This window comes from Telopea speciosissima, chromosome 1 (assembly GCF_018873765.1).
Source record: "Telopea speciosissima isolate NSW1024214 ecotype Mountain lineage chromosome 1, Tspe_v1, whole genome shotgun sequence".
NCBI classification, from domain to species: Eukaryota; Viridiplantae; Streptophyta; class Magnoliopsida; order Proteales; family Proteaceae; genus Telopea; species Telopea speciosissima.
Window position 1 is genome coordinate 13,092,360 of NC_057916.1, and position 103,852 is coordinate 13,196,211.

Genomic DNA, 103,852 nt, shown 5'->3' on the forward strand with positions numbered 1-103,852 from the left:
TAAAACTACGAGTATCCCATTGGTTGGGCGTGTGGCTCGTGGGGATTCAATTACACGGAACCACCGGCGGCGTGCAGATGCCCTCTCTTATGGAGAATACCGTTGTTGCTTAGGATGACCGTTTTGAAATGTAACGGTATAACCCCTGCTTTGCTATTGTACGTCGTACATCGGTTGGTCGTTGTCCTTCCGAGTTGCGACCTATAGCCCTCCGAGAAGGTAAAATTCGTATACCGTTGACCTCAGCATCAAGTCCACCTCGTGCCCAGTTCCCAAATTACCCTCAATATACCTGTTAATGCCCTTCTTATATTAAACTGCATAAGTCAAATGGCAGTTGGAATTTCATCAGTTCGTAGTCAACCATGGCGATAAACTACCCTTGCCTTTTGAGTCTTTTGCACAGTTCCACTTGAAGAAACACAGATATTATTTAAAAAAAAAAACGCAAAGCAGGTGGGAGAGGGGGAAGGAAAGATCTGGACAGAGGAAATGGAGTGGCACGCAAAAGCGCACTATAATTATTATCTGCAAGTGACGGGTGAATTAGAATGGTCTCTCGGTACAGAATTAAAAAAGGAGAAAGAAAAGAAGGAAACGCTTCATCTTTGCTTTTAACGGCAAATGAGATAGTGAGTACTCTCGCCGGGAAAGAATCGTTGCTGATAGAAAAGCAAATATCGGAAAAGTAAAAGGAAAGATGAGTTCAGCGAGGGGGGGAGTAACGAAGCTGCGTGTGTTATAGTGCTCCGCCTTGTTTGACTGCTTCTCGGGTCTCCACTGTGGACTCGAGACTTTTTTTCTATTGCTTCGGATTTGATAATGGAGAGAGAGAGATAGAGAAGCAAATCATTGGGGAGGAAGAGTAGAAAAAGATCCTCTACTCTACTGTGGTTCCCCTTCTCTGAATCTTTGCTGCAAATGTTTTTTTCTTAGATCGGATAAATTTGTTGTGTGTGTTTCTTTCTTCGTTCCCCAACGCCCAAGTTCCTGTCTTGGTGCTGTTTTAGGGTTTCGATGAGTTAGGGTTTACGAGATTATCTCAGAAGATGATGATATCAAGAGGGCTTTTCGGGTTGTCCCCGCCGCATATACAACCGCTAACGCCAGTTTCGGAGGTATCAGAGCCCCCGGAGTCTCCGTCTCCTTACACGGAGCCAGGGCCTGTGGAGGATGAACTTGAGATTGAGGAGGCGGAGGAGATCGAACCTCCGCCTGCTGCTGTTCCTTTCTCGAGGCTCTTTGCTTGTGCCGATGGTTTCGATTGGGTTTTGATGGTTGTTGGGTCATTAGCTGCTGCAGCTCATGGGACGGCTCTCGTTGTCTACTTGCATTACTTTGGGAAGGTTATTCAGTTCCTGAACTGGCATGAACCATCTGTAAACTCAGAAGAGCTATTCCAGAGGTTCACGGAGGTGGGCTTTTGAAGCTTTCTATTATTTATTTATTTTTGTTTCACTGCCCAAATACCATTTCTGCTATCTTTGCATACTCTCTTAGTGCTCATCGTTTTATCTGGTTTGAATGTCCTTGACGAAGAGGTGCGCCTTGGCATTTAACATTTTGTTGAGTTAATTAGGAAATTGATTTAGGCTCTCTTCACTAAGAAAACCATCATTAGAAATTAGATAGCGATTCCAAATAGGGAAAATGATGTACACATTACTGGTTGTACACGCCCTTTCACACTCTCTTTCCTTAATGGGACTCTGACACTCTCTCCTCCCTAACCATGTGGACCCTCCTTATATACAAATTGTGAGGCTCTTCTTCCCGCTCACCCATTAGCATAGCGTTGTAGATGCCAATACACACAGGGTGGCTTGTAGATCCCTCCCAGCATCCATTAGCTTTGCGTGGTAGTTGCCAATACACACGGGCGGGTTGTAGATCCCTCCCCCTTCCAAATAATAAAAACAAAAGTCAAAAAGAGGTTAAATGGTAAAAGGCCAAAGCTTAAGGAGGAGTTCTTAAGGAATTAAGAACCCCTTCATTTTTCATTATGACCCTTTTGAGTTCTCTTCAAATTCGGAAATAAATGAATGTGATAATCAGTTCAAGGGGCTAAGTAGTAAGCTTGATAAAAGCTCATTTACTTAAATGAAGGAGTTGTTCGTGTTTTGAAGGATAGTACATCAGTTTCCAATCCTGGAATTAAGAACCCCAAATAATAAAAACAAAAGTCAAAAAGAGGTTAAATGGTAAAAGCCCAAAGTTTAAGTAGGAGTTCTTAAGGAATTAAGAACCCCTTCATTTTTCATTATGACCCTTTTTGAGTTCTCTTCAAATTTGGAAATAAATGAATGTGATAATCAGTTCAAGGGGCTAAGTAGTAAGCTTGATAAAAGCTCATTTACTTAAATGAAGGAGTTGTTCGGGTTTTGAAGGATAGCACATCAGTTTCCAATCCTGGAATTTGTGAGATGGAGAAAGAATTTGGGACAGCCGAAAATGGGAAGAACTATTAGGAGTAATAAATAAGAAAAGCTATACCTATAATGATTAAGGTTGTTAGAATTTCATTATGACCTGCACTAAGGATGATGAAGTTTAAGTACTTCTATAACTAAGGGAATGATAACTAAATAAAGTAGTAGCGCTAGTAAAATTCTCTCTGCTAATTCTCCCCCTCCCCCACCCCCCCCCCCAAAAAAAAAAAAGAAAAGAAAAAGCAAAGAAAAGTCTCTCCCCTATACATATTTTTGGATTACCATTATTCCCAATACCTTGATGAAGATGCCAATTGGTTCAAACTTTGAAACTGAATATGGTGTAGATGTTTCTTTTCCAAAGAACTATTTCATAGAATATGTCACTCTTGTAGAAATTTTCACTCAATACTGTGCTATTAGAAAAGCAAATAAAATGGCTGTTGGTTCTCATAGCAAATGTTCGTTGAACAATGTAAAATATCACAACTTATTGCAGTGGTTAAGGACTGATATGTCTCCAATCTTGGTTATCAAACGTTAGCATCTACATGAAGTTTGTAATGTAAATAATACTTGTAACTTAAGAGAGTCATAGTCTGGTCCAATACTGTGAAAATCTGATACGACTGGTCTGACCATCAAAACTGGATGTTCCATTGACATATGGCTTTTAAACAAAACCAGGAGTGACTTGTATTCTTGCATTCCTTGCGAGGCCTTTCATTTAATGAAAATTCGTTTTTAGAAATTGATAGCCAGAATTCGTCTCTAATTCTTTTCCTGTTTATTGCGCAGCATGCTTTATTCATTATCTATGTAGCCTTGGGTGTTTTTGCTGCTGGGTGGATTGGTAAGATCAAACATGCACCAATTATTAGTACTGCTTTATTTTGTTATGTTCTGCTATTATGAAATCCTTTTGTAGCGTAATACTGATCATATCTATGTAATAGAGGTCTCATGTTGGATTCTGACTGGAGAGAGGCAGACTGCAGTCATCAGGTCAAAGTATGTCCAAGTGTTACTCAACCAGGACATGAGCTTTTTTGACACGTATGGGAATAATGGTGACATTGTGAGCCAAGTATTGAGTGATGTGCTGCTCATTCAGTCTGCTCTTAGTGAGAAAGTAGGTATCAGACTTAAAATTTTCTTTCATCATCAAATGGAAAAGTTATGGTTTCATTTAGAAATTATATGCTTAGTGATTTGGTATTCGTGCATTTTTTTCTTCCTCTTCTGGATTTACATCTGATGCTGGGGCTTTGGTTTAATAGGTTGGGAACTATATCCATAACATGGCAACGTTTTTTAGTGGTCTGGTGATTGGATTGGTCAACTGTTGGCAGATTGCACTCATTACATTGGCAACTGGGCCATTTATTGTTGCTGCAGGAGGAATATCTAATATATTTCTCCATAGGCTTGCTGAAAATATTCAAGATGCATATGCTGAAGCAGCGAGCATTGCTGAGCAGGTTATTTCTTTCTACCGCTTATATTTCATTTTGCTAGAGCTTCTGGTCCTGCGATTGTCGAGGCTTCTCCCTCATCTGTTATTGCTTATTTCTTTCTACAACTTTTACCCTTGCAATATACATGTTAGTAGAGGAGCAATTCTACTAAATGTAATAGGGATAATCACTTATGCATATGTTATGTTAGTAGAGGAGCAATTCTGTAATTTCCTGTAATTTCCTTTTCCTAATGTTAATGAATAGAGATAAAGGAGAGGAATTGTGACTCTCATCTCATCTCACTTTTTTGCTTGTATTATGCTGCGATATATTGAACTCAGTATCAGAGCTTTAGGTTTGAGAGTTGACTAAGGACCTTAAAACCTAGGCTCTCTAGCTTTGGAACCCAACAATAATAGACAGTTCCAGAGCAGGGAATATCTTGTACAAATCATAGTGATGACTCAATACTTTCCATAGGAGGTGCTACTGGTGAAGAATAGAGCTATTAACACACCACCTATGGAAAACTCAACCTGGACAATTGTACTGCCAGTTCTGGAATAATATTTCTCTGATGTAAATCGGCTGTCTAAAACCAGCCACAGGTGTAGGGATTCTTCCCTACGCCAGCACTAAATCATGGGATTAGGTTTAGAGTTTATTTAGTTTTTATTTGAGTTATATTTGGAGTTGTAATCCTAATTGGGATTTAGCTTTGAATCCTAGTTGGGAATCCTAGTTTCTAATTTTTGTTGGGAGTCATAGTTTAAGTCTGTTTTTCTATTCAGCCATGATGCTATAAATATGTTAGAGCTCTTGAGAGCTCTAAATCGTGGGATTAGGTTTAGAGCTTATTTAGTTTTTATTTGAGTTCTATTTTGAGTTGTAATCCTAATTGGGATTTAGCTTTGAATCCTAGTTGGGAATCCGAGTTTCTAATTTTTGTTGGGAGTCCTAGTTTCAGTCTGTTTTTCTATTCAGCCATGGTGCTATAAATATGTTAGAGCTCTTGAGAGCCCTGACGAATTAATGAATAAAGAATTTTGTTTAATGCAATTGTGAATGGAAGTGTGAGACTCCCATCATCATACTTGATGCCCTCCCTCTCCTATTCCTCTATCTCTGCTGCTGGTTCTTCAAGGTGATCCTCTTCTATTTCAAGAGGTTTCTTATATCAGATTTGGTGATTGTTTTCAACGACTCAAGAGGGCTACTCGATCCATGCTGGTGAAGAATCAAGCCACAGTTCTGGTTGGAATCTGATTTCTCCCATTGATAACTCGAGTTATTTGATCTCCAAGCTTCTTCTACTGCAACTTCTGAATTCTATTTCAAGTTATTAAATCTGGGTTTGGAGGACAGCCTGCAAGCATTATCTTCTCTCCTGATTCCAGATCTGATATTCAATTGGTGACTGGTTTGTCTGAAACCCTAAGTTTCTATTTTCATTCTTTTATTTCAGACCATAACTTTACGTCAGACCATCAAAACCACACCAAACCAGAACCAAATTTCCATCTCTGCCCCTATAGCATTCAATCCAAACCCTAGCTCCATCCTCCCACTCTAAACCCTAGATTCCCCTCTTTTCCAAAACCCGAATTCCTAAACCTAAGTTGCTGCCCATTCAAGTTTACACACTTCCATCCATCAAAACATCTCAGGACCTTCACTGATAGACTCCCCTACCTCAACTTGACATAACCCATACATCAAACCCTAATCCTAATTTCACCAAAAACCCTATTTTTGACCTAGCCGATTCACCTGTTCATAACAGATCCTGGTTGACTGGCTCGTAGTTTGACTTTTCAAACCTAGGACTAGATTATCTTGTTTCTCCTTCGTCTGAGGTCTGTTGGAATCGAAACCAGGTTCCGTGGAGTCACCCTGGAGTCTACTGTCAAGCCTACATAGGCGATAGGCTCACCTGGTGATATCTAGCCATCTCTCTCTGTAACTCAAAACTACACTGCACAAACAAGGAAGCAGAGCAGGGTACCACCAGCTGTGCATTTCAGTCCCTATATCTCTCTCTCATTTGGGATCCATTGGAGGTGGGTCCAAGCTCTCTTGAATTTCCCTGGGGTCCTCTTTTAGGTTGTATTGACCTCTTGTTCAACTGTGTTGTGTGTGAGCAACTCCAAATCGTGATGCCCTACTATGCTGCCAGTTGCCGGAATAATGACTATTTGTTTGATACACACACTGTATTGGACCTGTTTGAGGGGTATTCTATGTTGAGTTATATTGTTCAAGATTATGGGTTGTTTTGGAATGGATTTACACCTTGATACATGTTGTATTCAAGATTATGTTGTTTCTTGCAAGTGCTGTGATTCTTTTTTGGTGATTGAAACTTCTGTTTGTCTGTTGAGAAGAGATTTATTGGATAGAATATCTGGTGTGGGTATCCAGTCATGACAGAAAACTCAATGGTTATGACTTGGTGGTTTCCAAGGTGGTGCTGGGACCTACATTGGCATCCCCCTAGACAGACACCTGGCAGTTTCTAAGGTGGTAGACGAGGGGGAGCCAAGGTTCACACTGTGATGGCTGCCACTGAGTGCATGAGGCCCACTTCTGGACCGCAGATGGACAGCCACTCCCTCACACAAGGTGACATTGCAGCCTTCAGACGAGTTATGACACAGTTGGGCAGTTCCTCTCTCACAGCTACACCTTCCCTTACTCAGTCAGGTACTTCAGCCTCTGCCCTCCATGCCTCTACTTTCGCACCTTCCCCCTCTTGGGTAATTGATGCTGGTGCTACCTATCACATGACCGGTGTGTCTCAGTTTTATGATTCCTATTTTATTTGTTCTGGTAGAGAGAAAGTTAAAGGTGTCTGATGGTTCCCTTTCTTCTGTCTCTGGTAAGGGTAGTGTTCGTGTTATTTCCTCCATATCCCTTGATATCGTTCTTCACGTCCCAAATCTTGCTACTAATCTTCTCTCAGTTAGTCATTTAACCAAGTCTTTAAACTGTTGTATTTCCTTCTTTCCTTCTCACTGTCTGTTTCAGGATTTGGTGACGAAAAGGATTATTGGGCCATTGGCAGTGGACGTGAGGAGGACATGCTCTACCTTCTTGATCCCAGACCATCTATTTGGAAAGAAGCATAATCATTTGTTTGTGGCCGTAGTGACAGTAGTTTTGTTAATAATGTGATGCTTTGGCATCGGCGCTTGGGACATTCCTCCTTTTCTGTTATGAAAAAACAATTGCCCCACCTGTTTTCTTTTGTTTCTCGTTCTCATACATTTTACTGTGAACCATATTTATTGCCAAACATTGTCAATCTCATTATCCTTTTCTTAGTCATCGGTCTACTACTCTTTTCCATATTGTCCACATTGATGTTTGGGGACTTTTCCGACCACCTCCTTGTTTGGCTACCGCTATTTTGTCTCTTTTGTTGATGATTACTCTCGTACTACTTGGGTATTCCTGTTGAAACAAAAAAGTGGTGTCTATGAAGCTTTTAAAAATTTATACAATATGGTGTGCACCAAGTAACAAGCTTTGAGAGAGTTGTTTGAGGTGGTATGGTCATGTTCAACTGAGGCCTAGGGACGTCCCTATAAGGAGGAGTGGTATGATCTCGATTGAAGGAGTTAAAAGAGCTAGGGGCAGGCCTAAAATGACCATAGGAGCATAGTCTAGGTCTAGTACCAAGTATGACCTTGGACGGAGTCTATTGGAGTGCAAGGATCCATGTGGCAGACCCCATTTAGCTGATATTTTCCTGACTTCATGGGCTGTGCCTCGTTCCTCTTAGTTGCATCTTACTTTTTCCTTTTATTTCCTATCTTTCATTTGTTAATTTCCATTTTTGCATTTCTCATCTCATCCCCCATCCCTCTTTTCCCATCTCTTCATCCCCCTTTAGTTTATATCTCAGTTTTCCCTACTTGTTTTGTTTGGATCCACGTAGCTGACCCCATTAAGTTGGGATAAGGCTGAGTTTGTTGTTGTTGTATGGTGTGCACCCAATTTGACACAAGGTCGAGACTGTTCGATCTAATGGGGAGGTGAGGTGATGAGCATAGTACTAAAACTCGAAACTCGGTGGGAACTCGGTCTTTGGAAAAACCGAGTCGAGTCGAGATCTCGTCGAGTTGATGTATTTTTTTTTTTCTCGACTCGAAGCCTTAACTCAGTGGATTTTAGACCTAGTTTGGGTCTGAAACTTGCTATTCAGCCAATTTTAGGCCATTTAAACACAATGGCACTATCAGATTTTGAAAAAACAAAGTGCAAATATGAGTTTCACTTCGGACCATAGGTTGGTAGGCGACGACGTACTAAACTACCATACTCTACACATAATTTAGTAATAGAAAGCAATCAAAACATTCAATTAATGTAAAACAACTTAAATAAGCATTAAAAATGTTAAAATGTACAATACATCAATCTTTAAACAAATGTTACATAAAATGTGATATGTTAATGTACTCAGTCTCAATACGATCCACATAGAATTCTCATGTCATAGTGTTGTTGTAGTTTCTGTCGAGTTAGGTAAGTAAATAAACTAGTAGATGGGTCATTTTCTAGGTCAACCAAAGATCTCGACCCGAGATCTGTCGAGTTAGGTAAGTAAATAAACTAGTAGATAGGTCATTTTTTAGGTCAACCCGAGATTCGAGATCTCGGCGAGATCTTGTACTATTTTGTATCGTATGTCAACTCGTCTGGGTTTCTCAAAAAACCGAGAAACTCGCCGAGATCTCGCGAGTTCTCGAACTATGGTGATGAGTTCATGTTTGGGGGAGTCCAAACCTTTTTCACTGATAATAGTATTATTAATCAGCTTGCATGTTTTGATACCCCCTAATAGAATGGATTTACTGAGCGAAAAATATCACCGTTTGTTAGAAACAACAAGAAGCTTATTGTTTGGCATGCATGTCCCCAAAGACTTTTTAGTTTGATGCTCTTCTTGCTGCCTCGTTCTTGATTAATCGTATGCCTTCCTCTATTCTTGACTTTAAATCCCCTTTGGAAATTTTGCCTCCACCTGCCTTTGTTTTTTCTCTCCCTCCCAAAAATGTTTGTGTGTGTGTATGATATTCATATTAACAAATCTGCTCGTACTAAGCTTTATCCAAAGGCTCTTAAATATGTCTTTCTTGGCTATCCTCCTACCACAAAAGGCTACAAATGCTATCATCCCTCTTCTCGGAAGAGGCTTGTCTCTAGTGATGTTACCTTCTATGAGTCCAAACTACCTCGTCAGGGGGAGAATGAGTGTAACAATGAAGAGGTAGTTGATTATCATCCGCGGTCTATTCCTTCATTTTGTTTTCCATTGTCCATCCCCTTCTTTGTGATGTTAGGAAACCCAAGGAGGTGGATGTTGATGTGTCCCCATCAATACTAGGGGGAGCTGGTATAGAAGGGGGACCTAGTTCTTTGGGAGGTGACAAGCAGAAGTAGGTACTATTCAAAGAAGAGAAAAGAAGACCTGCCAATAGTCCTCTCTAGATCCAGATCCACTTCCTTTACCTCCCGTTTTTGAGTCAGGTAGCACTTCTCTTCTTTCTTTTGAGTTAGATCTCCCCATTGCTGTTCGGGAAGGAATAAGAGCTTGTACTAACCCTATAGCCAAATTTGTTTCTTATGATGCAATTTCTCCTATAGGTCTTGCTTATTCGGCTGTCCTTTCCTCAATTCCTATTCCCAAGAATGTCAGTGAGGTCATGACGAGTCCCAAATGGAAGGAAGCTATATGTGAAGAGATGAGGGCCCTTGAGAAGAATCTTACTTGGGATCTTGTTGATCTTCTAGAAGAGTGCCAGTAGGTTGTAGATGGGTTCACTCAATCCAGTACCGATAAAATGCCACCATTGAAAGATATAAGGCTAGGTTGGTAGCCAAGGGATATACTCAAGTGTATGAAATTGACTATTAGGAAACATTTGCTCCAGTGGCTAAGCACAACTCGATAAGTGTTCTTTTATCAACGGCTGCCAATCAGGATTGGCCATTGTATCAGTTGGATGCGAAGAATGCATTTCTCCATGGGGACTTGGTGGAGGAAGTCTATATGCAAGTCCCCCCAGGCCTCAAGTGTCCTACAATTGAAGGTAAAATGTGCCGCCTTAAGAAAGCCCTCTACGGTCTGAAACAGTTTGCAAAGGCTTGGTTTGAGTGGTTTTAACAGGCTATTCTGAAGAATGGATACACACAGAGTCGGGCTGATCATACATTGTTCATCTGTCAAGGTGGTGGTAATATTACAGCCTTAATTGTTTATGTGGATGATATTGTAGTAACTAGGAATAGCTGAGAGGAAATAAAGAGGCTCAAATCCTACTTAGCTCAGCAGTTTGAAATAAAAACCTTGGTCCCTTGAAATACTTTTTGGGAATTGAAGTGTTAAGGTAAAAATAGGGCATTAACATCTGTCAGAGGAAGTTTGTGTTGGACCTTCTACAGGAGACTGGAATGTTGGGTCAAAATAAACAATTGAATTACCCCTGCTGTAGTCATTGTGGTGGATTTGTGCCGTCCATTCCCACTAACTCTGTCTCCTGTTTGTGACAAGTTGCGGTAATTCAATTGTTTATTTTGAATCATGAACTCATGATCTTGTTATCGTTTTTGTTTTTTTTTTTGTTTTGACATTGATGTTGATTTGCATTGAATGTCAGGGACTACTGTATTAGTTGAACAAATAAACCTGAATTTTGGTGCTTAAATATTAGTACTTAGCTTAGGTACTGAATGAGCAGGGTGAAAACCCTTGTATAGTTGTATGGGCTCTTCCATTTCTTCATGAAAAGAAATATGTCAGGACAACTGTTACAACACTCTCCTAAGTTGATGTCAGTGTGAAAAAGGACTAGTACATTTACTGCCAGATGATTTAATACCCAAAATAGAAGAACATTTCTATCTCCCCTTATTTATTTTTATTTTTTTTTCAATAGCTAGCAACAGATTTGATTGATATAAGAGAAAAGTGCAGAAGCCTGATTACATAAACTTTCATAACACCGTATAGAAGCTCTGATCAAATCTCAGCAAAATACAGGGACCCTAAACAAGAAATATATCAACAGAAAATCAAACCCTTAGTTCTCTACTTGTGAATTTTAAGTTTTTGGGTCTCTTGCTTGTATTTGAATTCAAGTATTTTCCCATACTTGGTCCTGCTTCACTTGGACCAATGAGAACAAGAAGAGTTAGACGTAGATCCATACATATACACAATATGTAAATGAATTAGTTAGACAAAGTAAATTTACTCCTTTTTCTCATACTTCATTCTATTTGTAAACACAGTGGAATTGTAAGGTCATGGAGCTCACCTTTATGATCTATTGGTTGTAAATACCTATTTTCATGTACATTTATAGGAAACTGAGTTAGCTCTTAAGACTGATCCTGTTGTATTCTCATTCTGGTTGAAGCACCCAAAGCCTGTTGTTTGGTAACAGAACTTAATTTTGTTTACTGTGCAGGCAGTCTCTTACATTAGGACCTTGTATGCTTTCACAAATGAAACATTGGCCAAGTATTCTTATGCCACTTCACTCCAGGCAACACTTAGATATGGTATACTGATAAGTCTGGTTCAAGGTCTTGGACTTGGATTTACATATGGACTTGCAATTTGTTCGTGTGCTTTGCAACTTTGGGTTGGAAGGTTCCTAATTTCACAAGGAAAAGCTCATGGTGGTCAAATTGTAGTAGCTCTCTTTGCTGTGATTCTGAGTGGCCTGTAAGAAAATATTTCTGTATTTGTTTAATGCTTTATTTTTCTGGTCTCTTTTCTTTTTACAAATTTTCTCATCTTTAGTCTGTTTTCTTTTGTAGTGGGCTTAATCAAGCAGCAACAAACTTCTATGCATTTGAGCAGGGACGAATTGCTGCTTACAGACTCTATGAGATGATAAGCCGTTCAACTTCTTCTGTTAATCAGGATGGAAATATTTTACCATCTGTGCAAGGCAACATTGAATTCCGAAATGTTTATTTCAGCTACCTCTCTCGTCCTGAAATCCCTATCTTGAGTGGTTTTTACCTAACTGTACCAGCTAGAAAAGCTGTGGCACTTGTTGGCAGGAATGGTTCAGGAAAAAGCAGTATAATTCCTCTCATGGAGCGTTTTTATGATCCTACATTAGGTCATGACACACTATTTTTCTTTCTATTCGCTGTCATTTGTTTTTCTTTTCTCGATGGTTCTGCTAGAAGCCTCAATGATGTTATCTGAAATTTCCAAGGGATTTTTTTTTTTCGGGCAGGAGAAGTACTTCTGGATGGAGAGAACATTAAAAGCCTGAAACTGGAATGGTTGAGAAGCCAAATAGGACTTGTCACCCAGGAACCTGCCTTGTTAAGTTTGAGCATTAGGGATAATATCGCTTATGGTCGGTCCAGTGTTACTTTTGATCAGATTGAAGAAGCTGCTAAAATAGCACATGCTCATACATTTATCAGCTTGCTTGATAAAGGATACGAGACACAGGTAGAACCATAAAACGACATTTGGTTATCTAATTAAGACCATGTTGCGTCATGGATACTATGTTAATTATTTATTCTCTTGTTTTTTTTCTTCTAATTTTATGCATTTCAGGTTGGTAGGGCTGGTCTAGCATTGACAGAAGAACAGAAAATAAAACTTTCTGTTGCTAGAGCAGTGCTTTCAAATCCATCTATTCTTTTACTTGATGAAGTCACTGGTGGCCTTGATTTTGAAGCTGAAAGGGCTGTTCAGGAGGCTTTAGATATGCTCATGTTGGGACGTTCGACTATAATAATAGCTCGACGGCTTAGCCTTATAAGGGACGCTGATTATATAGCTGTGATGGAGGAGGGTTTACTTGTTGAAATGGGTACACATGATGAATTGCTAGCTCTAGATGGCCTATATGCGGAACTTCTCAGATGCGAAGAAGCAGCAAAGCTTCCTAAGAGGTACATTATTCAAATAAACTGGTGCTTTTGTTGTATGTGGTGAATTATACTTTGTGTGCTGAGGGTGCCAGCTGGTTTCATTGGTAAGTCCTTTTGCTTGTCATCTCATCCCCAAGGCCTGGGACCAAATTCCACCTTCACTAACACCCCCACAAAAATATATATAGTTGTGCGAAAAATGATTATCTTGATCCACCGTTTGATGTTCTTCTGGATAGTGATTATTAATGCAGTCTGTTCTCACCAGGACGCCAATAAGGAATTACAAGGAGATCTCGACTTTCCAAATTGAAAGAGATTCTTCAGCAAGTCACAGTGTTCAAGAACCTTCATCACCCAAGATGTCAAAATCGCCCTCTCTTCAGAGAATGCATGGAATCCATGCATTCCGGCCCCTGGATGGAGCTTTCAGCTCACATGAATCGCCAAAAGCTCAAAGCCCTCCTTCAGAGAAAATGTTGGAAAATGGGGTGGCATTGGATGCAGCAGAAAAGGCACCATCTATAAAAAGGCAGGACAGTTTTGAAATGATGTTACCGGAGCTACCAAAGCTCGATGTTCATCCTGAACATCAGCAGGCATCAAATGCTTCAGATCCTGAATCCCCTATTTCACCACTTTTGATATCTGATCCTAAAAATGAACGCTCTCACTCAAAGACGTTTAGTCGGCCTCTCAGTCAATTTGATGATATGCCTGTGAAACAGAAGGAGCCAAAGGATACACAACATCAGAAACCTCCGTCATTTTGGAGGCTGGCTGAGCTTAGTTTTGCAGAGTGGCTTTATGCTGTTTTAGGGTGCACTGGTGCTGCAATTTTTGGTTCTTTTAACCCCCTTCTTGCCTATATCATTGCATTGATAGTGACGGCATATTATGAACCAAATGAAAGTCCTCACTTACGTGATGAAGTGGACAAATGGTCCTTGATCATTGCTTGCATGGGTATTGTCACAGTGGTTGCCAATTTTTTGCAGCACTTCTATTTTGGCATTATGGGAGAGAAAATGACTGAACGAGTTAGGAGAATGTTGTTTTCAGGTAAATGATTTCTAGCTTGCTTCTTTATGCATCTTCCTCAGGCTCAAAGTACCATTCTTTCTACCAGCTTCTACCTTACTGTATACATGTGGAATCTACATTTTAGTTAACCCATGTTCACTGCCTTCAGCAATGTTGCGCAATGAAGTTGGATGGTTTGATGAAGAGGAGAACAGTGCTGACAACTTATCCATGCGTTTGGCAAATGATGCTACATTTGTACGTGCTGCTTTCAGCAACAGGCTTTCTATATTTATCCAAGACACTGCAGCTGTTGCTGTGGCTGTCCTCATAGGGATGCTCCTGCAATGGCGGCTGGCACTCGTGGCTTTGGCAACCCTACCCATTCTTATTGTTTCTGCTATTGCACAGGTTTGCATTCATGCTTCTCTGCATTTGCTTTGAGAACCTTTTATGTGTAATATTTTTTGTGTGACCTTGGTATTTGTTTCTCGACCCTGATGGTTTCCAAAATTGTTTGCTGATTTCCTGTTTTTTTATACCCTTTAGTGGCTGCATAAACATTCAAAAACTACACGTTCTGGAAATATTCGTGATCTCACCTTAGAAATATATATTAAATTAAAAAAAATTCGAAATTGTTCATCATCTTCATGTATTAGTTGGTTATGATTGTGAAGTTAGGGGAAAATCAGAATGGCTAATCTATCACTCTGCTATCACGCTTAATCTATACTTTCATTGAATTTCCTCCTACTCGAAGGATCCATTTTTCCTTCCAGGGACACTGCCTGATGAAATTTGGTATATTTTTGGAGGATCATTCTAGAGCTATTAATGCAGGAACATCCCAAGTCCTAATGGAAAGGGCAGGATTAGCTCCACCAGCTATGGGGCCAATGTATGTAATTTAGGGACATATCTGAAAGTTTAACTAGTCCTGTGTGGGCTAGATTAGTTGTCAATAGGTAGGAAAATGAAGTCTTTTATTTATTTAGTTGTGGGGCCCAGCAGCACAGGTCGTGTAAGGGGGTTTATTATAGAGTTACCTATTTTGTCTAGATCTTTTTTTTTTTTGTTTTTTTTTGGATGATGAAAATTTTGAATACGAAGAAAAAAGAAGGAATATACAAGCCCAAGGGCAAACAAAGCCGAAGCTAGGAACTAGCTAGGGCGCAAAAAGGATAGAGGGAGACCCCAGGATACAACAATGAGCCTGTTCCTTGGGGAATCCTTCACATCCGAAGGGGGGAGGGATCTGATCTTTGACGAAACATAAAAAAAGATGGCCTTCCAAATCGTGTCAAAAGAGTGGGAGTTGGACGTCCATCTTCTAAGGTTGCGTTCCATCCAAATGTGGGAGATAGTGGCACAAAAGGCAATCTTGCCAACCAAATCACAAATCGACTTTCCACCGAACGTCATGTCAATCCAAATCCATTCCCTGCTGAGGGGAAGGGGGGAGCGCCGACCTGGCCAACAATGGCGAAGAACACGGGACCAGACGGAAGAAGCAAAGGGGCAGGTGAAAAACAGGTGATCTAGGTTACTTAGTGATGTTTTGAGTAGTTAGGTTAAATAGGTTTCATTTGATACATATGGAAGGATGAGCATCGGTTATGTATTGTTAAATCTTCTTGAGGGTCTTTTGGCCGACTATCCAATGGAATCCTAAGAGTCATATTACCCTAGATAAGCTTTGAACCCCCCCCCCTCTTTTAGTTGATACTGTTTTAAATTTTGCTTTTGGTGCATTGGTCTGCCAACAACCTGACCAGCAGTGGCTGGAGTTTTATCTTTTCTCTCTCATCTATTGCTACTGCTGTATTCCTACCTTGCTTCCCATCACATCTCTCTTCTCAACAACTGTTGCTGTATTTTATTATCTTAAATTCTGTTACAACAACTGTTGCTACTGCTGTATCTCCTTTCATTTCTTGTCTGTTACAACTTACAAGATCTATTTATAGGTTCTGTCGGATCAAGTGTCCGACAGAACCTATAAATAAGTGTACTCTCTCTTTTTCTCTCGTATTTTATTACAAGTCCGTCTTCTCTCTTTGGAGTCTCTCTTTGTTAAGCTCTTTTGTTGTGTTCTGTGATTTAAATCTGATCTTCAACTTCTGTTGTGTTCTGTTATTAAAATCAGATCTTCAACTTGGGATTCATTTAAGATCTGAGTTCTATTTCTCTACTTATAACTTAGAATCTTTTTTTTATATATATATAAATAATCAATTTATTAGGGAGAAGAGGAAAAAGATTACAACATGGAGTACAAAAACAACAACACAACGTGGCTGAAATGACAAAATCCCAACAAACTATGGCATAGGTTAAGAATCCCTATAGAAAGATTGTCTACCCACAACTTCACTAGCTTACTGTTGGAATATGTAATCCAGAATACCGTGGGGGTATTCTGGTCTTTTGGGTATTTTATTTATTCTTTATTTATGTATTTATGAGCAAGGGTAGAAATGTAATTAAGGATGTGACACTGTTCATGTGAACAGTATCGTGAATAGTGTTTTTCCCTTGTTATCTCTTTTACTACTATAAATAGAGAGCTTGACTGATCTTATAGATCATTCAAGCCATTCTCCCATTCTCGGTTCAAGTCAACATGGCATCAGAGCTAGTTTGATCTAGGTTAGAAAAAGAGGAAAAAACCCTACTCCTCTCTAATCGACTTCTTCCTTCTTCTCTCTTTCTCGGCTTCTCCTCCTTCTGGTTTTCTTCTCATCTTTGTAAGGGGGCAGCACTAATGAGGTAAAAACTTAACCAATGATTTAGTTGCTGCACTCCTCCATTCAATCTCTTTTTTCCATTAAAATTCTGCTGGAACCATCTTTGCGAATTGGAGCTTTCCAGAATTTTTTGGAGATCAACTTCCTACCACTATTGAAGGCTGACCTTCCACCATTGGAGTTCCCTTTGCTCTCTTTTCCAGCACCTTCCTACCCTATTCCATTGACCTCCTTTCCTTTTTTCTATTTCTCCATCTTTCATTAACCTTTCCAGCCCCTACCCTAATCTTTCATCAACTTGTCAGGGTTTTTCAAAACCCTGACTCCAATCGATTTTAGGGTTTCCCTTTTTAGATGCAGCTAATTTTTTGGGGGTGATTCCCTACTACTACAAGCCATACTCGACCTAAGTTTGGACCCTTTCTGATGGCTGGATTTGTTTCTACAGCAAAACTTTCTTAACCTGCTAAAACCCTAACTCCAATCGAAATTAGGATTACAGGTTTCAGCTTTTGCTGATTTTTGGAGGGCTGATTACTTCATCTACAAGGACTACTCGACCTCAATATTGGCCTCTTTCCAAGTGTTTGAAGACCCCTAACCCCAATCGATCCTTATTTTCAGGGTTTTACAAAATCATGACACAAATCGATTTTTTGGGTTAGGGTTATTTGCTGCTACTGGAGTTTTTTGGAAATGTTTCTACCATCAAGAGACGCAACCTACTTCAACTATTCGTGGCTTGAAGAAGTTCTATTTCGTGTGATAGCTGCTGCCCTATTTTTCTGCATTTTTTTGGTGTTTCTCCCTCTTGAAGATCAAGTCTCAATCACAAAAAGATGTTGGTTATTTGTATTGGAGATCCATTCAAGCAGCTCTGGACAACATCTATTACACACCATCGACAATCTTTGACAAGTCATCATCTCTTTTATGAAGCCCCCTTTCCCTACAATCGATCTCAACTTTCAGGTTTTTTACAAAAACCCTGACTATAATCGATCTAAGGGTTAAGGCAGTCCTCTCTTGCTGATTTTTTTAGGAGAGTTTTGTAACCATCAGAGGAGTACTCAACCCAAGTTTCAGCATCATTCATGGATTTATTTTGAAAAAAAATTCAGGTTCACACTTAAGGTTCAATTTCATCATTTATCAACCTATTCTTTTACTTGTTCCTATGTGGCTGGCTGCTTCAACTACCTATGGATCTGTTGGGTTAATTAATTTATACTTGCTAGTTCTATCAAGCTTTACTACATACCTTGCTCTATTGTTTGGCTTCTGTAAGCATGACTGGTTGACATGTTACTGCTGCCTTTATGAGGACTACTGTTGTCCTATTATTGAGTCTGAATATCCTACTATTGGAGTTCGAATTTCTTTCATTGTTGAAGACTCGAATTTACTACCTTGGAGATCAGCTTGTTTGGGATTACAACAGCATTGTTCCATGGTTATTGGTTGCAACTACGAACCTATTCAGTTGTGTGTAGCTCTTCTACTGCTTCATATCCGGCTTACTTTGGAGCTTGTTCCTAGTAGTGTTTACTAATTCAGATCTGATTCAAGTTTTTTGTTGAAGTTTATTACATCAATTCTGTCCAGATATCTTCGTCAGTTCTATTTAGCATGAGGGAGTTTATAAATTGGAGTTTTGCACACTTGTTCTTCCTTGTTTAAAGATTGGTCAAGCCTTGAAGATTGGAGCTTTTCCTTACTTCAAATCAGATCTAATTCATTATCCCACAACTTTTCTTTTCACTTCACCATCTCCCCTAACATACCTTTGGCATATACCCATAACGACTTTGGACGATAATGGTATTCTTTAAATTGCCATTTCTTCCTTTTCCATTCCCTTAGCACCTTTTGGAAAATTCTGGAATATTATATTTTTGCCTTATCTCTTACATTATCTCTGTTATGCCCACGTGTACTACTACACGTGAGGGAGAGATTATGTACAGTACACCTACAGACATTGTAGAAGCAGAACTTGCAGGAATACTTGGTGCAAAACATAGAAGATCAGTGTTTCCATCATTGGTATTGGAAATCCTTCTGTATTGGGTTGAATTTGCCGTAAGGGGGAGATGAAGAGTATTGAAGATGTTTGGTTATTGCCTGCCTATATGAGGTTCTACAGTTGAGTTGATCTTTTCCGCTACCTGATTCATTTGTTTCCGCTGCTTGCTGCCCTAGTTGCTTGTCTTCAAGATTATCAGTCAGAGATTCATCACTGGATAGCTATAGAAGATTGGTGAAAGCTGCCTTTTTTTGCTGATCAAGTCTGCCCAGTTTTTTGAAGATCTATAGTTAAAGTTCTTGAAGGTTTATTTGGGAGCTGCATTCATCTCTGTCAAGCTGGATTCTGCTGCAACTTAGTTTCTTTCCATTTTGTTCAAGTTGAGCATTAGTACCTTGTATGCACCAACTTGAGGGGGAGTGTTAGCATTATTATGGAGTTATTTTTTTCTTTTTAGTTCAAGCTGGTTTTTCTTTTTTCTCTTATTTGTATAATCCAGCTTGAGGGGGAGTATTGGAATATGTAATCCAGAACCGTGGGGGTATTCTGGTCTTTTGGGTGTTTTATTTATTCTTTATTTATGGATTTATGAGCAATGGTAGAAATGTAATTAGGGATGTGACACTGTTCATGTGAACAGTGTCGTGAATAGTGTTTTCCCTTGTTATCTCTTTTACTACTATAAATAGAGAGCTTGACTGATCTTATAGATCATTCAAGCCATTCTCCCATTCTCGGTTCAAGTCAACACTTACCATCTGCAATAAAATTGGCAGATCTCAACCTCCAAGATAAGTAGAAATTCCCTCACTTAGCAAGTGCTCTTGCTTTCATGATCAGGTGTAAATATCTCCAATGACCCTCCCTTTGCTGAGATTGAAGCCAGTGAATGACTGACTTGGAGTCCCCCTCTGTGGAGATGCCCTCCCAACCCTCCTCTAAGGCAATTTCCATACCTTGAATAATAGCCTTGAGTTCTGCTGTGACCGAATCCAAACTCCGACAGGAGAGCCAATAGCACAACACCACTGTGATTTCTAAACACTACTCCTATACCCGCTGGGCCCAGATTACCCTTTCGCATCTGTATTGAGCTTTAGGGTGTCAATAGGAGGTGCAAGCCAATAATGATGAATCCAGGCATGAGCGGCTGTAGAAGAAACAACAAAGTCCCAATGCCTCAGGAATGATCCAATGGGATCTCACTTAAGGCCTCAACTGTTGAGGCCCGTCTGTCAGTCGTCAAAGTAGTAGTCTCAAGTCTGAACCACCTGATGTATAGATCTCTCCCACTCTCTAAACATTTTTACAATCATATTCTTAAGCCTAACTTTGAAATCAGATCCCTTCCTGTGCATTGGTTTTCTCCTTATACCTAGCTATCAAATTCTTTTGAGATTCTGTTTTATTGTTCGAAGAGATGCATGTCCTTGGAGGCTAAACTCCTTATCTATCCCCTCCCGCCCCACAAAAAAAAAAGGACAACTCCCAGAAAAATAAAAAACTGGCCCAGATTTCTTTATTAAACTGTGTTTACTGAGAAGTTGAGAAATAATTTACACTAGCTGTCTTAATGTGATACATTTGTATGGAAGTAATGCCTCTGTGGCTCAAGTGATCAACATTCAGTGAAACATGAGTAGGGTCATTGCATATGAATAATTTTACTTTTAGAAGAGCACTAGAAGTATGGAATGCCTCGATATTAGAAATTAGGTCATCAAGCACATGTACATGATGAACCAGTAATTGATGCTGAATGCATAAATAACTAGGGTTAATTACACCTAAGGTTCCTAATATGTGCGGTTATCAATGCCTTAGGTTCCTAACATTTGAAAAATGATGTTTGGAGTGCCTCATTCAAGAATGGCATTAGAGAAGAGTTATGGTTGATTAAAATACCCTTCAAAATACCTTCCAACCAGTAATTGTTGAATCTGGTCTAAGCAAACTTCTGATGCAGATTCATCATCAAATAGGGTTTGTTTGCTTAGGAATAAGTCTAGTGTTGGGTTATATACATGTTGGGCCTTTGATCCCATGGGTTTTCTATGTAATAGGCCACTTTATGGGCCTAAAATATGGGTAATTAGGTTGCATACGGGATTCTTTAGTTTTATTTTTATATAATTAGTGGTCTTGTGATCAGTTAAGTGATCAAGTGACTTGGTTAAGTGGTCATGTGACTATTTAAGTTGGGTTGTATTAGTACTCTATAAGTCCAGCCATGTTTTGAGTCTATTTCCTTTGTTATTTCACTTTCCTAGTCAGTTTAGGTTACCTAATAGGTTAAGGATTGTATTAGGCCTTTGCTTTTTAGTGTAGGAGTCTTTTTGAGTCTTTTATATAAGGTTGTAAGGGGGGCAAGTATTGAACACGAATTTTGATATTAATGAAAAGCTTTTTGCTGCTCTTCTTCTCCATTGAAGATTTTTGTCTTGTGTTTGATCAAGGCTGGTAGGATCGGTCATCGGTGTTTGATCCAATTGACACCTTGCGGTGGGAAGCTCGGGTGGTTCGTTGGTGGGATTGGTGTTTGATCCAATCGATACCTTGCGGTATGAAGCCCGGATGGTTCCTTTGAAGTTCTTTTCAAGTTTTCTGTTCAAGATTCGATTTTATTCAAGTTTTTCAAGCAAACAAGTTGCTGCCAGGACAATTCTGCAACTACAAGTAAGTTGGAAGCATCCCCATCCCCATCCCCATCCCCATCCTTCCTTCTCCTAATCCTCTACAACCCCAACCCTAGCTTTCCCCCTTGTTACTGTTCCCATAACCTTAAACCTGCACAAACCAATCCACCCATCAAAACCACACCAAACCAGAACCAAATTACCTTCTCTGCCTCTATAGCACTTGATCCAAACCCTAGCCCCATCCTCCCACTCTAAACCCTCCTTCAAATTTTCATTATTCAAAAACCCAAAACCTTAAACCTAACTTGCTGCCCATTCAAGTTTGCACACTTCCATCCATTAAAACATCTCAGGACCTTCACTGATAGACTCCCCTACATCATCTTGACATAACCCATACATCAAGCCCTAACCAAACCCTAACCCTAATTTGACCTAGCCGAACTACCATTCAAGTTAGATCTTGGTTGTCTGGCTTCTAGTTGGTCTCCTACCAACCTAGAACGACATTACCATCTCAAAGCCAGATTAGCTCTTCACAATCTCATCGAATGACCCCAACACCAAAGCATAGTTGTCAGGGCATTGCCGTGCCTTGGATGCCTTGGTCACCTTGTTGGTGTCGCCTTGTGTCTAGGCCCCCTCCAACACCTTGGGTCACCCAGACGCCATGACAACTATGCACCAAAGAGCCTCTGAGTCTCTGACCACACCCTAGTTGTTCTCCAATATCTCTCCTCAACCACGAGCCTTGGCGCAACAGTTAAAGTATTTGAGTCAAGGAATGACTCTTCAATACAGCTCGCGATGGGAAGGAACTCTAGTCTATTTATGTTTATTTATTTCCTTGTTGAATCATGATTGGCTTTAGCCTTTCATTAGTAGAGTTTGTTTCAGTTTGCAGTAGTGTTATAAACACATGTAATGGCCTAACAGCCTCCATCATTTATTAAATGAAAAGCTCTTTAGATTCAGAGCCTAAGGTCTACATGCACTGGAAAAGAAAACAGCAGACCCAAACTAAGGTCCTAATCAGGGTCAGGGTGGCCTGTGTATGGTTTGATTTGACCTGCGTATGGTTTGTGTGAGATATTCTAGAAGATTGTTGGGGGTCCTATGAGAATATCTGGTAGAATATCTTGAAGATTTGCTGGAATACTTTCCTACTAGTTACCATCTTCTATTATTGTAATAGTTCCTTAGTTTCCATATTAATAGCTAACTAAGAGTACTAAGAGGTACTATTTTTATTTTTTTCGAGTAGTTCTGTCCACGTAGTGGGGAAGGTTCTAGTTAGTTTCTATTTTCAGTCTTAAGAGTCTTTTATTTAAACAAGTTAACTAGTACGGCATGTTATGCAATTAAGGTCCGACATTAACATCTTAACATAGTAGAAGATAGGTCCAAAACAGTACTTTATATACTATGGAAACTCCTAGTAGCATGCCATTTCAAATCCTTTACATTATCATACAATTTCCATCAATTGGGTTAATGTTTCAGCCATAGTTGTCAAGGCGTCGCCTAGGCGCCTTTGTCACACCTTGATTTCTGGTGTTGCCTTGGTCGCCTAGGCGACAAGGTGTCGCCTTGTTGGTGTCGCGTTGGTTGTTAACCCCCTCACTCGCCTTGGTTTGCCTAGGCACCTTGACAACTATGGTTTCAGCATGCTAATAATTTCTAAAACGGTATGGATTCTTTAGTCCTTGATGTAGTAACATGATGCATGTATATATACTTCTAAAACGAAATTATCACATGCATTAAATTAGACCCTCCACTTAGACTATTTAAACATTCAGATTTGGGCCCACATAGGATTCTTGGTTCACTACTTAAGACCCTCATGTATTAAACCAGGGCCCATGGAATCCAAGCCCATAGGATTTATAGACCATATTCACTGTCTATCTTCTTCCTCCATTCTTTTCCCTTTTTAATACAACATGGCAGTGGCTGAGCCCACGATGGCAGCCCCAGCCACCACACACACCTTAAGGGAGAAGGGGGGTTTCACCAAGCCCAGCCGGCCAGCACTTGCATGTGGCCTGAGCTGCCAGCTGCTGGCGCTGGCAGCAACTCTCTTCCCCCTCTTTCATCTTCTTCTTCTCCTCTTTTTTCACTTCTTCTACTCCTCCTTTCCACCCCTATTTCCCTCTTCATTTGCTCCTCTTTCTCTTCTCCATTTTCCCTTTCCCCAAGTCTAAAACAATTTCCAGATTTGAAAGAAAACCCCCAAAACAGAGTTCTAAAATTGATATTGAAAAAAAAAAAAAAACAACCTACCTCTTGGAGAAATCCACTCTTCTCTAAGCTTGAATCTTCAAGTCCCAAGCTCCAAGCCTTAAATTTTGAACCCAGCCTTGATTTCTTTCAAACTCTTCTCTTTTCTTTCTTTTTCTTTGTTAGAACAAACACCAACCAAAACTCAAAGTAAAAACAAAACAGAGCAAGACGACACAGAGATTTAACGTGGTTCACACACCAGTATGGTGTGCTACGTCCACAGGCGAAGGCGAAGCTGTTTCACTATGTAAATCGGAGAAGGTTACAATGGAGATCTCTCAAGAACACCCAAAATGGCGCTGCTTCTCTCTCCCAGAAACTCTAAAACGAAAACCCCCAAATTCTCACTCTTTACAACAAAGCAGGTAAAGAATATAAATACTCCTCCATCGGGTCGGGTCACCACCAAAAATGTCGGAGCGGGTCATTCTTCGAAACAGGTCCAAGAATTCGAGACATACATAACATTCTTTACTCTCTTTTCTTCCCTAAGCTCTTCCTTCATCAAGGATGGAAAAACTCCTCCTAAAAACTCTCAAGAATCACCCTTAGCTCACCGTTTTTCTCTCTTCTTCCTTCCCCTCTCCTCTCCATTGTTTTGCTTTTCAAAAAACTTCAAACGAAGCAAATGGCACTTCATACGTATGAATTGAAAAGTTCAACTTGTTTCCTTGGTTTCTCCTCCATGAATGACCTTTAATGCCCCTAAATGCCTTACCTTGCCTCACTTTCTAACCAATACTAACCCATTCTTAAGGTTTGACCATGGTACCCTTTTTGTTTGCATTTACGGTCCTAGCCTTGCCTTGACCCTTTTATTCCCATGCAACCCAGTTGTGGTCCAACCCATTGGACACATCAGCCCAATTTGAGCCACATGAACCCAATAAAACCCAAGTAAGCCTAATTGAACCAAGTTGGTTCAATAATTTAAATTGAAGTTCAATTGAACCCAAGATACATTAATTAATCCCAAATCACATATGTACTTAATTCGATGTGTAGGCTTCTAATTGTCCTAATTAATTTAATTTACCCATTCTTCGAATATACCTGTACCCTACTTGTATTAATTTAGGTGGGTGAATACTTGGATCACACATTACATACTCAATCTTATGATTTTAAGAAAAATAAAATCATGGTCTTCTATGGTAAACCGAACCATGAATATTTAAAATTTTCTTACCTTACCATCGCACATCGTTTTTCCCATCCCCAGTGCCCGTCGGGACTGACACGTCCTGCTTGGCGACATCACAAAATACTAAAAATATATTAATAATTACGTAGCGGGTATCACATCTAGGCGAGTGGCGCCTTAGTGGTATCACACCAAGTTTGGCTCTTATTTATTTATGCCAAATATCATTTAAGCAAATGTTTTAGTTACTTATATTATTCATAAATAAGCAAATATCCTCTATTTGAATCTAATAAAAATAGTTAAAAAGTCAACTTCCAAAAGGATAAATAGTCAACAGTTCAAGAACAAAAACTGGATTTTCGATGGTAGGTGAAATTTTCAACTTTCTAATGCTGTTGGGGTTTTTCTCAAATCTAAAAATTCCATAAATCTTAATATGGTAAAACATTGCTAAAAACCAAAAGAGCAGTAAAATATTCATTTGTTTTGTTATCTAAAAAATTATTTTCATTCAGAGCGAATTTGACTGCATTCACGCACACCAAATAAGGTTTGACCGAAACATAACTCCTTCAATATAAATCATATTTTAGCAATCTTGGATTTGTAGGAAAGCTGGTTTTGTGCTCTATTTAATATAAAAAGTCTCATGTAAAATAAAAATCATTTGACTAGTCAAACTTCTTAGAGAACAAGAACATTTCTCTATATCGAGAGCAGTTTATAAGATCATATCTTCTAAGAATAGTATAAACCAAATGTGAGACTAGGTATAGCAGGACAATGACCAATTCCAAGAATAGTATAAACCAAATGTATGTTTTGATTGTTTCGAACTTCCAGTAGCTTGCTTCCTCAGTTCTGCTGTCTTCTAGATCTATGTTAATTTTTGATGACTCGATGTGGGTTAATATTGATTTTTGATGACTTGATGTGACTTAATGTTGATTTTTGATGATTTGATGTGGCTTAAAGTTGATTTTAGATGATATAATGTATACATTGTAGCATACGAAATAATGTTAGAAAAGAGAGGAAATAAAAAATCACTTGGGCGCCTTGTCGCCTAAGCACTTAGGCACCCCTCCACCGCCTTGCCGCCTAGACTGCTATGATTCCCGCAGTTCTTTGGTGGTTAATCCAAGGTCATACTCCTTTTATTTCTTCTTTCATATGTTAAAAAAAAAAAGATTTTGAGATTTCTGTTCTTAATATTGATTTGTCCCTATATGCGACCCTGTTGCGAATGATCTTTCACTGGTTTTACTGGTTTGAGATGGTTTTTGCATTATTTTTGGTATCAAACCTAAGGAGAGACGGCAGACGAAATCAACAGTTGCTGAAATTCTACTCATGCAGATTTGATTTTCCATCGCTACTCTCTTCAAAACTCAAGGACAAGTTTCTTCAAGTCAGGGAGAGCTGATGCAGAGCCTGAGGTCTATATGCACAAGAAAGAAGACAGCAGATCCAAACTCAGGTCCTTGGCCAGAACCTTGGTCCAAACACTTCCCACAGTTCTGGTTCTGGTCCTGGTCCTGGTCCTGGTTCAAGCCAGGGTCAGGCTGGCCAGCGTATAGTTTGATTTGGCCCATGTATGGCTTGTGTAGATCTTCCAGAAGATTGTGTGGGGTTCTATGAGAAGATCCACTAGAATATCTTGAAGATTTGCTGGAACATCTTCTGGAATATTTTCCTAGTAGTTACTATCTTCTATTATTGTAATAGTTCCTTAGTTTCTAAATTAATAGCTAACTAAGAGTACTAAGAGTCACTATTTTTATTGTTTCCTATTTTTGAGTAGTGCTGTCCATGTAGGGAAGGTTCTACATAGTTGCTATTTTCGGTCTTTGTGTCTTTTATTTACACAATGTACCGATGTAATAGAAGAGACAGTTGAGAAATAAAGTTTGCTTTTCTTTGGTTCAGTGATGAATCTGGATAGGTTGCAGTGGTGAAGCTGTAACATCTCTTGGTGGTGATTCCAAGAGTCTGATTGGTGGTGGTTCCGATCAGACCCTATTGTGGTGATTTAGTAGGTTGGGTTTGGTGTTGACTCCATTCCCGCAGGCCTTTGGTGCTGAATCCAAGGTCATACCCCTTCTATTTCTTCTTTCACATGTAAAAGAGAAAAAACTATCTTCCCATCCCGCAAGGGAGCCGTGAAATCTTACATTTTTCAATTTCAACTCGTACAAGAAAAAGTGATGAGGTTAGTGTGAAGCATGCTCCAAGAGTTTGAAAAATTGTTATATCTCCCTTCAGCGTTGGAGATTTATGTTCTTAATACTTATTTGTCCCTTATGCGATACTGTTGCAATTGATCTCTCGCTGGTTTTACTGGTTTGAGATCATTTCTGCATTATCTTTGCTGCCAATTGGTTATGTGGATTTCAGACCTGCTCCTGTGGGATTCAAGAGTGTTCTTGCTCAGTGTATTCTGGGTGGGCTACTGTGGATTCAGCATAGGATCAGGGGGGATTCCTGGTTCATATCCTTCTTTTCTGGTTTCTCCATCGATCAGGTTAGTATTGCTGCAATTTTTCTGTACGCTGTGCAATTTAATTCTCTCTCTCTCTTTCTTATCTTGATCTTTTCTGCTAATCAGTTTCAGCCTTGGTTTGTCTTTATTTTCAAGTCCCAGATCTGTTTTAACTTATGAACCTTAAAATCCCATCGATTTCTTAGAGCCCTTCAGTATGCTTTCTGAAAATTCTCTGTTTCGATTATTTTTTTTTGGTTTCTGAATTTTGTTAGTTGTTTAGGTCTCAGCTACTGTTTTGCTTGCCCAATTAATCCATTGATTAGATCTGTTCTCAATACCTAAATTTATGATATCGAATTGCTGTTCTGAAATTGTCTCAACTCTCAAGAATCCTGCTCAGTAGAAAATTTCACTGTGGAAAATCTGAACATCAAATTTCTATCAAATTTGTGGAACTGCTCTACCCTAAGTCCTAAGAGCATCCCACTCGACCATACTTCTGGCCAGATCAGACCTGCCTTTAGCTTGTTATCCAATTTCTCTTGAATCTAGGTTTATTCCATTTTCTGCGATTCTTCTGTATCTGTTTTTTTAAATCCTATTCCTTATTCCTTAGGTGGTTAGAAGTTAGAACCCAATGACTTTCCCATGTATGCAGCTACTTCAGTTTGATAGCTGGGGAAGAAGAAAGCACCAATTGTGGGGAGATCAGCTTATGCTGGAAGACACTTATTATTTCTCAGATCCCTTCTTTCTTACCATTCGAAAACGATTCTTAATACTTCTGCATCCTTCGAAAAATCGATCTAATCTATGATCCTTCAAAAAGATTAGCCACTCAAGGCATCAAGTTTATTTTGCAAACCTAGTGATTGGTGAATTTTAAGGCCTGGACTGTGACTGACACGTGGACCAGTTGAACCAAGAATTGCATTCCTCTGCCAATCACTTTTGACAATTCACCCAGGGACATGGACATTTGGAAACAAGACAATTTTATTGTCTATACCAAAGCTGATTAACAATTTTGACTTATTTATGCTCATCTTTCTAATTATTGTTATTCTTTTCAGATTGAATTACAAATTTCAACTTATAATTGAATCAACCTGCTCTGCGGCCTGGGTTAACCTCCAGTGAGGGTTTCAAGGCATTGATAAACAATGTTGTATGATGACTAAATAAGCCATATTTTTTTTCCGTTGGTCAAGTCCTGTAATGATGCAACAGATTTTAAATCTTGCTCTCAAAAGTTACGATTTTCATAATGACTCACCATGTGCCAGTTGCACACCCCTGCTATAAAAAAGAAAAAGGAGATTATGAATCACCATAAATACATAGCATGTTTATTTTTCTCTCTCTTGCTTCAAATCCTGACTGGCTTGTATTCACATTTTGCAGAAGTTGTGGCTTGCTGGGTTCTCAAGAGGTATACAAGAAATGCACAGAAAGGCATCTTTGGTCCTTGAGGATGCAGTTAGAAACATCTACACTGTGGTGGCATTCTGTGCTGGTAACAAGGTGATGGAGCTCTACAGATTTCAGCTGGGCAAAATATTCAAGCAGAGCTTGCTCCATGGGATGGCCATTGGTTTTGGATTCGGATTTTCGCAGTTTCTGCTTTTTGCCTGTAATGCGGTCCTCCTCTGGTACACTGCCATCTCTGTTAAAAAGGGTTATATGGACCTTCCCACAGCTATCAAAGAGTACATGGTCTTCTCTTTTGCGACCTTTGCTCTTGTGGAGCCATTTGGGCTGGCTCCATACATACTTAAGCGGCGTAAATCTCTTATTTCAGTATTTGAGATCATAGACCGCGTCCCTGAGATTGATCCGGATGATAATTTTGGACTAAAACCCCCTAATGTGTATGGAAGCATTGAGTTGAAAAATGTTGATTTTTGTTATCCCACTCGTCCAGAGGTGATGATATTGAGAAATTTCAGTCTCAAAGTCAATGGAGGACAAACTGTAGCAGTAGTGGGAGTTTCAGGGTCTGGAAAGAGCACTATAATCTCTTTGATAGAGAGATTCTATGACCCAGTTGGTGGTCAAGTTTTACTGGATGGCAGAGATCTGAATCTGTATAACCTTAGATGGTTGAGGAGCCACATGGGTCTTGTTCAGCAGGAGCCAATTATCTTCTCAACAACTATAAGGGAGAACATCATTTATGCAAGGCATAATGCTACAGAGGCTGAAATGAAAGAGGCAGCAAGGATAGCTAATGCTCACCATTTCATTAGTAGCTTGCCTCACGGTTATGACACACATGTAGGCATGAGAGGTGTTGATCTAACACCAGGACAGAAGCAAAGAATTGCCATTGCCAGGGTTGTGCTAAAAAATGCTCCAATCTTATTATTGGATGAGGCCAGCTCCTCAGTTGAGTCGGACTCAAGCCGGGTGGTACAGGAGGCTCTTGATACCCTGATAATGGGGAACAAGACAACTATTCTTATTGCCCATAGAGCAACAATGATGAGGCATGTAGACAACATTGTTGTTCTCAATTTTGGACGAATCGTGGAGCAAGGAACCCATGATTCCCTAGTTGCGATGAACGGTTTGTATGTCCGTTTGATGCAACCTCACTTTGGGAAGGGCTTGCGCCAGCATCGAAGTGTTTAGGTGAGAGCTATGATCAGTGTAATTTATAGTCTTTCCAGGTCATGTTCTCATTCCACCAACTCCTGACTGCCGGAGACAGAAAGAAAACTGCCAGATCTTTCAGGGTGAAATCAATTGTTGGTGTGCAGTATGGCTGGAGGTAATTAATGGGTTGCATAACAATGGTTATTTGGAAAGATGTCGGGGTTGGTGTTGGTTATAAGTGTTAATAGTTAGGTTTGAAAAATGGAATTTGTGGGGTTTCAACTGGTTGAGGGAAGCCAAGGAGTGTTATAGGACATGCCAATGGGGCAGTGATGAATATTTTTTTGGAGGCTCACATTCTCAGAGAGGGATTGTGCTCTCCGTTGTGTATTATTTTGTTAATTAATCAAAGAATAGGCTTAGCAATCTTTCTTCCATGTCAAATGAGGAAATATGTGATTATTTTTGACGAACTTGTTCTATTTCTTCTTGTACAATTTGTTTGTTCAAAGACTCAAGTTTTGATGAATCAGTTTTTGCACAATATGCGCCAAAGTGAGTTTTTTTTTTCTCCCCCTTTTTGGGTGCTAAGCTACAGTGAACTTGACCGTTATGCAAATCGAGGTCAGGCCTGAGGCCTGGTTGGAAAATGGCGCATTGGATTATGAAGGACCAAAATGATAGAAACCTTTGGACCTAGGAGAATGATCATTGGAGCCCCATATGCCACATGACCTTTAGAGCCTGATATCCTGCTAACCTATGTGACAATTCTTTTGATGAAACCTATGTGATGGTTAAGGGTGTGAAATTGGAACTAGAACCGAAAATAAAAACTAGATCAAATCAGCCGAACCGAATTGAATAAATTCAGTTCAAATTATGTTTTCGTTCGGTTAGGTTTCAGTTCCATCTTAGGAACCATCGGTTCCAACCAAATAGGATCAAATACCATAACAGAATGGTAAAACTTGTTGGATGTGTCTCCATCAAACCCGGTTTGTTTCGATTAATTCCGGTTTATTATTTTCAAACCGTTTATATATTTTGGTTTCATATTATAACATGCAATATAAACTTTTTTAGCAATGTATGTCTGTAAGTTTACACTTAAAATTGTAGTCACGACTAGGGTTTGTGCTGGACACCTTTATCATATGGTCGTCGCATTCGATATGCCTAGACGTGTTGATGTTAGGGTACGAATGTGAGTACACATATTGGTGTGTATTGGCGAAGAATCTGCTAATGTCGATTCCCTCATGTGTTACTGTCAGATGTAGGTTTGGGATAGATATGTGTCACCGAGACCCAGTACCTGAGAGGGCCTTGTCACTGCAAAATGTGAACGCATTCTTGAATTCATCAATGACTAAGATTCAAGAGAACTGAAACCGATTTTTGGGGAATGCGCAAATATTTTGTGAGTAAAAGGGTCACTCAACATGGTCTCTACTGTCTGATTGGTGAATATTAAGGAGAGGTTGTCTATGAATGGTCGGATGAGAATCAAGATCCTGTACTGTTTTGGAAATGATTTTGCAAAAATTATATTCCCATAAAATGATGTATTTGATGTATGTTTTGATTAAAGTATTTAATCGTGTTTTGCGGGTTTTGATCATGTACATAAACACTCAAATATGGACATGTATTATGGAAAGGGTTTGGCAGTATTGATGTTGTTGATTAGTGGAGGGTTGGATTATGCAAGGGTAATTTTTTGATTTGCTAACTAATAATTGATTTATTTAATTTTAATTGATGTGATGCAATTATTTAATTACAACAACAACAACCATAACCTTATCTAGGGTTTAAAATATCGGTGTGTATCGTACCATATCGGCCGATACGTCTCGGTATCGATCGGTGTCGATACGATACATACCGATAAGTATCTATTTAAGAAAAAAATAATATATTGACTGATACATGTTTATACGATACGATACGATCGATACATATCTATACAGTCGATACATATTATTTTTAATTTTTTATTATTTTTTTAAATGTATCGGTACGTATCGATACACATGCCTTTTTTCATATTTTACACCAAACATGAACTAGAACTCCCAAAATTTTAACCCTCCGCGTCACAAACTAAATCTCAACTATTTCTTCCTTTGGGTTGCACCACAAAATATGTCGGATCAGGTCGGATCCACATCGCACTTGAATCCTTGAAATACAAGACATACTCAACACTTGAAAGAGAAAAGATAGGTTTTTTTCAAAAAACTTGATCTTTTGCTTCAAATCTTGCATTTTAGTTCTTCTTTTTTTTTTTTTTTTTCCTATGATTCAAGGAAAATAGGTTCAACCAACTATTATATGCATGCTTTGTATACATTTGCAAAGATTTGAACTCAAATCCACCATTTTTCACCCAAAACCAAAAATGACTTCCTTAAGGGTCAGTATTGTGCTTATGTTCAGTCAATACACAACATTATCCTAGTTGCTCTTATTCTTGAAGACCTTTACAGACATGAGTTTTATCCACCCCGACATTTTTCATGGCAATAGAGTGACTCTGCATGTAAGAAATCTCATCTTTTATAATAATTTAGAAGTGCCGCACTTGTCTGGTTATACATTATTCACAATTCTTAGTGTATATGCATAATATATGACATATATTTGTTCTTTATATTATTTTTGTGTCAAAAAAATGTATTTCCATGTGTATTTTGATCATTTCCATGTGTTTCTGCACCGATCAATATGTATCTCCAATACGATACGATACATCTCTTAAAATCGCCCGACCGATATGATACCCGATACGATACCTATACTTTAAACCTTGACCTTATCCCAACTAAATGGGGTCGGCTACATGGATCCAATAGAGGCTATGGCAATAGTAGAAAAAAGAGAAATTAAAAGAAATTAAAAAAGAAAAATAATCAAAGCAGCACCCAGAAACATCCCCCTACAAGGGGTCGGCTACACAGGTCCTTATCCTCCAAACAATTATTTAATTATTCATTAATAATTAAATTAATTAATTACTTACTTTCCTTTGTGGATTCTACTTTTTCACCAATTAGAAGCACATCAAAAAAACTTTATAATTTCCAATCAAACTTAAAGAGAGAGAAAGAGAGAGAGAGTTAGACTCTCACAAGGAATACATGAAGCTATTTAAGCATAAGAGAGGAGTTTAGACACTTCATTTTGTTTTTTCCCTCGGAGATTTCCCCTGATGGTGATGAGTAGCCTCCAAAGCATAGAGCCGATGTATCTGTGGGTACAGCGTTAGTGTGCACTGGTCGAATCCATTTATTGATCGTCAATCCCCTTGTCGAAGCCCATAAACGAAGTCTCCAAGCCCTCCAAGATCCCCTGGAAAGGCTAGCCCTGACCCCGACCCCTTGGAACTAGCCTGACTCAATACAGAACTTGACCCAAATAGCCCATCCTTCTATCGACACCGAGCCATCTCCACTCACTGTCGAGCAAAACATTCCTACTGTCTTACTTTGACATTCAGAAAATTCACACCGGCACCCGAAGCCCTTCTTTCAATGTCGAGAGTTGTTCATCGACAGACGCTCAATGTCGACCTAACCCCTCCTCGATGTTGATTCGACTCAAGCATCCCACAGAAGTAGCAAAAGTTGGGTAAACGCTCATACTTCATCTTCACAGTAGGCTCCAGACCAGACTTCCTCTTGACTTTGATAGTATGATGGAGGGGCTTAGTGATATTAACCGTTACCCTACAACTAATGTACTTCACCCGCATTCCAAATTGAACTCCTTCGAAGAGCATTACTTGGCTTGCAGACCCACCTTTGTTGCTAACTTTGATGCTACCTCAATGCAAAACAGTTCCTGAGGTACATCATGTAGTTGTATCCAAAACTCCACATGCTAGAAAGACTAGTCCTCCAATGACTCCCATTCCTCCAGAACAACCAAGTTCCCTCCAACCGACCAGGGACCTTCAGCCATAATGATAACGACATCAAGGGGATGGCAAAACTTGAACAGAAATCTGTCGCCATGAAGTGCAAGAACTTCTACTGGGAACCTCAGATTCCAAGCACTTGGTAGAGCCTCTCTGATCACTTGTTTTCGGTAGGGGCGGATCTGACTCCTCTCCTTGGAGGGCATCACCTAATGAGTGCCCAATAAGGCATCCGATGGCTGGGCTGTGTGGCACATATCTCGACGGCTGACTCAGCACACATCTAGATGTGTGCAGCACAACCCAACCATCGGATGCCTCATTGGACTCTCCACGAGCCCAATCCCAACCTGGCCAACCAGAGTATTGTCATACTGTTGAGAGAGGCGATCCTCCAATTCATCCCCCAGCTCGAAGGCCTAATCATCTTCCTCGTCAGAGAGGCTTGGGCATTGCAGGTGTGGTTGCTGATGGGGGATCGAGGAAGAGAAAGGAGTCCTTACCGCTTGTGGGTCCAAGTTCTGTGGAGGATGAAGGGTGTGATGGGAAGTAGTGGCAGGAAGTAGCTTCATATTCTCCACACACGAGCACAAATTAGCGGGAATAAGAGAAGAGTGGATGGTAGCAGCGCTATGAGAATTTTTGTTAAACGCAACAGTTTAATCTGAGTCATTTATTTTTTGACCTTTTATTCGTAGGCGTTAAATAAAAAAAACCATCAACCTGCTCACCGTGACAGCAGGTTTCTTCTTTTTCCTATTCTTCTTTGTTGCAGGAGAGTGCTTCAGGTTTCTCCGCCTTCTTCTTCTTCTCTATTCACAAGTTTCTTCTTAAATCTCTGGGATCTGGAACAACTGCTTTCTGGGTTCTCCTCTCTACAGCCATTTGTCTCGACCTGAAGACCCTTGAATATCTAGGATCGGGAACAACTGCTTTCTGGGTTCTTCCAATTTGGAACCGAACAGAAATGCAAAAAACTCCATCTTCCCTTTCATAAAAAAAAACTCCATCTTCCCACCACAATACACAGGGAGGGCGGAGGTGGGAAGAGACAATACACAGTGGCTTGTTCTTCTTCAGCTTTCTTAAAAAATAGAAAACAAAAAACAAATCAAGGGAGGGAGAGAATCGAGGAAAAAAGAGGGTTTTGATAGAAAAAAATCAAAACAGAGAGAGAATCAATTTACAGGGGAGTGCTTCAAGGAGATGGTCTTAATTTTTTTTTGTAAACCGATGATTCTTGGAAATCTTCCAAGAATTTCGTCATGGGACAGGTGACGATCCTAAAGCGTGGAGAGCCTCTCGATTCCAACAGGAAAAATGAATCTTCTTTGAAGAACCACCACAACGTAGCTTCTTCTTCTTTTTTTTTAAACTGCAAGTGTAGATCTGATCGTCTGTGGTACGGAGCGGTTGGGATCAGATCCAGAAATGGTCCCTAAGCAGATCCGGATCGCGGATCTCAAAGCTATTCTTTCTCCAGTGGCCGTCCAGTCTGATCTCCGGTTCCCTTTTTTTTTTTTTTTGGGTAAATCGATTCTCTCTGAGAGTTTGCAGAGAATAGATTTACAGGAGAAGAGAGAGATTTATAGGGGAGTGTTTCAAGGAGATGGGTTTTGGGTTGCAGGGGATGCTTCCTTTGCCCTTTTCTTTTTTTTTTTTTTTTTTTTTTTGTAAATTGATTCTCTCTCGGTTTGAAGAAGAAAGAAGACATGGGAGAGGCGGTTGTAGGTTGAAAAGTCAACGATTAAAATCGATTGATTAAATTTCAACGATTGAGATTTAACCGTTGCGTTTAGTATTGCGTTTGCCAACCTTTATCGGCCGCACTGTGACTTTTTTCCATAAGGAGTGAGAAACAGCAGGCCTTTACCAAAAACAAAAAAAATAAAAGAGAAACAGGAGGGAGAAAAAACGACAAATGAAACTTGGAAATTGATTGAGGGGAAGTGAAAGGGACAGAAAGCTGGGAAATTGATTGAGGGGAACGGCAGGTGGTGAAGAAATGTAGGAAGAGGATGACAGATGGAATAGTTAACTAATTGATGTGGCTTCAGAGTGGAAGCCTAGCAAAACAGTGAAGAGGGAGCGATTGAAGTAACTACTTTTTTTTTCATCCCATAAAAAACAAGTAATTACTTTTTTTCATTTTTTGATGGGCAAACAAACTAAATAAAAACTAGAAAAATACAACGTTTTTCGTTAAGTTTGAAGTTAATATAATACATAACTTGTTCCCATCTTTTTCAAAGGTTATATCCTAGGTACGATCAGGTATATATAAATAGTCTATAAACAAAGTCCATGGCTATAAGCATTTTGTAGGAGATGGAAACGATTTGGCAATCCAGCTGTTGTTACTCCAAATCTCATTAATCTTCAACCCAATATTGGCAGCATGGTTGATAGTTTTACGGATCGCAGAAAGAATTGCAGTTAATTCGTCAGCAGCTTGCAGTGAATCTGTATCAAAAAACCTAAGTCTGCCATCTACCAAAAAAAAATAGGATCACCTTGCTACAGTTACCCCCGTGGTGTGGTATCCTACACATATCAGAACATTGAAATTGAACATTGGTAACTTAAAATCATAGGAATTAATATAAGGATGGTCAGAATTATGTGTTACACTAATGGAATTCATAGGGGGGGATGCAAATTCTGATCAACGATCCATTTCTGTGTACATTGGAGTACCCAAGCGGGATTGGGTGTTTGTGCCCTATAGATGACATGATTTCTTACCATCCAAATAAAATAACAGGTAGTCAAAATAGCAGCAAATACCCAGGAAGCTAATTGTTTATTTGGCCTCAGGATAGAGAAAAAGAACAAAAGAAATTCATAAGGCAATCAAACCCCAAAGCTTCCGTTCTTAATCCCAACGGTCCTGCAGTCCAGATGCGTTTGACCGAGTCACAGGAAATAAACAGGTGCCATGGAGATTCAGCACCAGTTCCACAGAGCACATGAGGGGTCAAGCTGGACCCATTTTGAGAGAGTAGCCTTAGTAGGAATTCATGCATTTAGCAAACGTCAAAAGAAGATCTTAAATTTCAGATGAATAGGAAGTTTTCAAAAGAATTTCCACCAATTAAGTTCAATAGAAGAGCATCTAACTTTAATAGATGTAAGAAATTTTGCAGCAATTTTAGTGGTAAGAATACCATTTTTTGCTTTTAGGCACCACCACTTATCCTCTAAATTTGAGGTAGTAAGATATTGAATATGGGAAACAATGGCGGGAGGAATATATGAGTTAAGGCGACTAAGGTTCCATTCATCACCAGTAAGGAAGGAGTTAACCATGAGTTGTCTATCCAATCTGGTCGGTGTCGATGAGAGAGAAAAAGAGAGATTACCTGACAAGGGGGGAATCCATCTATCATACAAAAAGAAGGTTGAATTACCATTACCAATCTTCTTGATTACCATTTGTTCCAGAGTTGGAAGGATCGTAGTTATACTATTCCAGGTCCAAGATCCCTTCCTGTTCCTGGTAGCAGGGTCGAATAGGGACACCTTGGGAAAGTATTTGGCTTTAAGCACCTGACTCCACAAAGACTCAGGTTCCGTAATTAGACGCCAGCCAAGTTTCAACAGCAAGGCCTTATTATGGACCTCAGCCTTACGAAACCCAAGTCCTCCCTTAGATTTGGGGACACACATACGCTCCCAAGAAATAAGTGAGAGTTTTCACTTCTGCGCACCAGACTTACGACCCAACCAGAAATTAGCACAAAGAGAGTCAATCTTGTGACAAATCCTTAAAGGAAATTTAAAAAAATTAATCAAATAGGATGGAGATGATGCCAACACAGCTTTTATAAGCACCCCTCGCCCAGCGAAAGATAAATTGGATATCTTCCAAGAAGCAAGTTTACCCTGTATTCGATCAATGACACCATCTAATTCCTTAACCTTGGACCTGCCATGAAACAGATTAGTGCCCAGATAATTGGAATCCATTTTCATTTCCTTGATTCCTATCAAAGAGCAAAGGACCCTTTCGGAATCATGAGAAACATTTTTATTAAAATGGATACTGCTCTTTGAGAGATTAATTTGTTGGCTAGACAAGTCAGAAAAGAGATCCAGAACGGCTTTGATAGTCATCAGGTCTTCAGAGGAAGCACGACAAAAAATAAAGAGATCATCAGCAAATAAAAGGTGGGAAATTTCCAGAGTTATCTAGAAATCTTTATCCCTTTAAACAAATTTAAATCTCGGTAAGTGGACAAAAGTCGGGATAGCACCTCCATGACCACCAGGAAAAGGTAGGGACTAAGAGGACAACCTTGTCTAATACCCCTAGACGCGGAGAAATATTCAAAAGGGCTGCCGTCAAGCTTGATGGAGAAGGAAGTGGTAGAAGATTGAAGTAACTACACGCACAAAGGCGGAGATAGGCACGCACATCGGCGGCGTGTTTTGGTGTTATGAGGGAAAATCAATGAAGAGAAAATAACCCATTAAACTGAAATACACGATGAAGATATATTTCGTCCAAATACAAAAACTAAAAGGAAAAATCATAAAATAGCATGCAATAAAAACTTTCCAATTCCAGATTCAAATAAATTCCAAGTTGTAAATACAAGCGTATGTCATTTTGTGAACTTGGTTCCGTTCTTTTTTTATATTATTATTATTTGAAAGTAAGTTGGATCATATTTTAATGCCGATGATACTACGTACAGTAGGACTTTTTAGAAAACAAAAGAAAATATTACAGGAAAAAAATTAAAGGGATAAGTTTTTCTGAGCAAGCGGCATAGAAGTGCTAGCATAATTTGCCCCAATTGACACAGAAAGAAGTATGGACGGCTGGTTAGATCTCGTTCTAGCACCCAAATCCTCAAATCTTCAAAGTAGAGGAAAAAAAACCTTAATTCCAAGGAGGAAGAAGAGCAAACAAACTGATTTGGTTCATAAATTCTAAGATATCTTTATTTCATTTAAAATTATCTTAATATAAGAAAGTTGGATTACAAAGGCAAAGGGAATCGAAAAAACACATTAAACGAAATAATGTAGGAACATAATTATTTTCCTAAACACACGCAAAATGCAATTTTTTAAAAAATATTATGACTCCCATAATTCCATTCTAACAACAAAAATTTTGACCCTAAAAAATTGAGCCGACAAATTAATATTTTTTTCTGATTGAGTCGACTTCCGGATCCATCCGATCCAAAAATTTGTCAGAAATCTTGGCTACATCACTAAGCATCTTCTTTACATCACCCAACGGTTCAGAGAACCTTTTCCCACAAGGTAAAATCAACGGTTTGCTTTCCTTGGGACTGATTAATAGCTTCGTGTGAAGCCCACCAGGGGAAACTAGTTAAAGTTTTCCTAATTCAAGGAAAATATTATAGTAGTCTCCTGCAATTGGGTGGTGGTCGTTTGGTGGCGTTTTCCAAGTTTTGCAAGCTGATAAGATGTAGTCAAAATTTTAAATTAAGTGTTGACTTTGACTTTGAAGAGTTAAAAAACCATCGACAGCTATTGTATTTTATATTAAATTGAAAAAATAATGATACATTACAGTTGACGATTTCAATGTTTGAGAAGAGTAAATTTGAAAGGGAGTGCATCCAGCATTCCATTCAGATCTGTAATATGGGAGTAACGATCCTTGCTTGGGACAGTGAGACTCCTAGTACTATTGGTAACTTGCTGCGCTGAAGAGTAGGTACGCAGTCGGTGGTGCAGAATTTCTTGCCAGAGACACTACAACAGATATATATATATAGAAACAAATGAATATTAATCAATTAAGTACTTCTAATTTCCACTGAGGTCATTATTCGTGAGGTTCGCTTCCACTGAGGTCAGGTTCCTTCAGAGAGAGAGAGAGAGAGAGAGATGAGTAATGTATATTAGACATTCTGAGATACGTATGAGGAATATTGTGTTTTATAATTAGAGAAGGTATGGGTGGAAGAAATAATAAACTTAACAAATCTTGAAGGTTGGGGAGATTGCCTAGGAAAGCAGGAATATCTCCCGTTCAGCTGTTATTGTGTAAATCTCTGTAGACGATGAGTTGGAACCATAATGAACAGGGATTAAAATATCAAATTAATAACCTCAAGAACATACAATTGTTTTTTTAACTCATCAAAATGTATTTCTGAAGTGTTCCAATAGTAAATAATTCCACTCACATGGTTTGAAGAGCAACCATGGAGCTAAAATCCGGAAGTGTTCCAGAGAGCCCATAGCCACTGAGATACCTGCATGCAGGTCATTTCAAACATTTAAGCTATTTTTATGCATGTCAATGTATAAATCCATATAAATAAGGGAATATGAAGAAGAATAGAGGATTTACAGTGCTGTAATGCGAGGCGTGGCATCAGAGGTGTAAGCAATCCAGTCCCAGGTATATGGTGATGGGAGGCAAGGATCACCACTCCATCCAGCCAGCACAGAGAATTGGGTTTGTAATAAACTCAATTGTTCCACTGCATCAAGTACAAAGAGAGCAAGAAATGCTTTATAATACATTAGGTTTCTAGATTTAGATTTTGTAAAATATTTGAAACAAAAAATACACAATGAGTTAGTTCCTATACCATCAGCATTGTTGGTTCCATTTGTGAGTGGACCTGCAATTCTAAAGACCTCTATTGTATTCATCAATATGGGAAGTGTAGAATAAGATGTGGGCATCAAAGAAAATATATTACTAGAGGAAGCATTGATGTTGTAGATGGACACCTCTGTAACTGCTGCTTATTGTGGTTTTATGGGTCTAGTGGTGATTCGTGTATAATCTTCGTAGAGATTGAACGATCTTAGCTGGGTTGAATCTTTCTGAGCCACATTTGAGAAATACAAGTTCATGTACACAGGGACATCCTTTTTTTGGAAGATTAGTGCCTATGATTATGTAACCAGATGTATTAATTGTAATTATTCCATTTTGAAGCACAATAGATGGAGGGTTGTCTGGGGTGTTAGCTGTGCTGATCGCCAAGGCAGTACTTGAAACAGTCATTAATCTATTGTCTCTTCTTGCTGGAAACCAAATTCGATCATATAGGTCATCTGGGTACCTGTCAAAAACCATTAATGGATCAATGTTCTACCTTAGAATAAGATTCAAGGACTATAAGGGTATAATTTGATTCTCTCTCTCTCTATATATAAAGGGATACCTTATACTCATACTTCAATTTGTACCATGAGCAGCTCTTCTTCTTAAGAAGAGAGCATAATTTGAGTCTAGAAAGGGATACAGTGTAGATTCCAAAGTCCTGACTTCAAGTGATGATATGAAGGGAAGCTGATTGGGGTGTGTTTGAGCTAAGCAAACGCTTATGGAATCACTCCTTTCAACAAATACGGCTTCAACATAATGCAAATCAATACCGATGGAAGTTTTCACGGTTGCCCAACGGTTTCCATCCAATAGTATAGCAAAGGTAGGGGGAGATGACTTCTTGTCATAGTTGCCATAGTAAAAGCTTGCACGAACAAGAGCTTTTGTTCCCTTGGTGAAGGGGATTGAGTAACAATTCTTCTTCCGAGTTGAGAATACCCTAAGAGTGTTCATCACTTCAGAGACAGAATTAGGCGTTTGCACCACTTTGTTCTCACCTGTGTTGATGTAGGAATCGTCACCTGTCCAGGTGATACCAATCGCGTCGGTGTAAACACTGCTGCTACTGCTACCACAATCTAAGCTTAGGAACACTACAAGTTGCAGAAACAGAGGAAGAGTAAATCAATAAACTAAAAGAAAGAATGGGAGTTGGGAGGAAATGGTGATAGTCACCCAGAAATTCTCACATGATTGTGCAGAAGCAGCTATTGCATGTAGAGATAGTAGGAGGAAGAAAATATGGTCATTGGCCATGATTATCCTGGCTGGTAAGGCTGACTTGATTAACTTTGTCGTCCTTCTGAAGACATTATATATACTAAATACTAACTCTGTTAATTTAAAAAAAAATGACAATTTTGCCCTTGTCCTCTTCTTCTTCTTCTACGCTTATTTCTACTCACCACCACCGTAACCACCCCCTCCCCTTCGACCACCACTACCGTTTTTCCAACCGTTTAATGGCTAATTGTAAACTCATCAGTACTACAGAATACAAATCCCTCTTCTCTTCAGTCAGTTCAGTTCAGTGTCCTTTTCTTTTTTGGTAAAAACTTTTCAATGTCTTCTGTCTTACCAGATGACCATCTTTTTTTTTCCAGGTATAAGTCTTCAACAGATAACCAGTTTTAGTAACGGTTTGACCTGTGGCACTGTGCATAGACCATCATTGTCTTGCAAGATTTCTCCACACCAATGCAGAGGAGAAATTCATGGATTGGCTGTAATTGCAAGATTTCTCCACACCAATGCAGAGGAGAAATTCATGGATTGGCTGTAAATTTTAGAAGCTCCACCTCTCTCTCTCTCTCTCTCTCTCTCTCTCTCTCTCTCTCTCTCTCTGCACTTGGAAAACTCAAGAAGAAAAGAAAAAACTCAATCAGCCTAGCCTTCTTAAGCTCATATACTAATACTTGATTCTGAAATTGTAATTGCTGAATAGCGATGGCTTCTTCAACAGTTTTTTACAGGTCTCTTCACCCCTCAAACACATTCTCAAGAACCCACTTCCCAATTCCTTTTTCCAAAGATTTCTCTGTAGAGTTCTTGCCTTCTATACACTACAATGGCTTCAGAAGTAAAGCTCTTGAACAAAGAAAGAGAAGGACTATGGTGAGGGCTATCCTGGAAGCCCCTGAAACGACCACATCTACTCAGACTGGAGAAGGCAGTGGGGACAGGCCTCTTCAGAAGAAGAAGAAGCTTCGTATCCTTGTGGCAGGGGGTGGAATTGGTGGGCTTGTTTTTGCTCTGGCTGCTGAGAGGAAAGGTTTTGATATCATGGTGTATGAGAAGGATGTAAGTGCTATTAAAGGTGAAGGGAAGTACAGGGGCCCAATCCAGATACAGAGCAATGCATTGGCTGCCTTGGAAGCCATTGATTTGGAGGTTGCTGAGAATATTAGGAACACTGGATGCATCACTGGTAATCGAATTAATGAACTGGTGGATGGAATCTCTGGTTCCTGGTTAGTTGTTCCTGCTTGTGCTCTTTTTGGTTGGGACCGTTTTGGGCCCAGATGTTGAACTCGTTTATAGCTCATGAACCCATTTTTTTCCAACTATAATTGATAATGGAAGATGTATAGTATACAGAAATCCAGCATAAGAATGATCCATCCCGTAAGATGTTGCGAGGGAGTGGGTTGGGATAAAGGACAGAGGTGGTGGGGCGGGGTTGCAAGACGGTAGATTTGGGAGAGAGATGTTGCAGCGGAGAGGACGGGTTGCACGGAGAGAGAGGAGGGTAGAGTGGTGTTGGTGAGTTAACATTTAAGGATCTTTATCACCTCTAGTTTGCTGACCGGCCCAGTTCCCCAGTTCTTCTAACAAAGGGGGGGCTGAAATGACCTCTCTACCCATGCCCAAACACCCTGCCCGGGTGGGGTCCACCATCCCCTTATTAGAGGAACTGGGGAACTGGGCCGGTCAGCAAACTGGAGGTGATAATTTTCCACATTTAAACAGGAGGAGGAAGAAGAGGTTTAGTGAGGTTAAAATTGTCATAAAATAGGATAAATATGGAAAAATACATTCACTAAGGGTATTACGGGCATTTAGTTAATATTTGAGTGATGACATCATCACTTAACTGTTCTTATCTACCGGTAAGGGTACATTTGTAAGAATTTTTTAAAATACAGGGAAAATTTATAAAATAGATGAAATTTCAAGGGTGATAGACGTAATTGTTTGAAACCCTAAGAATGATAGACATAAATATCCCTATTTTTAATATTCAATTCTAGTAAGTTGGCAACCCATTTGGTACCTTACCCTAATAAAGAAAACGGTTTACCATCCTCGTTAAATAATAGTGTCCTGTGCTTGTCACTGTTTAATTTCAGCTATTATTTTTGGCCAATGGTGGGATGGGCAGTTCTTTATGGAACAATATATGCTTGCCCCATCTCTCTCTCTCCCTCCCTGATCAGTAGTCATACACTAAGGTGTCAGACAAAATTGAAGAACTCTAAATCTGGGATTCAAAATAATATGGGACAAAGCAACGGTCAAGTATTCAGCAATGGCTTACTCAGACAGTGGGTTCAGTTTCAGTCTTATAATTCAGGAACAAATAAGACATTTAAGAATTAAGAACCCAAACAAACAATATATATAAACAAATAAAACCAAAATGAGAGTGCAACTTTATATTAAGAGCCTTATCCCTCAGAAATTTGATTTTTGGATTTTGGTTACTCTTTTTCATACCTGATCAGGGATGGCTTAAAATCCAATTTTTTTCATTGCCATTTGCCAGTCCTGGCTCAATAAGTTAGAAATTGGGCTGGGCAATTGGGATGATAATCTAGTGACCAAACATTTTCCTACCAATGTAAATATGTGTTGAAGTACTGTTCATGTGACACTGTTCACGTGAACAGTGATTTGGTTGATATGTGTATCTTTTATTTTCCTAGTCCTAGTTGGAGTCCTAGTTACTAATTATGTCAAGTCCTAATTCTATTGTGAGTTGTTAGTCTTAGTTTCAGTTTGAGTTGTTAATTCTAATTCTTTTCCTACTGTAACTTGGAATCCTATCATGATTAGGAACTCCTAATCCCTCTCTATTGTAATTTAAGATTATAAATACAAGCATTATGAGGGAGACTGATAAGTTGAATTGTTCTCTCCTCTTCCTCATCTTCTTCTCTTTCTCTCTTCTTCCTCCATTCTCGGTTCTGGTTTTCTTCATCTATATTCTCTTACATGGTATCAAAGCTATGAAGAAGAAGAAGAAAAAATTTGTAAGTTTAAGGAGAAGGAAGATCTCTGCAAGTCTTTTTTTATTTATTTATTTATTTATTTTTATTTTTAAAAGGTTTTCTTATCATATTACTAGTGTGCTTCGGTTGTTGAAGACTGCAACTGAAACCCCTCTCGTGGGTTCTATTCTTCCGACAGCGCAAGATTTATTTTCTGCTGCTATTTGGTTTGTGCTCTGTGATGCAATTATCGAAGGAGACTGGGATCCCTTCTTTGCTCTCGAGTATTGCTGATATTGTTATCGATTGATCAATACCTGAATCGATTCCGCTGCTAATTTATTTGCTGATTTATTGCTCATGGGTTGAAGACTTGAAATCGGTTTGCTGGTTTTCTGGTTGCTATTGATGTGCTGATTTTCTGTTCAAATTCTGTCTGAAATTTGTTGGGAATTGATCAATGAAAATTGTTTGATCGAAGCTCAGCTAACCAGTGTCACTGCTGCTCTTGGTTTCAAACCAGATGCTGGAGATTTGTTTGAATTGATTTATTTCTCTTAGAATCCACAAATAGTAAGCTGATTCTTGGAGTGGTGGTGATTCTTCTGCGTTGCTTTAGTAAGATGTTGATATCTGCTGCTCCTTCGAATCTGATTTTAAATATGGATTTCAAATCTGGTGTGATTATCTATGTTTGTTGATCGAAGAGAGAAAACAACATCATGCCCCTTTTCTCCCCCACGGTGCTGCTTCTCTGTTCACTTTACCCTCTCAGGCTCTGAAGGTTGAAGACAACCACAGACGTGGTGTCTTTATTATTATGTTTTTTGAATCCCATTATTGCCCCCACTTTTGCCCTTAGTTTTGCCTTCAATTACTTCATAGTATTTACTTATTTTCCCTTCCAAGTCTGTCCCCCATTTATAAATCTAATTCCCTACATGACCCATTACTTTCTTATTTATCAAAGGACCCTTGCAAAATTCTGATTATTTACAGAACTGCCATTACCTTTTTAATACATTCTCCTATTTGACTACCCATTTGACCCTTGAAAATTTTGGTTTATTATTAGTTTGCCCTTTGGCTTGGATTGTATTTAAAAGTGGATTTCCACCAACTTACAGCCATGCCATCCTTTTTTTTTTCACACCATTCCCTTTCAATAATTCTAATTCCCTTCATATCCCATACATTTGGCACATACCCATAACCCCTTTGGAAGTTAATGGTATTCTTTAATTTGTCATTTCTTCTCTTTCCATTATCCTTAGCACCTTTTGAAAAATTCTAGAATATTATACTTTTGCACTGTTTCTTACATCATCTCCATTTTCTGTCTACGTGTACTACTACATGTGAGGGGGGGATTATGTACAGTATACCTGCAGCCATTGCAGAAAGTAGAACTTGCAGGAACACTTGGTGCAAAACATAGAAGATCAGTGTTTCCACCATTGCTATTGGGTATCCTTCATTATTGGGTTGAGTTTGCTGTAAGGGGGAGATTGGTATTAAAGTATTAAAGATGTTTGGTTATTGCCTGCCTATATGAGGTTCTACAGAGATTCATCACTAGACAGCAAAAGAAGATTGGTGAAAGCTGCCTTTTTTGGAAGACATCCCAATCCCGGTTTGCTGATCAAGTCTGCCCAAGTTTTGAAGATCTATTTTTCAAGTTCTTGAAGGTCTATTTGGGAGCTACATTCATCTGTCAAGCTGGATTCTGCTGCAACTTAATTTCTTCTCATTTTGTTCAAGTTGGGCATTAATACCTTGTATGCGCCAATTTGAGGGGGAGTGTTTGCATTATTATGGAGTTCTTTTTTTTTTTTCCTTTTAGTTCAAGCTGGATCTTCTTTCTTTACTTATTTGTATAATCCAGCTTGAGGGAGAGTGTTGAAATACCGTTCATGTGACACTGTTCACGTGAACAGTGATTTGGTTGATATGTGTATCTTCTATTTTCCTAGTCCTAGTTGGAGTCCTAGTTTCTAATTATGTCAAGTCCTAATTCTACTGTGAGTTGTTAGTCTTAGTTTCAGTTTGAGTTGTGAGTTCTAATTCATTTCCTATTGTAACTTGGAATCCTATCATGATTAGGAAGTCCTAATCTGATTAGGAGTTCCCCTTTCTATTGTAATTTGAGATTATAAATACAAGCATTATGAGGGAGACTGATAAGTTGAACTGTTCTCTCCTCTTCCTCATCTTCTTCTCTTTCTCTCTTCTTCCTCCATCTCGATTCTGGTTTTCTTCATCTATATTTTCTTACAATATGTAATGTTAGTTTTAAGTTTTATGAAAACACCACTTAAATTGAAAGACACTAATGTTAGTTTTAGTATCTATGAAAATCGGGGTTTAAAAACCCAGATTTGGGATCCGAATGGGTCCCAAGTAATTCTGATCCTATCCTAGATTGGAATTGATTAGGATTGAACTTAGGAATTGGTCAAAATTGACCCAAAGTTGCCCTAACCCAAGATTTTGGAATGGGATATGCCTCGGGTGGTTTTGATCCGAATTGGTTGACCCAGTCAATCCGATATTCACTTTTCAAACCTTGATAAAAACAATGCCAATGGTTGCTAATCTCTCTCTCTCTCTTTCCCCCCATCAAGATTTTGTGGACTTCTTAAAATTTTCATGATACAGAATAGCAGGATAAGGTTTCTCGTTGTAGGTTGATGACCTGTTGGCACTAATAGAAGGCGAACACATTGGACCATCCAGTTTGGGTAACCTGGGTGAATTCACCTTATTAAAACTTGCTAAGGTAGGTGGGTTTTTTGTTTATATAATGGTAAATATTGCTTAACTACAAGTTTCATTTGCAATCAATAAAGTCAACTGTCAATACAGGCTGTCAAGAAAACAATCGCCCATAGTGATGATCCACATGAAAAGAAATCAGATATATCCAAAGATAAGGAGCTGCTGAACCCATTGAGACGAGATCTTCGTCAAATGGTTACTGATTTTCAAGATCATATCATTAAGGAAGCTGATGAAGATACTTTGATGCAGCTGACAGAAGCAACCTCCCAGCAGACTCTTTTCTTGGAGAAGCTTAAGGAAACAATGGATACCATCATGAAAAGAGTAGAGAAAGAACTGAGTAGATTTGAACAAGAACGTACAAGAGGTAGGTATGGTCTCCGTTTGTACTTGTGAACATAGTCTTCTGCATGATTTGGATGCTACATTAGAAACATTTGTTCCTAAAGACGCGGTTTGCCAACTGTGACAAACCCCTATCCGGAAATCAGATTTCCCAGTGTCAATTTTAATTGGACCATATGATCAGAGAGAGAGAGAGAGAGAGAGAGAGAGAGAGAGAATGAGGTGGAATAAACTTCTTAGATAAACTCAGTTTTTTTTCTCAAGAGCATAGTGATCTTGTTTTTAGATGGGACTCTCTCTCTCTCTCTCTCTCTCTCTCTCTCTCATATGGTCCAATTAAAATTGGCACTGGGAAATCTGATTTGCAGATAGGGGTTTGTCACAGTTGGCAAACCTCGTCTTCGGGAACAGATGTTTCTAATGTAGGTATACATCCAAATTATGCAGAGGACTATGTTCACAAGTACAAAAAGGTACAAATAGTTTACAAGAGGACGGAGACCATACCTACCTCTTATACGTTCTTGTTCAAATCTACTCAATTCTTTCTCTACTCTTTTCATGATGGTATCCACTGTTTCGTTAACCTTCTCCAAGAAAAGAGTCTGCTCGGAGGTTGCTTCTGTCAGCTGCATCAAAGTATCTTCATCAGCTTCCTAAATGATATGATCTTGGAAATCAACAACCATTTGACAAAGATCTCGTCTCAATGGGTTCAACAGCTCCTTTTTTTTGGGTAAATAATTTTATTACCGAGCCCCAAGGGGAGGCAGGAAAGAAAGGACTGAAGAACCAATGTACAAGAGGGGAAAACAGGGGGGAGAAAGAAAGAAAGAAGGAAGAATGGGGGGGGGGGCGATCCTCCAGCCTACGCAGAGGAGGAGGACCGCAAAAGGCCAATATCAAGGCCTTAACTAGTCAAAATGTGCCTGTTTCTAGGTGTGTCTCAATGGGTTCAGCAGCTCCTTATCTTTGGATATATTTGATTTCTCTTCATGTGGATCATCACTATGGGCGATTGTCTCCTTGACAACCTGCATGGACAGTTAACTTTATTGATTGCAAATGAAACTTGTAGTTAAGCAATATTTACCATTATATAAACAAAAAAACCACCTACCTCAGCAAGCTTTAATAAAGTGAATTCACCCAGGTTACCCAAACTGGATGGTCCAATGTGTTCGCCTTCTATTAGTGCCAACAGGTCATCAACCTACAACGAGAAACCTTAGCCTGCTTTTCTATATCATGAAAATTTTAAAAAGTCCACAAAATCCTGATGGGGGGAAAGAGAGAGAGAGAGATCAGCAACCATTTGACGAAGATTTCGTCTCAGTTGGTTCAGCAGCTCCTTATCTTTGGATATATCTGATTTCCCTTCATGTGGATCATCACTATGGGCGATTGTCTCCTTGACAACTTGTATTGACAGTTAACTTTATTGATTGCAAATGAAACTTGTAGTTAAACAATATTTACCATTATATAAACAAAAAAACCACCAACCTCAGCAAGCTTTCATAAGGTGAATTCACCCAGGTTACCCAAACTGGATGGTCCAATGTGTCCGCCTTCTATTAATGCCAACAGGTCATCAACCTACAACGAGAAACCTTAGCATGCTATTTTGTATCATGAAAATTTTAAAAAGTCCACAAAATCCTGATGGGGGGAAAGAGAGAGAGAGAGAGAGAGAATTGCAATAGTCTATCATATTGCTGCAACATTTTGACATTGAATAGAAACATGTGATGAGATCCAGAAAGAAACAACCACCCATAAAAAATAGCAGTTGTGAACATTCAATTTCTAATTGGACGGAAAAGCACAAAATATTTAGTCACTAATATGAACCTTTTAAGTTACATGCACATGCTCTACATGTCCAAATTTTAAAAAAAAATGATATCTGTAAGGTTTTGATCTCTTAAGTAGTCAGAAATGCATACTATTTACCAAAAAGGGCAACTGGTTGATGCACTGCCCCGTCCATAAAAGGAAGAAAAAAAAAAATAGAAGTTGTCATGGCAAAGAGGAGCAAAAGAATGAAGCTGCCATCTATTCCCCTACTTAAGCATTATTAAAAATAAGTATTTTTTCAACTGAGAGAAAATTATACCATGTTTCCCACCTCTCTATTTAGGATCATCATAAAAGATTTACAAGTATCCTTAATGAGATAATTGGTAATATCAAAGTCGCAAAAGAAAGATAACATGCATAACTGATATTAACAAAGAACGATCCCATCAATCCCAATGGGAAAAAATAGCATGCATAAAATAAACATTTAATAAGATAAATTTGAGGATTACCAGTTCAGAAATATATTGGGAACTTCGTTTGTTACTCCCTTCTCCATAAAATCTCAATGGTAGTTTACAAAGGAACTGCAAGGTATGACAGTTGGAAAAACTTCTCGACAATAGAATGTGTAACTATCCTAATTTCAGAATTCATCATATTATCCATGCCTGACAAAAGAACTGTCAAAGAAAGAACAAACCTGGGTAAAAAAATTGTTGACCACACGTCCATCGTCAATACACATACGTGGTCCATATGTATTTAGAAAATTGGTAATGTGACCAGCAATAGAAAAACCTCTGATTACCCTTTTTATATTCTCAATCAATTTTGCAGAATAGTTGTGTGTGGAGCATTTTCCAAATGTCAAAACATCCGTTTAGGAAGTGAAAAGGCTAGCAGATAAAGGACTTCTAAGACAAGTAAACAATGGAGGATCTTCCTTACATAATCAGATCATAGCAAACCATAAAGGTCGCAAATTTTACTCATCCATCGCTTTATTCAACCACATACTACGCTATATGACATGGTGGTAGGTTCCATTATAAAATTTTCTTAGCGCCACCCCCTGATGTCTACCTATATTTTAAGGCATACCCACTAACTACCATAATATCAACCGTTACCCCTTTTTGAACGGTGTTAACATATGAAATTCCTTTGACCAATATACCCTTTATACTAAAAACATAAAAAACCTATTCCTAAATCTTTTCTTATCGTTGGAGACTTCAAAACCAGCATACACTCGCCCCATCCCTTCCCCTGCAACCTGAGGAGCTTCTCTCCCCCACCCATTTCCAACCACTGTAAGTCATTCTATACTCTCCATTCTATCTCTCTTCTCACACACACCTGAACTCCCCTTCCCCTGCACTTTGGGCACACATCACACATTCAACCCACCCCTTCCCCTGCTACCTCAGCACACGCACACACACAACACTACACACTTCCCTTCCACTTGCTGTGGCTGTGAGCACACACTCACCCCAACCCTTTCCCTTCTACCTGAGCACACACACACACTCTACGACTCTGCACACACAACACTACACACTCCCCTTCCCCTTGCTGTAACCGTGAGCACACACTCACCCCCACCCCTTTGCTACCACACTGACCCCACCCATTGCTGCCCCCACCCCTTGTTAGGAGGAGTGTGTGTTTGCCTAACTGGTTGCGTGATTCATGCTTTTTTTTTTTTTGGTTATGGCTGCATTTATGTTGGTAATTTGTAGTTTAATTTTAGAACCACATTAGGGTTTGCAGTAAAGACACATAGGAGGAAAACAAAATAAAAAATTATAGAATAGCTAAAAGAATACTATACCAGTATATGCAGCTTACCTCGTTAACACCGAAATAAGCATTTCTTCGGTTCCCATCATCGCTTGTGCCAACGATCATTGTGGATTGGACTATGAAATAGCTCGAGGCTATGGCAATTCCGACAAGAATAAATAATAGATTTACTAGCTGTTTTAGGGTTTTAAGGAAATAAGAAGAGCTTGTTTGTGTTTTGAGCTCTTTCACTTTCCCGGTGGTTTTTGCTTCTTAGAAGATTTGATGGGTAGTATATTCGTGATTGAAAACGAAGTAGGACTCAATTCTGCTCTTCAGTCATGGAAGTAACAAAGGGAAGACTAGGGAAGACTATCATCGGAAGACGAAGTTATAAGAACCTGAAGTCTGCAAGGTAATTTTAAGTTGGAAGCTTATGAGTAGCGCGCGACTGATATCGTTTGTCCGGATTTTTGTCCCTTCCATTACCCTGCCCAGCCCAATTCCCAGTGGGCGCAATGATCACCCTACCCCTGCCCGAACAGTCTGCCCGGGTGGGGCCTTATCAAGCACTGGGGGAACTGGGCCGGGCAAGGTACTGGAGGAGATAATTTTCCTTGTTTGTCCCCATGTCTTTTATAAATAAGCTGACGAACCGAAAGATCTGAAACATGAAAAAGCTTCATGGGACTTTTGACGTCAAATTTTTTACCGTGTCGGTGCCGCAAAGAGTCATCGTGTCTTTTTGGGGGACAAAGCATCGAAAATTATCTCCTCCAATTCCTTGCCTGGCCCAATTCCCCCAGTGACTGTACTAAGGGGGTGGACTCCACCCGGGCAGAGTGTTTGGGCAGGGGTAGGATGGTCATTACACCCCCTATTACAAGCACAGGGGGAATTGGGTCGCACAAAGCACCTGCAAGTCTGCAACCCAATCTCTTTTTTTGGTAAAATATAGATTTATCAATTACCTCATGAAAGAACAGGCAACCAAACCTACCTTACATATTTACATGGCTAAAAAAAACACATAGGACAACGTTTTCCTCCACTATCGGGTGAACATTCAGCCACCATCTTAGGGTTCACAAGTTCCTATTAGGCTTTAGGGAGAAAAAATGCTAACCGGTCGTGCACCTAGCATGGCTCCCACACCTAAACACAGAAACCGTCCTGTCGCCTAGAAATGATTGCCTTGTCCCAATGGGATTTCTGCCTTTTCATGCGGGCAAGGCAATCATTTCTAGACGACAAGACGATTTATGTATCTAAAGCGTGAGAACCACACTAGGCGCGCGACCGGTTGGCGTTCTCTTGCCCTATATTTTAATATGTTTTACAAAGTACCCTTCGATATACCTGCGCACATCTGAACCCACCTTGATGAATGGGAAAGAAAACTCGGTCTTACTATTTATGTACATACTGAAGAAAAGGGACATTAACAACTTCAATGTTTAGGTTAAAAACTAATTTTTTTTTAAAACTTTTAAGCATAGTTGGAAAACTGGGTTTGACTAGGCGAGTCGTCCGAATCAGAGAAAATTTTAGAAAACCTGGTTAAGAATCATGTAGACTAGTAGGCCAAGGTAAAAAAATAACAAGACTCGTTATTTTCACCCAATCATTACAAACTTGTCAAGTTTAGTCATTTTTTCAAAAACATAAAGCTGGTTCACTTAGAAACTGAGTTGAGTAAAATAGTAAATCCGTACTCTAAAACACTAAAGTGATGGTGTGGCTACCTTCCTCACCGTATAGGCTGGATCGAAGTGATTGACCAGACGAATGAAGTTAAATCTAATAAACTAACTAGTGTTGTAATCACTTAAAGAATCGAGGCCACGGGGCATCAGCAAAAGAGCAGTCGACCACTTTACCATATTAAAAAAAAGGGAAGCAGTTTTCTATCCGGAAGTGCGGTCTACGCCAGCACTCCCATGTGTCTCTCTCTCCTCCTTAAAACAAGGGGGTAGAGGTGTCTTTTTACATGGGAGGAGAGAGATAGACTTATGGGAGTGCAGGCGTAGACCATACTCCCGGACAGAGATCTTTTTCCCTAAAAAAAAAAGCAAGGAAAACGATTCTCTGAGACACTAAAGTGAGGATACTACAACACTCTCTCTCTTTCTCTATATCTTTTTTCTCCTTACATGAAATGACTTCGCTGCCCTTCTATGTATGAAATCATACCGTTGCACCTTATTGGTGCACTCCTCTATGCCTATTGCTCAGAGAACCCTTTTCCTAAAAAAAAAATTTTGGCAGCCGTATAAAAGATGTGTTTAGGTATTAAATTGGGATGGTGGAATTTTTGGCAACCCTCGTCTGGATGGAGTTCACCAAGTGGGCCCTGTTTTTGCCATGTGACATGTTAGATGGGTTGTAACTTTATGGACAAGTAGGCGTTAGGGTTCCAGCTAACCTGTCAAATTTTAGCTGGACCTAAGGGAACCACGTGGTAAAACAAATGGTTGAAAAATTCGGGATTGCGGAGGTGTGCAAGAAAACGTGGACAGCTGACAAATATAGGGGATACATGGATGTATATGGGGGAATCTGATTGAACTTGAATTTGAAACTTGACACATGTCAAGTCTAATCTAGACCAATCCTAATGTATCCAACGGCCAGAATTGCTAAATCATCTTCTTCCATGTGACAGAAGTAGGTGGGCCATCTGGATAACTTCTCCAGACGAGTCCGTCTAGAAAAACATTTTATTGGTTAAAACAATTATTATGGGTAAGATATTACAACCACCTGCACCAATGTCATTTTTTATTTCATGGGGGCAGGGCAGTACTTTCACTTGCTCATGTGTTTGGGCATAGAAGCCACACAAGCAGAAGTTCCTGCTTCTCCTAGAGAGAGAGAGATTAAAATTTTATATTTTTTCAAAAGCCACTAAATTCAAAGGCATTGTATAAGTTATTGCTTACAAGAACAAAACGAAAGATAGAAATAATGGCATTATAAATGCAAAAATAGAAAAAGAAATTGGAAGAACAATGCTGATTTCTAGGGTAATTGTTTGACTGGATAAACAATCAGGCTATTATATACACAATATACCAGGCAAGGTTTGTTGCCCTAGGAATTTGAATCTCAGTCAATGGCCTGAAAAAGAAAATACTCTACCTAGCCATTTCCCTATTCAATAGGACCTGGAAAAAGAAAATCACAAATGAAATCATGAAAATTTGCTTGTCCATGCTATCATTTCAGTTTTCAGATGTCAAGCATCTTGAATGAATTAGCAACAACTTTAAGTTGGTTCCGAACTCTCTTCCACCGTCTTTCATTTGCCCCAACTACCAGTGTGTAGTATCTTCCTGGTTCAAGTACAACATAAAAATAAACCGGGAAAAAAAACCCATTAGCAAGAAATTAGTGACTACTAGATAAAATTCAGGATCTGAAGTTTTTTTTTTGTTTCTCCCTAGTGGATAACTATATATTCCCTAGCTCGTCTGCAGCAAAATTTAGAGTTTGCTGGTCTCTTCTGCCAAGACAAAGAAAAGTTAAACTAGATCTGAGGGACTTAGCTTTCCTTTTAAGATAGAAATATCTCCAGGGTGCACAAATAGATAGCTTCCAACCAATTACAAGAGCTGAGTCTCCTTCAGTCATAGCATTTAGCCATGAATCCATGGAAAATTTAAACCTCCAAGCCTGTAACAACTGCCTTCAAATCTCCCATTGTAGAGAGTCACTAACACCAATGGGCCCTGAGAACTACTCATGTAACAACCTCCATAATTCCTAAAGCTCTCCCCCCCCCCCCCCCCTCTCTCTTTCCCCAAAGGCAATAAGACCACGATTGACTTCGAATTCTAGAAATATTACTAGGAGGACCCAAAAATGCTGAATTTTCATAGGAATCAATGAAAGAGGCCACTAGGTCCCATTGTCTTAATACTTCATCTTCTGAGAATCACTAAAACCCTCCAAGGTGGTAGTGCACCTAGTTGTCTTCAGCATTATGGCGGTATCACCTCTTGGATGGATCTAACATGCTGAACCAACTACTGAATTCTTTCATACTGTAAACCTAAGGTCCATTCAAGTATGTGGAAGGGCCATGTGTTCCTCACGGGACATCAAAACAACTATAAAATATTAGAAGTATACTATTTCAAGGATTCAAGTCATATAATCCAGCAATGCAAATGTCTACAGCAAGTTGGAGATATTAACTAAACGTGAATTAAAGTATTAAACTAACAGCCAATGGACTAGCTACCCTATAAGCTAGTCATCTTCAACATCAATGCAAGTACATGGTAGGAACTAGGAGTTGGATCTAACAGTCATTAAGAGCTACGTACTTATAGAACATGTTCAACACCTTCTTCATTCAGTTAGACAGGTAAAAGAGTCTTAACCTTATGCTCCATTGATGTTTACCTGCCTTACCTGCTTGTACCCCTCCAAACTAGAGACGGGTAAGGCAGGTAAACTGGTATCCATTGCCATCACTAATATTTTATTGAGTAAATTACATGCACCCCCTGGTGTTTGAAACAATAACAAAACACCCCCCTAGTTTCACCTTTTACGTGCACTTCCCTTGGATGATTGGGAGGCTTACAAATAAGCCCTTTCCGGTAAAGATTAAACCGTTAGGTGTAGTTAAGCATTTGAAAATGGCTATATTACCCTTCTATTTTTTCCATGGACAATTTTACCCTTATAGAACATAACCACAGCCCAAACCCATCTCCCCCAAAACCAACGTTCCAAACCCATCTCCTCCTATCCCTTTCTTCTCCGGCGAACTGCGAAGTATGAGAGGTTGATGGGTATGGATCAATGAAGGGTTTGATCCGGCTTCGATCGCCTGGTCATGAAGCCCGTGAGGATATCCATGATGATGAGGAAGAAGACGAAGGAGGGTCAAGCGAGAGTGATGTTACAGAGCATGTTGAGGTGGAGAGGAGATTGGATCACGACTTGAGCCGTTTTGAGATGATTAACCACTTTTTTTTTTTTCTTCTTCCTAATCCTTATTTTTTTAGTCTTCTAGAAGCAAAACAAGAACAGTCTTCTCTGTCTTGGCCCCCAGGCTTCCCCTCTCTCTCTCTGTGGGTGATTTTTGCTTCTTCGCATTTCCTAATTTATTGGTCTTTGTTATTATCTGTTATTGCCTCCCATAATCCCCATTACGATTTAAGACCTTTAACGATTCTCATTCCTTGAATTTCCATCTCTCTCTCTCTCTCTCTCTCTGTGTGAGTTGTTGACTTGTCTTTACTCTCTGCAACTGTAATAAGAAAGAAAACCCAGAAAGAAATCCCTTTTCTCTGTTCTGCTTTCCATTGAGTTCTGGGTTGTTGCTTTTGTTACAACTCATTCTTGTTGCTAATTGGTAGAGGGAATTGAGTATCAGTTGGAGGTAGAACTTGGGTGCTTTATGAATTTAGAGTTTGTAGTTCCTTTGCTGCAATGGATCAGCCAAACCCAGCTGATGATCAAACCAATCCTGGCGCCGTAACAAAGTCGTCTTCTTGGCGAAGTTTATCTATACTATCCAAGGACTCCAGTAGGAATTCTGTCAGGGAGAGAAATTCTATCCCTATCATAATTGAGAAAAACTGTGCATCTTCTAAATCAAACAGGACAGCAAACACATGGAAGGATATTTGATTAACAATTTGTTCGAAAGAATCTCCAGTATGTGAATACCTACCCCTTTAGTGTTCCAGCCATCGTGTGAGTTGCTGCAATAGCAGGGGTGGATGGTTCCAGCCATGGCAGTGGCAGTGGCAGTGGCAGTGGTTCTAGTGTTTGAACTTCACAAAAGATTATAGAGAAAGAGGGGCAGTGGCGGGGCTAACCTTTGCCAGAGGGTGGCTGGGCCAGGGGATGTCCGCCGGAGATGGTTTGTCTTCTACAAGCATCGCCGGAGATGGTGTGTAGGCAAAACCCTAAATCTATTTAGGGATTTTTCGTTTTGGAGGAGAAGAAGGTAAATAAGGGTAAAACTGACCTTAAATCAAGTTACTGAAGTATAAAGGGTAAAGCTGTCTTTTTACTTTTATAACTAACAGTTTACTAACACTGTGAGTCATCAGGGGTTATTTGTAAAAGGTGAAACTAGAGGGGGTGTTTTGTTGTTGTTTCAAACATCAGGGGGGTGCATGTAATTTGGCTCTATTTTATTTCATTGGGGTTTCACATGCTAATTTTGGTACTTGTTCCTTTATATGGGAATGCCAATTAGTCTCCGACAAATGTGCATATTGAAGTTAGGCACCGGTACAAAAATCAGATTTGGCAGTCTTTATATATTAAGCTATTATGATTCAGCAACCCATGCCCTCCCCCCTCCCCCCAAGGAAGAAAGAATAAACAGATAAGAAAGGTAATACAATTGAGAAATTTGAAATTGGAGTCGTACCGTTTCCAATGGATATGGTTGCGAAGGCAGTGCGAGAAAAGATTGGAGAAGTAAGTTCATACTCAAAGGTATAGTAATTTTTTCCATTGACAGTCCGCTGCATTCAGTTGATACCATAAAATAAATTGTCAAAAACCATTAAAAAAAAATCAATGGATAAAATTTAGAAGATAAATTAGATACATTTTACATATCCTGATTGGACAAGAATCACAATTAGATTCAACTCACAGGTTACATATCCAGATTGGATAAGATAAGTTTTTAGAATTTAAAATTTTACAGAATAGCTTCCATTTAGTTACCTCATTTAGTTGGGATAAGGATTAGTTGAGTTGAGTATCCATTTATCTGTCAACATTTCTGTTTACATGCAGTAATGGACATCACAGTAAGCCATTACAATTTTAAATTTGAATTGTAGATAAAGATTCCCACAACTGCATACGTGAAAGATAATTTTCTTATGGCTGCAACCTAACTTATTCATAAAGATTTGGCCTATGGAATTAAAGTCACATCATGTTTCTGTTGGTCATTGACATGAGAGGCTGTTCTATTTAGAATCAATGTGGACTTGATAACAATGAATTCCACTATAAGGAGTTTGGACAGTCAATATAACTACTAAATATCACGTTGGAGATGAAGGCTCTCTGTTATACTTCCATGGAAATGCTCAGCTAATTGCCTGGAAGTCAGTAGGGAGTTACAGTAAGAGTTGTCAGTTTCAGTGTATGTCCAGTAATTGAATACTAATAAACAATTGAGCTATTAATGAAAACTCGAGTTGAGACACTCAAAGTGAAAGGGAAGTCGAGGAATAAATTGAGAATATTCTCTTTAGGTTGGAAGCATTGAGTGATCAGACATGAACCTAATCAATGTTTCACTTCAAGCATATCAAATACATATGCAATGTGCAACACTGTAATAGAAACCAATCCTCGAGTGGTCACTGACATACTGCATGTGCATCTTCCTTATCCATTATCTTGGTAACCATCTAATTGTCTGATGTAGAATCTGGCCAGAGAAAGAGGCACAAGAAGGCCCATCGGACCAGGCCCCTTTCTGGGCCAGAGAAGGACCAGGCCAGGCCCCTTCTTGGGCTAGAAGATCCAAGTTGAAGACTAAAACACTGTTCATGTCACTGTTCACTTGAACAGTGTCAAAGCCAAATATGCCCTAGGATTTTGAGAAGATTCTCCTTTGACCAGTCAACTAGGATTGGTGCAATTACTATATTTATTGGTTTCTAATTTTGTTATTTGCATGTGGCTGACTTATAAAGCCAAGTAGTTAAGTTTAGTTACTTTCTATTTTGGTTAGGATTTAGTAGTTTCTATTTTGCACAGTTTCTATTTTAGATTAGTTCTTATTTTTAGAAAGTTTCTATTTCATTGTAAGCTTGCCTAAGCTATTAATAGGCATGATATCTTAATGAAAAGGTAGAGTTTTAGTAAAAGATTATCCTGGCCACATTAGCCATCGATTATGGGAGCCTGCTCCTATGTACAACAGCTGAGATAGCTGTGAGTGAGAGACCCAGGGTGAGAAGCCCATTCCCCTATCCCCCGTCTCTTCTTCTATCCTCTCTTTCCCTTTTCTCCATACCCTGATCGATCCCTAATTACTGCTGTGTTATTGTGACTATTCCAACCATTGAGAAGACCATCCGAGTGCAACTGTTGTTTTCCAGACCCGCTGCTGCTGCTGTTCTTCATTTGAGTGAGGTTACTGTGCTCCTGCAACCCAGTTATGCTGCTGCAATTCCAAGTGAACATATCTCTGCAACAAAGGCTCATCTTCAATTGAGTTTTGGAGGACAAGATTATACCACCTAAGGCTTGACTCGAATCCAACCCCAGCCCCTGCTGTTGGCTAGATTGCTCTGCAGGCAACTTTACCTTCTAAATCTGCACCAAGCCTTCTATTTTGGAACCCCTCTGCAACTCACAATTCTGCCATCAGAATTGCTTGGAATTTTCAGCAAAGGTTCATCCCTATTGGACCCCTAATCGATCCAAGTTCTGGTCCAAGCCAGTGGCTGGTTTGACTTCTACAGCTAAGCTTTCCTTACCTTCTAATTTGGTGACCTGCTGATAACTTGTGTTCTAGCCACCCGATTTATTTCCTGTTGGAGGGTTTTTACTGTGGGTTATTTGGGACTAATTCTACCCTAAATTAGTTCGACATTATCGTTAGAGAGAATGTGATAGCAAACATACCTCCTGCATGTCGAATATGGTAGCTCTTTGAGATGGTGCAGCATACTGATGTCTCACCAAGTTGGGAATAACCTGCTTGGTAAACAGAAATTGATCAGGCAGCAGAATGGAAAACAGAAAACAGATGGTATAATGGAGTGTCAGTTGTTCACCTCATCCATGGGACCCAAATCATGGATGTCACTTTTATCCGTTGGAATGAAACTCACTCTAACATTTTGTAGTTGCAGATAACGATCCTTAAATGCTGAATCATGCCCTCTAAAATCAAATTCCTAAGCAAGAGATGTCAAAAATTCTTTCAAATAGTAAAGAAAGTAAAAATTATTCATGATAAAAAGTTGGATGAATAACATAATTAAACCTACTCTCCAATCTGAGGGGTAATAATAAGAATATCCATCTGAAAGATCAACAAAAGCTTCATAGTTTTTCGGTACTTCTGCAGACACAGACACATGAAAGGGAAGTGATTTTTCCATAGCTCAAGACAACAAATGAGACAAAATCCACATGAAACATCTACGCTGAAAACTAAATAGAAGCATAAGTCAAGAATCTTAAGAATGGTTGAGATGTGTACAAGCATGCACCTACACACACACACACAAGTACCCACTAGAAAAGAAAGGGAAAAAAGGAAAGAGTAGGGAATATGAAGTGCAAAGGATTGCAGGACAACAAATGAGACAAAATCCACATGAAGATAAAAAATGAAACATAACTGTAGAAGCATATAAGTCTTGAATAAGATGAAACATAGCTGTAGAAGCATAAGTCATGAATCTTAAGAGTGGTTGAGATGTCCTAAGTACAGGCATGCATGCATGCACACTGTCGCACACACGCACACACACAAATATCCACTAGAAAAGAAAAGGAAAAAATAAAAGAGTATGGCATATGGAGTGTAAGGGATTGCAGACCATTCCCAAACATGATGCATATTGTTTTTAGAGATCATTGTATCTTGAGTATCCAGATAGTGTTTCCACTCATTCATTACAATTAAAAAATAAAATGAAAATGGGGAAGATCAATTTAGTTATACAAGTAAAACTACTTGTCAGTTATTTCCTTCTTATTATCCTTGTTCTTGGTTATACATGATGAGGGAGCTTTGGGCATGCAACATTAGTGAAAAAGATCCAATTGTATTGACAGGGTTAGGGCTCTTCCTGGGTAGTAATGGTATTAGTGACCAAGATATCTAACAACGTGTCTGGAAGCAGCCAAGATATTTGGTGGTAATCTGTTTTTCACATATCTATATTGATTTCATCCAAATAAGTTCCACAACCTTCTGTTTCTATAAGATTTCTTCTATGTATTCTGCAATATTCCGATGAAGAGCCTAACAGAAATGGCCTAGCTACTCACATACAGAGTATCCCACAATATGTACAGAATACCTTCAGCATAACCAAAACTAGCAGGAATTAAAGTTGTCGCTAGTGCTCCTATTCCAAGCAAAATTGGCCTTCTAGTGAAATAACCTGAAATTGATCATATACTAAGTCAGTATCACATAATTTCCCCGTCTCCCATGTACAAATATTATGCATAGCTGCAAAACTTAAGATTAGAGTTTTAGATCCCATTTTATGCCTCCACTTTAGAATTCAGAGCAGGGAGTGAAGAGGGAGAAAAGTAATATTCCCACAGACGATGGTCAGAATCTTCTTCTGCTGCAAATGCTTCTGAAACTAAACTAATGTCAAAAGGATAAAGAGCTCTTCCTAACTTCCACCAAATTCTCAGTTTCAATGGAAGTTACAAACTCGGGAAAAATTTCCCATTCACATAACAATGGTTTTGCATAAAACAATGGGTAACAGACACAAGGAGGTTTATGAATAAAATGCACAATAGGAAATAACTCTCAATACAGAAATACACAGAGGGATCCACAGAGATCACCAATTACGTGACTAATTTGGTAATAAAATCACCTCTCGGCTTAAAAAAGACTAAAAAGGTTAAAAAATAACGCAGACCACCATCCAATTGACCAAAAGTACCAACCTAGACTCCGCCATAGTAGCCACAGTGAACACCAAACTGACCAAAGCATCTCTAAAACTGGAAAAAAAGATGCATTCCGAAGTGAAAGTCACATAGGAAACTAAGACGGTAAGTCACCTTCTTCCTTAAAGATTGCGTCAGTGGTGGACGCGTATGCATTTACAGTAGATGGACGAGATACAGTAGAGCTATGTATAACCGTTGAATTCGGCGCCGCTAACTGGAAAGGCGAGAAGACAGTCGAACCAGTGAGAAATGACAAGACATGGACGAAGGAATAGAACGCGATAAGAGCTTCAATTCAAACCACTAACCTGCTTAGGGAAGGTGGAAGCACAGCACAGTGAAAGTAATGATGAAATAGATGCTGCCATTCTTTACCTGCAAGAAGCTGCGGATTTCGTTCTGTATGTCTTTCTCTCTCGCGCACAGCAGCTCCTGAGGAATGAGGACTTGTGGGACCGTTTTCTTTTTGTTTCACATTTTGCTCTGTTGATGATGAAATGGATAACGGATTAACGGTATAACTCCCCTGGGAGTCTGCGATTCCTTCAACCGAAGAAATTTCGAACGGTTACTTACTAGTTACTACAACTTACTACAACCTTTCGGTCCAGTTTTTGGGAGGTTTCATTTTTCTCTCTGCCGTGAAAAGAAGGAAATTCTTAAGAGAGGTCTCACTTTCTCTCCACCCATTGTGAGGAGAGAATAACTTCATCCACTTCATTTTTTAGTATATATGGGGTGGTTTTTTTGCAATTTTCTTTTTTTGGGTAAATAATGGGTGGGAGTTCTCTCTAATTAAATTTGATAAGAGTACCATACCCAAAAAAAAAAAAAAAAAAAAAAGGATCAAGGTATTGTGGACTGTTAACAATTGGGGTGACTCAGAGTCCATGGGCGTCATGTCCTCGTTTAGTTGAGGGGGTGGGTAAAAAATGTAAATTTTCCATAAAACAACAAAAACCATGTTTGTTTGGTTAATAAGGAATACGATAGAAAGATTGAAATGGGTAGGATGTGGGGCTGGAGTGGTTGGAGGAGGTTTGGTATGAGGAAGAATTGGGTGGAGCGGGAGAATTGCAGGGAGTACTTTTAATAAAATTTTAAGATGTGCGGTGTGAGTATTGCGTGACACCATGATGTCTTTAACCACTGAAGCAAGGGGGCTATTGACATGAACTTCTAATGTAGGGCAATGTCAATGATATCCTATCTGGGATTTGGATCTTCTTCAATGGGCATCCCGCCTAATGAGTGCCCAATGGGATTTGGCTATGCCTCATTAGGTTTTCCACTCAGTGGAAAGGATCCCAATCCTCCTACAAGAAGGATCAAAGTACACTAAAGGAAGGAATATGTGGGAGTATCATAGTGACAAAGCTTGATCAGGATCTGATGAACAGGCCTGGATATCCAAGGGGTTGAAGACTGTTACCATACGATACCATACAGAAGAGACATAGGGTGCGTCTCTAAGCCTTCATGCAAGATTTTGACAGAGTAGTATCATGATAGATAGTCTTTTAAGGCTAAACAACAACTTCCGGCCAACACGAACAATAGAGCTTCGATTGTGTCTCAAATTCTAGATAAATCACAAAACAGTTAAAATAAAGAATAAGTGGGATAGATGGTTTGAGCCTCTCACTCGCATCTAGGCATCTCACCTCACATTGGGTTATCTACTACACTGTTTTACACAATCATTGGTAAAAACTTATATTCAAGCTTTCATTAAAATGTATGGAGGACCCAATAAGTTTATTACATACGTAGTATAAGTTGCTAAAACAAAAAAGGAAGGAAAGTAAAATAGAAAGTCTCTTACAAAGCAATATTGAGACTTGTACTAAAAAACTAACTAAGATTTTAGCATTTAACCAAAATAGAAGTGCTGAAGACAAATAAAATCTACGCTAACAAAAATACATAAACTACTAAACGTAGAAATACAAAGTAATCAATGGTTTTGACAAAAAGGTCATAGGGGAAAAGTAGAGAAGACAAATCAATAGCTCTCTTTGGAATGATTTTTTTATTTTATTTCTAGTTTCTCTTTTTTTTTTTTTTTTTTTTTTTTGAGAAATAACTTATAATAATAATTTATGGTTTGGAAATAAGTTTTCCAATATTCGTCTCATAGAATTCGACCCCATAAACTGGCTTACACGGTCTAACTCATATTAAATCTCTTTTTAACCGATGTGGGATCAAGCCCCCATATGATTGATATAGGATCGTAACAATCCACCATGTGCCATTTCTAAGCTGCTTTACTTTGCTCCTAGGTTTTTGTTGGAGGCAGGTAGCCTTTTTCTAGTGCCTTCATTTTGGTACTAGGTTGGCCCTTGGGACGGAGGATTAGTTGCTTTGATACCACTGATACAAACGTAGAAGACTCAACTCTATAAACCAACTTACAAGATGAGGGAACTCAAGACTATATCAATCCACACCAAATCAACCCCCAATATGATAGATATAGGATCATAAAAAATTGTATCAATTTCCTCTTATTTCTTTATTTATATAAAAATTTTAAATACATAGGAACCCAAAGGTCTTATGCTCACATGTCAAGTTTTTATTTTTTTCTTCGATAGAGACATGTCAAGTTTAAGTTCAATTGGAGTTGGGCCTACATGACAAAATAAAGCTTTCCAAAATAGGAAAATCTTGTAAATAAGGTTGGTTAAAAATATGTTATTATTTTACTTTTTTGCCCCTTCAATATAACCCAATTTTTTTTCCAATGAAAGTAAATCCTATCATTTCACGTTTGTACATATTTTCAGGAAAATATGATAAATACTAACACACTTTTTGGAAACAACAAAATAATAAACTACAAACCCTTTTTTATCCCTCTTTTTTTTTTTGAGAGAAAGAAAATTAATCGATCACTGGGCACGACGTGTACTTGCACCAGACACAGCCTAGCGCAAAAAGATCGGCACACCCCTTGGAAAAGAAGAAAAGATTAGGGATGAGCCGGTCTTTTTGCGCTAGACTGTGACAGAGCATAGATACACACAACGCTCAACAACTAGTTAACTTTCCTTTTGTTTTTTTTTTTAACAATTTTTCAAATAACTTTTGAAAATAAGACAAGGAGCAATCAAAAGAATGTTACAATTGTTCTTTTTACTACTTTTGTGATAACAAAAAACAAAAATTTAGGACTATACGAAAATGCTTAAACTACCACAAAGATGCATGACAATAAAATGGGAGGTATATGATTGAATTTGGGCATAGAATTTGGCAAGTGACCAATTCAAAACATTCTCTATATATATCGTATGATTAAAATTGCCACATCATCAATCCACATAGCACAACTACATACATCATTCATAGACAATCTCTAGATGAGACCATCCATAAAACCTTTTTCCCATGCACTTACATTATCCTTCCGAATGCATACACAATTACACATGCAGTTTAGGTCCTTTAGGACTGGGCAGGCTTTAACCCGAAAGCCCAGCCCACAATGACCTCAGGTAGGGATTTCCAGGCACCCTAGCCCAAGCCCGAAAAATTTCAAACAAGTTTCGGGATCGGCTCAATTTATTTGCCCGGGAAAGGCAGTCGCTGCTTCGGCCACCTCGGCATTGCCATTTCTACGTTGGTTGTTTTCAGGAGGTTGCTTGTCCCCAGATTTTACTTCACTGGCACTCAAGAAAATGCCGGATGTGAAATTCAAGTTTTCCCCTGTCCAAATCCCCCCTGAGAAGCTGCTCTGCGACACAGACGATCCGACATTTGCATGAGTTACACCTTGCCTACCGCTACTAGTCAGTTATGATCTACCAGTCAAATCTCTGAACATCGTGACGACTAATAATATCAGCTTCGCTAGTCAAGCTGTGAGAGAGAGAGACGACTGGTAGACGACGTACCACTACCACCTGTCTGCTTGTCTGTACCCCTATCTCTTTCTCTGTCACATATATTTGCTGAACCCTAACCCTGCACTTTTTTGTCTTAAGGGGATCGGACGATGCTGTGAAAAATAATTTGGCTTACGCCTTACCTTAATCGGAATCCGTCACAATGGCGTTCGATTCCGATAATTCTACCTCCTTCGATGATACCACCGAACAAAACCCTAACTTTAACTCTAACACTCTCGAAACAACCGAAGAACGATTGCAGATTCTGACATTGGATGAATCCAACGGCATTGCCGACGTCGAGAAGACGTCTAATCAACAAGGTTTGGGTGCGGCAGAGAATGGATTGGTCGTCCCAGAGCATGATGGAAGACCGGAGCCTCAAATCGACGAACCGCTCGCGAGCGGTTCCCCGATGATTTCGACAGCGTCCGAAACTGGTGAAGAGGTTCGAGAGCTTTCTTCTACTGGCGTTGCGTTCAGAGACAACTCTAAAACTCTCGAAACAACCGAAGAACAACTGCAGATGCTGACATTGGTCGAATTGAACGGCTTTGCCAACGTCGAGGAGACGTCCAATCAACAAGGTTTGGGCGAGGCAGAGAATGGATTGGCGGTCCTCCCAGAGCATGATGGAAGACCGGAACCGCTCGCGAGCAGTGCTCCGATGATTTCAACAGCGTCCAAAACTGGTGAAGAGGTTCGAGAGCTTTCTTCTGCTGGCGTTGCGTTCAGAGACAACTCAGAGCTTGAAGCTGATCAGCCATTGAGCCCTAGTAGCAGCGGATACGCTGGAGAAAGGGGTAGCAGCAGTACTACCAGTGCATCTGGAATCGAGGAGTTTGATGGCGACGAAATCAGTGAAATTGCTGAAGCAGTGGCTCCACAGGATGGTTCTGGTGACGCTTCTGCGGATTCTGTCCCGTGGATTCCTGGAAAACGGCATGTCGATGAGGTGAGTGCTGCGCTCTCTTTTCCCTTAACTATAGAATATGACTTAATATGCACCCAATGCTTTCCAGCTATGGCTTATGGCCGACTTCCCAGTTAGTGTAACAATTCCGTAGGCATGGTAATGGTAATAAATCCAGAGGAACTCCCAGATTGTTGTACAAGGAGGATCCAAAGTTTCTAAAAGGTTTCAGGGGCCGAAAAATCATTAATTACAGCCAAGGATGACTTTTTCCCTTGCTGGTTGTTGTTCACCAATAAGCTGATGGAACATGTTAAATCAAACCCTTTAACCTATCCCATACTAGGTTGGCCCAATCTAGCGCCCATACACGAACTCCATTAGACTCATAACAAACCACCACGCTTTTGTAGCTGTAGTCCTCGACGGCTATCACTCTAGGCAACTCTTACTCTGGTGGTAGGTAGCCCTTTCCAAGGGGCTCCACGTTGCTTTAGGATTTTTTCCTGGCGGTAGGTAGCTCTATCTTGACGGTTTTCACTCTACTCTAGGTAGCTCTCTCCTAGATGGCCCTTTTCGTGACTCGAACCCGTGACGTGGTGCCTGACTCTGATACCATTTGTTATGTGCAAGGAATAACCGAAAGAGAGAGCTTTACGGACGAAGCAAGAGCGTCTGACTTGGGTGAGGAAGCCTACCTCATCTCTAAAAGATAAATTAGGGGATTCAATAGTCTATCTTCTATTCATCATACATAGGCTATTTAAATATTACAATGCCAAGATAACTCCTACTAATTAACAACTTCTAATAACTAAACCCACTTCCCTTAATAGAGTTGTACCTAAACAAATTACTCCCTTATTGCATACAAATAATAACTAATTCATAACCCCTACCACGTTCCTTCAGCCATGGAGATCGTAACATTGCACCCGAAAAAAGTGGGGGTAGCCAATGCAACTGAGTTGCTCTAATGCAAAGTTGACCCGAACCAAGGAAATTAGCGGGGGATCGATTGCAGCCAGGATCAACACGATAAGGAACAAATTAAATAACTAAAACTCTTTTTTTTTTTTTTCTATTGCATATGAATGGAGAACATAAAGGAGAAGAAGATAAAGAAGAGAAAAGGGGGGGGGGGGTAGGGGAATGGCTGTCTCAGTCTGGGTTTCTCACCCACAACTATCCCAGCTGTTGAAACATGGAATTTCTCCCATAACCGATGGCAACAAGGCCTAAGCATTATTTTCTCCAAATCTGATCCTTCCTTACAATAGGGGGCCTATTAATAGCTTAGGCAAGCTTACAAAATAGAAGGTAGGAAAATAGCAACTAATGAAAAATAGAAACTACTAAGGATTTATAGATCCAGCCTTCTAATCAAGCAAGGAAACAAAAATAGAAACTAAAGTATGACAGCATTGAGAGAGAATCTTTCTCCACTTGATGGGCCCACAAAATCTAAAAAAGCATCCTCACACAAGGCAAATATGGGCTGTGACACTGTTCACGTGAATAGTGCCGTGAACAATGTTTTGGTCATTTAACTTCTTCATGCTCCACTCTAGGCTGAGGCTGCCTTAGTTGATGTTCCATCGAACCAACAAAAACTTGCCACATCATCAGACTAGGCTGCATCTCACTGCAGTCGAATCCACAACCTTGCTGGGCTGGTTTTGGGCTTGTTCCTGTAGGTACAAATGGACTTGTGATCTACATCATGCTCCCAACCGAAGCAACAACAATAGTACACCTGAAGCAGACAAAGACGGCGACGAAGAAGCAATGCAAATTAGGCGCTTCAACAAAAAAAGGTGATATCATGCCGTACGATATGAGATCCCGGTGAACCCTTATTTTTCTTAATTTTATTGTCCTTGAGGACAAGGACAATTCCAAGGGGGATGGAATGTTACGATCTACGTGGCTGAAGGAACGTGGTAGAGGTTATGAATTATCTATTATTTGTATGGGATAAGGGAATAGTGGGTTTAGTTAGAACTCTATTTTAGTTATTAGAAGTTGCTAATTAGTAGGAGTTACCTCAGCATTATAATATTTAAATAGCCTACGTATGATGAATAGGAGATAGACCTATTGAATCCCCTAATTATCTCTTAGAGATGAGGTAGGCTTCCTCACCCAAGCCAGACGCCCTTGCTTCGTCCGTAAAGCAATCCCTATTCTCTCTCTCCCTATTATTTCTCTTTCGGTTACCCTTGCACGTAACAGCTTTCCAGTTTAAGAAATTTTTTTTATATGCTTAGGGAGATGATTTTTCCCTTGTGCTTTATATTTTTCTGGTTGTGGAGAGGTATATATGCTATTAGCATTGAAAAATAGTTTATGCGTGAGTTGGTTGGATCACGTAAGAAGTTTGAGAGAACTCTATAGATGGTTTCTATACTTGCATAGTTGGTTCATGCAAAATTTTAGACGTCCATCTTGATTAACCTGGATTATGCATTAGACGTCCATCTTGATTAACCTGGACTATGAATTAGATGTTCATCTTGATTACCCTGGACTATGATGAAAGTAAATTTCTCTCTCTCCTTTGAGGTCCTTTGACAATCTAACTATCAAAAGATGTTGAATTACCTAGACTTGGGAGTCACTTGGAGTTGTATTCTGGTTCCTCCATCTAAGTGTATCAGACGTCATGACGCTTCATTAATGTAGAAAATGAAAAGCCTTGGTGTTGGATTATTTTATGAGCATGTTTTTATCTATCGCACACAAAAAAATATGGGCATATAGTAGTTTCCATGATGTTTATTCTCCCAAGAAGTCCATATTTAATTAAAAGAAGGCATGAATTTGTGGGATGATGTTTTTTTTCCCCCTCCCTTCGGAGCTTTATTACAATGGTTCTATCTATCACTGTTCTGGAGGCTATTTTTGAAGGTTTAAAACTTGACCACTTAATGTGAGTTTGTCCACTTGAAAACTTATTCAGTCATCTTTCTAAGGGGACTAAGATCTTGCAATTCAGAACTATATTCTGACATTCATGATTAATTTATCTATAAGGCCTCAGTTTGTGATGGGGTTTCTATTTTAGGAAGTATAATTTGATTAGGAATTTATTTTAGTATTTTTCCCTTTTAAGTTTGGGAAAATCTTGTTATAGCCAAAATGGGTGGAAAAGAAGTTGGAACCTTACTTTTTTGCCCTTTTTGTATTGCGCACTTTTTTTTCCCCCCTCCAAATGAGGTTAATCCTATCATTTCACATGGACAATGACAGTTTTTGAAAATGACATATAATTATAAGTCACTTTCAAATTATTTTGAAAATCATTTTTTATCCCTGACTTAAATAACTTTTGGGAATAAGACAAGGGGCATAAAACTTCTAACTTCACCACTTTGGTGACAATAAAGTGCACCCTTTAAGTTTCTACTTTTATTGGTTTTGTGTAAAGAGGTCTAACCACTAATGACGGTGCTAAAATTGTAGTTGGGGTCGTAGAGTGGTTTTTCCATGCCTAGAAGTAAGAATTTGACAGAGTCATTCATAGTTGGAGTACGAAATGAAGAGCCAGTATAAACACTCTATTTCTTATTTGTTTGGTTATGGAATAAAGAATCTGTAGTAAGCTATGCATATCCCTCTCTTTGATGGCTTTTATTTCTGGATCCGTGGAGAAGATTAATTGTGGTTTTCGCAGCCAGAAATTGTGTAGTTCTTGTGATATCCCATTTTCGGTCCCAAAACATGTTTCTTAACCTCGATTTTTAGAATTTCATGGGTCTCTGTAATTCACAGGCAGGAGCATCTTTTTACTTTGATATTGTCAATTTACTATATTTAATAGTTTTAACTTTTTAGTTTATTATGAATTTTACTATTATTAGTACTATGCGATTTACTATTTACACTAACTCCAGTTTTATTGTTATTAGAATGAGTTTTTTTTTTTAAAACAATTTTTAGTTTCTTTCTGTATATATAAATTTTTATTATTTTTGGTTCTATTTCTTCAAGTAGGGCTGGGATATCTAATGATAAGTGTTTATAAAGTCTATGTCTGAGAACTTGTTCTTTTAGGGATTTTTTGAGTTTGACTAGAATTTAAAGAAGGCAACCTAGGGCAATAAATAGGCATGTAATTTAGAACTTACAGAAAAAAGAAAAGAAAAAGGGAAACATCATGTTTCTTGAAATTCTATTCACCTTCATGGGATTTTATTTATGGTTGAGTTTTGATTTGAATGGTAGTTGATGGTTAAGCCCGATCACATAAACAACCACTTGTCTATTTCTCTTTCATCTTCAATTTTCTACAATTTTGTTTACAGCATTCCTAGTAGGCTCCTTAACTGCTAGTTTTGTCAATTGACCTGCATCATCATAGCCATTGCCTCCATTTAGACTAAGTCTATTTTGAGGCTTAAAATTTAGGTCAAAAGGAGAACTACATGTTATGCTCAATTTTTAGAGAGTGATGGCTTATTTATTTATATTAATCAATTTTTGCCTCGAAATTTTTGTTACTTATAAGACGATTCAATAAATTTGGATAACCCTTCATAATTCTGTGATTGTGAATGTTGCATTGTGATTATTACTTGATCTACTGTTGAATTATTTTACCAAAAAAAAAAAGATCTACTGTTGAATTATTGTTTGCCCATTCTGCCCTTGGATTAGGATTTATTTGAACGCATCCTACATCACTGGAACAGTTCAAAGTTTGGCTACTTAGCAAACAGCTTTACTAATTGTGCTGTTTTTTTTTTAATGCATATCCTGGTTCATCCATTGATGTGTGCATTTTGACCTTGGACCTCGATGGAATGAATTCTTCTACAAAGCATTTTCATCTCTAATTCGTGCTTACTTTAGCAGTTTGGAGATCCTTACATGGCCCTCCTGTTGATGTCATTTTCCATAACTATTGTTTACCCTAACTTATGGCATGAATGATCATAATTAAGGTGGTGGTGCATTTGACGGCCTATTTTTTATGACAGTAGGGGTTGCTACTTGACTGAGATATCTGTCATTTTGAATTTAGATATTTTTTCAAGGGTTCTGTTCCATTGAAATGCCACTCCTATATTACTGCCATGGCTAATTCAACTCTCCTAAGGTTTGAGCTACCTCATCAATGTTTTCATTTATAAATGAAGTGCAGGATGATGCTTCAATTTCTTGGAGAAAAAGGAAAAAGCATTTTTTTGTTCTAAGTCACTCTGGCAAGCCAATATACTCCAGGTCTGTCTTAGCTGCTGAAAAAGTCTAAACTTTTCAATACCTGTACTGGTGTAAGTCTTTGTGCTTCATTGTCTTTATATTTTAATAAATTTTCTATGAAAAATCACTTTAGGTATGGAGATGAATACAAGCTTGCAGGATTTTCGGCAACCTTGCAAGCTATCATTTCCTTTGTGGAGAATGGGTATGTGTCCATAAGTATAGTTATCTTAGGTATACTCTTCATGTTGACGATACACTTAAAGAGGAAAATTGATTGTTCTCTTTGTTAATTTAATTTTAGGGGAGATCATGTCAAATTTGTAAGGGCAGGGAAACACCAGGTATACTTGTTTATCTTAAATTTAAATGTGCATCTTCATTTGTTCTTCAGATAGCCAGATTTTTTGGTTAGTCTTTTTCATTGGGGGGATGACCTACTTGTTCACTTGGTCTGGGTGGGATAATTTTTGGCTGGACTGGGGAAAACCCCGCAGATTAGTGGTGGAGGGAGATTTTTTAATACTGGGGGCTTGGGCAGAACCAAGGAATGTCTGGAGCCAGCCCATAACACTTGAGGCTTCAAAATATAGACCAGGCCCTGCCCAGATTAGCTTGCTGATACCAGGAGCTGGTGGGACAATTTTTGGGCTAGACTGGTTACAGTCCTGCAGATAAATTATGGAGGGAGGTTTTTCAACAGTGGCTGGTTGGTTGTATAATGATTATAGTGGCCTTGGAGGTTATCTCTACTGATTGGACAAAAGCATGATCAATTGGCTCTATATACATCTTATTCCAGTTGCCTACTCTTTGGCACATGTGACATGACTGAACAAAGCAGGGTGCCATTAGATCTCATCCTTGTAATGAGCCATCTATTTACTTCATCAGTTCTGATGTTACTGTTTGTTCACTACATTCGTGGCTTCTTGATTGGGGCTGGAGATCCGCAGTAAAATTCTTTGGCACTCCCACCTAAAAAAAGGGGAAAAAAAGAAGAAAAGAAAAGAGAATGATTGATGCAACCTGATATAACCTGATAACAGGTTTCAGATGCTAACCACAGGATAGGATCGCAGGAAACAGTTAAGGGACCAAATTTAGGGAAACTTCAGTACTACCAAATCAAGGACTATGATCACTCTATGAACTTCTGCTCGTGTAACCCTCTGAGTTTAAGAAGAATCCAGCAGCTGGATATGGACTTATGGTCCAACAACAGCACTAGATATTGAGATCCTATTTTTTTAGGATTCCTCAGAACTGTTGACCAGTCTCAGATTCTTGTCGTAGGTCAACTTTGAATTGAAGAATAGCCCTTCAAAGTTTGATACTCATCCAATGGTCAGATTTAAAGTTACATAATAATCATTCGGAAAATTCGATTCTTGAAACCAACGGGAATAACTTATTGAAACCAAACCGCTTAGTGAGTCATCCGATAGGCAGTAAAACAGGAGAAAAATCAGGAATGAAAATTGAAACAGGATAGCATATGTTAGGTATGAATATTCAGATCTGGAATTTAAGAACAGATAAGAAATACCCGAAACAAGATGCTGCTGCAAGGATAAAATAAGAAGAAGAATATAGAGAAAAAAAGAAGGAATATGCTATAATAATCATCCAGGAATAAGATGCCTGTGCAAGGAATAAAATAAGAAGAAAAAGAAGGGGAATGACCTACACACGATCCAAGGGACAGCATCACCGCTGATCAAAACAAGTCTGAAGCAATCAGTTAAATACTCAACATGTATGGCTCTCAGCCATTACAATGTCTTAAATAGAAGAGTAAGAACATGATAATAGAAGCTGCCTAGACTTTTCCCTGCATGGACAGGGTTTAAACTAAAAGGAAACTTAAAAGAAATAAAAAAGAGACAAAAGAGATTCCTTGCGTAAGATAAGGAGTGTTTCCTAATCAAGGACTGAAGAGAAGCTCCTAAAATTCTGGGAAATATAACTGGTACACGTGTAATTACTCAACTACTGAACTGGTTCAGTTTTAAGAACGGCAAGCCACAAAGGGCTGTATCTCCTCCTGCCACAAGAACTGCACTTCTTCCCCCTTGCTGAGAACTGCATCAATGATGTTTACTGTTCTTTATCTGAGAGTGTATGTTGCTAATTTTTGCTGTGTTTGCTTTGATGTTCGTGTTTAGAGCTGGGGATCCCCAGCAAAATGCTTATTCTGCTCCCCTCTAAAAAAAAAGAATGATTACTGTTTTTTATCTGGAGTGTATGTTGCTAATTTATGCTGTGTTTTCTTTGATGTGTATTGGAAAAATGCAATGCCTAGCACCTGGAAAGAACGGAAAAAAAACACTATAGGGGAAAATGTGGGGCCCTAGAGTATGGATCATTGTTATTGTTGGTTCACTGGAAATTGCTTTGTGTTCAGGTGGTTTTTCTTGTCAAGGGACCAATTTACTTAGTCTGCATAAGTTGTACTGAAGAACCATATGAAGCATTAAAGGGGCAATTGGATCTTATATATGGTCAGGTAGCATTGCTATCCTCTCAAGATTTCTCAAGTGAATGTTTAACTGGGGATAAATTGCTGAACTGTGTTCTTTTTACTTATAATGTGAATGAAGGGTTCTTATGCGACCATTGTAGGAACCCATTCCTGTAAGCCCACTAAGTTTTTCTCACATGACAAGTGGATGAATGTAAACTCCTTGGATAGGTTACATATCAAATTCGGTGGCCCATCTCAACCAAATGACCAGTTTTCCCCTTTTTTTTGAATGATGCCTATGTTTGAGCAGTCGATCCAAAATCTAACACATGACTGCGGGATGATATGAGAAACATTTGCACTAAAAGTTTGGCCATTTACCAGGCAGCTCTTGTCATCGTCTTCAGTGGGCATGTGGGAAAGAATTCCTACAAATGGGCATATAGGAACCCTGGTCCCTTGTTATATTTTCGGTTAATTTTATCACTGTTTAAGTATGCTATCACATTGCAATAATGTTTTCTTTTCACCGAGTTCGTTTCCCTTTTTCACTCTCTAAACTGGTGTTATGATTGTATGGATGCAGATGATACTTATTTTGACGAAGTCAGTAAACAGATGCTTTGAGAAGAACCCAAAATTCAATATGACACCCTTGCTTGGAGGGACAGAGGCTGTTTTCTCATCACTGATTCATTCCTTCAGCTGGTCATTTCCTCATCTCCTTCCCTGCCTACATTTGAATAGAAATCCGAAAATTAACTTATTCATCTATTTTTTAAGATCTCTTTTACTTTCTGGCATTGTACCTGGTCATGAAAGTAACTGTTTCATTTTTTGGATTATTGAAAGGTTAATTGTTTCTAGTGTCCTGTATTGGTAAAAGTACCATCATCCAAGGTTTAAAGTATCGGTATCGGGTATCGTATCGGTTGGACGATTTTAGATGTATCGCATCATATCGTATCGTATCGTATCGTATCGGAGATACGTATCGATTGGTGCAGAAACGCATGAAAATGATCAAAATACACTTGGAAATATATTTTTGGACACAAAAAACAATATAAACAAGCAATATATGTCATATATCATGCATATACACTAAGAATTGTGAATAATGTATAACCAAACAAGTGCGGCACTTCTAAATTGTTATAAAAGATGAGATTTCTTAAATGCAGAGTCACTTTATTGCCATGAAGAATGTCGGGGTGGATCAAACTCATGTCTGTAAGGGTCTTCAAGAATAAGAACAACTAGGATGATGTTGTGTACTGGCCGAACATAAGCACAATACTGACCCTTAAGGAAGCCATTTTTCGGTTTTGGGTGAAAAATGGTGGATTTGAGTTCATCTTTGCAAATGTATACAAAGCATGCATCTAATAGTTAGTTGAACCTATTCTCCTTGAATCATAACAAAAAAAAAAAAGGAACTACAATGCAAGATTTGAAGCAAAAGATCAAGTTTTTTGAAAAAAAAACTACCTTTTCCCTTTCAAGTGTTGAGTATGTCTTGTATTCCAAGGACTCGAGTGCGATGTGGGCCCGACCCGACCCGACATATTTTGTGGCACGACCCGAAGGGAGAAAAAGTTGAGATTTATTTTGTCCGACCCGACCCGACATATTTTGGGGGTTCTGGTTCGTGTTTGGTGTAAAATATGAAAAAGGCTTGTGTATCGATACGTATCGATATGTATTGACCGATACATATCGGTACGTGATACGTATCAATATTTATTGACCGATACATTTTAAAAACTGATAAAAATTTGAAAACAGTTCGTATCGGTTGTATCGATACGTATCGACCGTATCGTATTGTATCGACATGTATCGATCGATACATATCGATACATTGTTTTTTTTTAAGGAAATAGATACGTATCAGTATGTATCGTATCGTCACCGACCGATACTGAGACGTATCGGCCGATACGGTACGATACACACCGATACTTTATCCCCTGTCATCATCATCAATATTTTTTTTTTGATAAATCATTATAACTATCACTGTCACCATCACCATCATAGTCTTATCAAACAAAGCAGCGTGAATTTATGCTTTGTGGAGTGTGGACATGCTAAATGAGTAATCTAGGATGAGTTTTGAGCTTGTAGATTTAGAATTGGAGTTGTTAGTGGAGACATTTCTCTTATTGACGATAATACAACATAGTTGGGCTCAGCAGCATGAATTGATGCTGCCTGGACCTGCAAAATAGGGAATCTTTGGATGAGCTAGTAAATAGGGGAGACATTTCTTTTCTAGTGGTCCAGCTAGAAGGGGGCAGAGTGGTAACACAGTTTTTATGGTCTTTCTGCTCTGGTACCAATTCTTGCAGGTCTTGCGTACACCATTGCCAACGAAATCTGTCTAGAACCATACATTTTGTTACCCCTCCCCCCCCCCCCCCCCCAAAAAAAAGGATTTTGGAAGATCTTGTTACACTGTTCACATGTTCTTAGTTTGATTTCTTTCATGCTGAAGTTTATTCCTAGGTTAAAAAGGTCAATTTGTTATGCTAGTCTAGTTTGTTCAATTCATTAATTTTTGTTGTAAATGATATTGGGTCTTCCATCATAGAAAGTGTACTAATGACTTGGTTTGACAAAGTCACTCCAGTATGTGAATTGTCTGTGAATTGAAAATCAGCTATTGATTTGTAGCTCATAGGTCGGTGTGGGAATACAGAAACTGTGATTTATTAAATCCATATTTCAGGTGACTCTAAAAATGTATTGTGTACTTAATTTCCTCTATTTGATTTTAGGAACCCTGCTACTTTTCTTCATGCTTATACTTGCCTCCCTCTTGCATACCCAACAAGGCAAGCGGCTGGTGCTATACTGCAAGATGTTGCTGAATCTGGGGTCCTTTTTGCAATATTGATGTGTAAGCACAAGGTTTGTCTTTATACTTCAATGCTGGAGACAATCATTTGAAACCCATAAGAGATGGCATTTCATGGTTTACCCTGTCTTGGGAATTCAAAATCCGGAGTCAAACTATGTTGGACTCTACAGTTTGTCAGTTTGAAGCTAGAGATTTGACCATTACAGTAGCACATGCTTTTGTCTGATTCAATTATAATAGTATTTTCATAAATTTGAAGCTAGAGTTCTACCATACATACAGTTAGAATATCCATTTTGCATCATGCAGCTTAAAATTATAGATGTTGCTGAAATAGATTCAATTTCTTATTATTTTTTCGTAGAACAAAAATTTCGATTGGCATATTGTCATGAATGCTGTACAAAGAATAGTGAGGTACATATGGGCATTGAAGATATGCATCATACACTAAAACTTGCCCTCTAAAAGGCCAGAAGCAAAATGGAAAAAGGAAAAAAAGAAAAAACCATCACTGCACAATTGGATAGGGCCCTGTGTATAATCTCTCTCCTGACCCCTTCTCTGTATGATGCACCAAGGAGTTTGCACTTGTAGGCTTCCTAGAGGATGAGGTTTTCTCCTGATTGCATACTGTCTTCACTCTTTGGGTCAGATGTGCTAGCTTCCTCGGAACCTCTACATCGGTGAACAACCATTTTATCACTAGTGCCTTGTCACCTGCAATGATCTGATGGCTATCATGCGAAAGCTGGCACTTCCAGAATGATCTCTGAAGATACTACCAATTCTGGATGGACCTAGATTACCCCAGTTGCTTCCACTAAGTTAATTTTGAAGATGAGATTGAGGGAGCCCTCCATACGTGTCTCAACATCTTCAGATGAAGATTGGATCTTGACGCCTGTCCCTGTTCTTATATTTTGTAGTCAAAAGGAATACCTTTGGGTCTCTCCTGATTAGAAGCCCAATATGCTGTCCTAGCCCTTATTGTCTTAACTTTGCTTGCTGTTCTCGTCTCCTTCCTAAAGAGCGGATTATTTTTTCCTATATAACTCCATAAGATCTCCATGATGGTGTGTCTCCACTTGATCATTCCCCTAGAGCCAAGAGAGGGGGATAGAACCCTAAAATCAAGCCAGATCTGATACGTCTACAGGAGCTGTCCAGCGTACATCAAAAAGCCCGAAGAAGTGGGCCACCATATCTCCTTCACAAAATAGAAATGAATAAATAGGTGATCAACGGACTCCTCATCCTTTATTCACAATTGACTCATCTGAGGCAATAGGGACCTGCTTCCCAAGAGCAAACACAACTCTTTTGTCACAGCTGAATACATCATGTATAGTTTGAAGGTTGAAAATAGTTTTGTTTTTTTTTTTTTTTTGGGGGGGGGGGGGGGGGGGAGGGGGTGGGAAAGGGATATGGTTTCACTTGTAAGTTGTAAGTACATCTTGAGAAATGAAATAGTGAAGAAAGGGAGGATACTGGTAATGTGACCATCTACTAGCATCATAGGTAGTCCAATGAGGATGATTGTGTAGTTTTTCCACTGCATCTTTCTTGTTAGAATGACTCTATATCCCCTATCAATTTATGTGACTCTACTGCTCGTTCAGTAACCTTGCTTGTTACTTTTCAACTATTCTAGTATTTATTTCTTTTCTTGTTGCAAAATGCTTTTAAGCCAACTGACTACTTAGTGGAAAGGCTAGACATTGGAATGCTGAAGTATTCATGCAGTAACTTGACCAATCATCCCATAATCTATCTACTTTTACCCACCAAAATATCCAGACTGCAGCCTTATCAGCTCCTCTGATTTCCTTAAATATCAGTATAATGTAGCCCTAGATAGGAGTAGCCCCACTAGGAACAAGGGTAATAGGATCACCAAACAAGGCTGCTGGTTTGGCTAGGCAGTTCGGGGCTGTTTAGGGCAAATCTAGGGTTTAGGCTAGGGTTATGGATGAATGTGATACATGGTAATGATCAGCAGGCCTAGGGGATTAATTGATATAAAAAAAATAGGATTTGATTAGGTTTTATAATTCTGCAGATTTAGGATTAGGGTTTCGGGTTTTACAACTTAGGGAAACTACCAAAACTAGGGTTTAAAGTGGGATTTATAACCAGGGCTTGAGGTCGAGTGTGAGGGACAAGGGAATGGAAGTTCGGCTGTGATTTGAAGGAATTCTGTCGGCTGAATAAGTCTAGACAGAAAATCAGGGTTTTTTTGGGTTTTAATGGAGAAGAGGGAATTAGGGTTTTGACTGTTGATTATGGGCAGCAACTAGGGTTGAGTGTAGATAATGGTGTAGGGAGGCTATGGCCTAAGTTTGATTGAATTCTGATGGAGGAACAGGTCTGGACAGAACTCAGCAGGCTAGGGTTTATGAAAGTAAAAACAGAAAAATAAAGGGATCGAATGGGGAAGGAGAAGGAATTAAAAAAAACAGAATTAAACTTCAAACTTACCACTAGAATCCACCGGCAGCAGCTTGAATGATGAAGGATGAAACCACCTTCAGAGAGAGAGATCCTCCGAGCCGTCACGGCGTAAGGAGTCGCAGGAATCCACCCACCCTTTCCACCTTGAAATCCACAAGGATGCACACTCAAAGGAGCAAGAACAGCAGCAGCAGAAACAGTCTATTTTTTTCAAATTTCAATGTGGGGGAGCCTCCCACGATTTCTACTTTTATAATAAAGGGCCAATGGCCAAATCCTAGTACAAATTAAAGTCTCCTCCTTCTAAAATCGTGGAAGGGAGAGATTTAATCTAACTTAACTAATTTAAAACAGTAAATTGACTAAGATACCCCTACTAATTTAAAATAAAAGAATCTAACTTAAAACAACTAATTTAAAAGAAGATTCCATACTAGCCAATAGGATATAAAGACCTATTGACCAATAGGAACACTTCACTTAAATTAGACCAATTGAACCAATTGGATGCAACCAATTTTAAACCGGTTTAATCTAAAAACAGGAAAATAAACTAAGTATGGAAAATAATAATCCTAATCTACGGCTCCCTATTCAAGCCCTAAGTTTAGGGCTTCTTCTTCTTCTTCTTCCTTCTTGGAGCTGCATCACAGTAGTTTGAGTATTTGAATCTCGAACCTTATCGTGTCATGGAGCTTTGTAGTTTTTGTAGTATGATTTAGAGTATCGCATAACCTCAAGATCTTTATTGCAGGTTGTCAGTCTTGTTGGTGCACAAAAAGCTTCCCTTCACCCTGATGATATGCTGCTACTTTCCAATTTTATCTTGTCTTCTGAATCCTTTAGGTAAGTAGAAGCTCACTAGGATTATTCATTTTTTACCTTGTATTGATCAGATTGTCTTTTAGTTCTACTGTTGATATTGCGTGGGAAACTACTAGAATTATTTCCCCATTTACAGTACATATGCGATACAACATATAATGCTACCAAATCTCCTTTAGTATGTATGTATGTATGTATGAATCTGTCAATGGAACTTGAAAGTAATTGAGCTGACTCTTTTGGCTTAACAAGTAGGTCTCCATCCACAGACCCTTCAAGCTTAGGGGATCTACATTCTTGTGGTTGTAAACATGTCATTTGATCATATTCTATGTTATGCTATGGAAACTGTATGAAGTCAAATTCCACTCTTATGGAAGTTGAGATAACATCAAAAGCTGAAAAAAGGGGCTGATGAGAGAGTGATCTTCTAGCAAAAATCGAAGAGCAACTGTGGTGGATCATAGGCAGTAAACTCATGCAGGAAACCAGAACTTGAAAGTTGACTTGCACAGCTAATGCCCTAGGACTGGACTGTGGAGATAGGTAGCTCCATTGATCCGAGGGCATCTATGGATTCTCAAATCCCAATGCCTAGATGGAAGAGGAAGGTGTTCTCCTAATACCACCATGTAATTTTGGAATAGATTTTTCTAAGCCTTTGGGACTCAAGCCAATGGTGGCATTTGAAAAGCTTGAAGAAAGAAAACTAGAAAATTAAAATGCACATGTGAGATGATGCACAAGTGATAAGTTGTATCTTCATTATTTAAATTTATTAGTTAGGGAATTTGCTTCTGATTTTCGTTATTAATTAAAACAGTCCGGTCCTAGGGCTTTAGCGTTGCAAGTCAACTTTCAAGTTCTGGTTTCCTGCATGAGTTTACTGCCTATGATCCACCACAGTTGCACTTCGATTTTTGCCAGAATATCACTCTCTCCCCTTCTTTTAGCTTATGATGTTGTCTCAACTTCCATAAGAGTGGACTTCGACTCTACCTCCTCTTCTTTGCCTGCATTTATAATTTGGTTTCCCTTACTTTTCTTAATTCTCTCTCCAATCTTGTTTTTCAACCCCTTGCTATTTTGTCTACCTATCTTTTCACTGGATTGTGATAAGCCCCATATCCTGCAGGGATTAAAATTCTTAAACTATTTTGCATCATAGGTCTAGTAGACCATTCATGTAGCTTGGGTTGAACCAAGTTATATAACAAGGCTCATTTGTAAAGACCATTAACGTAGCTTGGGTTGAAGTTGGACTAATATCAAATCTTTAGAAGGATGATTGTGGGAAGTTGTTAAAAATTTAGTAACTGGAAGAAATTAGGAAAGCTTAGTCTTCCCTCCCAAGAGGAGGGGGAAAAAGGATGAAATTAGGAAAGGAAGGTAAATTCTATGGAGGCTAGATGTCCCAGCTTATAATCAATGATTTTTTTTCTCTTTTTTTTTTTTTTGGGGAATGCAGAATTGAAACTGCATTTGCTTCTATTTCCCACCTTAAACCTTGGTGTCACTAGAGTGTAGCTTGGGTAGTCCTCAGTTGTTATCAAGTTCTCTGTTTTGCTAGATGTTTCCAGCTACATCGTTTTGCCATTGTTTTAGTTGTGTACTGACTGATGATGTATACATTATTACATTACCTTTGTTTTCTTGTGGGAATTAGTGGCTTACAAGTCGCTCTCTAATGTGTTATTTGTTTGTTCACTTTTATTTGTTTTCTAATGCCATTGCATTTTGATGATGTTTACTTGTGATTGTGGTACGTCCCTGCACTTTTGTCATTTCATCGTGGTAAGAAACAGCAATGCTGATAGTATTGAAGATGGGACATGCAATAGATTGACTTCTCAGTATTGGTGCCCATTCACTTCGGACTGATATAGAACCATGCCATGCCACACTGTCAGATCCAACTGAAAGGTTGCATTTGTAGTGGCATCTATCCATTCATTTTTAGTCGGAGGGCAAGCAGGTTAGGAAAAGATTTTTAATAGTAAATTTTATATCTTTCATTGTCACACCTCGGCCCGGTTTATAAGGGCCAAGTGTGACTGGATGTCTCAGACACCCAACCAACCCACCAGGATCGCAAGTGCAGTACTCTATTCGCAAGTCTTATTCACAAATAACAGAATTAAATGCAGCGGACGCAATTAAATAAGGCAGTAAACAGTAATAAGGAAGATCTAGTGATAACAGCTATTTATATATATGAACATTTCATTACAACTGAGTTACAAAGGTTGTTCACAAAAGATGTAACTCAAAACTCAAAAAGACTATATACAATAACTACTACAAAAGTATTACAACAAAAAAAGGAAAAAAGAGCCTGATCATTTTGGAGGATCAGGAGAACGTGCAGGCATCACAGGAACACGAAGCATCGTGCTCAACCAGGATAGGAGTATCAGCTCCATGAGCAGTAGGAGAGTCCTGAGTAAAAGGAATCCCCACAGAAACACTAGCAGCAACAAGAGTAGCTTCATCTGTAAGACAATAAGGATATCCACGGGGGTGAGCTCTCCACTGAGCCCAGTAAGGAAATGCATGCAAAATAGAGCACAATAATTTATGATGCATGTTCTAGTCTAGCATACTCCTAACATGGATACTAAGTCTCATGAGGTATAAGTATTACTGTGATAGATGCTATCCTTAGTCCTGGAAACACATACATCGGTCACCCAAGCAAAACCATTCTACCACGATGAGGACCCACCAGTTCAGGCATGTCACCAGGCAGCCCAACCAGCAGACCCCCAAAGATCACCCCTACTGTTTATTCCCACAGCGGAGTACACACGCAAACATGGGACAGTAAATGGCACCCCGGCATATCCTTCGGCTGTACCACGGGTTGTCCAACACCTCTTCCCCTGTTGGTAAGGGACGTAGTACTAGGTGATGATATACAACCTAGCCCAGTGCAATCTATTCATGATGGCACATGTATAGCTGAATTATAAAAAGTACCGTACTTCATCATCCATAAATTCACAATAACAGTAAATATCATGCAATGCAAGATGCCAATGCAGCCTACTTCACATGGAGTCTAATGCAAAGAAAATAAAGCTAATAAACTACATGATCAGTATAGTATTGATGATGCATGATATGGCACACTTAACAAGTAACAATTAACAATTAAGATAACAAACATGCAGAAATTAACTCAAATTCCCTTACCTAAAGTGTTAGGCTAGCCTAGGCAACAAGATCCCAACAGGTCAGACAACAATAGGAGAAAAACAGCAGAGACAGTCCTAAATAGTAGACAAACAACAAGCATTAAGGTCTGGAATAGGTCTAGGTCAGTATCCAACCATTGGAGGGCAAAATGGCCATAAAAAGGTTGAACTGGATTCAGACCCAGGCTGAACCGGTCGATCGGTTCAGGGCCTGGTTCTGCATCCGATTCAAAACTCAGAATTGGGGCTTTTGCTCATCAAGCATGGATCTTCACATGCATGAGTTTAATTTCATGGTTTCACCTAAATCTAAGGTGGGTCAGCTTATATGGTTGCCCAATTTTAAAATTAAACATAAATTTAGGGAATTCTGGTTAATTAACCTCAAATTGGAAAATTAGGGTTCTATAATCTAGTTCATAGAACCAGAATTGGGTTCAATTTGAGAGGCAGCCATGAATTTCAGGTATAATTGAGTAAAAATTGACTCAAATCAGTTCCTAGCATGCTGAAATCTTATTATCACAGCTTGGTGTTAAGGTTTTAATGGCAGCCATGGGAGTAGGGCTTGTTTAAGACTGAGACACAGAGGAGAAGAAGATGGGAAGACTGAATTTAGGGCTTAACTGAATTCAGCAGTAGTAGGAGACGATGGCAGGTTCAATTTGGGCAGCAAAAACTCCAAAGATGATTTAAGGGCTTCAAGGTCAAGTAGAAATCCAAAGCCGTATGGAGCAGCCCTCCTTTCCCTTCTTCTTCTTCTCTTTAGGTTCCCAAGGCTGAAATCGATTCTGCTCTCTCTTTGGTCTTATGATTTGTAAATAGTACAAATCAGTTGATATATATATATAGTGGGTTAATTAGGTGTTGTTTGTTTGTTTTTAATAACTAAAAATCTGTTTTTAAAACTAATTCTTCAAATTGATTTTAACCAGAATTTCGTACATATTATTCTATTCCAACCATAGAATGATGTCATATGACATCAGGGGAAATCCGAATACGGGTAAATGTTAGGAACAGGATTCCCCGCTGGGGATGTGGGTCCCACAGAGGCAATTTGACTAAAATACCCCTATAACTCTAATTGGTCGTACATAACACTATAAAAATACATTTAAACTATACTTACATCAAGTTTAATTTAGGGAGAGGTTCTACATAGCCTCCAGGCAGCAAATCCGACATAGGTAACTTCGGTGCGAGGTTCCACAGGGGTCCTCAGACTCCAGAAGGGCAAGTTGGGAAGAATCCCTGGAATCCTCCATAGGAGTGTCGAGTGATTCGTCTGTATCCTCGACCGATGCAGCCCATAGCATCGATGCCACCATAGATTCAGAGCTGGAACCTGAAATCACACAAGTTCCAAAAAGTTTAAATTTATTGCGGATTTCACATTCATGATTTTCAAGATTTTCAGGCATGAGTGTTGCCATTGCTGGCAACATTCTTCATCTCTCAACTCTTGATGTGGGGTGGGAAAGTGTTAATTTTTTGTGGGGTCCATATTGGAGCTTTCCCAGTGGAAATCGTGTAAGATTTGAAGAGCAATAGAGTTATGGGTGCAAAAGTTTTCTTCGGTAATTTGTTGTCGAATTATTTTTTATATTTAGTTTATGCTAATTTTTAAATTATTATGTTATTTTGTTTTGTAAAGGTATATTTGGTAAAGGGCATACCCAGTGCACGAGGCTCCTGCCACTGCGGGATCTGGTGAGGGTCATAATGTACGCAGGTTTACTCTTGCTTTCACAACGAGGCTGTTTCCAGACTTGAACCCATGACCACTTGGTCAAAATGGAGCAACCTTTACCATTGCACCAAGGCCCACCCTCGTAAAGGTATATTTGGTAACTTACAATTTTTTATGGAACCAAATTTGAACCTGATCCTATTATCTTGGGAAGGGAATCCCAAGTTGTTTTTTTTTTCCCTTTCCTTTTGGGACTGTGGAATCTGAAGTTGAAGTCTAGCTCTATTTCTATCACTTTTCTGTTGGCTAATTTTTGGGGGTTCGGTACTTTGTTCATTTAACATGATTTTAGTTTGATTTGAAAGGTTATTGTGTTACTTTCCCAATGAGACCAAGACCTTGCCAATCAGTGGACCTGGAGAGTTATGGCTAAAGTACTGACCGGGTATTACACTGATGGGATTTCTGTTTTTCAGAAATCGGAGTCCAAGTTGAAATGAAACCGAGCAAATAAATAGGGCTGTATGGCTATCCTCCCTGCAGTTAACTTTTTTTTTACTTTCTGGACAAGCAATTAATTTTGGGTTGAGGAAAATCTATTTCCAAGTGGATTTCGAGACTTCAAAGGTGGATTTCTCCCATAGTTTTTAAAAAAGGAATGAGCACTGAATCTAAAAAGGGTCCTGCTGTGTTTTACTGGTTTTGATCGGTCAATTCGTGGTTTAAAAATAATATAAATAATTAGACTCTGTAAAAGAATTAGAAATGATTGAAATAAAGGAAAGATTTAAGATGGTGTGCTGACATATGTCACAATTGCTTCTTAGCACAGTGGTTGATGAGTTATTGCATTACATAGAGGTTTTAGTTTGAACCGTATCAAAGATACACAATCATCTGATTTTTTTGAAGGGTAATTTACACATACCACCCCTGAGGTTTAACGAAAGTATAATTTTACCCCCCAGTTTTGGATAATTTTGCGTACCCCCCTGAGGTTTACAAACGTTAACAAATACACCCATTCCGTCATATCATGACTAGTGACGTTAAAAATACGATGTGAATTGACAAAATTGCCAAGGGCAATTTAGGGTTTCAAATTGGGGAAAAATCCCAAATCTGGACCCTTTGCTCACCTGCAACTCGTCTTCCTCCCCATTCCACTTCTGCTTGTGCCGCTCAACAACCCATCAAAACCATTGTAGTCCTCATCATGGAGAATTGATCCTTCGATCACATGCTCGGATGGATGAAGAAATCTGCAAACCTAATAATTAATGGGGCACAGGCAAGGAATGCAACCCTATTTGTACTAAAACCCCAGGTTCCCAATCCATCTGCTTCACTGACGATGCCGAATTTGTCGACCCTGATCCAGGCCACTCTTACGAGGCGGTTCAACAGCAGGTCTTTGGCTCCAGTCTCATTCCTTTCATGTCCGGATTTGTCGAACAAGCTCTAACCATCTCTCTTAACCTCTCTGAAATATAGCAAAATATAGTACTATGGGTGCAATAACAGTTCCAAAATAGAAGAACCAGAACTGACTAGCAGAACCAAGATCCCCAAAACAGAGAAATAGACAACATAGGGAAAAAATCAATTGCTTGCAGCAGAGATATCACAACATAGTGGATATTAATTCCACTTTCTTTCCTTCCATAATCACCTATGGAAGCTGCACAAACGAGGTTTCTGGTCGGTCTCAGTTGCCAATTGTTGGAAGAAGATGCATGGTCAGCTGCCTGCCTGAGCCTAGAATTAGTAATGGCAATGCCCAGACACAGAGATTGAGTGAAAAAGACTGACTTGAGAGCTTCATCATGTTTTCCATGGCTGGCACTGGTTTCTCGTTCAGGTCAAAATGTATCGTCGCATGCCCTGCCTTATTGATATCCTCCGCGATGCTACGGAGCTGCTTCGGCTGAGCTCATCCAATGACACGTCTGGTGCCCGTCAAGGGCCTAACCCGTTGGGAACATCTTGTTGCAAATTTTGCAGTGCTGGGGCGACTTTGTCTATGGCTGTCTATAATTCTTCTTCTTCTCCTCCGGTTGAGATTGGGTCATCATCTGCCGCTACAATTGCCAAATCATCCTCCATATAGGTGGTGGTTGTAATGGGGATGTTCTTTCCCATCTTATGGCTTAACCTGTGTCCACCTAAGACCTTGTGTGAGGTGAAGGTTTTATTGCAAGTTTTGTAGAATCTATTGGACAAGGTGGTTGTTGATTTCGATGGTTGTTGTTGCTTGTAATCAGTCGAACCCATCTCTATGGCCCTTTCCAGACTCTTGAGTTTCATCTTTTTCTTCTACCTCCTCATCTTCTGCTTCTTCAACTTCTGACCAAAACCATCTCAAACATGCAAGAGCGCTTGTCAGAATGATCTGGTTGGCTTTGGATGAGTGTAAGCTGTAATCAGTGGTCTTGCTACCGGACTCTCCCGCTGCTCGGTGAAGTGAATGAATCTGTGATGTCAAGTCTGAGCTTCTTGGTGGGTATGGGTCTAGTTAGGTATTCTGCGTTTTGTGTGCCATCTGATTGTGATTGTGAGTTGTCATCGTTGCTTCTCCTCTTTGACAAGTCCCCCAAGGTTTGATGAGGGGGTTGGGGAGAGAGACAAGAGATTGTAGGGGCAGGATGTCTAGCATGGGTGGGTTTGGGTTGGGGGGGGGGAAGGGGGAGCATGGTGGGGGCAGAGTTGCAGGGGAGGGAGGGGTAGGGAAGGTGAGAATGAGAGCGTGAGAGGGAAGGGGATGTTTCATAAAGGGGCTACATGAAGATGGGGCGGAGTTGTGTGGGATTTGCAAGGTGGGTTGGAGTGGGCGTGGGGTTGCAACAGGGGTAGGGTGGGGTGAAGTCAGAAGAGGGAGGGGATGGTCGTTGGGGCAGGATTTGCAGCAGGGGTGAAGAATAAGAAGGAAAAAAATGATTGAATGATAAAAATAATGAAATTGGAAAACAAAGGTGATGAAAACTGGAACTGGTTAATAGGAGGGGTAATTTGGCCATTTCAAATTAGAAGGGGAGAACAAGAGATAAGAGTTCACCTTTAGAGGGAAATCAGATGTGAAACTTCTGACAAGGGAATTTGAGTAAATAGAGTGTAAGTTCAGGGAAGTGGTAGAAATTTTCCCTATTAAATATTATACCGTGAGGGAGAGTGTTTGATGTTGAGTTATTGTCTTGCTTAAGTTCTTGAGTCAGTGTTAGTTACTTTAAGTTGTCTATGTCTTTATCTGTAATTAGACTTGTAGTAGGTTTCCTAAACATAATATATATGTGGGACCATAGTTTAAGATCTCGCGATATATCGGTATCTTGGGCTGGTCGAGATATCCGAAATATCCAAAAAATACCGAAATTTCGCCGAAATATGGTACTTTTTCTGCCATATTTCGGCAGTCCATTTCGGTGGGTTTTTGGCGTTATTAAGGCCTGATACTTCATGTACACCCTTATTTAAGCTAAATAAACACATTTAAACCTTCATATTGCAAAAAAATGAAACTCAAAGTGGTGTTTTGGGTATGCATCTTTGATTGACAGTATACGGTCGGACCCTGAGGTATAAATAGTTAAATACACATTGTATAAGTACTTAAAGACATAATAACAAATTGAAACAAAGTAATGAATCAAAAATAAAGTTTCAAATGTAGCCTGGGCTTTAAACTTTAAACTCAAAATTTTATAAGTGCATAAAGTCATTAGTTCAATACTCAATAATCAATACACAAAGTCAGAAGTTCACAAGTCACAACTCACAAGACTCACAAGTCACAACTGTCATGAATATATCACAACTCACAAGTTAGAAGTTCACAACTCACTACTCACAAGACACCGTGAGGTTGTAGATCCACCTCTGGTGTCTAACATATATAAATATCATCACCATCTAACAACTCTTGAACATAGTAATTTCAAAAAAAATAGTTTTAAAGAAAAAAGATTTACCTTAAATAGTGAAAAATCCTTGGAGGATGTGCTTGGATGAGGCTCCGACGTGTTTCCGGCAACCATCTGTCGAAAATGAGGATGAACAATGCTTGGATGATGCTTGGAAGAGTGGAAGAAGAGGAAAAAATGAAAGCTTTAGAGCTCTATGCAGGTCTCGGTTGATATATCGACTGAGATTTGCGAAATTCTGATTTTAAACACCAGGTCACGTGAGCCATTTAAGTTAAAAGGGAATATTTCGTGATATCGCGAGATATCTCTGATATCTCACGAAATATCGTCTAAATATTGTATTTTTTCATTTTGACCAGCCATCTCGTCTCGGTAGGCTCGAGATTTCCGAAATATGCCGATATATCGGCGATATTTCACGAAATCTTGAACCATGTGTGGGCCTAGATGACAATAGGAATCATTCTGAGTCCTATCATGGTCTAAGACTCTCCCCTTTTCCTATCGACATCTCTCGTATCTCTTCTTTTTGTTCCTTTCCAAACATAGGTCAACTTTAAGCATCTAAGATAATATGGGTAGTGTTTTCAGATTCTTATGGTTTCTGCTTTGCATTGTACATCAAGAATTTCAGAGTAATTACAAAAGGTGTCTTATAAAAACTATAAAAAAAGATGCATGAGCAAGTTCACAAAAGATCAGGTGAATTGTTGTTTTTGATGCATCTACTTAGCAAAAAAAATTTGTGTAACAGTGTCATTTGAACTCTGAAAATAATATACCAGTGACCTAATAAGGCCTTGGGTTGATGGTCACTTTCTCAACAGGGGCAACATTTCTTTGAAAAATCTAGTATTCAGTGGTGTAGTTTTCCATAAATACTCTAGCATTGCTTGATATTGTATACATTTGGCAAAATTGGGTCATCAATATAGTGATAAATGAGGTTTAGTTGTTTTTTTCCTTCTTCCTTGTAGCTGGAGCTTCGTTTTTTTTTTATTTGTCTCTAGTCTTGTATAATGGTCTCTTATGCTTTGCAGGACATCCGAATCATTCTCACCAATCTGCTTGCCAAGATATAATCCTATGGCCTTTCTTTATGCTTATGTTCGTTACCTTGATGTGAGTAAGATATTGCAATTGTATTGTTTGTTACATGTTTTGTTGTGCACCTTCAGGGATCGTGGTCAAATGGTTCTGTTTTTACCTGAGGATGCTGTCGTGATCATGGAACCTGTGGTCTTTTTTTTTTTATTGCGTGTGAAACTATTGTTTGCCTATCATTTCTTTCCCCTCTTTTTCCACCAATATTATAAGTGATAATGTACACGTTATCATATGAATTAATAATATCTCTGGCAGGTAGACACTTACTTGGTGTTGCTTACGACTAGTTCTGATGCTTTCTATCATCTTAAAGACTGCAGGTAATTATGTCTCTGTTGTTGTATCAAGAGTAAAAGTTTTTACAGTTTGGTTCTTTAGATCTTTTGGGTAGGGTCCCACCAGTCCACTTCACTTGTCACTTGTTCTCTGATCTGATTACTATATTTGTCTGTGTTCTATTTTTATTCTGTGGCTAGTTGAAGTGGTAAGTTTGACTTTTCGGCTGATTAGATTCTTGACCATGTCAGGAATCTTTTACAAAGTTCAATTAATGCGATGAAAATAAATACGAGTTTAGGTCCAGGCAACCTTTTCTCTAAAAGTTGTTGCTAGATTGGGAAGGTAGTTAATGTGCTTTCCATCTATGGGACAAATTTAAACCTTATCCAACTTCATCTATTACTTGTGTTTATTTTCTTAGTCTCTTTGTTGGTGTATAAAAGAAGCATAATTTTGTAGGATTCGTGTTGAAATGGTCCTTTTGAAGTCAAATGTTCTCAGTGAAGTTCAGAGATCCACGCTAGATGGTGGTCTGCAAGTTGAGGATCTTCCTCTCGATCCTTCTCCTCGCTCGGGATCTTTATCTCCCCATTTGGGGCAGGACAGACTTTTGACTGAATCTCAGGAGAGATTCAAAGAAGCATATGTTGGAATTGGTGGTCCTGCTGGACTTTGGCATTTCATTTATCGAAGCATTTACCTGGATCAGTATGTATCTTCAGAGTTCTCACCACCAATTAACAGTTCCAGCCAGCAAAAAAGGTGATACTACTGGACCTTATATCAACTTTGTGATGGATTAATGATAACTTTCTCAATGTGAAAATATTTTCTGCTATAGTTCCATTGGTTAGTAATGAAATACTCATGTTGCAGACTCTATAGAGCCTACCAAAAGCTGTACGCTTCCATGCATAATCGAGGAATTGGGCCCCATAAAACTCAGTTTAGAAGAGATGAAAACTACGGTATGCATTCATTTCTAGATACAAGATTCTCATTTCTAATGAAGCATTTCCATATAGCTGATCTTTGGTAGGCAGGCTTTTATTTCGTCAAATTATTGGTGTTTTATGACATTGTAGTTGGTATAAATCAAACTTTGGGCACATTGGTCCAAAAGGAGGAAAACTATAAAGGATAGGTTAAGAAGATACTGTTAAGCACTATGGCTCAGCCATATCTGAGGATGGTGTTTTTCATCCCAGATTTAAGATGGTTTATCTAATGGAGCAGATTCGTTTGGGAAATCAATCAATTGAATAGAGCCACTTTTGAGTGACATTTAGGAGACCTATAAAATTCTTATTCTAATTTGCTTATTGAAACTGTCCTATCTGTTTCATTTTCTAAAAATTCGGCAAACTTCTGGTATTTCCGTGATCTCCTATGTTTTATGACATGGATGAAACTACAGGAATGAGTTCTATTAAGTTGTACAAAATGGAAGTCATACTTGAGGTGTTTGAAGAGGCGGCCTACATGGAAGTTCACTACTTAGGGATGATGAGAGGAATTAAGGCCTTTCTTTGGAGATATTTAATGGACCATTTTGGAAATTGAAGCTCAACTGCCCAAGATCAGTGTGTTTTAGAGATATGGTCTGAATTCTTAAGTATCTGTGGAGATTAGAAGCAGATCTCTGATTATTTATTTTCCTTTCTGAAACTTATGCCCTTCAAATTTCAGGAGAATATTGGGTGGTTCAGTGGACATGAGCATATGATTGGTTCATGGAATGATGGAAAGCAGACATTGGGTTGACTAGACTCAAGTTCTTGACTAGTCACACCCAGGCTAATGACTTGCTGTGGTACCTGGGCCACATTTCGATGAAACTATGTGATGAAAGCTTGAATCATCCTTGATGGATTTTATTCCAGTTTGACTTCTCTACGACGAAACAGAGCCTTCCACAGCAATTCATGTTGTATACAAATACTATCATACCTGAGTGATGTAGATTCATCACCGAAATAGGCTTGTTTTATTAGGAATAAGTCTAGGTTTGGGTTATATACATGTTGGACCTTTGAGTCCATGGGTTTTCAATGTAATAGGCTTTATGGACCTAAAGTATGGGTAATAGGGTTGCATATGGGATTAGATGTTTTAGTTCCATAATTAGTTTTATTTTGGTGTTTTTGTTTTTCTTAAATTGAATCGGTTCAACCAGTGGTTCAATTTAAGTGACTTAAGTAGTTTTTCTTTTAAGTGTTTAGTTGGGCTGGATTAGGACACTATTTAGAGTCTATTTGAGTTTCCTAGTCAGTTTAGGTTACCTAATAGGTTAAGGATTGGGTTATGCCTTTCTTTTTTAGTGTAGGAGCCTATTTTTGAGTATTTTATGTAAGGTTTTAAGGGGGGCAAGTATTGGAGACAAATTTTGATATTAATAAAAAACTTTTTGCTGCTCTTTTTCTCCATTGAAGATTTTGTCTTGTGTTTGATCAAGGCTGGTGGGATCGGTGTTTGATCCGATTGACACTTTGCAGTGGGAAGCCCGGGTGGTTCGTTTGAAGGAATCGATGTTCGATCCAATTGACACCTTGCGGTGGGAAGCCCGAGTGGTTTGTTTTGGTTTTCTTTGCATCTCCATTACTGTTCTATAGTCAAGCAATCTTGATCTCAAGGTTCTCTTCATCAACTATTGGAACACATATTTCAAATGTTTGGGCTATGACATTGGATGGGTGGACAGATGATGAAATTGACTCTATGGTTGAGGTTGGCGGTAATTCTTCTACTAACAAAATCTATGATTTATTACTTCCATCCCTAACCTAATATATTTGGGTTCCCATTGTTCTCTTGGTTTCCTCATACGATTTTTTCGCCCCATTATTCTCCTGGTTTTACCCTAAAACTGATCCAGCTTTTGATAAAAGATCCTGTTTTGGTTCCTAGTTTGACTATTCAAACCTAGGACTACATTACTTAGCCTTCGGGAAGTGATTAATTCTCCTTCAAGATCATGACTATGAAGCAACTGGGCCGTTCCCCTCCCTGTAATGGATTCAGAACTTAAGAAACCAGAATACTGAGAAGATGAGAGGAGAGGAAGAAAATGGAGAAGTTGAAAAGTAGGAGTTATGTACCGGTCAAACTTAATTTGGTGTGCGCAAATGCTGTCAAAATCGCTCTGTATGAAAATATTTTTTTGGACATCAAAACAAATGAATATTTTACCGCACTTTTGGTTTTTAGCAATGTCTTACCATATTAAGATTTATGGAATTTTTAGATTTGAGAAAAACCCCAGCATTAGAAAGTTGAAAATTGCACCTACTGCTAAAAATCCAGTTATTGTTCTTGAACTGGGGGGTTGACTTTTTTTCCTTTTGGAATTTGATTTTTTAACTATTTTTATTGGATTCAAATAGGGGGGTATTTGCTTATTAATGAATAATATCTTATTTAAATGATATTAGGCATAAATAAGTGTTTGTCTTGGTTCTTGGCATAAATAAGTGTCTGCATTCCAATGTTTGCATAGATAGGTGTTTATATACCAAGATTTTCCACCAAGATCTCAAGATTTGGCACTCGTATAAAGGAGTTTGGGTCTAGATTCTCGAGAACTCGGCGAGATCTCGATCGAGTTGTTGCACTTTTTCAACTTGTATGCCAACTCGTCTTGGTTCCTCAAAAAACCGAGAAACTCGCCGAGATCTCGTGAGTTCTCGAACTATGGCTGCTATAAGTGACACTTTTATTGAGAAATCTTCAAGTGATATGACTTAGAGTTCTACGTCGGGTACCTCATCCACTGTGTCCTGTGATGATTATAACCAATTAGTTAAACGCCTCCAACAACTTGAAGCTAATTCTGCCTCCACTGCCACCGTAGCATATAAAGGTAATTCAGTCTTTTACCCTTCTTCTGCCTCCTAGCTTATTGATTTTGGTGCCTCCGGTCACATGACTAGTAAGTAGGGCTGTAAACGGATTGGATTTGGCTTGGATAGTGCTATATCCGCATCCGCATCCGCATCCGATTAGCTAGCGGACGGATTCGGATAGTGCTAAACGGATACGGACACGGATACGGATCGGATATTTTATTTGTTTACATGTAAATATAGCTTTTCGGATAGCTATAGCCTATCCGTATCCTCATCCGTTTAGCTTTCGGACGGATTTAGATAGTGTTAAACGGATACGGAAACGGATTTCGGCTATTCATTTACACCCCTACTGGTAAGTCACATCTGTTTTCTTCACTGAATCAAACTTCTTTTAATGTTATCCTTGCTAATGGGTCCTCCACTAAAGTAACTGGTCAGAGAGATGCTTCTCCCACATCCTCCATGACCCTCTCTCATGTTCTTCATGTTCCTAAATTACCTCTAAGCCTTTTATCTGTTAGTCAACTTACTAAATCCCTTAATTGGTCTGTAACTTTTTATCCTTTTTATTGTGTTTTTCAAGACCTTAGACAACGATTGTTGGCGGGCTTGAGTGCGATGGCCTGTATTACCTGGATGGCACAAGACCTTCTACTGCAACTACTTCTACTACTAGCCTTCTCCCATGCAATAGCATTCACAGCTTGGTCACCCATCTCTATCAAAACTTCAGTTAATGGTCCCTAGTTGCAAGTCTACATCTCATCTTGAATGAGAAGCCTGTGAACTGGGCAAACATCACCGTGCCTCCTTTCTTGCCCGTACCAAACCTAATAGTTCCTCTTTATTTTCTTTAGTGCATTCTGATATTTGGGGTCTGTGTCGTGTTCATAATAGATTAGGCTTTTCTTATTTTGTTAGTTTTGTGGATGATTATTCGCATTCTACTTGGGTTTACCTGTTAAAGGATTGGACTCAATTTATTAGTGTATTCAAAATTTTTTATCAGGAAATAAAAAATCAGTTTGATAAGTCCATTAAAGTTTTTTGTTTTGATAATGCTCTTGAAATACACCCAATCGGAAATGTCTGATTTCTGTCTTATTCATGGTATTATTCCCCAAACAAGTTGCTCGTACACTCCACAACAAAATGGAGTGGCCGAATGCAAAAATAGGCACTTACTGGAAGTGGCCCGGTCCATTATGGTCCACATGAATGTTCCCAAACTGTTTTGGTGTGATGTTGTCCTCACTGCTTGTTACCTTATTAATCGTATGCCATCATCTGTTTTAAACAATAAAATTTCTCTGTCTCTCCTGTATCCTGATAGTTCTTTATTTCCTTCTCCACCGCCTGTGTTTGGCTGTGTGTGTTTTGTTCACATTTTTCACCCTGTGGTTGATAAATTATCTCGCCGCTCTATCAAATGTATCTTTGTCGGTTATTCTAGAACTCAGAAAGGATACAAATGCTTTGATCCAGTTTCTAATAAACAATATGTCAGTGCTGACATCCCTTTTTTTTTAAAATACCCCTTATTTCTCTTCTCCTATGCCATCTAATGTGACCCCTGATGATTTTTTAGGTCCACCTATACCTGTACCCATTCCCATCTCATCATCTGCATCGGCACACGTCTATCATCGTCGTCGCTACCAACCCCTTGCCTTACCATCCCCTACTACTTCTGAACCGGCTCTTGCAGTACCTGCTCCTCATACTTCCTGTGCTCCAGAGCTGCCATCCACTAATGCCGACGTCGTTCCTCCAACCCCTCCATCTGATTTCGACGCTGAGGTCTATCTTGACTTACCAATTGTTGTTCGTAAAGGTACTCGCATATGCACTCAGACCCTGCTTGGAAGGCAACAATGGATACATAAATGGATGCTTTGTTATCTCGACAAACTTGGACTCTGGTTTCTTTACCACCTGGCAAAGATTTTGTCAAATGTCGATGTGTTTATACCATCAAATATAATCCTGATGGTTCTGTTGAGCGGCTTAAGGCCCGATTAGTTGCTAAGGGCTATACTCAGACATATGGTGTTGATTACTTCGAGACTTTCTCACCAGTGGCACGCTTGAATTATGTTCATATTCTTATTTCTTTGGCTGTTAATTTTGACTGGCCCTTATATCAGATGGATATCAAAAATGCCTTTCTCTATGGTGATCTTCGAGAGGAAGCTTATATGGAGCAACCTCCAGGGTATGTTGCTCAGGGGGAGGATTCTACCAAAGTTTGCAAGCTTCGTAAAGCAATTTATGGGTTGAAACAAGCCCCATGGGCATGGTTTGATAAGTTCAGCTCCATTGTCACTAAGGTTGGGTTCTCACAATGTTATTCTGATCATTCTGTTTTCGTTAGTCGTCAAGGCTCCAAAATGGTGGTGATGGTGTTTTATGTGGATGATATTATTATTTCTAGGAATGATACTTCTGGTATTACTCAAGTTAAGTCATGTCTTCATTAGCATTTTCAAATGAAGGACTTGGGTGCTCTCAAGTCTTTCCTTGGTATTGAAGTGTTTCGAAGCAAGAAAGGTGTTACTTTATCTCAACGGAAATGTGTCCTTGATCTACTAACTGATATCGGAATGCTTGCTTCCAAACCTGTAGATACTCCCATGGATCCCCATCAAAAGCTTGGGTCTACTGAGAGTGAAGATTTTACAGATGTTCATCTAAGTTGGTGGTTGTTGTAATAGTTACCATTGGTTTGTTGTAATAGTGTCTAAGGTGGTTGTAATAGTGTTTATAGGGTAGCTATAACTAGCAACCCTCCTCTCCATTGTAAGGCATCCTTTGAAAGACAATACAAACCATCTCCTGGTATCAGAGCCAGGTTAGCTTAAATCTCTTCTTTGCCTTATCCAAGAGAGCACTGCTCTCATAGTTAGCCTTTTGAGTTCTTAAGTCATCCGGTGAGTATGCTCTGAGGTTGCCTCTCTGAGGATCCTCCTCATCAGAAAAGTCTAGATTGACTAGTTGGGAAACTCATTTATCTTACTATCACCCGCCCAGATATATCCTTTGACATTGGAGTTATTAGTCAGTTTATGCAACACCCAAAGAAAATTCAATGGGATGCTACTTGTCGTGTACTTCGATATCTAAAGGGTGCTCCTGGCAAGGGTCTAATTTATCGACCTAATCGGAATGCTAATTTGGTTGGGTTTTCTGATACTGATTGGGCGGGCGCTGATGATGATAGGCAGTCGACTACTGGATATTGTACCTTTGTAGGTGGTAATTTAGTCACCTGGAAAAGTAAGAAACAAACTACTATTGCCCAATCTAGTGCTGAAGCTGAGTATCGAGCGATGGCACATACTACAGCCAAGTTGATGTGGATTAAATTATTGCTTCAGGAGTTGGGGTTCCCTTTTTCTCAAGCTATGAAGATGTTTTGTGATAATCAAGCTGCTATTTATATTGCTAGCAATCTATTTCATGAGAGGACTAAGCACATAGTTGACTGTCATTTTGTTCGTGATGCTGTTATGAAGAAGCTAGTTTCTACTCCTTTTGTTTCCACCACTAATCAACTTGGTGATATGTTTACCAAACCTCTGTTTGGACCTGCTTTCCGGAAAAATTGTTCCAAGCTGGGTCTTGGTGATTTGTACGCTCCAGCTTGAGGGGGAGTGTTAAAGTATCGAGTGGTGTGAGATTCTCAATTTAGGCTATTCCTAGTCCTAATCGAGATTCTCTGTTTTGGCTTTTGTACTTAGATTAGGATTCAAAGTTTAGTATGTTATTCCTAATTACGTTTTGATTCCTGATTGTAATTGGATTTTAAAATATAAATAAAGCTGGGGGACAAGAGAATGATCTGTGCAATCATAGCTTTCTCTCCTGTCTCTCTTCTCCACTCTTCTTCTCCATCTCCTCTCATCACATCTCTTGGTTCTGGTGTTTTAGAGCTCTGACCTGCTACAATTATTATTATTAATCTTAATTTCTATCTGGGAATTTAGCTATAGAAACATGGTTGTTATACTTCGGTTTGCATTTGCTATTTGGGTAGACAAATAATGCCTTCTTATTTTTGGAGGGGGGTGGGTGTAGCAGTAATGCCATCATTTTTTGGATTGCATGTGTGGTTTCTTCCTATCATACTAATTAAAAAAATCATACCTCTTTTGCTTGTTGACTAGTCGAATAGGTGTCACCACGTCATTGAGTAATCAATGGTTTGCCTTGTAAGGTAACAAATGCTTAGATACAACTCATATTTTTCACAGCCTTGGCTGTTGAGGTCTGGAGAAGAGTAGAGGAAGTGGTGCTGGATAGCTAGGTTCAACTTTGCTGCTGAGGATAAAACCCCATCAAGGTTTGAGGGGAGGAACATGATTATTGGAAATCAACATGGAGCTGATGATTCTGTCCTTGTTGCTTCTGTTAGGAAGGATTTCAAAATGGTGTAATGTCAGGCAAGGTTTAAAGTATCGGTATCAGGTATCGTATCGGAAGGGTGGTTTTAAGAGATGTATCATATCGTATTGGAGAGACGCATGATACGCTAGATACGTATGGTAATGGTCAAGAAACATATGGAAATGCTTAGGATGTATGCAAAATACAGTTTTGAACCATAAAACTATAAATAAGTAATATGCAAAATATGTAATGTATAAAAAGGAGAACAAAGTACGACGAGACAAGTGCATTCAATTGATTATATATAAAGGAGGCGGTTTCTTACATGTACTAATACCAATTGTTTTAGGTATCATATCGGTAACTTAAAGTTAAGATACGTATCGATTAGTATCGGTAGATACGGAAGGATACTTTAAACCTTGATGTCAGGTACCTATGGAGATATTTATACAGTGATAATTTTAATCAAATTTCTCAGGAAGTGGTGCTGAATGGTCTGAGGTTCAACGTGGCTGCTGAGGGTAGAGCTCCAACTAGGTTTGAGGGGAGGATCATGATTATTGGAGATCAACATGGAGTTCCACCTAGCCTCAGTGAATCTTCAAACTGATGTTCCATGGACCGTTTGAAGTGCTAGTTCTGTACTTCTGTGGCATACCATTGAGCCAACATTTGAAACTGATATTTTTCACTATTCCTGTCTAAAGAATGGAAAGTTACCCTTTTGTGTTTAATAAATATTTCATACTGAACCTGCTATCCATGTTCACTTGAAAGGTTTACCTTAATAACTCTAATGAAATTTTGCTGTGTGGCAGTTCTTTTATGCTGGATGACTCAGGATTTTGAACTTTATGCGGCATTTGATCCACTTGCTGACAAGGTTGGATTCTTTCTCCTTTTCAAATAATATTATAAATGGGTATTTTATGTGTGATTATTTTATCTGGAATCAAAGAAAAAATATTTCTATGGACATTGCATGGTTCATATGAGCTAAGTAGTCTTCAAGGTAAAGCAAATCACATTCACAGCTTTTAAATATTGATATAAATTACAACAGAAAATATGTTCCATGAGCATTTTAGTGAGAACTTGCATTTACTGGACATCCATGCTTTCCAAGCGATGAATATGGGTTTCCAAGGAGGGCAAACTGGGAATTTCCTTGGAATCTCTCTCTTCCCCTGGATAATTAGATACATAATGGGGGGTTTCATCTTGTTCATACATTACTGTTTATATATCTAGTGGCAGTTGATTCATCCATGCCACTGCCATCATCCTTTTCCCCTTTTTCTTTTCCCATTCTCTGTAAATTAGCTTTAAATCCATCAATCTTTTGTCCTCGCCCTCCCACCATGTTGCCAGCTTGCATCATTTCATGGTTTTCTTACCCTGTTTTTGTCCTGCATTATCAGTGGGTTACCCTGGGCAGCAAATAGTATTGGTGTTCTAATGAGTCCAAAATGGCACAGGCTACAGTCGTCCCGAGACCCAGAGGGGGATTCCTTGTTATGGTTGGCCATACAGTGATGGGCTTTGTGCCATATCTTTTGTATGTTGATTATAGATGATTTAAGGGGGAGGGGTATGGAGAAAGAAACAAAAACTGTGCCTTTTTCATCCATGTAAAAGCTTTCCTGGCTCCTACATGGATATGTACATATGCTAGCAGGACTTTCCTTGTATGTTTTCCTTCAGATTCAAGGGTACAGGATAACCATTCACTTGGTGGCTTGTTTTCCGGTTCCGTCTTGAATATATTCTGTTGGTCAGTATTAATGGAGACAAGGAACAAATTGTCATTCCGTAGCAAAGACCTGATCACAGGTACATGTAGATTTTATTTCAGTTGGAAGTCGGTTGGAGAATTGGGAATGACACTCATCTATCCTCGCTTTAACATCCAAAGAAATGGATGATTTAATTTAATTGGGGAATCGAGAATGACATTCATCTGTCCTTGCATTAACATCTAAAGAAATGGATGTTCCACATCTGTGGAATATATGGAAGGAATGTGATCTGCAACTGTTTTCTGGACTGGTCAACATTACTTGAGAAACTGGTTCTGGTTGTGTCTGGAATATTTACATTTCATTATTCAAATTTCTCCATCTTGTAGCCGCTATTATAAATTGGTACTTCACTAAAGGTCTTGGACATTAATAAAACAACCAAGGCTGGAGATTGCAATTGAGTTCAATATTTTATTTCATCCTTAGTCCTTTTTTTTTTTTCTTATTGATCTTACTAATTGTTTTTCTTACTAAATTTTGCAGGCTCTGGCTATAAACACCTGCAACAGAGTCTGTCAGTGGGTGAGAGATGTGGAAAATGAAATTTTCCTGCAAGGAGCTAGCCCTTTTTCATGGTAAAATTTTCATAAATAAAATGCATACACAATGTTATTTAGTATTATGCTTTTAATGAAATACTCAATTAAATTTTTGTGAACCCCTGCTATTGGACGAGAATGCTGAAAAATCCTACCTTCAGTTCCGTTTCTATTGTTGTATGGTTTCCTACACTACAAGGGCCTGAATCAGTTCCATGTAAATTGAAACTGTACTAGTTTTGCACTTTTAGAGTTTCTGTTCGTCCGCCTGTATCAAAGTAGGTCTTCTTTTTTTTTTTTGGGGGGGCGGGGGGGGGGGCTGGGTTGGGGTTATTGAAGTGGTTCTTCTTTCACATGGGTTCTTTTGAACTCATTAAATGGAGCGGAGCTAACTGTCACAGCCTGCCATCTTAGGCCAACGGGGCAGCCTCCCTTAGCACATGGACCGTTAGTGCTATATGAGTGTTAAGAAAGGTTGACTTAGTGCTATATGAGTGTTGACCGTTAAGTGCCTGCACAGTTGCCTTAGCAAGGGGCATATAGCACTCTCCTAATTGAGGGCGGCGTCTAAAAAAGAGTCCCTGTGCACCCCACACTCCCCCAACCCCGCGAATAATGGAATTTGTATGGAAGGGATGGTCACTAACGTGGAAATGTGGTTCCACATATCTATTAAAAACTATGGTTGTGTGGTTCTTCTCCCAAACATAGAAGCATTCAAAATTACTGCCCAATCCCTCTTGAAATAAAAAATCTCATCTGTGTTGATGTCCTGTGTGTGCTCTCATTGGCCCCTTTGTTGACACGGGGTTGTCATGATCAAGTAATGATCTCTTGTCCTAAATCTATTTCATCATCTGTTCATTTGGTTGCCCAAATTAGGGATTTAGGAGTCCCATACATACATCCATGTTGGCAGGTAGTTCTGCTAGAACTAAGGTTTAGAAAATTGGAGGTAATTTTCCTTCACCTAGGGTCAAGGGATTGACCGAGGTGTTCGCATGGTGCTCATAGGTTATCTGGAAATGAAGGGACAACATTTATGACCTTGTATGGTTTTACTTTTCATTCATCCAATATTTTTTCGACAAAGTTAGTGGAATAGATCATACAAAATAATGCAAAATTCTATGGTAAGTTAATCTGAGAAACTTGGATGAAAATTTTTCATGATGAAGTTATTTTCTCTTGAAAGGTAAGAAAGCAAAAGGAACAAGTGCAGTCTGATGAGAAAATAACTTTTAACCCTTACCATGCAATAGAATTGGATCAGACAGATTATCCAAATATGTTCAGATCTGAACCAATAAAAACAAAGATTATTCGCCAATTAATTATCTTATTGCTACATTAGTATGCAATTATGATAAGTATATTAAGAGAAAGGTTATAGAGGTCAATTCACGAACATATTAGTGAAGATTCCATGGTTTGGATTACAGATTGCTTTCCCTCTTTTCGCTTTTACGCTTTAGTATTCCAAAATCTTAATGAGTTTCCCAAGGATTAAGGGTTATGGTGACCTCACACATCTCTTCAATATGTGTTTTGTATATAGTGGTCAAATCATGTATGTAATGATTTGTTCTTTTTAGTTATTGGATCATCCCAAATCAGATCGGACCATGATCGGATAATACTGTACCCTTAATGGTAAGTTCCTATTATTATTGGTTTCAAATTGGATTCAAATGAAAAAACTGATCAGTTGGCAATCCCAACAACACAAAAACATTAAAATATTTTTCTACCAAAATAAACTAATAATTTTGGATTAAATAATTTCAATTAAATTTGGCTAAGCTCTTTGCAGACCAATTCGAAGGCCTACAACCCAAAACATTTAAATGTGCAGAGTCAACCTCTGCGTACGGATGATGAAGCGTTTGCACCAGTGTGGGAGGCTAATGAGAGTACACATAAAAGCATAAATAATAATGGATTTTTTAATTTCACAAGGGATGGGATGTTAAATTCACACGCTCCTATGTATGGAGGTAGAAACCATGCAAACAAGCAGCGATCTTTTTCCCTAAATTAATATGTTTTTTCTATGGGTAAAGGCTGGGCACACTAACACTATATCAATCCGTCTCTCTCACCCCCTATGGAAACTACCCCCTGCCCTCCTCATGTCACCCTCTCCATCGGACACAACCTCAAACTTTAAAAAAACTAGCGGCGTTTCCAACCTTCTCCCTTTTTTTATAGGGACAAAAGTCGTAGTGCGACCGGTATAATCCCTTGAGCGCAATGATAAACGCAACACTTTTAATCTCAGCCGTTGAATATTTTACCTTCAATCCTAACCGTTGATGGTGTAAAACCATGTAACCTGCTACCGGCTAACTGTTCATTCTTCTATTCACTGAGCACCACCGCCCACCCCTCTGCAACTCCACCTGCAACACCGCCCCTTCCCTCCTCCCACCTCCGCCCTTCCTGCAAGTTATGTTCTATCTCTTCCCCCATTTTTTCGGTTCCTCAACTCTTTTGGGCAAAAATTTCGTTTTCTTTTTAGATCTGAAACTATAGTTTCAAGTCATGGGC

At 39.1% G+C, this 103,852-nt stretch overlaps 4 protein-coding genes and 1 long non-coding RNA gene across 8 annotated transcripts; 2 read left to right on the plus strand and 3 right to left on the minus strand.

Moving 5' to 3' along the window:
- Positions 1-695: 695 nt before the first annotated feature.
- LOC122664863 (ABC transporter B family member 20-like) lies at positions 696-30,019 on the plus strand. Its single transcript, XM_043860892.1, has 11 exons — positions 696-1,415; positions 3,228-3,282; positions 3,386-3,561; positions 3,710-3,910; positions 11,368-11,627; positions 11,723-12,033; positions 12,154-12,377; positions 12,489-12,829; positions 13,077-13,870; positions 14,001-14,242; positions 28,569-30,019. Exons 1-11 carry the CDS (start codon positions 1,050-1,052, stop codon positions 29,796-29,798), a joined length of 4,200 nt encoding a protein of 1,399 aa, XP_043716827.1. The 5' UTR covers positions 696-1,049; the 3' UTR covers positions 29,799-30,019.
- LOC122664875 lies at positions 15,939-35,186 on the minus strand. 2 transcript variants are annotated; one of them, XR_006333394.1, is made up of 3 exons: positions 35,064-35,186; positions 34,404-34,410; positions 15,939-15,954 (listed from the first exon to the last, which is right to left on the minus strand). It is a non-coding gene; the product is annotated as an uncharacterized LOC122664875 (long non-coding RNA). The 2 variants fall into 2 exon arrangements; XR_006333392.1 differs by lacking the exon at positions 15,939-15,954 and adding an exon at positions 23,329-23,371.
- A 4,673-nt stretch (positions 35,187-39,859) lies between these two features.
- LOC122660297 (probable LRR receptor-like serine/threonine-protein kinase At1g05700) lies at positions 39,860-41,560 on the minus strand. Its single transcript, XM_043855579.1, has 5 exons — positions 41,494-41,560; positions 40,941-41,397; positions 40,687-40,757; positions 40,031-40,163; positions 39,860-39,932 (listed from the first exon to the last, which is right to left on the minus strand). The coding sequence occupies exons 1-5, from the start codon at positions 41,558-41,560 to the stop codon at positions 39,860-39,862; spliced, it is 801 nt and encodes a 266-aa protein (XP_043711514.1).
- A 12,740-nt stretch (positions 41,561-54,300) lies between these two features.
- LOC122649018 (photosynthetic NDH subunit of lumenal location 1, chloroplastic) lies at positions 54,301-62,327 on the minus strand. The gene is made up of 8 exons (XM_043842364.1): positions 62,208-62,327; positions 62,011-62,113; positions 61,281-61,364; positions 60,237-60,310; positions 60,021-60,143; positions 59,869-59,940; positions 57,638-57,734; positions 54,301-54,569 (listed from the first exon to the last, which is right to left on the minus strand). The coding sequence occupies exons 1-8, from the start codon at positions 62,265-62,267 to the stop codon at positions 54,466-54,468; spliced, it is 717 nt and encodes a 238-aa protein (XP_043698299.1). The 5' UTR covers positions 62,268-62,327; the 3' UTR covers positions 54,301-54,465.
- A 3,561-nt stretch (positions 62,328-65,888) lies between these two features.
- On the plus strand, positions 65,889-101,404 carry LOC122668276 (vacuolar fusion protein MON1 homolog). Of its 3 annotated transcripts, XM_043864877.1 has the most exons (15): positions 65,892-66,243; positions 66,496-66,750; positions 71,855-71,934; positions 72,047-72,118; positions 72,218-72,257; positions 74,321-74,422; positions 74,967-75,088; positions 77,164-77,296; positions 80,455-80,546; positions 90,376-90,457; positions 90,698-90,762; positions 91,181-91,483; positions 91,598-91,689; positions 99,780-99,844; positions 101,247-101,400. In XM_043864877.1, the coding sequence occupies exons 1-15, from the start codon at positions 65,956-65,958 to the stop codon at positions 101,340-101,342; spliced, it is 1,887 nt and encodes a 628-aa protein (XP_043720812.1). In that variant the 5' UTR covers positions 65,892-65,955; the 3' UTR covers positions 101,343-101,400. The 3 variants fall into 3 exon arrangements, with proteins under 3 accessions (XP_043720806.1, XP_043720799.1, XP_043720812.1); XM_043864871.1 differs by having other exon boundaries at positions 65,889-66,750; positions 77,221-77,296; positions 101,247-101,404; XM_043864864.1 differs by having other exon boundaries at positions 65,890-66,750; positions 101,247-101,402.
- Positions 101,405-103,852: the final 2,448 nt, after the last annotated feature.

Bases quoted from the DNA above. Each gene is read 5' to 3' on its own strand.
- LOC122649018 (XM_043842364.1), bottom strand. From the start codon at position 62,267: ATGGCAGCATCTATTTCATCATTACTTTCACTGTGCTGTGCTTCCACC. The intron at 61,365-62,010 runs GTGACTTACCGT...GATCAATTTCAG, and splicing joins CGCAATCTTTAAGGAAGAAG to GTTATTTCACTAGAAGGCCA. The intron at 57,735-59,868 runs GTATGTTTGCTA...AACTGAATGCAG, and splicing joins CCATATTCGACATGCAGGAG to CGGACTGTCAATGGAAAAAA.
- LOC122660297 (XM_043855579.1), bottom strand. From the start codon at position 41,560: ATGGCCAATGACCATATTTTCTTCCTCCTACTATCTCTACATGCAATA. The intron at 41,398-41,493 runs GTGAGAATTTCT...TGCAACTTGTAG, and splicing joins AGCTGCTTCTGCACAATCAT to TGTTCCTAAGCTTAGATTGT. The intron at 39,933-40,030 runs GTAAATCCTCTA...ACCTGCATGCAG, and splicing joins ACGCCTCGCATTACAGCACT to GTATCTCAGTGGCTATGGGC.
- LOC122664863 (XM_043860892.1), top strand. From the start codon at position 1,050: ATGATGATATCAAGAGGGCTTTTCGGGTTGTCCCCGCCGCATATACAA. The intron at 3,283-3,385 runs GTAAGATCAAAC...TCTATGTAATAG, and splicing joins TTTTGCTGCTGGGTGGATTG to AGGTCTCATGTTGGATTCTG. The intron at 3,911-11,367 runs GTTATTTCTTTC...TTTACTGTGCAG, and splicing joins CAGCGAGCATTGCTGAGCAG to GCAGTCTCTTACATTAGGAC.
- LOC122668276 (XM_043864864.1), top strand. From the start codon at position 65,956: ATGGCGTTCGATTCCGATAATTCTACCTCCTTCGATGATACCACCGAA. The intron at 71,935-72,046 runs GTCTGTCTTAGC...AAATCACTTTAG, and splicing joins GGCAAGCCAATATACTCCAG to GTATGGAGATGAATACAAGC. The intron at 91,484-91,597 runs GTGATACTACTG...CTCATGTTGCAG, and splicing joins AGTTCCAGCCAGCAAAAAAG to ACTCTATAGAGCCTACCAAA.